This window comes from Amia ocellicauda, chromosome 7, assembly GCF_036373705.1.
Source record: "Amia ocellicauda isolate fAmiCal2 chromosome 7, fAmiCal2.hap1, whole genome shotgun sequence".
NCBI classification, from domain to species: domain Eukaryota; kingdom Metazoa; phylum Chordata; class Actinopteri; order Amiiformes; family Amiidae; genus Amia; species Amia ocellicauda.
This window is the reverse complement of record NC_089856.1, coordinates 48,810,699-48,953,343: the sequence shown is the minus strand read 5'-3', so window position 1 is coordinate 48,953,343 and position 142,645 is coordinate 48,810,699. Positions and strand designations below refer to the sequence as shown.

The window sequence follows — 142,645 nt, the reverse complement described above, 5'->3', positions numbered from 1 at the left end:
GTCTTTCTCATGCGTTACTTCATCTAGTTCCGTTCCTCCCATAGTGTAATTATAGTGGACATTTCTGTTACCTGCATGTAATACCTTGCACATTGAATTTCATTTGCCAGGTGTCGGCCCACAACTGAATATTATCTAAGTCCCTCTGAATAGCCTGTGCTGCCAAGATTGTATCTGCTGAGCCACTGATTTTAGTATCATCTGCAAATTTGACAAGTTTGCTAACTATCCCAGAGTCCAGATCATTAATATAGATTAGAAGAAGCAAAGGCCCTTGTACTGATCCCTGTGGAACTGCACTAACAACCTCACTCCAGTTAGAAGCAACCAGGGGCGTGTTTGTCAATTTTGGGGCCCCAATCAAAGCTCAGTTTAGGGGCCCCTCCACTTCTACCTGTCAATTTTAGAGTCACCACACACACCAGTGTCTGCCACAATCCTGTGTCATTATAAGGGTGGGCCAGAGTCTCATCAGTGACTCGAACTATAAAATAGGAGAGTGAAGAATTTTCTTACCTTGGAAAACGTATTCACTTTGCAGTCTTTCACAGACTGAAGCTGGCAGAGGTACGGTGGGTCAAATGAGTCATGAGGCTGAATGAAATTACTGTTTGTAAATAGATAGACGTGCAGACGGGGTGTGTGGGGCGCTATGAAATCCGGGTTGCGGAGAACAGACAGAATCGCAGATTTCAGGGGCTTTGTTCCGCTTTCTGAAAATGTAGGAGGAGTCTTCAGTTTTATTGTTCAAGCAAACAGTAGAACTAGTTACTACACAAATACAAAATAAAGGTAGTATTAATAAATACACTTCACAAACTGAATAAAATACATATTAAATAGACGGATGTGCAAAATTATATTGCAAATGGTTTCATTGTTATAAAGTTTCCGATTTAAAATTCAGACTTTAAAATTAGCATTTGAAATACACTTTTTAGATTAAAATGTATATTTTAAAGAACTAAATGAATCAATTTCTCTGTTGTTATTGTTGTTTTGAGGTTTTACACGTGTGTGATTTCAGTGATGTTGTGTGTAGAGGTTCTGTGCCACAAATACCGACATGACTGCCTGACTTTAACAATGATCGGAGCTGCAATGTACACTATTCGTTTAAAAAAACACTTCTTAAATGGAGCATAAGGTATCCCGTCAATTTGCCACGCACATTTCATCACAAGCTTTTAATCACAAACAATAAGGTCACTGACGAAAGATTGTCTTTTGGAAATCACTGCTTAAGCTGTGCTAAAAACAAATAGCGCTATAATAAATAATACATAACAGATACAGTACATTTTCAATTCAGTAGCTACATAAATAAAACCTGATCATTTACTGACTCGTTTGATTTAGATTGAATACTTCTTAATGTCCTACACGGTTCCGAAACAGACTTTAATTAAATAATCCAGTTAGCCTCGGCAGTTGTAGTCTTTTCAGCTCTTTAATCTCAGCGCTTTTTATCGATAACTCCGGCTGCATGGTCGTACCTAAGCAGGCTTCCTATAGAAACTGTAGAACTACAGGCATCACTCTGTCGGCTTGTTGACACGGGGTGCGTTCACGTTGTGCAGACTTTAGTCATTCCGTAGGAATCTGACCATTTAGTCTGATTCGTGTGACTTCACAGCTATGAGTACAAACACACATCTTAGCATAACAATACTAAATACTGAAACAAAAATAGCCCACAATGTTAAAAAAAAAAAGAAAAAATGCACAAATGTATTTTCTGGTATAATAGGAAATGATGATTCTAACTTAAAATGAAACTCAAAACCTGCTCAATGAACGGCCACAGTGAGACTCGAGCCCGGGTTTCCTGCGCCACAATGCAGAGGCTTTACGGCAGCACTGAACAGTCAGGCTTCAGAATTCGCTACATTAAAAATAAAAGGCGGTATTTACAATACATTATTTTTCATCTGAGAAAATGAGTAATTTGTTGCAAGCTACAATTCAGCTTGTAATGTAATATGGCTACTAGGCATCAGGGGAACCCCTAGCCCCTTCAGGGCCAAACGCAATTGCGTGGTTTGCGTGTTGGGAAACCACGCCACTGGAAGCAACTTCTCTAATCGATACCCTCTGTTTCCTAGACATCACCCAGTTCATAATCCATCTACTTACATTACCCTGAATGCCTACAGCTTCCAATTTGAGGATCAGTCTTTGGTGTGGAACCTTATCAAAAGCTTTTTGAAAATCTAAGTATATCATATCATATGCTTTCACATGATCTACAGCTGCAGTTGCATGTTCAAAAAATTCTCAGTTGAGATCTGGGGTGTTTGCACGATGCTAATACAGCATGTTTCGAGAAAGCTACTTGTTACTCTTAAACTACGCACAGGCCCCACCGCTTCTGCAGATCGATATCTCTCGGCACATTCAGCTCTGAAGGGGCCCTGGAACATCACCTCAAAATGTAAACAGACTCGTCTAGCCGTGAAACCAGTCAAATTCCACATCAACAAATGCCCTGAAACTCCACCCTCCAATATACTAATTCTGCAGTGACCCAAGGTTACAAAAGGTGTAGACATTGCCCACACCATGCCCCTAGCTCAAAAAGCACCACACCGACATAACCCTTGTCCATTTGAAAGCATTAACCCCATTGGCCATGTTGAAGTGCCTTGCAGCACTCACATAGAGAAAAAGAGCTTAAAGCAGGAGGGCTTAAATAGAGCTCTTTTGGAGAAAGGTGTATGTCTCCAGGACACGCCCCCTACGAAGGGGCCCCAAAGTTCAACTCAAGTTCAAGGTCAAAGGTCAAATCCCCCACAGCCCCCTTCCAAACAAGTGCCCTATATTACTACTGAATTAAGATTGTATTTTTTTAACAGGAAAGAGTTCCAGTATTCCAGCCATATGTAATATCCCACACATTCACGATGGAGAGTTTTAAGATCGGAGTCTCAAACTATAATTGCAAAAATATTAAACCTGATTACTTTTAACTAACACCAGTCAAAAAGAATACAAGTAAAGGACAGTGATTTTTGCAAAATGAAAGTACAGCTGAATGAAGGCGATCTTGAGTCAGGAGTCGCTGTGTTTGCTGCTGCTGAAGGTCACAGGTAAAGCAGCTTCTTGAGAGTTGACTCCATTAACACTGTCACCTTCACTGTGTCGTAGTCTTCATCCCTGTCAGTATGATTATCAACTTCTTTTTTCGACACCCGGAAGTCTTTCTGAACCATCTTCTCGTTCACCTGAGGGAGCAGCCGTGAGAATCAGTTAGCACAGCGGTCCCAGTCCTGACACACACAGGGGCGTGTCTAGGGGGGGAGCCCAGGTGGCCACACACCGCTGAAATGGGTCTGGCCCCCCATAGTCGCCCCCCCTACTAATTACGAATGACAAACAAGGGCACCGTGGTCACACCGTTGATAAAATAAGGTTGGCCGCCCAAAATTGGCTCCGTGCCCCCACTTGGACACCCCGTTGAAAATGTTCTGGAAACACCACTGGACACACGCCAGCTCAGACAGCACATAGACACTCCTGGACTCAACCCACAGCTTAGCGGAGACTCAAACAGCCTGTTAATCCAGGGGCGGACTGACAGAGTGGGTTGGCTTGGCACCAGGAATGGGGTCCTGGAGCCGCTGGGAGGGAGATGTGTGTGTTTTTATTATTGTAAATATGGAATGAGAAAATGATCAGATAAAGGTCTCTTAAATGTTTGTGATTCAGTTTCACAGCCTCCTGATGCTCTGCAGCGCTGTGTCTGACTGCTGTGTTGACTGGTGTGTCTGACTGCTGTGTTGATTGACGCTCCACAGTGCTGTGTGTTTATGATCATTTTGGATAATTTCCTACCTTCACAAACAAGTCGTGCAGGTGACCTCTGGGAGGGTGTTGTAGAAACACTTCTTTCATAAATGTGAAGAGATATGAACCTGCGGTTTTATCCCTTAAGGCAGTGTACCCTGCATCAGATTGAACAGAGAGGCTCAATCAGATTCATAATGAAAAGTAACAGACAAAGAGCGAATCACAGATATTACCACACTATCTAGAACATTTTAATAATTTAAGCTTGCTGTGCAAAAGAGCTGATTTACTGATATTTTTTACTTTAGAAAAGGATGATGAACCGTTCTCTATACCATAACACACGTGGCATTTAGTTGGCTGGTCTTGATGTGATGAAACCACTCAACCCTGGGTGTTGCTCGTGCCGGCCGGCGGTGCTCAGTTACCTGGCTGTGTAGCGTACACTGTGAACATGTCGTTGATGACAGGGGGTCTGAACGCATCATTGCATTTTGGTTTTCGCACACTTGCCTCAGCTGACAGTTTCACTCCCAAATCCCTCAATCCTGTAATAAGTAAATTACATATTGACATGTGTATGTATATAGACAACCTACTGTAGTGGAACACATTTAATAACTATTTGATTTGTTTATATATTTTTGAGAGATCCACAGGAGCCTGCGTTCAGTCTTTATATATTAATGACAAACCCCCAGCAAGATGGCTGGGCAAGGAATTGCATGTAGTGCCAATCCAGAGCCTGCTGCTGTGCCAGGGCTGGCATTTACAGACTGCCCTCATGCTTTGGGAACCCGGTATGAGTCGCCCTTGTGGGTCTTGAGTGTGGGGCTCTGTGGTCCTGCAGGGTTAATGACAGGATGCTGCTGTATCTTACTTATACTGGATATGCATGTGCTTGTATGTGATTTACACAGTTTCATTGCAGTCTTTACCTCCCCTGCAAGCTTGAATGATGAAGACTTTGGGTTTCTTCTGAAGCTGTGGGCACTGGTCGTCCCCGAACGGCTCGATTATATCTTTGAGATCCACGGTCTCCTCGTCGCTGCCCACAATGATGCCAAGCTCCCCGTGGCTCGCCGTGACAACACAGCAGCAACTCACCTCCTCTGGGCAGCTGATAATCCTGGCTCTGAAGGCCTCTACTGCAGCTTTCATTCCCTTCAATACAAACAGAGGGATTCTCTCACCGCTAGACCACACACCCCAGAGCAGCGGCTGAAACCCCCCCTGACTGCACACTGCCGGGGTGGTGAAGCAGCCCTGTCCCACTGAAGAGCGCACTGGCATCCCTTGGGTTCAGCAACGCTAGATAAATGCCAGTTATAAAAATAATTATAATAATAATAATATGGAGTACGACAGCTAACTGTGCATTGAATTTAGAACTGCAAGTTAAAAAATATCCTGTGAAACAGCTTATGAATGTAACATAAATCCTGTAAGTTTACCTGTGCAGATGGGCTGATCTCAATGGTGTAATCAAACTTGTATTGTCGAAACAAGTTCCTCATGATTCGCATGTCCATCGTTGCTCCTAGTCGTTTGTTCGTAACGCACAGCATGAGAGCCAGGCGCCGTCCACGCATGTCGTACCTGTCTGGATCAGCAGGCCCCAGGCGCTGCCAGCACAGAGACATGGCAACATCAGAAGGGGGTTCGGTACCTTTCTCAGGTACCTGCATTAGTGGCAGGAATTTAACAATTTAATGTAAAATAAAGACTTACTTGTCCAGAATTACAAATCGTGTTAAAATCCCACTGGGTTTTTCTTTTTGAAAACTCGTCTCCAATTGCTCGAAGTTCATCACAAAGTTTTTCATCTTCAAACACAACACAGCACAGTTCCAGCAGCCGAGCCCATTGCTTCAGCAGCTCCGCCATCTCTCTCTCCAGCTCCGCCGCCTCTCTGCTCTGCAGCCGGGTGCGCTTCTCAGAGAGCTCCCCGTGTTCCTTCTGCAGCTCCTCGCACTCTGTCAACAATTCCCTGAACTCTTTCAGGTCCCCATCCTCTTTCAGCAGGTTCTCGCACTCTGACCTCTGCTCCTCGTTCTCTTTCAGCAGCTCCTCATACTCTTTCCTCCGCTCCTCGTACTTTGTTCTCATCTTATCACACTCTTTAATCAGTTTTTGGATTAAATTATTCTCACACATTTTGTCACTCATCTTCAATGTGTTTCTTGCTGCTGCCCCTCTTTTATCTTTGGATTTGAAACTACTGAGGTAATTTGGGAAAAAACGAAAAAAAAAAAAATCACTGGTACTGCAGAAAGAAAGACAAAATGTTTTATTTGAATGATTGGGTCCAGGACATAAGGTTAGTGATATTGCATGTTTTGGTAGTGTCTGACTAGCCCTTTTACAGCAGAGTTTTATACTTATAAACATCCAGTTGCATCCAGTTCAAGACTGACTCTTACCTAATGTTGTGGCGACCAGACTGCAGCAGTGTGACGGGGTCGAGCGGGGTCAGGCAGCGGTGAGATCAGAGGGTCTCTCTCTCTTTACTGCACGCAGATGTAAAAAGCAATTCGTTTCCAGCATAGATGTCCTCAACTGCGTATCTGTAGCAAACAGTGTACAAACTTCTGCGATTGTGCATTACAGTAAAAAATACAATGGTACCAAAGCAATTGCAAACAAAATCAAAACAGACCTAATCAATAAACAATATGATCGTATAGTGGATTTTCATTAAAATAACAAAGCTTGTGTGATCTGTGATATTAATTACAGCACAGCGACAGGAGAGGATTTTTTGTTTTTACATACAGCAGGCACCTCCGTAGCATTGCTCTCATAAACAACATACAATTACAACGCACCTGCACACAGACATAACAAGCAATTAGTCTCCAGCATAAATGTCCTCAACTGCGTATCTACACAAAATAAAAGAGCACATACCACCAGTCAATAGCGACTGCTACGACAATATTACATGGCTATTGTTCATGAAATCAGCACCAGAAAGAAACATAGCCAATTAAAAAAAAAAAAAAAAAGTTTAAAATATACATTACAAATCAAGAAACACATATTGGATCAATACTATACATTTTAATAATTATTATACATTGAGTTAAACGTGCAAATAATATAGATTATAAAATGAAATAATGATGCACATCTCGCCAGCAGTAGGCTGCAATCACGAGAACCAGGACAGTGTATTAACAGAAATCAACAATAATGAAAATAACAAAAACATTTAAAAAATAAACAATGGATTATAATTTTGGTGGAATTCATTCTACATTCAATGGGGTCATTTTAACGCTGTTGCAGCAGCTACCGTCACACCCTAATCTCTCCATCACTGCCCGCAGACCGCCGGCCCCGCTTACCTTCTCCGCCGCCCTCCTCCGGAGCTGCTGGTGTGCGCTTCTGCGCCTGCGTGGACATGCGCGGCGTGGTGCGCAGACGGTCACGGCTGTCTGCCAACCTGCACGTAAGAGTGACGCGTCCATAGGAGGCAGTGTCGCATTAACACATGGCCGTCTACAGACACGACACACGATTTCTATGGTGCACCTAGGATTGCATGGATGTAAATTAACACACCCTGTTAAAGACATGTTACAGAAACTACACGCACACACACAAATACAAATCGCATCCTGTATGTGCAGATCTCTATTGTCTTGCTATAGTTGGCCAGAGACTTAACACTAGAACATACAAACACATGTCTCTGCGTATGTGCATTTATCCTGCTTATCCGTTCTTATGTTACTAAATATTTGAATCAAATACATATACGGCGTTTCAGCTGTTGAACTCCTCAAAATTAAAGAGCTATAAATACGGTCTTCTCCAACCGCCAGACCCGCACTTCATGTCATAGGCTTTAGCCCACTGAATAATATAATAAATATAGCCGACGATATGGGCTTTAATCAAATTAGTAATTGTGAAAGATTTATAATCATGTTGATTGGTGAAACGCGATTTTCTACACATCATATATTAATTATTATCATTATTTATTGTATTACATTTGCACCTGATATAGCGCTCGTCTGATTGGCTCAGCGAGTTTCTAACTTTCCTTTGCAGTTCAATCCTGATCTCGTTGTAAACCTGGGTCTCTGGATCGATGCCTTGATCAGTCACTGTTGATCAGGATGCTAATTGTTCATTCCGTCCATGGAAAGCAAAGCAAATTTTACCTTTCGTCCAAAATTGCCAAATACGTGGGCATTTCGTGGGATAAAATGAGAATTATGTTCACGAAATGTGTTCACGAAATGTAAATTATATTAACGAAATGTGCTAAAAATCCCCTAAATCACATATTTTCCAACCAAAATTTGAAATAAAGTGAGGTCCGGGGGAGGGGTGCTGCATGGTAAAGTGTACTCTGGGGGGGTTCTCCTTGGGCACATAAAAATCCCCCAATTTGGCAACAGTGATTAAATACATAGACCAATTTTTGGTTTCCCCCCAGTCTGGCAATCCTGTCGATTGGCCGAGGCACCAGAATGTCCTATTCAACCAATCAGCGCTGGCCTGACGCGCAGGCGCAGAGACGCACTGGAGATTTCGGAGGCGTGCGCGGCGGCTCCTCTACGGCAGTGTTGCCGGGTCCTCTCCTAAATGTCCCGCCAAATTGGTCCTAAAAATCCCCTAAATCATATATTTTTCCCCAAAAATTTGAAATGAAGTGAGGTCCGGGGGAGGTGCTGGTGAAGTGAGGTCCGGGGGGAGGGGGGTGCTCATGAAGTGTGATCAGGGATCCCCCTGGGCACTTAAAAATCCCCCAATCTGGCAACAGTGACTTAACTGCAGAGCCCAATATTATTGGGGGGTGAGTTAGTCCATCTTATTATTTTAGAACCTAATGAGAGCTCTGTGGGACAATTTAAATGAGGAAAAGAACCCCCCGTTTTTACTTTAGCCCCCTGTTTGATATCCTTTTACCCCCACATTTCCCCCCATGCAATATTTCCCTCCATTTCCCCACCCCACCATGGCTTTGGTTTCCCCCCAATCTGGCAACCCTGCTCTGCGGGCTACACATACTCAGAAACCCCTGCTCTATACATCGGCCTTGGTGGTGGGACGACCCTCCCCTTGAGTTCAGGACAGCGCAGGACCTGAGCGCCTCCCAGCGCTGACTGCACACAGCTGCTCAGTATGGAGCATTATAAGGGTCAAAATTAAATCTTACAACTTAATTAATTCATAAATTAATTTGAAATATATATATTTCTTCCTTAAGTTAAATAGAACGAACAATTATAAGGCGATTAATAAGGCTTTTACATAAAAGAGTTCAGCGCTACTGATCATGCGCACCAGTTGTGTGACGTAAGCGCGCTACAGCAGTGCTCATTCGAGAACTGCTGACGTGCGCTCCATGTGACGCAACAAACACTGTGGACTCGTCCGCCTCCACAACAATATGGACCTCAAACTACTGTTGTGGATAAGGGCGTCTGCCAAGAAATAACAATAATAATAATAATAATAATAATAATAATAATAATAATAATAATAATAATAATAATAATAATGTCTGTTGATGTTATTGATGAGTTCGGGCGTCACAACAGGAGACTTGCATTCACTTATGCTGCGTTCCAGACAACACGGAAAGCCGGATTTTCCAGCTTCCTCCCAGGAACAGCAACTGGACGCCACTCGGTGTTGGAGTTGCGACAGTGAACTCGGCCCGAACTCGGACCCAAACAGCCCCGACTGCACCGAGCGGCGGTTGTATGACATCACGCACACATGGCGGCACACATGCTTTCTGTGTGTAAGTGCCAGTAGGGCAGCACAGAGGTTGGTGGAGGATGTAAAAGTGTGTATGCAAGGTGGGTGGGTCAGTTACATCATCCAGACCGAGTATAGACTACTAAATGAGATTAGACGTTTATGCAATATTTTATATACTGTACATAATGTGTGTGTGTATTACAGTCCGTATTCATTGTGTACGTCTGCTAAACAAAACAAAAATATATAATAAATCGCTATGAGGTCTGTTTTTGTAATGTTTTATACACATAAAACATTTTGCACAAATTATTATTAATACTTGCAAGTCATCTTGAAGTAAAATCAACAAAATGAACTATAATAATAATTATTAATATTAATAATAATTGAGATACACCTATGCCTAAGACATTTATGTTACGTTATTATTATTATTATTATTATTATTATTATTAGCAGACGCCCTTGTCCAAACAATATATTAAATTTAATTAGATTGTGTTGGCTAAATAATGTTAATGCTTCAAACTGTTGTTATCTCCAGGATTTTAAATATATATTGGTCACAACTGTATTGAATTGAACCAGTCAAATACAGACTTTTCCTGGCTTTTGTGCTGTGCACTGAACGACTCGTTCTTTCCGGTTCAGTCTATGTAACCCGTCCTGATTGGGGCTGCAGGGGTGCGAGTCACTGACTCAGTGAACGACATGAACGAAACGAATCAAATGCAAAAGACTCGAACTGCCCATCACTAGTGAGTGTGTTACACGGGGGCTGTTGTGTGCGGTTAGGGAGGCGTGTGTGCGTGTTTGTGTCTCCGGGTGGTGCAGCCAGAGAGCGGTGATTGGGCGGGAGGGACCCACCAGACAGGCGGCTATATAAGGGCGTGGTGGCGCGGGAGTGAGTCGAGTTGGAGGGAAGTGGAGACCCGGGTCCGAGCGTCTGATGAGAGGCTGAAGTGGAAGCACCTCTGAGCGAAGATGGATAAACGACAGCTTTGTGTTGGAAAACTCTGCTCCGAGTGTTTTCATTTCTACGGCGACCCGAAGAAGGCAAGGTCGCTACAATATATTTGAGTCAAAATCTGCCTAATTTAATGTATTTCATGGAAATTTTGAGTTACGTTTTTGGACTTCGAAATGACTCCGAATCGCACACGCAGGTCTTTAATTTTCACATGGGGAGACCCCCGCCATGTCCCCCCGCGAATTCCTGCCTGCATTACGTCACCGGTTAGAGTGCATCAAATTAAATGTTAGAAATCAATAACGATACATTATTATCATTAATATTAATACATTATTTCATATGTAGGTATTGCTTTTTTAAAATATTAAAATAATTATATATTTAAAAAAAAAATCAATAAGTAACAATACCTCCACTCCGCCGGCACCCTACTAACGCAGCCCCCTGTCCAAATTATGTGTAGTCTATATGATCATTATTGGAATTCATTTTAAATAAATGTATACATTGAGAAAAAGGGGTATGGGGTTACAGCACTCTATTACATATGCTTTTTGGACATTCATTATACAGCACTTAGGACACTTTTCCGTCCTTATCACGAGTCGAAACGGACTGAAATATTGTCAACACTACTCGTCCATCCCCGCAGCGCCGCCCACAACCACAGCGCCCTGCGTGCGATTGACCAGCATTAAGAAGTTCGTTTGCCAAATTAGATTGAAAGATCAATGCGCAAACAGCGCAATAAATTCATGAATTGATTAATTAATTTACGAATTAATTTACGAATTTACATGTTAATTTATTAATTTACAAATTGACGAATTAATGTATGAATTAAAGATTTAATTTTGACCCTTATAATGCTCCATAGCTCAGACTGGAGCTGTGATACAGCAACCTGGTCCCCTGAACATCAGCACTGCAGTAATGTTGCACTCACTCACTAATGCACTCACTGCTCCTGCTCCTGATCATTGTCAGACATCATTTTTATAATGGAAGTGAAAGCATGGTCCCGTGGGAAAGAGCCGGGAGTGGTCATAAACAGGCTGAAAAATCCCATCTGTATCTTTGAACACATGATGTAGAGGAAGGCTGCTGGAAAATATGTTTTCACTACTGTTATGACTTTAACCCAAAGGGAAAGGGGAACTGAAGTAGTCCTAAAATGATTGGTTTATATTCATTGCGTCAATAGGAGTGTATGATTAACGTATGATTTTTAAGACGTTATTAACATAAGTTTAACAACATTTGAACACGTGTCACCTTCATCACAATCATGTCTCCTGTAAATACCCCAAATGAGAGCTTCTGTGTTTCATGACGTTTCAACAATTCAAAAGAGATACATTTGCGTTTGCGTTTACATTTGATAGATCGCGAAAACATTGTACTGGATTAAAGACCTCAGACCATTTCACGGGATAAAGATGCCCTTGGGTTGCATATTTGTAGGTTGTTGTCTGCCTTAATTGTGATAAAGGCTTCCTTATCTATTTACACTATTAACAAAAGCTGTGTCGTGCAGTCTCCTCCTCCGGTCTATAAATCATGACTTCATCTCAGTCCTCAGAGCGGAGCAGTACGCATCCTCTGCAGATCACTGCATTGCTCATTCTCTGTGTCGCAGTTATTATATTCAATTCATTTTTACAGGTAAGTGCTTATTAAATGCTTTCTGTTTGTATTTGTTCAGTTAATGCACTGCAATAATTCTTCAGCTTCAGTTCAGTGTGGGAGGGAACATTTGTATAAAGAAACAGGACTATTTACATTTGCATTCTTATATAGGCAAGGTACTTCTGTATATGATTTTATTTGATTATTGCACTTTTTATAACCTTGCATGTGGTATTGGAACGAGTACAATCCACAAATGACTGCATTCATAAGTATTACATGCTGTATTCATGCATTTATTTATTTACACACAAAATATCCTCCACAGGAAGACAATGTTTGAAACGCATGTTAAAACCATTGTCTCCTCGTTTAGCGCACACTCTTAAATGATGGCAGAAGACGAAGGAGGTATTACCAGCCAGGTAAACCAGGTGTGTATTGAGGAGGTGACAGACACCTGGGCTTATTCTCTTGTGCCTAAATAAGCAATTTTGAACTCTTTAAACCAGTGCACACACTGACAAAAAAAATCTATTAAAATATTCACATTAACATAATGTATATTAACACTGTGTCATACCTTTGCAATGGCAGCACACACTTTTGACCTCATCTTATCTTCTGTGTGTTTTTACATTTTTCATGTGAGTTGTGAGCTACATTGTTTTCTGACTACAGTAGGCACAACCTTTGTAATCAACCACTTTCCAAGTTTTGTTATTGAATGTGAGCTGGATCCACCACATAAAACAATAACAGAAATAGCAATAATAGCCTAATGATGTCTTGTTTTCTTGTCTGTCTTGCTTCAGGAAACATGCTATGATATGAGCGGCAGGCGAATGGCTCTGGTGCTGTGTATGAAGGAGGGCAGGCCCGGAGCTCACTGCGATCTTACGACACTCCGGAGCCTGTTAACAAACTATAAGTTTGATTTGACAGAAATGATTGACCCCACATCCAAGGTGAGGGTGGTTTCATAGTGTTGAATTTCAAACCCATATAATAAATAAATTGCAATATACACTGAACAAATATATAAATGCAACATGCAAGCATTTCAATTATTTTACAGTTATAGTTTTTGTTTTAGTTATAGTTTATATAATGTAATGAGTCAATTTAATTACATTTATTAAGCCCTAATCTATGAATTTTAAGTCTCAGGTTTTGAGGGAGCTTGTGATTGACTGCTGAATGCAGGAATGTCCAGCAGAGCTGCCGTCAGGTCAAGACCCTGGTGAGGAAGATGAGCCGCAGATTAGTTCCCTGAGACGATTTCTGACATATTGTGCAGAAATTCCACAGTTGTGCAAACCCACAGTGTAATCAGCTGTGGCAGCTCTCAGACGATCCCACAGGTGAAGAAGCCGGAATTTGTGCACACAATCTGAGAGAAATAAGCTTTTTGTGCGAATGGAACATTTCTGTGATCTTTTGTTTCACCTCATGAAACATGGGACCAACACTACATGTTGCGTTAATATTTTTGTTCAGTATAATTTAATATTATTGGTCACCCAATGTGTTTATAAAACACTATATGGAATATATTATGAAACTCTGACATGGTGCTTTATGGTGCTGGTACATACAGGCTCTCGGCATAATACTGCTGGATGTACAGCTGCTGTTTAAGATCTCTGATCCACAACCGCATTCACCCTCTGCAAAGCAAAAGAGCACTGCTCATAAAACCCAGTACCTCTGAGAGCTATTCCTGTGCCATGTGACCTACTGACCAGTATTTAAGACAGAAATATTTGACAAATATCCACTTTTATACCTGCACAGTATTAGAATAACTTTAATACCCGAGTGAAACAAAAAAATAAAAAAAGTAATTTATATATAGTAAGTGTAATGTAAGGTACACTTATAAATTTCAATTAAAGAATTATAGTATCACCTTATCACGAATCCTGGAATCTTGTAGAACTCAATTTCTGTAATAATTGGACGCAGACACCAATTCCAAAGATATAAATTGTCAAATGTATTCAAAAACAAAGACTAAATGTAGCACTACACGAATTATACAAAAGGGAAAAACTAATTAAAATTCAACTCTAAATCAACAAATCAAAGACAAATCACTTCCGTGACCAAATCAAAGACCATGGGATCGCATATGATAACACAAATCGTTAAACAAAAAAGGTTATAAACACATTGACTACAATACCGGTTAGTAAGACGAAGGTGAGTCTCTAATTAGTATTGTTAGTCAGACATTAAATAACTACGCAGGTTAGTATTTATGTCAGGTAACTTCTCGTTATATATACATCAGTCTCATTTACGTTTAGGTGCCGAGAAAGATCCTATCATTACTTGTTACCACAATTTCCCTTAACTGATTATTATTCAATGATTAAGGATAGGCAGGGCCACCAATAATCTAATGTCTATTAACTTGTGTCAATTTCAGACTAAACAGTTAAACAGGAATGAGAAGATATTTCTCGGCGTTGACAGATTTTATTTCTAAAATTATCAACAAAACAGTTTAATGCAACACACATTTATATTTAAGAAAACTAAATGATATTACACATTCTAGAGTTATGAATCACAGATTAACATTTCTAATTGATTTCTCAAATGTCATGAATCACAAAGTCCAAACTGTTAAACTTATCTGAACTTCGTCGCAGAGAGGCCTCTCTGGCTTCGGGCTCAGATAACAGCAAACGGCACGAGGTCCGTGTGGTTTGGAACAAAGGCAGTCCGGTTCGGCTTTGTCCAAGAACTTCCACTCAGTCGATGCACCTGGAAGTTGGGGTTTCGCGAAAGTAGAGTCTTTTCCAAACAGATTTTCCACTGGTTTGGAGGCTCCAAGTTTGTGCACAAAATCTTCTTGGCAAGCAGGGTTTCCACCGTAGTTACTTGAAGACAAAGTCTTTGAGGAAAGCAGGGCCCTGTTCGTTCCAAGGGTCAAGTTTCTTAAGACTCAAATAGCTATTTAAATGACTGAACACTTTCGTATACAGTCGACTTAGTCAATTGTCCAGCTGTAAAACTCCACTGATCAGGTGGGCACAGGCGGGCAGCGCAGTCTGTAAAGTTCTTTATTTAATAAAGTCCTTTAAAAGAATTCTTCGTACGGCTCAACATCCTTCTCCCAGTTTAACTCTTCTGTTGCCGGCAAAGACTTGGTTGGTTTCTGGTTCCGGTTCTGGCAACAGAGCTACAGGTTGAGCTGTGGCAGCGAGTTACTGGTTCAGGTGAGAGAGAGAGAGAGAGACGTGCGCTACCCTTTATACGCCTGTCAGATCAATAGGTGATTGGTTCTTGAGTTGAGATTGGATTTCGGTTTCAGCCCCCAGTGTCCTATTGGAGGGAGGCTTGATTTATGACTGATGTCAATCCATGCCATCTTTTGGAAATGCCGGTTGGCCCGGGTTCGTAGCTCTATGTCGGGATTTCGGCTCTCGTCCACTTCAAAGAGTTTTTATCACCTACAGGCCCCTTTCTCATAGCAGGATTCCAAACTATTTGGCCTATTCACGGTGCCATCCTCCCCAAAACTGTCACTTTGATGTAAACCAGTTCCAAGCTGATGAGTTAAGGAAATCTGATAACTTTGGGGGGGGGGGAGGTCTTCTTTAGATCAGTGCTTCAGCTCAGAGCTAAAATGCTCTTATCAAAATACACCCAACATAACGCTACATAAGGCACAATTACAGAATGATAAAGTAATAAAATACAGAGCTCAATAATATAAAGTATAAAAGGTTACCGAAAATCAAAAGCAAGCAATAATGTAATGCGATGTAATGGGGGCTGTTGCAAGTCTTGCCTTTAAAGTTTATAATACAATTTTAAAATAAACTCCAAAAGCAATTGGAAGCCAGTTCAAAGACATTTCTGAGAGGTATTATAATAAAAATACCTGAAAAAGAAGAATAACTTTCCCCCCATTCATATTCCTTGATTTCAGGATGTGATTCCAAAGATTATGGAGTTCAGAGATGAAATCAATCAGAGAAGATGGGAGGTCAGCTGCTGTATGGTCGTCATCATGGCCCACGGACAGTATGGAAGGATCAAGGCCGCCGATGGGGGGTCGGTGAAGCTGGAGGACATATTTAACGTGTTTGACAACCACCAGTGCCCGGAGCTGCGGCAGAAACCCAGAGCATTCGTAGTGCAGGCCTGTCGTGGAGGTAGGGCCAGACATGGGCTTGAGACATGAACACTGCCAGACAATTACTTTGACCGTCATCTGATCAGTGCCATCACCCTGTGCACACAGGGCTTGATGGTGACTAACCTTTCTTTTATTTCTTAGATGTATTTTCCTTCAATCCTAATGTAACTGATGCAGCAAATATCCAGGATGAGGGACCCCCTACTCTGAAAATACCTTCGTTTTGTGACACTCTCTGTGTGTATGCTACACCCCCAGGTAAGGGGCCATGATTCAGTGTCCAGTGCTTGCATGTGTATGTGTGTGTGTAATTCTCTTGGTTAATGTCCTTTAAACACTGGTGGTTGCAGGACAGGATCACTGTAGGGAAACGGTGAGAGTTGAAGCTCTGCGTTATTTTACCCCACTAAAGCACAGTGTCTCTGGGGCTGTTTTGAACAGGACGGGAAGCCAGGAGGAGCCCTAGTTCTGGATGTCCCGTGATTGAGGAGATGGGCAGGGTCTTCGAGGAGAGCGCTGACAGAGATGACCTGTTCGAGCTGTTCACCAAGGTGAGGCCCCTGCTTCTCTGGCCGCCTCTTTGCAGTGTCTGAAAGTGGAGAGAACCGGGGGTGCTTTCTATACTGTACTGGTAAATGGCTCTGGGATCTTTTGTTTTTTCGGTATGTAGCACCTCCTAGGGGTTGTGCCAAACTACGCCACCCTCTGGTTAATACAGGAAAAGACGCTACCGGGAAATGACAGTCCATTTTAATTACAAGTCCCTTCACGTAAATGAATGCCAGCAAGGTGGTGTGATTGTTTAAACAAGGCTTTTATTGTTGGAAATAGTATAATAGACTTCACAACGAAATCGCCAAGAGATAAAAACCAGAGTCAGTCAGTGCTCTGCAGCCCCCACCTGAAGGCAGTTCAGCAGCCCGAGTGAGCACCTCCACACCACGGGTGGACTGGAGTGCAAAACCAAATAAAACGTGCAGAAAAAGTGAAAACTAAATAAAAGTTGTAATTTAAACAAAAAGAAGATATAGTAATAAACAATGTAATGGAGAAGTGAAGTGAAACTTAAAGAGGTGCATTAAATAAACCTCCTCCTGACTGCAGCTCCCTGCCATTTCTTCATCAGAACGTTGTCTGGTCGAGCGACCCCCCCCAAGAGTAATGGCTATCTTTCTGTTTCAGGGAACCGGGGTTATGATAGGTTATTATCATTCCCTTTCAAATCGAAAGACAGCCATTACCAAATGGGAAGACTGTACCAGAGCTGTCGCAAGTCCAGACACCTGATTTAAGTCCAATCCCATAATGACAAGGATAGCAGAGCCTCACGGCACCTGAGGGCTAGCAGTTTGAAGTACCTGGGAGCCCAAGCTTGGGGCATCCGCCACCCAGTGCGCCAGTCGCTGTTTTGAAACCGCCCTCCCTCCTTTGGTGGAACCATAGCTGACAAACAGCTGGTCAGAATTGCGGCTCTGCGCAGTCCTCCGCATATAGCACCTCAAAGCCTGGACAGGGCAGAGTGTGTGTAGTCTGCGGTCCTCATCCGGTGGATGTGGAAGAGGATGGAAAGACTCCTGGACAATAGCTTGGTTTAAATGTATTGCCGATACGACCTTGGGCAGGAAGGCCAGGTTCGTCCGGAGAGTGACTCTGTCGTTGCTTCCTGAGAAGATCAGACAGGCTTTATCCACAGACATGGCGTGAATTTCACCAATTCTCCTTGCCGACGTTATCGCTACAAGGAAAGCTATGTTGAGTGAGAAGAAGCGGAGCTCCATTGTGGAGATGGGCTCAAAGGGAGCACCGCTCAGTCCTTTCAACACTAATTCGAAGTCCCAGGCTGGAATTGTGTCCTTTATCGGTGGTCTCAATCGTCTCGCACCTTTCAGAAACTGTATCACCAGGAAATGTACTCCTGGGGAGACATTGTCAATCTTATCATGGCATGGTGAGATGGCAGCCAGATAAACTTTCAGCATGGATGCAGATTGCCCATCTTCAAGCAGCTGTTGCAGGAAGCACAGGATTGTCAATATGGGGCACGACACGAGATCCACACGCTTCTCTATATACCAGTTCTGAAAAATTGACCACTTGTAAGTATATTGGGCCCTGGTGGAGGGGGCCCGGGCCGATTGCAGCTTTTCGATGACATTAACAGGCAGCCCTAGAGACGTGAGGTGGTGCCTTTCAGGGGCCAAACCCACAACTGCAGTTGTGCTGGGTTGGGGTGCCACAACAGTCCCCCTGCTTGACTCCGTAAGTTCCGTCAAAGCGGAAGGTGCCATGGGTCCGTGCTGATCATCTGCACCAGCATTGCGGACCACAACTGTCTCGGCCACCGGGGGGTGATCAGGAGAACTCGAGCTCCATCCTGGCGAATCCTCTCCAGTGTCAGTGGAAGAAGTGGCAGTGGGGGGAAGGCATACAGCAGTTCCTATGGCCATGGGTGAGCAAAGGCATCCATGCCCAGTGGGCTGCCTCCTGTCTCCAGGGAGAACCACAGCGGACAATGGGTCGTTGCCTGTGTAGCAAAGAGGTCAACCCAAGCTCGTCCCAGCCTATTCCAGATCTGCTCCACCACCTGAGGATTCAGTCTCCACTCTGAGCTGTCCGGACCTTCCCTGGAGAGAATGTTCGCCGCTGTATTGGACATGCCCAGCAGGTGTATCGCCCATATGGAGCGGAGATTATCTTGCGCCCACAGGAGAAGTCTGCACGCCCCATGATGTAGTCTGGGGGAGCGTAGGCCTCCCGGGTGGTTGATATAAGCCACCACCAACGTGTTGTCCATCCAAACCAGGACGTGTCTGTCTACCAGCACCAGCCGCACTGCTTGCAGTTCCTGTATGTTGATGTGTGCGGCTGACCAGAGGCTGCTCCACTCTCCTTTGACTCCCATCCTATTCCAGACAGCGCCCCAGCCTGTTCCAGAGACGTCTGTGGTGATGACTTCCCGTCTGTGTGGGCATCTGAGGGGGGTGCCAAGGCACAGATTGTTCCGATCTCTCCACCAGGACAGTGCCTGCCAACATGTTGAGGTCACTGTCAGTTTGTGTCTCGCTGGCTGCAGCTTGTGGGCCTTTACCCAGTGTTGTAAAGGGTGTATGTGCATAAGGGCCAGGAGGAGAATATTCGAGGCGGTCGCCATCAGCCCAAACAGTTTTTGGAATTTGGCTAGTTGGAGAATTGATGCCCTTCGGAATGATGCCAGGCATTTCTCCCAACAACTTGATTCTGTCTCTGGACAGGTAGTCTAGCCTCATTCCCAAGAATCCTACCGTCTGTGTGGGTTCGAGGGAGCTTTTCTCTATGTGAACTGCGATATCCAGTGCAGTCACATGACATATGACCTCTGCTGAATGTTCCTGCACCTGAAGCCTGGAGTCTGCACACACCAGCCACTCATCCAGTTAGTTCAGGATCCTTATCCCCTTCATGCTGAATGGGGCCAAGGCTGTGTCCATGCACTTCGAGAATGTGTGGGGAGCCAGTGAAAGGCCGAACGGCAGCACACTGAACACGTACGTCTGGTCCTGGAAGTATTTCCTGTGCTCTGGGAGGATGGGGATGTGGAAGTAGGCATCTCTGAGGTCTATTGATGTTATTATTATTATTTTATTATTTTATTATTATTATTTTGATTTCTTGGCAGATGCCCTTATCCTAGGCGACTTACAACGTAAGTGCAATACAAAGTGCAAGAATACAGTGAAGTACAAGGCATCAAACATTACAAATTCAAATTTACATTAAACAAAGCAATTCAAGATATAATACATTTTACAACTTACTGTACTTAACTGTATACATTGTAAGTGCAGAAATACATCCTGGAAGTGCCGTCCAGATGTAAGGTACAATCAAGGGTTACGGGAAATCGCTCAATAACGTAAGAAGCATGATAAAATGCTATGAAGTGCTATCTAACAGGGATTAAAGTACTAATATTACTAGCACTGTCTGAAAAGATGTGTCTTGGGTAAGCGCCGGAATGAGGTCAAGGACTCTGCTGTTTTGACTTCGGTGGGAAGGTCATTCCACCATTTAGGGGCCAGGGATGAGAAGGAGCAGCTCTGGAGGAAGGAGAGTGGAGAGGAGGCAGAGTTCTGGCACCAGAAGGGTGCAGTGGTCTGGAGGGAGATGTGAACCAGTCGCCCGGCCTGACGGACTGGAGAATACACTGCACCATCAACATGCTGAAGGGTTTTTCTTCAGAAACATGTTGGTCTGTTGGTGGGGTGGGGTTGATGATGGCGGCCGGTGGATGGTGGACGGTCCTGTGGCTTCGCAGGGGGCTGTTGGGCGTCTCCCTTGCCCTTAGGTTTCCAGTCAGAGAGCCTATTCTTTACCCTCGCTAGCGGCTGGCTTCTGTGGTGCTGCTCAGAACAGAGACCAGTTCCATGTCCTCCACACCTGCCATAGACTGGCGCTTCCTCAGGCATTCCGTCAGGTGTCCCATGTACAGTATCAGGTAACAGGTAGCTGGGGGGAAGAGGGAGTCTTCTTCTGGTGGAAGCCGCGCCTACACGTTGCTTATTATCTGCTGCTGAGAGGCCAGTTTAGGCTTAATCTCCCCAAACTCCCAGAGCAGAGTTGCAATACCTTTTGTTTCCCGTCTCCTGCAGAGTGGAGGATGTCTTGTTTATGTTATACCACACAGACGCCATCTTTCGTTCAACCAACTTTATTTAGAAATGTCACCTGACCATAACAACATAATTAACCCTTTATCATGACATCTCCCTTTTCTTTTAATACAAAAAACAAACTTTGCTATTCTTGAGATAAGGCTCAGTTGTTTATTTTTTTTCACATAGCATTTTAATTAAGAACTAGGGAGTTTTCTCTTTAAGTTCAGTTCTCTTTATATTTTTACTCCTCTCTGTATCTTTGTGGTTTCCTCACAACTCGTCCACTGGATGTTCTAAGTGGTGATTTAGGTAACTGTGAAGAACGGGCATTTCATCAGATTTTCTTGAATTTTACTTACTGGTAAAGTCTCAGAAGTTTCATGGATTTCTTCTCCCTCACAGGTTGATCCACTTTCGTGAGGTTCAACTACATTTGTCGAATCAGGACTAGGTGGTGGTTCATTTTGTCTCTGTAGAAACTTTCTGTTCCTCCTGTACTTTTGTCCATCTGGTGTCTGTACTATATAGGACCTTGGTTCCTCAGCTATTTCTGTAACAAGGGCAGGATTCCAGATTCCTTCTTGTTGTATTCTCACATTTTCGCCTACTCTTAGGTTTGGTAAAGATTTTGTTCCTCGATCAAAGTACAGTTTCTGTTTTTGCTGTCTCTGTTTCAGACGTTTCTGTACATCATTAGTCACAATTGTTGGAGTCAGCAGTTGTGGTGCAGTAGGAAGTCTTGTTCTCAGTCTTCTTCCCATCAGTAGCTGAGTCGGGGAGGATCCAATATCATCTAGTGGGGTATTTTGAAGATCAAGCAGGGACAGATAGGGATCTCTTCCGTCTGCCACTGCTTTCTTTAAGCATGTGTGTTATAGTCTTCACACTACGCTCAACCACACCATTCGACTGTGCATAGTAGTATGACAGAACTTCCATTCCTTTGCAAATCCTCTAAACTCAGTACTAGCAAATTGTGGTCCATTATCAGAGATGACGATTTCTGGAACGCCATGACGAGCAAATAGGGATTTTAAATGGTTAATTACTGTCTTGCTCTTTGTATCACTTTTCAATAGTACGACCTCACAAAACTTTGAATACTAATCAACTGCTGTTAGGTACTCACTATTGTTGAATGTGGACAGGTCCATTCCAATCTTCTGCCAGAGCCTCTCTGGAACATTATGTGGTTGCAATGGTTCCTTTTGCTGTGATTTTCTGCACTTATTGCATTTGTTTACCATTTCTGTGATTTGAAATCTTTCCAATCCAAACACAATGGCTAGCATTTCTTTTTCTATCTGTGCATAACACTGTTGTATTTTTGTCATTGCCTTTGATGCATATGCCACTGGTGCTTCATTTTGCAGTAGAACTGCTCCCAGTCCACTTTTTGAAGCATCCACCGATTATCTTCACTGGCTGACTCACATCATAGTACCTTAACAATTGTGCTTGGGTCAGTGTTTCCTTCAATCTGGACAATTCTTCTTGGTGTTTGTGTTCCCAGTGCCATGCGGTTTCATTCTGGAGTAGTTCTCTTAGGGGTGCTGTGTGTTCTGACATCTTTGGTATGAAATTCCCTAAATAGGTTACCATACCTAGGAACCTTTCCATGTCTTTCTTGCATGCAGGTGTTGACATGTTCACAATAGCTTCAATTTTACTCTGGTCTGGTTTCAGTCCCTCACTTGTGAGCACGTGTCCAAGAGATTTGATTTCCCTAAGTCCTATTTTGCATTTTACTTATTTCAGCTTGAGGTTCTTTTCTCTGGCTTTTTCCAGGACTTACTTCAGTTTGAAGTCATGCTGATCTCTGGTAGTTCCCCATACAAGTACATCATCTATGTAGGTTTCCACTCCTTCAATTCCTTCAAAGAGCTGCCTCACCGTTCTATGAAACACTTCTGGTGCTGAATTGATACCAAAGGGCAACCGTAAGAATCTATAGCGTCCATATGGTGTGTTATAGGTGCAGAGATAGGAACTTTCCTCATCCAACTTGAGTTGCCAGAAACCTGAACTTGCATCCAGGACTGAAAAGTATTTGGCTTCTGTCAACTTACAGGGGATCTCTTCAACTGTGGGCAGCTGATAGTGTTCTCTCTGAATAGCTTCATTAAGATCTCTGAGATTGAGGAAAAGTCTCAAACTCCCGTCAGCTTTTTCCACAGTTACTATTGTTGGTTCTTAAATTTTTCTGATGATTTGAAGTTTCTCCATTCTGTCCAACTCTGCCTTCAGTCGGTCTCTCAGCATAACAGGAACTTTTCTGGGTGGATGTATTTTGGGTGTAATGGTTTCATCTACTTTGATTGAATGTTCCCCTTCCAGACAGCCATTGGCGGCGGCAGAGTATTTTTTTTGGCTAAACTACGGTGGGGCTAATCCATACAGTGGTGGGGCTCAAATCAACGTCTGATTTTCAGTGTGAATACACCAACAATGGAATACCACCCTTCCCAGTAGCTAGAAATACCATGCATTAGGCTGCTATGGGTTAGAGCAGGGGTTCACAAACTTTTTGACACCGGGGACCCCCTTGGTGCCTAGATTTTGGCAGGGTATGGGTCGGGGGGGGGATGAGGGTGAAATAGTATGAGAGTGGGGGAGTGGGAGCGGGCTGACGGTGAAAGTATGTTAGAGCGGGCAGGGTGGGGTGGGGTTGACGGTGAAATACGGTGTGATCAGGGGGGGTTCGTCGGAGTACCAGACCGCATTTTTGGATACACGTACCACAGTTTGAAAACCAATGCTGGGTTAGATGATTGCACTGACTCCTTTTTTCACTCGCAAAATTACATTGAGAGCAACAGACGTGGACGGTCACTACTACTGAGTTTAGACAACAGTATTCGTGCTATTTCAACTCGTTCACATTGTCTGGCAAACCTGTCCGCTACAAACCCAACGCATTGCACATCACGTGTCACACTCCTCACACACACACAGAAAGTAAGAGAGAGCGAGAGAGACGGAGAGAGAGAGAGAGAGAGAGAGAGAGAGAGAGAGAGAGAGATAAAGTACTTAACGGAGCACAACAGGTGGCTGCTGAGGCCAAACGAAACACGACAGCACAGTTTCCAAATTGACCCTGTTTTTTAAAGTATATTCAAACTCACCATTTACATTTTTAAAGGAGCACAATCCACCGGTTGTTGTGTTTGGATCGATCCATAATAATGTTAGCAATGTTACAATTTCCAAATTACTTGGCTAACATTAACGAATTTGTCTCAGATCAGTGTAATGTGTTATGCGGTGCATCACTACATTGCATGCTAATGCCCGCCAATTTCACTCAGCAATGACGCAGTGATGCAGATAGAACTGGCTGCGCTGATTCTGCACGGTGATATTCTTGGTTGTTCCATGGTGGGGCTAAGGTGGGGCAACACGATTCTTGGTGGGGTTGTAGCCCAACCAAGCCATACCCTGCCACCGGCCCTGCAGACAGCCAATGCCTTGAAACACATCCTCATACTCTCTCAGTATATCATTGGTGGTGACAGCCATTACTCTCTGAATTAGCTTCAAATTTTCACAAGCTTTTATTCCTAATATGGGTTTTGCATCTAGGAATTGCAGTTTTTGGCACTGATCCTTGTAGTTCACTCTAAGCGTGCACTTGCCTACAACTTTTATTTCTTCCCCTGTATAAGTAGTTTCACTTTTGTTTTCTCCAACTGTTTTTCTCTACTTATTTTGTGTAACAAACCTAGTGGAATCTTACTTGCTTGTGCACCTGTGTTGAGCTTAAAGTTCACTACTGCATCAGAGATTTTTAAATTAACCTTCCATTCGTCTTTAGTATTTGCTGTTACTATTCCAATGAAAAGTTCGGTTTCTGAGCCAGTGTCATCATCTTGATTTACACATCTTAGCAAAGTGATTAATTTTTTTACAGTTTTTCCATTGTTTTCCAAATGCTGGACAATTTCGTGGTAGACATCTGTTGCATTTAAACTTGTGCCCGTCTCCGGTGCTTTTTTCCTTTTCCATTTGATTATATTGCTTTTGTAGTGGTTTCTTTTTAATCGCATCTACTTGCTTGTTTGCGTGTGGTTTTTCATCTTCTGTTATCTGTTTAATTTGACTTATTGTCATCTCGGCGGCTCTGCATATATAGTGAGGGGAAAAAAGTATTTGATCCCCTGCTGATTTTGTACGTTTGCCCACTGACAAAGAAATGATCAGTCTATAATTTTAATGGTAGGTGTATTTTAACAGTGAGAGACAGAATAACAACAAAAAAATCCAGAAAAACGCATTTCAAAAAAGTTATAAATTTATTTACATGTTAATGAGGGAAATAAGTATTTGATCCCCTATCAATCATCAAGATTTCTGGCTCCCAGGTGTCTTTTATACAGGTAACGAGCTGAAATTAGGAGCACTCTCTTAAAGGGAGAGCTCCTAATCTCAGCTCGTTACCTGTATAAAAGACACCTGTCCACAGAAGCAATCAATCAATCAGATTCCAAACTCTCCACCATGGCCAAGACCAAAGAGCTGTCCACGGATGTCAGGGACAAGATTGTAGACCTACACAAGGCTGGAATGGGCTACAAGACCATCGCCAAGCAGCTTGGTGAGAAGGTGACAACAGTTGGTGCGATTATTCGCAAATGGAAGAAACACAAAATAACTGTCAGTCTGCCTCGGTCTGGGGCTCCATGCAAGATCTCACCTCATGATCATGAGAACGGTGAGGAATCAGCCCAGAGCTACACGGGAGGATCTTGTTAATGATCTCAAGGCAGCTGGGACCATAGTCACCAAGAAAACAATTGGTAACACACTACGCCGTGAAGGACTGAAATCCTGCAGCGCCCGCAAGGTCCCCCTGCTCAAGAAAGCACATGTACAGGCCCGTCTGAAGTTTGCCAATGAACATCTGAATGATTCAGAGGAGAACTGGGTGAAAGTGTTGTGGTCAGATGAGACCAAAATCAAGCTTTTTGGCATCAACTCAACTCGCCGTGTTTGGAGGAGGAGGAATGACCCCAAGAACACCATCCCCACCATCAAACATGGAGGTGGAAACATTATGCTTTGGGGGTGTTTTTCTGCTAAGTGGACAGGACAACTGCACTGCATCAAAGGGACGATGGACGGGGCCATGTACCGTCAAATCTTGGGTGAGAACCTCCTTCCCTCAGCCAGGGCATTGACAATGGGTCGTGGATGGGTATTCCAGCATGACAATGACTCAAAACACACAGCCAAGGCTACAAAGGAGTGGCTCAAGAAGAAGCACATTAAGGTCCTGGAGTGGCCTAGCCAGTCTCCAGACCTTAATCCCATAGAAAATCTGTGGAGGGAGCTGAAGGTTCGAGTTGCCAAACGTCAGCCTCGAAACCTTAATGACTTGGAGAGGATCTGCAAAGAGCAGTGGGACAAAATCCCTCCTGAGATGTGTGCAAACCTGGTGGCCAAATACAAGAAACGTCTGACCTCTGTGATTGCCAACAAGGGTTTTGCCACCAAGTACTAAGTCGAAGGGGTCAAATACTTATTTCCCTCATTAACATGCAAATCAATGTATAACCTTTTTGAAATGCGTTTTGTTGTTATTCTGTCTCTCACTGTTAAAATACACCTACCATTAAAATTATAGACTGACCATTTCTTTGTCAGTGGGCAAACATACAAAATCAGCAGGGGATCAAATACTATTTTCCCTCACTGTATGTAATGCCTTCTCAAAAGTCAGATCAGCTTCTCTCAACTGTTCCCTCAGACAATCAACTGCGATCCTGCAAATTATTCTGTCACGTATTAGGGAATCCTCTAGTTCTCCAAATTCACATGACTTTGATAGTTTTCTCAGCCCTGTAACATACTGGTTAATATTATCATTGCCTTGTGTGCTTGTAAAAAACGTGTACCTTTCGTAGGTAATGTTTTTCTTTGGGTTACAGTAGCTTACAAACTCTCGCATGATTGCTTTTAAATCATGTCTTTCTTCATCACTTTCGAACTTAAATGTATTATACACTTCTAGTGCTTCTTCCCCTGCAACATGTAGAAAGATGGAGGACTGTACCTGGGGGTCTTTTTTTATCGCTGCTTGTTGCTGTGAGACACAGTTCGAACCGCTGTTGAATCTTCTCCAATTTTCATCTAAATTACCCTCCAGACTGAGCTCCAATGGTGGTTTCAGAACTTCCATAGTTTTTTTGTTTTGTTTTTGCTGTTATTTTTAGTTGAAACGATTAATTTCTGACATCATGTCTTGTTTGTTATACCACACAGATGCCATCTTTAGTTCAACCAACTTTATTGACAAACGTCACCTGACCATAACAACATAATGAACCCTTTATCATGACAGAGGAGACCGTGGAGTGGAGCGTCTGGACGATCTAGAGCGGGATCGTTTTGCTCTTGGGGACCTCCGTCTAGGAGGAGGCGGAGAGGGGGAGACGGACTGCAGCGTCCTGTCTTTGCAGAGAAGCCCTTGCGGGGAGAGAAGAGCGATGGGTGGAGCTCCACTGTGGCGGCTGGTGGAGGCCATCGATGGCGGGGAGTTCCAGTCCTTCTTACGGCATGTGGCCTCCATAAAGGCTGAGCAGTGCTCACAGCCCCCTTCTCCCGTCAGTGCGTGCTGGGCATGCTCTTCACCCAGGCAGCACACACACTGGTCGTGCCCATCATCCGAGGGCAGCTTGCCCTGGCCAACTACGCCACCTGGTGGTAAAAGAGTAGGGCACCAGGACCCACTAAAACATTTAATTAATTTCCAACTTCTACCCAGGTCCATTATTGTGTGAAAGTGGGGAGTAGCACCAGAGGCCAACATTCAGAGACAAGACAGCATATAAAGGCTTTATTAAAATATTAAATACACATAAAAACACCCACTCAATGGCTAGGGTGCAAAGCAGCAAAAAATACAATAAAAGAATAAACTAGTAAAACCACATCAGCTTGTAGGCCAGCAATATACATCCAGGACCAGAAAGGGGGTCGGGGCGGTGTGCATCAGGGGCGTGCAAACAAGGGTGGTCCTGCGTGGCTTCTCTAGAATAAAATAAAATGCAATTTGGTTTATTGCACTTTACCAAGCAAGTCTCTTTTCCATATAGCAGGTGAAAAGAAAGCTATCAATCTAAAAGTTAAAAACAGGCCCCAATTAAAATATTAAAAGATTAAAACCCTGTGTAAATAAAAATGACTGCTCAGTGCAACTAGAAAAAATAGCACAAGAATAAAACTTTAATCGGGAGATCAAAGTCTCAGAATCAGATTAAATAAGCGTCAGCACTTCTCTATCTCTGTGCGGACTGTAAGGAATGATGCAATTGCTGAAGCTGGGTAAATTCCACCCTGATAATATTCCACAGTTTAAAGTAATCTCCGCAATTGTTCTTGGGTATTGTCCTAATTCACAGGAGGTAAACGCAGATGGCTGAGCAAGGGGGTGTTCCTGGTATCAATAGGAACAAAAGGTTGATGTGGAGACCGTTTGCTTAGCAGTCTTTATCAATAACATATCAAAAGCTATTGATGAAGATGAGTAAAGAGACAGTCTGTCTCTGTTGGGAGGGGTGAGTTAATCACCTCTGAGAGAGGTACAGGTCAGCCGTTACCCTGCAGTGTGGGAGAGCTGGGTGAGGGCTCCATTGTCACTTGCTATGCTAATAGGCAGCTGCCATTGGATACTCTGGTGGGTGAGGTGGTCACTCTGGAAGATGGAGTTGGACAGAGGTTGAGGTTGATTTGGCCATAAAGTCTTTGTATCAGTTTTGCCTTGCTGTACACAGTATACTTGTATACTGTGATCTATATTCTGGACTCTAATAAATCACATTGAACCTGAACTGTCTTAGTTCCAGTCAGTTGTACAGGAGGTTCCATTTTCCTACAGGGCTTTCCCCAGGCTGTCCACTCTAGTGCCGCTGAGTTCAGCCTTGCGTTCGAAATCCCCAAGGCGCTTCTCGTGTGATCCTGTAGTATCTTCCCCCTGTGATTTCTGCCCACCCGTCAGTCGGTATTCCACACTGCTGTCGGTACCAGCACAGTCCTCAGATTTCTCCCTTCTGTTGGGTCCGTCTCATTCTCCACAGTGCTTCCCTGCGCTCACTTTCTCCTGAGCGGTCCGGTTGTTGTGCTCGCTCGCTGTCCGTCTGCAGGTCTTCTCTCCCCTCTCCCGGTCTCCATCCACCCTAAATACAAAGAGCCCCTCCCTTCTGCTTCATCAACATATCAATTAAAGATACCGTTCTTTCCTCTGGCCAGTAACCAAAGAGCTTCAAACCTACATTCTCAGGTCACAACTGAGACTATCCATAAGTCCTGTCTGTGCATGAAAAAAGTGATCAATCAAATGTGACATAATAAGAAGAAGAATGTAATAAAACATAAGTATATAAGTGCTTCAATAACGAAACAAAAAAAAGTAAATACGAACTGTGTTCAAATAACAAAAAAGGTGCTCAGACAGTGGGATACTCCCGTGACATCGTCCAGACCCTCTATGTAGACCAACAGCTCCTGAGGCAGAAGGACTTCACCAAACCCCTCAGCGCAGATACTGTCCCCCTCGATGTTGGCGACGTTGAGGATCGAGAGGTCGACACAAATGTCCGGAGGTCAATTGAAGGTCAACGTGTCGAGGTCGATGGAGTGGAATTGAAGGTCGAGCAGTTGAAGCCTGAGGTCGATATCGACAGTGTGGTCAAGGGATCGACAGGGTTAGTCGAGGTCGACAGAGGTTGTGTCGAGTGGTCGAGAGTTGTCGTCAATATGTCGAGTGGTTTAAAGTCCGCTGACAGAGGTCGAGAGGCTGTTCAGCCGGAGTAGTCTCCTTCCCTTTCGCTTCTTCGTCACTGGAATCTGTAAGAGAAAAATGGATGGTACAGGAAGTAATAATCGTACAGCAGATCTCAGTGGAGGGACGGAGGCCAGCTCCGAGTGAGACTCCCGCTGCACACTTACCTCCAGAGAGAAGCAAAGCTTGTTAAAAGAAAATTCAGTACGACACTCCGAAGAGATTCCCCAAAAAATAAAGCCAAACTCCGAAGAGCAGGTGAGCACACTTCTTAAACTATAATATGTACGCAAGCGAAACGACACTAAAGCACTATCACTAGCAAGGTGAAAGAAGACATGGCAGGGAGCTGCAGTTAGGAGGAGACTTTTCACAGATGCCAGGGGCGGGTCTTCCTCCTGTCAGCAGGGCACCTATTGGGCAGCTTTGGTACATGCTTTCAATGATTGGCAGGTCAGAAGGCCCTTCCCATTAGGTAATGGCTGTCTTTCAATTTGAAAGAGAACCACAGAACACTAAACAGGGGGGCTAACAATACAATTGTTTTATCAGTAAAAAGACACTGTAAAACTATTTAAAAATCCTTTAAGGAAGATCTAGATTTTTTTTTGGGCGACCGAACCTGTAATGCTTCAATAAATAATCTTTAACCTCTATTAATTCTTTAACACCGAAAAGCTGTGAGCTCAGTGCTCTGAGGGTTCAGACAAGGAGACTCTGATAATGTTAATTTGTTTTTTATTGGTCACATTACCAGCATAGTATATCAACAGACCAAACTAATTGGGTGGCTAGCTTTTGACCCCATGTTGGCTCATTCATATTTCATTATGTAAAAAATAAAGCTGTGTGTTTGGGTGCCAGCCCCACCCACAGATACACGGTAGGTTTAAAAGCGACCCAAAATGGCTTAAACTGGTGGGTTTTCGAGTATTAGAGAGAGAGAAAGAGAACAAGCGAAATGGAAGGAGCTAGAAAGAGAATGAGGTCTATTGTATGGGAGCACCTTGAGATTATCCAGTAGAATCTTGAATGCTTGAAATGTCAGCAAAAGAAACTGTCCTTTTGCAACAATACCTCATCAATGCTGAGGCACCTTCGGTCTAAGCACCTGATAGTCAATCTGATATCCCTAACAGGTGAATCTGGAACCTCAGAAGTGTCTAGACAAGGTGTTTTTAGGCTATTTAAGTTTGTTTTTGTGAATTCATATTTGTGTATTTGTCAGCAAAAAGAGAAGTCTCAGTGCCAGTACAGTTAAACATGATTTTCCTTAATAAAAATAGTTAACTCTCCCTGTCCAATGCAACCCCAGTTGCACATGCACTTCCCATCCCTGAATTCCCTATACCATGTAATAAATAATTCATACGTTGTCAGAAATACTTTATTTTACACAACATTGACAATTATGATCGATCAACTTCACATGCAAAATAGCTGGACTGGGTCTGAACAAATACAGTTTATTTAACATATAATGTCATGAAAATATGAACATAAAATTAGTAGGTTTCATTTTAATATACTTTAAAAAAATATATACAAATAAAGGCTACCTAAGTTAGAATCCAAGCAAAGGTTTTGCGGGTTTGTCAGTTGCATTGACTTGCATGTATCCAGCAGATGTCGCTACGGTGCCGCTGTTTTTAGCGTTTCGAAACGGTGAATCTTTTTTCGAAGCAATCGGTTCAATTGTTTTGAAGTTTCATAAAGCTTTGGGTGAGTCATTGTAATCAAAGAAGTGTACCGGTCGATTAAAACCTGCGGTTCACCCATCAACTACAATGAACTAGAACCAAGATGCATTCGTACAACTCTCTTCCGGTCTCTCTTGCAAAGCCATATTGCCGCCCCCTTAAATAGCTCACCATGTAGGCTTTAATATGGTACTCCGGTCTCACCTGTTATAAACCTCAACCTGAAAACTATGTCAGCTAATCCAACTGCTTAACAACTCCACCTTTACCCTAATAACCTCACACCCTAGAGGTTTCTTTGCTGCGCCTATCCTGGAGTGACTAAACCTGTGCATCAATGTTACACCATAAAAAAATCTGTAAAAATGTGTGTAACTGTAAGTGTGGAGCCTTGTGCCTTATTACTCAAGGGGCAACAGGAGCACGAATGTCAGGAACCTGAGATGGTTTATGCCCGGAAGACTCAGACTGTGCAGGTACACAGGAACAGAACAAGAAAAATGGCAAAATTAAACAAAATGAAAATAATAACTTTGTAACCCAGTGCGGGTTATTATTAAACACCTATTTACGTAGTAATGAGGTAGTTATGGGATTTTATGATTCATATAGTATCATAACAGTGTCTGTGTTCTCAGTTGATATACTCGTGTACCGCTCCTTTAAGAGTTACAGTGAAATATAAAGTTTGGTTGTGATGCACTTGCTCAAAACATGTTTTTGCCCAGCATGTTTGATCCTTCATTGGTGATTGGTTAAATTTTTTAAAGGGAGATTCTGATTAGAGAGGGTTGTTTGAGGCGTCTGGGGTTTTTGGTGTTTTAAGCCAAAAAGAGCGTATATAACTGCGGTATAAGTGTGTTACAAATATATTTTTTAGGTTTATTAAGTATGTTGAAGATTTTTGTTTGTTTTGTTTGTATGTTATACTTTGTATAAGAGTTTAACGTGAGATTTATGTCCTTCTGAGCCTGTTTCTAAGCGCAGCACAACGCTTTGCTTAGATTGTTTGTGACTGAGAGTGAGAAAACCAGACGGCTAGCTGGTTTTGACTGCAAATAGTCATCATAGTTTAGATTGAGAACGAGACTGAGTTGAAGCTCTGGACGCGGCGGCACTCTAAATCCTTGCTGTCATCGTGGGAGCTGTAGTCGGGGGAGATACTCGCGTCGCCATTCTGCCGACCGCCAGGGAGACTACGGGACGATCTGCCGCTTCCGAGGAGGAAATCTCGGAGTTCAGCTGCCTTAAAACGGGCGCTTAGGTGAGCTGTTTGATTTTGTTTTGGCTCATTAGAGTGAAGAGGCCATTTTCTGTTTTCAAGGCCTCGACACTCCCCAGCAACGCTACAGGCCTGCAACGGGGTGGGTTGTGTGACTGGTGTGTGTGTGTGTGTGGGCCCACAATTGTCTATTGACTGTTAAACTAAACTTTTACATTCTACTTACATGCAGTAAGTGAAGTTTGGTGTTTTATACTGTGTTGTAGAAACTAACTAAATGTATTATGGGGTTCTGATTTTTCCCACATCTCATTCAAACAGTGTTTGTTGTTTATTTCTTTTAGTAATTGAGGACCATTTAATGTTAATTAATTCGGGTTATATGTACTAAAAGGGTATGTTAATAAGTATTTATCAAAAGTTAAAATACACAACAGACCTTCTGATATTTCATTTCAGCCTTTATTCCAACATTTTATTAATTTATTACATTTCTCCCTTTTGTTCATAAATAAATCTAATTGTTAACTTCTTTAAACTTACCTTTCTGTTGTTTGAGTTTTTTTGTTTTTTTTTTCGGTTGGTTTAATTTCCACTTTGTGATCAAATAGGGTAATAGGAGGCATATTAATATATAGTTGGGAGACACACTGTCATAACCCGGTGCTCCGCCCTATTGAAGGTTAAGGGTTGGGGGCGCTACATAATTTGGGGGCTCGTCCGGGATACCTACTTCCTGTTACCCTGGTGAAGACAAAAGATACAGTGAAAACAAGAACTGAGTTATATTTTAAGCTTAAATAAATTGATAATTATCTGCCTGAAGTTTCATCATGGGCTTTGGAAGTAGCCCTCTTCTGGTCGCTGAACTCTCCAAGTGGCCATATTGTTGATTGGTGTACCTGCAACTACTGAAGTGGCATGTATTGAAGATAATGTTCAGACTGTAAAAGTCTTGGGAAGAGTGCGGGTAGAGACTCGAAATTGGGGCCAAGACCTGGTACCCTTTTGGTGCTATATGTGAGTGTCGGGAGGTCATCAACCCTGCCCGTATTCCAACTGCTGCGGCCTGATGGAGAAGAGTCATGGAAGGTTGTAGTGGCACCTGTTGATGTTTCAGCCTCGGAGTTTTCCAAGAAACTGTCAAAATTCTTATCGGATGAAAGAAAGTCTATGACTGACATACAGGACTTGTTCTCTCCACACCGTTCCACTTCCGCTGAGTCCATTATACGTGCGGTGGGTGAACTTCTGGAGAAGACAACGAAACCATCAGGCGAAACTAATGCTTATCGACGAGTATCTTTTCTGGCACTGTTCCTATACCGACTGTAGAGGAAAGTCTAGAAAACTGTATAGAACACGCCAGATTAATGACTGAGGAATGTGAGTGTTCTGAAAAGGAAAAATGGCGAAGAATAATGGAGAGTGTGAAAGGGCCAGCCCTTGACATTATCACAGCTGTTTGATTTTCAAGTCCTGAGACTAGTGCTTCTCAATACCTCGAAGCATTAGAAAACACATTTGGAACCTCTGAGTCAGGGGAGGATCAATACTTTGCCTTTTGTCTCTTACATCAATTCCCTGGGGAAGCTTTGTCCGACTTTCTGCGTAGGATGGAGAAATCCTTAACTAAAGTGGTGCAAGGAGGAGGATTGAGTCTCCAGATGATGGAGAGATCAAGGGTTGAACAGCTGATTAGAGGTGGAGTCGGATCTAATGCTTTTGAAGTTAAGACTGAGGGAGAGAGGAGAACAGCCACCCACTTTCTTAGCACTGTTAAATGAAATCAGAGAAGCTGAGGAGAACGAAGCCGCTTGCCATAAAATCAGAGCATCCGTGAAGCCCATACAGCAGGAGGCAGGATAATAAACTAGACTCCTAAACTAGACATCAGACAACTCCAAGCAGAAATTCAGGAGCTAAGGTCCAGATTCGGGGAAGATCCAAATACAGTTTCTGTTTCTTCCATGAGGGTTGATCCAAAAGACAAGCATGAGAAGAAAATAACTGACACCCATGGAGAGTCTTTAGTACAAGTGTTAAAGAGGCAAGTTCAACAACTGCAACAACTAGCAGTCATGAGTATTAGTTCCACTACTCAGTCACACCAAGCTTGGTCAAACCCCAGGCCAGTTCCAGTTTCAAATAGAGAAAGGCCAGTTAAGCACAAAGATGATTTCTTCTGTTATTGGTGTGGAGAGGAGGGACACATCGCTACCAATTGTCAGTCACCTGAAAATACCTCCCAAGTAATACAGAAGTTGTTACTTGCTCTCCGAAACGCTAAGACTGAAAGGAACCCTGTGACTGGAAACAGTGCCACTTCTAGCAGTCTAGACTGTTTCTCTAAAAGGAGTCAAACTGAGGTCTGTAGGGTGAGTCACCTTCCCAGAGGGTTATTGGGCCCTGCCTCAACCATTTCCGTGGAGCTGAATGGATGTCCTTGTCAAGCTTTACTGGACTGGGTCCCAGGTCACCATTGTATTTGAACAGTGGTATTCCAAATACTTACTGCAGATACCCATTCATCCGCTCACTGTCCATTTGGGGATTGAGCTCTTCTAGTTATCCATACAAGGGATACATCATAGTGGATGTGTTGCTTCCTGTTTCCCTCGCTGGGGTGAAGAGTCAGTCACCATTCTCGCTTTGGTCTGCCTAGAACCTCAAGGTCCCCAGCAAGTTTCCGTAATAATCGGCACCAACACAAGCTTCTTTCAACGTCTGACCATGTTCAGTCAGGACTCAGTCGTCACTCCTCACACCATGTTTACAGCGAGTCCAGGAAAAAGAGGAAGTCCCCGAGCTAGCGGAGGGACAGGTCAAGTGGAAAGGGCCAGGCTCCCTAACTATCCCTTCAAGAAGTGAAATGTATGCAGTGTATAAAGTGGAGTGTGGGAAGCCACTGAGAAAATACATATTTCTTGTGGAAACACCAACGGATAGTCAACTAACAGCTTGAGTTTTTATCCCTCCAACTGTTCTGTCTTCTTTTGCCATCGATGTGAACAACTTGAGAGTGCTGGTGTGCAATGAGACCTGTAAAGACATAAGTATCCCAACTAACACAGTAATTGCTAAAGTCTTTGCCACTGATACAGTCACAGTTACGCCAGATGCCCCGACTGATCCGAAGAGGATAGATCCCAAAGTGTTCAAGTTTGGCGACTCTCCTATTCCTGCTGATTGGGAAAAAAGGAATAGGGAGAAGTTAGCTGAGCACAGAAATGTGTTTTCCCTTGAGGAGTGGGATGTGGGACGAGTGAAAGGTGTGAAACATAACATCAGACTGAGTGACAGCCGACCATTTAGAGAACGATCCAGACGGGTTGCACCTGCAGACATTGATGAAATGAGGCGGCACCTACAGACCTGCTTGCTGCAGGAATCATAACAGAATCCAGGAATCCTTATGCCTCGCCAATAGTTATTGCTCTGAAGAAAAATTGAACCATCCGTATGTGCATAGACTACCGGACGTTGAATTGTCTGTCTGGAAGTAAATGGTTCTCTGTCTTAGACTTGCATACTGGCTATTACCAGATTGAGATGGCTGACAAGGACAAAGAAAAAAACTGCATTCATCTGTCCTCTGGGTTTTTACCAGTTTGAACGCATGCCACAGGGGATCACAGGGGCCCCAGACACCTTTCAGCGGCTAATGGAGAGAGCTGTTGGGGATATGCATCTTCTCCAGGTCATCGTATATCTGGATGACCTCATTGTCTCTGGGCATACATTAGAAGAGCATGAGGAAAGGTTGCTGAAAGTGTTGGATCGGCTGGAAGAATATGGACTCAAAGTGTCTATAGTCAAGTGCCAGTTTTGTCAGCCACAAGTCAAATATGTGGGACATATTGTATCTGCTGCCGGGATAGCTCCTGATCCTGAGAAGGTAAAGGCTGTTTCTCACTGGAAGATGCCACATGATTTGAAGTCCCTGAGGTCCTTTCTAGGATTTTGTGGGTTCTACCGTCGTTTTATTAAGAACTATTCTGCCATCATGAGACCCCTGACAGACTTGACCAAAGGTTATCCCCCTGTCAAAAGTCAAAATAAAGCTGTTCAGAAAGGCAAGTACTACCGTGAGTCAGAGCCGTTTGGTGAGCGCTGGACCAAAGGTGCACAGAGGCCTTTCATAACATAATTTATTGCCTTACACATGCTCCCGTACTGGCCTATGCAGATCTAGCTAAGCCTTATGTCCTACATGTCGATGCAACCCTGAGTGGATTGGGTGCCGTGTTGAACCAGGAACATCCAGATGGACTGAGACCTGTCGCTTATGCCAGCCGTAAACTGAGTGCTGCTGAACGCCACTACCCCATTCATCAGTTGGAATTCCTGGCTCTCAAGTGGGCAGTTGTGGATAAATTACTTGTACGGCACAAAGTTCACAGTTAGGACGGATGACAACCCCCTCACCTATGTTCTGACAAGCTCCAAGCTTAGTGCTACTGGACATCACTGGTTGGCTGCCTTAGCCACTTATGACTTTAGCCTTCAATACAAGCCAGGGCTTCACAACATCGATGCGGACATACTGTCACGCTATCCGTCATACACTGACCTATCACAAGAATGGGTGGACCTACCAAGATCAGGAGTAAGAGCTATCTGTCAGCTTGCCGATACTCACCACTCCGATGAATCCTGCAGTAGGCTGGTGGATCAGTTGGGTGCTACTCCGGATGTCATTCCCTCTGTGTATGTTTGTCCAGTACAATTGGAATTGGGACACAAAGAGCAGTTGTCCAACTCTGAATTGAAACTAGTCATCAGACAGGGCATATACTTACCACTAAAAAGAGTTCTAACCCCATTGAGACTCTGTTACGGCAGCAGGGTGCAAATCTGAACATTTGCCACAACCTCTTGTACTGAATTACGCAAAGCATCTGCGGGAGAGAGAGACAGCAGCTAGTTTTACCAGAAAAGTACTGGGCCCAGGTGCTACATTCACTTCATGATGAGTCCGGTCACCTTGGAATTGAGAGAACCACAGAACTTTGCAAAGATCGTTTCTACTGGCCACGCATGAACAAAGACGTGGAGCAGTATGTGAAGGAATGTGGACGATGTATTGTTAGGAAGACTCTACCACAAAGATCTGTTTACTTGAATCAAATTACGCGCAGTGGTCCACTTGATCAGGTCTGCATCGATTTCCTGTCTATTGAACCTGATTCGAAGGGAATCTCCAATTTCCTGGTCATCACCGATCATTTCACCTGGTATGCTCAGGCATACCCGGCAAGAGACCAGAAAGCATTAACAGTGGCCAAGATCCTTGTTGAAAAGTTTTTCATACACTATGGTTTGCCTGCACGCATTCACTCTGACCAGGGGCGTGACTTTGAAAGTAGTCTAATCAAAGAACTCCTTGGAATCCTGGCAATTCGCAAGTCCCGAACATCGCCTTAACACCCTCAAGGAGACCCACAGCCGGAGCGTTTCAATCAAACTCTTCTTTCCATGCTGGGTACCCTGGATCCTGCTCAGAAGAACAGGTGGAGCCAAAGCATCAGTCAGTTAGTGCATGCGTACAACTGTACAAAAAATGAAGCAACTGGTTACTCACCTTATTTTCTGTTGTTTAGGAGAGAGGCTCGTCTTCTGGTGGACGTATGCTTTGGGACTTCAGCAGCTGGTGAGAGAGGGATTAAATATCAGCAGTACGTTGAGAGAATGAAAAAAGAGCTGCAGCATGCATACCAGTTAGCCTCTGGGAGTTCTCTGAAGACACAGCAAAGAAACGAGATTGTACGACCGAAAAGTGAAACATCAGGCTTTGGAGAAAGGAGGTCGGGTGCTTATTAAGAACCTGGCCATTACAGGAAAGCATAAGTTACAGGATCGCTGGAACTCCTTACCCTACCTCATCATGGAGAAGCTGCCAAACTTACCTGTATATAGAGTAAAACCAGAGACCGGTATCGGGAGTGTCAGGAAGTTGCATCGAGATAATTTGTTGCCTATTGGAGATAGAGTGAGGATGTACTTACCTGATGAGAGGAAAGATGCCCAGTGTCCAGTGGTAACCAGAACAAGAGTTGTGGAGAGAACACAAAGAGAACAATCAGCACAAGATCGTTGTGATTCAATAGATCGCTCTGATAGTGATGACAGTAGCTTGTGTGATTACTTCCCAGTTCAACAAAAGAGACCATCCAGGCAGATGTTCACCTCCTCAATAAACCCAGAGTTCCTAATCAAATGGAAGTGATTAGAGATGTAACTGAGAGTGAAGCAGAAAGTCTCTCTCTGCCAACTTCTGATCTAATGGAGGATCTAGAATTAGAGGGGGGGAATAGTCAGGTCTTGAATGCCCCAAAAGAAACCGAAAGAGTTAATCTTTGTCCAAAGAGAGAAGTAAGACCAGCGAAAAAACTGAGTTATGATGAACTGGGGCAGTCTACGGACAGACCCGTAACCCTAGTATACAGGGGTATGGTGGTGCAAATTGAAGATTTCCCAAGGAAAAAGAAGGTTTGCAAAACATTGTGGTGCCACCCTATGGCCCAGTGTTCCCAATGTTCTAGTTTGAGTACAAACCAAAACTCTAGAGCAAAAATACTGATGTAGTGGGGTAGTCTCATGGGGACATGAGTCATAAAGAAGGGGGAGAGTGTAACCCAGTGTGGGTTATTATTAAGCACATTAACACCTATTTACGTAGTATATATTCATATAGTATCATAACAGTGTCTGTGTGCTCAGTTGATATACTCGTGTACCGCCCCTTTAAGAGTTACGGTGAAATATAAAGTTTGGTTGTGATGCACTTGCTCAAAACGTGTTTTTGCCCAGCATGTTGGTTCCTTCATTTGTGATTGGTTAACTTTTTACTTATTCCCGCCCCTGTGAGGACAAGGGAGATTCTGATTGGAGAGGGGAGAAGAGGGGTGTTTGACGTATATAACCGTGGTATAAGTGTGTTAGAGATCTTTTTTAGGTTTATTAAGTGTGTTGAAGACTTTCGTTCATTTTGTTTGTATGTTATACTCTGTATAAGAGTTTAACGTGAGATTTATGTCCTTCTGAGCCTGTTTCTAAGCGCAGCACAACGCTTTGCTTAGATTGATTGTGACTGAGAGTGAGAAAACCAGACGGCTAGCTGGTTTTGACTGCAAAATAGTCATCATAGTTTAGATTGAGAACGAGACTGAGTTGAAGCTCTGGACGAGGCGGCACTCTAAATCCTCGCTGTCATCGTGGGAGCTGTAGTCAGGGGAGATACTCGCGTCGCCATTCTGCCGACCGCCAGGGAGACTACGGGACGATCTGCCGCTTCCGAGGAGGAAATCTCGGAGTTCAGCTGCCTTAAAACGGGCGCTTAGGTGAGCTGTTTGATTTTGTTTTGGCTCATTAGAGTGAAGAGGCCATTTTCTGTTTTCAAGGCCTCGACACTCCCCAGCAACGCTACAGGCCTGCAACGGGGTGGGTTGTGTGACTGGTGTGTGTGTGTGTGTGGGCCCACAATTGTCTATTGACTGTTAAACTAAACTTTTACATTCTACTTACATGCAGTAAGTGAAGTTTGGTGTTTTATACTGTGTTATTGAAACAAACTAAGTGTATTATGGGGTTCTGATTTTTCCCACATCTCATTCAAACAGTGTTTGTTGTTTATTTCTTTTAGTAATTGAGGACCATTTAATGTTAATTAATTCGGGTTATATGTACTAAAAGGGTATGTTAATAAGTATTTATCAAAAGTTAAAATACACAACAGACCTTCTGATATTTCATTTCAGCCTTTATTCCAACATTTTATTAATTTATTACATTTCTCCCTTTTGTTCATAAATAAATCTAATTGTTAACTTCTTTTAAACTTACCTTTCTGTTGTTTGAGTTTTTTTTTTTTTTTTTTCGGTTGGTTTAATTTCCACTTTGTGATCAAATAGGGTAATAGGAGGCATATTAATATATAGTTGGGAGACACACTGTCATAACCCGGTGCTCCGCCCTATTGAAGGTTAAGGGTAGGGGGCGCTACACTTGAATAACAAAACAAAATGCACACTCAATATACACTCACCTAAAGGATTATTAGGAACACCATACTAATACTGTGTTTGACCCCCTTTCGCCTTCAGAACTGCCTTAATTCTACGTGGCATTGATTCAACAAGGTGCTGAAAGCATTCTTTAGAAATGTTGGCCCATATTGATAGGATAGCATCTTGCAGTTGATGGAGATTTGTGGGATGCACATCCAGGGCACGAAGCTCCCGTTCCACCACATCCCAAAGATGCTCTATTGGGTTGAGATCTGGTGACTGTGGGGGCCAGTTTAGTACAGTGAACTCATTGTCATGTTCAAGAAACCAATTTGAAATGATTCCACCTTTGTGACATGGTGCATTATCCTGCTGGAAGTAGCCATCAGAGGATGGGTACATGGTGGTCATAAAGGGATGGACATGGTCAGAAACAATGCTCAGGTAGGCCGTGGCATTTAAACGATGCCCAATTGGCACTAAGGGGCCTAAAGTGTGCCAAGAAAACATCCCCCACACCATTACACCACCACCACCAGCCTGCACAGTGGTAACAAGGCATGATGGATCCATGTTCTCATTCTGTTTACGCCAAATTCTGACTCTACCATCTGAATGTCTCAACAGAAATAGAGACTCATCAGACCAGGCAACATTTTTCCAGTCTTCAACTGTCCAATTTTGGTGAGCTTGTGCAAATTGTAGCCTCTTTTTCCTATTTGTAGTGGAGATGAGTGGTACCCGGTGGGGTCTTCTGCTGTTGTAGCCCATCCACCTCAAGGTTGTACGTGTTGTGGCTTCACAAATGCTTTGCTGCATACCTCGGTTGTAACGAGTGCTTATTTCAGTCAAAGTTGCTCTTCTATCAGCTTGAATCAGTCGGCCCATTCTCCTCTGACCTCTAGCATCAACAAGGCATTTTCGCCCACAGGACTGCCGCATACTGGATGTTTTTCCCTTTTCACACCATTCTTTGTAAACCCTAGAAATGGTTGTGCGTGAAAATCCCAGTAACTGAGCAGATTGTGAAATACTCAGACCGGCCCGTCTGGCACCAACAACCATGCCACGCTCAAAATTGCTTAAATCACCTTTCTTTCCCATTCAGACATTCAGTTTGGAGTTCAGGAGATTGTCTTGACCAGGACCACACCCCTAAATGCATTGAAGCAACTGCCATGTGATTGGTTGGTTAGATAATTGCATTAATGAGAAATTGAACAGGTGTTCCTAATAATCCTTTAGGTGAGTGTATAGAGAGTTGAAACACAAACTGAACTAGATTGAGATTTAGGGTTTTAAACAGACACACCCAGAGCTCATCCATTTGCTCTGACTAGTAACACTCCTCTCTGCCCATGACTAACAGAGCACTTTATATAATGGGGACACCCTCTAGATCATACCATTATCTACCAGGGATACAATATGTTCTTCACAGTGAAAACCCTCCTAAACACTATTACAGATAACTGGAGCTTGTACAGGTACCTGTCAGTCAATTCCAAATTAAGTAATGGCAAGGAGTAAAAGGGCATATACAGCTCTGGAAAAAATTGAGACCACTTCAAGTTCAGAAGTCAATGTTAAGTGGTCTAAATTTTTTCCAGAGTTGTATATATTTCATGTTTACATTTTACGTTTAACTTATTACCGACTGCCCCTTTCAATACACATTGCTTACCTTTCCAAGCCTCTGATGTAAATTACCATACTGTGCGCGAAGGCGCTGCTTTAAACATGACCTTTTACTGCGGGAGTCCGCCAGCAGTAACAGGATCGACACCGTGAGAGAGGAGTATACGATCACGCAAGCTGCTGTCATTTCACAAGATTAAAATATGCCCACCTCACGGCTAGAGCAGGACGAGCAGGACGAGCATGGACACCTGCACAGGAAGTTGGCTGGGCCATGTGCCCCCTGCCTGCCACTTCCTGTGTAGACTGTGTTCCCCCTTAAAGAGACAACATCCCTTTAGTGCTGCAATGGAAAGTTTGTGTCAAAGGGCAGGAAAGATAAAACAATTATAGTTGACTGAAAGAATGAATGCCTGGCCAGGCTACTGCAGCTTATTAAGTCTGCAGATGGGGAATTTAAGTCCCCACTTTATGTGGTTTAGTCACAAGGTACTGCACCTAATTTTATGGTGAAATGCCTGGCAGCTCAGCTGCCGGTCTATTAACCTTAAATTAACAGTGATTTTTTTAACAGTGGAAGATCAAATCCTGCCCTTCCTTCACGAACTGGAACTCCTTCAAAATAATAGAATGGCTAATGAGAGGATTGAGGTGGGTGACTGTGGTGGTGTTGTGCAAAAAGAAAAAGATAGTTGTCTTGACTATGAGAAAGTTGTTGAACTAGAGTTCACACCCATTCTACAGCCCTTCTGTGTCAGCCTGGAGCTGGGGCGGGAGCTGGGGATGGGAGGGAGCTGGGGCTGGCAGGGAGAGCAGTTTGAATCAGTCTGCTGCTGATGCGTTTCATTCACACTTTGCATGTCTGCAGGTCAACAGGAGGCTGGATGATGTGGACTTGAATGAAGCGGTCCAGAAAGACCGGGATCCCATGGCAATGTTAAATGCCCCCCCATCCAGAAGCTGGCCTTCGAAGGTGAATGAGTCTGTGAAGGACCTTATGGTCAAGCCTGGGGTTTCCCCTATGGCTAAGCATCTTCCAGTGCCTGAGGACAAACTTGTGAGTGTGTCTGTATCTGGTCCTGTGAAGGAGACTCATCCTCTACAGGCTTGCAGGGTTGTGGACCGGGCTGATGGGAGACTCACTCTGCACATCCAGTCCACCCTGACAAAGAAATGGTATCTGTAAGCCCACCTGTTAACTGTCCTGGGGTAGATGTGTGAAGAAAACGAACTGTGTGTAGCTATATCATAGATCATCAATACCTGCTTGATTTATTTAAATTTTATTAATTGGTTTTATTGTTCTTAGGTTAATTTAGTTAAAGGTAGGGTATGCAATCTTTTCCAGAAACATTTTTTGTTATACTGGTTGAAAGTCTCTTCACATCCTGATAACAATCAATAATTTAAATGGTCTAAATGTAAAAAATATATATATATATATATATATATATATAATCTTCTGTGGAAGGGACAGGACTGAAAAATGATCGACCAATCATTGCATTCGGTCCGAATGTAATGATATGATGTCCTTCCTGTCTGTCAATCTATATTTGCATACCGCCGCGCAACTTGTTCGCGCAGACAATCACACGTCATCAGCGCGGGAACCTTGACGCTGTGCAGAGCGAGCGCGAGAATGGAAGGCGAGCCGCAGCTACTAATTTTAAAAACATAATAACCGTAAATAAGATGTTGACGTTCGTTATTATTGTAATGTCTAACCTGTGAATGAGACGTGCGCTGATCTGAAAGCGTTGCGATCGATCCACCCGCACGTCTCTCCTGGCGCCGAGACTCTGTGCGTGTGCGCATGTGTGATAGAGGGGCGTGGCTTTGGAGACACTCTGAAGCGAGGGCGGCTCTATGCTTTGAAAACAAGCTGCTGACTGCTGGCCTCTCAGGATTGCACACCCTAGCTTTAATAGTAGAAGTAAGGGATTTGGATTGGGTGCATTTCTGGGAAGGAAGTAAATTTACTTTAAGTGAATTTCAGTTTTCTCTTTTACATACATAGTTTCCAAATCTGACATCACAGAGGGCTTCACACATTGTATGTTTCTTGAGTGTGTAGCCCGTGTACCCTGTGTGCTTACAGGTGTCTGTGTTGACTGTGTCTTTGTTCTCACTGAAGTATGTTTTCTCCTCTTGTGGAGATATTTTTAATTGTGCTTATTTGTGCTTTAATGTTACTGTGACTGTTCTTAAACATTGCAATTTAAGATCGTATGCAGAGTCTCTTAAAAAAAACTAATTCGTAATAAAGAAGCAATTTTTGAACTTTACAGAGACATAATTGATCACATCAGGGTCTGTTCTGTTGCTTTTGAACATGGTCTAAGGCAGGGGTAGTCAATTATTGTTTTTCAGGGTCCAGATTTCTTGGTCAAGGTCCAGACTCCAGAGGGGGAAAAAATAACACCTCCAAATGCCCCTTTCCAACACACACACAATTCTGTGAATTAGTAATATACCCCATTGCTTATATTTAGTACATTCATTTGACAAAGTACAACAATAAAATGTTTAAATAAATGTAAATATAAGTATTAAAGAACTTTCAGACCACTTTTAATTGTTTGAATTTGTTAAACATTATTGTAGTCATATAGATCAACATAATAGAAACTTTGAAGCATTTCATGTCTTATTATATTTGATAGTGAACTTCCCTTTTATCACTGTTCACTGTTCAAAATTAATGATGCACAGTGAGGGGAAAAAAGGTTGAGGATTTCTGGGCAGGGGGTCTGTGGGTCCTCCCCCAGAAGATTTTGAAAATTGAAGACCTGAGATGAGTCGAACAACTTAGCTCAAAATCTCCATGAAATCCATGAAATCAGGCAGATTTGGACTCAAACATATTTTTGCTTCACAACCACACATCACCAAGTGAAATATGTCCACACGTCAAATTATTCGCAGTTCAGCTGTTTATTTATAGAAATCAAGAAAACAAACCGAATACCTGTGCTTTGACGAGTACGACGAGTAACAATTGTAAGTCACCCTGGATAAGTGTGTCTGCTAAGAAATCGAGTAATAATAATAACTAATTTCAATGTAAAGACTAAGATTATTTGTATTGTTTGTGTGTATTCATAAGAAGAAGAACATAATAAAGTGTCCAGTCGCGAGGAGGCCATTCGCCCCATCATGCTTGTTTGGTGTCCATTAATAACTCAGTGATCAAGGATCCTATCCAGTCTGTTTTTGAATGATCCCAAATTGTCTCTTCAGCCACATCGCTGGGGAGTTTGTTCAGATTGTGACGCCTCTCTGTGTGAAGAAGTGTCTCCTGTTTTCTGTCTTGAATGCCTTGAAGCCCAATTTCCATTTGTGTCCCCGGGTGCGTGTGTCCCTGCTGATCTGGAAAAGCTCCTCTGGTTTGATGTGGTCGATGCCTTTCATGATTTTGAAGACTTGGATCAAGTCCCCACGTAGTCTCCTCTGTTCCAGGGTGAGAAGGTTCAGGTCCTCAGTCTCTCAGTAGGACATTCGCTTCAGACCTGGAATAAGTCTGGTTGCTCTCCTCTGAACTGCCTCTAGAGCAGCAATATCTTTCTTGAAGTGTGGTGCCCAGAACTGTCCACAGTATCCAGATGAGCTCTAACTAGTGCATTGTACAGTCTGAACATCACTGCCCTTGTTCTCAATTCTACACTTTTGACAATATACCCCAACACTCTGTTTGCCTTTTTTATTGCTTCCCCACATTGTTTGGATGGAGAAAGTGAGGAGTCCACGTAGACTCCTAGGTCTTTCTCATGCGTTACTTCATCTAGTTCTGTTCCTCCCATAGTGTAATTATAGTGGACATTATTGTTACCTGCATGTAATACCTTGCACTTGTCCACATTGAATTTCATTTGCCAGGTGTCGGCCCACAACTGAATATTATCCAAGTCCCTCTGAATAGCCTGTGCTGCCGAGATTGTATCTGCTGAGCCACCTATTTTAGTATCATCTGCAAATTGGACAAGTTTGCTAACTATCCCAGAGTCCAGATCATTGATATAGATTAGAAAAAGCAAAGGCCCTAGTACTGATCCCTGTGGATCTCCACTGACAACCTCACTCCAGTTAGAAGCGACTCCTCTAATCGACACCTTCTGTTTCCTCTACATCAACCAGTTCATAATCCATCTACTTACATTACCCTGAATGCCTACAGCTTCCAGTTTGAGGATCAGTCTTTGGTGTGGAACCTTATCAAAAGCTTTCTGAAAATCTAAGTATATCATATCATATGCTTTCACATGATCTACAGCTGCAGTTGCATGTTCAAAAAACTCAAATAAATCAGTAAGACATGATCTGCCTCGTCTAAACCCATGTTGACTATCTCCAAGAATATGGTTTTCATTAAGATGCTCCTGTTTTTTCTGTCTAATAATTTTTTCCAACATTTTACAGGTGATGCAGGTGAGACTGATTGGTCTGTAATTTCCTGGCTCAGTTTTGTTCCCTTTCTTGTGGATTGGTATGACATTTGCTGTCTTCCAGTCAGTTGGCTCATCCCCTGTTCTAAGTGTCATTTGGAATATTTGAGTTAGCAGCCTATAAATAATTTCCCTCATTTCTTTAAGTACTGTTGGAAATATCCCATCTGGCCCAGGTGATCTGATTGTTTTTAATTCTGCTAGTCCCTTTAGTACCTCCTCCTCATTTATCCTGATCTCTCTTAGGGTTTGACTGGACTGATTGTTAACCTGTGGCATGTTATCTGTCTTTTCTTTTGTAAAACCTCTGTGAAAAACTCATTTAGAACATTTGCCACATCTTGTTCGTTTTCCAAGATACCTCCATTTTTGCCCTTTATCTGTTTCACTTCCTCCATTATTGACCGCTTGCTGTTGTAATATTGAAAAAAGCTCTTTGCATTAGTTTTAGCTCCAAGAGCTGTTTCTTTCTATTTCCATCTTTGCTTTCCTGATCCCTTTCTTAAGATCTCTTTGCAGCTCAACATATTCTATGTATTTTGTTTAGTCTCCATCCCTTTTGTATGCGCTATACAACATTTTCTTTCTCTTGATATTCAAACAGGAAAGGAGCACAAATAAAGTTTCCACATGACTCAATATATTTCAGTTATCATTATGTAAGCAAACACACAGTAAATTATATTTTACATATGCAAAGGAAGAGAAATAGGCCTACATTGTGCATGGCAGTGAAGGAGCCCCTTGTGGCTCATAGCTGTGCAAATAGTGACATTTCCTCTGCACTGGCCAGGTAGCTCAATGATGGTGCATTGACCATTGATGTTCCTTCCTCTCCTACTCCTCCTCCTCTACCTCTACATCTCTCTGCCAAGTTTGCTTCCATTGTTCTCCAAACACCTTTTCATCCATCTCATTGCAGAGTGAACTCTTACGCAGTTAGTGTCACACGTGTGCAGAGTGAATGTGATCAATGGGTAATTGAGCTTTTTGAACAGTGTTGCTTTTCATTTGCACACAATAGATTTTAGTTGTGAAGGTTGTGCCAAATGTAGAGAATTGTGTGTTGTTCTGCCAAACGTGAGTTGATAATTGCAATCTAAGAGGAAAGCAGAAAATGTGAAATTAGTATTGCAGATTTGGTGTGGGGTTCTGATAAATGAGCTACAGGTTTTGGTCATTGTGCCTAAAGTTCCACTTTTAGTAGGAACAATTGTAATAATACATTACATTTAATTTTAAAATCATTAATTTTAATTAAGTTTAGTTTTGAATTTTAAAGCAAATTGTTAAACGAAATGGTTTAATAATTCTCATAAAAATGTAAAGCCTTTTATCGCCTTCTTTCATTTTTTTTGTGGAGTAACGCTGTTCAACTCCCCTCTGCTGGACAAATCTCGCTATTACAACCTCGCACTAAATCGCTGCGCCTTTTATTATTATTATTATTATTTTTATTATTATTATTATTATTTCTTGGCAGACGCCCTTATCCAGGGCGACTTACAACATAGTGCATAGTGCCTTGTTGAAAGAGGCGTTGGGTTATGGCGGTGTGTGAAGTACAAAGCCAGGAGCAATGCGCCTGTAATACGAATGAATCTCTCTGGGATTCACACTACTGTCCTCACTGTTTACCTACATGTGTACATTTGTGTGAATAAAAATAATATTCTAGGCTGCTCTGTAATGGCGAGGTCTGTCCAGCAGAGGGATATTTAGGATTGAGCAGAAGCGGCACTGCTGATTGGAAATGGAGGATAAGTGTCTAACAGCATCAGTAAAGATAAGGAAAAACAGTAGGCCTACTTTATTATTCAACTCATTATACTTTATACTTTCAACTCAATTTCATTTCCATTTATACACATTTTTAAACATTCCTTTCCTTGTTTATCAGTGATATTAAAACTAAAACATAAAAACTATATTCACTCATTCAGAAAGCTAATTAAACTGAATTATTGCTTATTCTTTAATATATTTTTTAAGATCCCCCGGTCTCTTTATTGTTTTGTGATGTGAAATGTATATATATACCTTATTATATAACCCTTGTACTGTATAACTTGTGTATTTGTTGTTTTTGTAATAATAATAATAATAATAAAGTCTCACAGCAGAAGGGTGCTGTGGTCAGGGCAGTGGTCAGGGGTGTAGTCAGGGCTCTGGTCAGTGGTGTGGTCAGTGCTCTGGTTGTTGCTGTGGTCAGTGGTTTGGTCAGGCTGTGGTCAGGGCAGTGGTCAGGGCTCTGGTCAGTGGTGTGGTCAGTGCTCTGGTTGTTGCTGTGGTCAGTGGTGTGGTCAGGCTGTGGTCAGGGCTCTGGCCAGTGCTGTGGTCCAGGCTGTGGTCAGGGCAGTGGTCAGGGCTGTGGTCAGCAGTGTGGTCAGGGCTGTGGTCAGCAGTGTGGTCAGGGCAATGGTCAGGGCTGTGGTCAGGGCAGTGGTCAGGGCTCTGGTCAGAGCTCTGGTCAGTGCTGTGGTCCGGGCTGTGGTGAGGGCAGTGGTCAGGGCTCTGGTCAGTGGTGTGGTCAGTGCTCTGGTCATTGCTGTGGTCAGTGGTGTGGTCCGGGCTGTGGTCAGGGCAGTGGTCAGGGCTTCATGGCTCCTCCTGGGACTGGGGTTCCCATCACACTGCCTGCACTCCTATTACTCAGTGATGAGTTAAGAGCTATTTTATATGTATATATTTATCTGATTAAAGTGAACAAATATACAACTACATAAATAAAGGAGTGTAATAATGCTGCTGCTAATTATTGTTATTAATATGACACTGTTCTGTAAATGTTGATACTGCTGTCTGCTCTGGGAGAGCGTTCTTGCACTGATAGGCTGGTTTTCATGGCAGCACTTCCCCACAGGATGGTGCCACTGCACAGGGAGCGTCTTTCATTCCTCACTGGAGTCAGAAACCAGCAGCGGGACTGAGACACAGCAGGGCGAGAGACGCGACAGGGAGGGTTAGACACCCGGAGACATGCAATAAACACGGAGACATTCAATAAACTGACTGGAAGACAGCAAATGTCATACCAATCCACAAGAAAGGGGACAAAACTGAGCCAGGAAATTACAGACCAATCAGTCTCACCTGCATCACCTGTAAAATGTTGGAAAAAATGATCAGACAGAAAATAGAGGAGCATCTTAATGAAAACCATAATCTTGGAGATAGTCAACATGGGTTTAGACGAGGCAGATCATGTCTTACTAATTTATTGGAGTTTTTTTAACATGCAACTGCAGCTGTAGATCATGTGAAAGCATATGATATGATATACTTAGATTTTCAAAAATATTTTGATAAGGTTCCACACGAAAGACTGATCCTCAAATTGGAAGCTGTAGGCCAGGGGTGGGGAACGTCCAGCCTCTGGGCCATATACAGCCCCCGAGGCTGTTTGCTCCGGCCCTAGAGTGCATTTGAAAAATATAATTTCTGTGACATACACTTAACACTAGAAGCGCCAAGCTTATTTAATAAACATCTCTACTGCGTTTTAACTACATAAACACGAAAATAACTAAGTTATAAACACATTTACCTAGAATAGCCAAAATCGGGTTATTTTGACAGGTCATTAAAATACATAATGAATCAAATATAACCCATAATCCTGCCTGCCCTTTACAATAGAGTCAGTCTGGTGCTCCAGCGGCGATCTCTACCTGTCTACAGTCTTTCATGTGCTTGAAAAACACACGCATTGTACAGCATTACAGGTGTTTTCTTACAACTGATTGAGTGGATACAGTGATTACCTGCAAATAAACATGGATTGGAAATGGAGATTGAAGAGAGCTCATTTTGGAAATGCCGTGTATATGAACATGACTGATTCAGGGGATCAGTGATACGGGCAATGACAGATCATTTGTGGTTTGGTTCCAGTGCTGTGAAAACACTGCGAGTGAAACGCCAGGTCCAAATGGCACCGAGTGCTTTTACTCCACTGATCAATACGCGATGCTACTGCAGTACAGAGAGCAATAGCGCAGCACATCCACCAAAATAATGATTCACCGACATTATCAGTGGAGGAACATTTATTGCGATGCTATATATTCGTGGAGTAAAAGTGTTACCTGGAGAGGCTGTCAAAATGCAGTGTGAGGGATGAGCTCCTGCAGGGAAAGTGCAGAAACGTGTCCTGTGTGACTGTATCAGCTGTCAGGTATGCAGACTAAATATATAGTAAATCGTTTATTGAAATACACTGATTTTATTCACTGTAGCTTTTAGTGTACAGTTATGTTTTGATAAATGCAATATAACTATAAAATATTGCCTTTGAGCATTATTCCAATATTTACGTTTACACTTGTTTCATTCTCTTATTGTATGACGTTTTTGAGCGTTTTGCTTATTGTAGGCTATATAGTTATTTGTTTTGACTGCAGTGTGCGCGTTTAGAAAAAAGTGATTTTTGTTCTTGTATTAGAATGTAAGTTTAATCTGTATTAATGTTTTGATGTAGGTGTATTAATTAAGGTTGCGGCCTGTGAATACATTTGTGAACACTCGAATGGCTCTTGATAGGAAAAAGGTTCCCCAGCCCTGCTGTAGGCATTCAGGGTAATGTAAGTAGATGGATTATGAACTGGTTGATGTCTAGGAAACAGAGGGTGTCGATTAGAGGAGTCGCTTCTAACTGGAGTGAGGTTGTTAGTGGAGTTCCACAGGGATCAGTACTAGGGCCTGTGCTTTTTCTAATCTATATTAATGATCTGGACTCTGGGATAGTTAGCAAACTTGTCCAATTTGCAGATGATACTAAAATAGGTGGCTCAGCAGATACAATCTCGGCAGCACAGGCTATTCAAAGGGACTTGGATAATATTCAGTTGTGGGCCGACACCTGGCAAATGAAATTCAATGTGGAAAAGTGCAAGGTAATACATGCAGGTAACAAAAATGTCCACTATAATGACACTATGGGAGGAATAGAACTAGATGACGTAACGCATGAGAAAGACCTAGGAGTCTACGTGGACTCCTCACTTTCTCCATCCAAACAATGTGGGGAAGCAATAAAAAAGGCAAACACAATGCTAGGGTATATTGTCAAAAGTGTAGAATTGAGAACAAGGGCAGTGATGTTCAGACTGTACAATGCACTAGTTAGAGCTCATCTGGATACTGTGGACAGTTCTGGGCTCCACACTTCAAGAAAGATATCGCTGCTCTAGAGGCAGTTCAGAGGAGAGCAACCAGACTTATTCCAGGTCTGAAGGGAATGTCCTACTGAGAGACTGAGGACCTGAACCTTTTCACCCTGGAACAGAGGAGACTACGTGGGGACTTGATCCAAGTCTTCAAAATCATGAAGGGCATCGACCACATCAAACCAGAGGAGCTTTTCCAGATCAGCAGGGACACACGCACCCGGGACACAAATGGAAATTGGGCTTCAAGGCATTCAAGACAGAAAACAGGAGACGCTTCTTCACACAGAGAGGCGTCACAATCTGAACAAATTCCCCAGCGATGTGGCTGAAGAGACAATTTGGGAACATTCAAAAACAGACAGGATAGGATCCTTGATCACTGAGTTATTAATGGACACCAAACGAGCACGATGGGGCGAATGGGCTCCTCTCGACTGGACAGTTTCTTATGTTCTTATTTTCATAACACCAAGACATAAACACGGAATTGTCCAAAGTAACCTATTTGTGTCTGGGCGTTAGTACAATGAATGTGCTATGTACAAAGAATAAAGTGGCTATAGAGTCTCCTAATGGCACGAAACTGCGCGATTCTCACACACAGCGGCGCCATTGCACAGGGAATGATTATACTGTTTCATTGGTGGCCAAACTATATGGCCTATATATGCACCAACTATGTGAGGAAGGGACACACATTTGATGCCAGTGCACGGTCGCTGCTGTGTGGTTTTGCTGTATTATGAGTTATATATATATAATAGTAATAATAATAATAATAATAAAAATAAGAGGCGACATCGTGCCCAGTTGGTGCAGTGTGCAGAACGCGCATGCGCAGTGGAGTCCCTGTTTCAGCAATGCAGCCAACTCCTCACCTATAACTTTAGATCAATTACTTTTATTTAGCTTCCTGTATTATGCGTATATATTATTAATATTATAGGGCGACTTACAAATATAGATATGTATATATGAGTTCATACTTCTGTGTACACAGTTAGACTGAAGAGTAACTGTAGGTTATTGATGTTGAGCTGGACTCACTCTGATGCTCAGAGCTGACAATGATGGACAGACAATTTTTAACAGACAATGACAAATAAAGTAAGAACAACAACATTGTGTAATGTCTTTCAATAATGACAAACAGAAGCAGGTAATGTATAGTCGGCATGACTGTGAAGATCCAGTGAGAGAGGAGGGAGTTGAGAGAGAGACAGAGGCGCAGTGTCTTCTGACCTGTGGACAGTATTCCCAAACAAGACTCAGTTCTATCATTCCATCACACCATGAAAAACTGGAGAGGGACACAGCGGCTGTCCAGCCTGAGGGACAGTGTGGACATTGGACACCAAGCCTGCTGGAGAGAGGGTCCTCTTCTGTTCATGTGTGTGTGTGTGTGTGTGAGGTATATATATACACCGATCAGCCATAACATTATGACCACCTGCCTAATATTGTGTAGGTCCCCCTTTTGCTGCCAAAACAACCCTGACCCGTTGATTGGATTGAGATCTGGGGAATTTGGAGGCCAAGTCAACACCTTGAACTCGTGATTCATCAGACCAGGCCACCTTCTTCCATTGCTCCGTGGTCCAGTTCTGATGCTCACGTGCCCATTGTAGGCGCTTTCGGCAGTGGACAGGGGTCAGCATGGGCACCCTGACTGGTCTGCGGCTACGCAGCCACATACGCAACAAACTGCGATGCACTGTGTGTTCTGACACCTTTCTATCAGAACCAGCATTAACTTTTTCAGCAATTTGAGCTACAGTAGCTCGTCTGTTGGATCGGACCACACGGGCCAGCCTTCGCTCCCCACGTGCATCAATGAGCCTTGGCCGCCCATGACCCTGTCGCCGGTTCACCGCTTTTCCTTCCTTGGACACTTTTGATAGGTACTGACCACTGCAGACCGGGAACACCCCACAAGAGCTGCAGTTCTGGAGATGCTCTGACCCAGTCGTCTAGCATCACAATTTGGTCCTTGTCAAAGTCGCTCAGATCCTTACGCTGCCCATTTTTCCTGCTTCTAACACATCAGCTTTGAGGACAAAATGTTCACTTGCTGCCTAATATATCCCACCCACTGACAGGTGCCATGATAACGAGATTATCAGTGTCATTCACTTCACCTGTCAGGTCATAATGTTATGGCTGATCGGTGTATATGTGTGTGTGTTCAGTTTCCCCGGCGCACTGTTGTCATGTCATTAAAGCACATTGAACTGAATGGTTGAGTTGGAAGGGGGCGGGGCGTGACGTGACGTGCGCGCCCCCGTCCGCAATCACGACGTCTCCTAGCAGCAGCAGGGCGGGCGCGCGCTTGGCTCCTGTGCACGCGCAGAGAGAGACGGGCTCGAGGCGCCGCTCGCGTCGGCGCGGATACACAGAAATACACAAAAATACACACAAATACACACAAATACACACAAATATACACAAATATACACACATCAGTACCGATACCAGTCCATATTGCATCAGCACACACAGCAGTGCGGAAACGCCGGGCTCGGGGATGTAGCGGCGGGGGATGCGGCTGCGGGACGGACGGACGCCGGAGCCGGGCTGGCATTGACACCGACCCGCTCTCTGAGGATCAGCCCCGCAGGGGACAGCGATGGCCCGCCGGGGCGCACGGTGGAGCTGGGGGGCGCCCAGGAAGTAAACACACCGACGGACGGCGGCATGCGGCTCCCAGGTACCGGGGCGAAGGGGCTCAGACCCGGTGTGAGAGTGGGAGAGCGGCCGGGCTGCGTGTGCGCATTGAGCACATTTTACACCGTGTCATACGTGTGCGTGGAGACATGTATGAGCTGTGTGTGCGTGTGTACAGATACATACATCCCTGCGTGCGACGGCGGCCGGGCGGGCATCGTGACGTGTCTCATGCATGTCCTGTGTGCGCAGCGGGGCTGGTGTGTGTAGTGTGTGTGGGGTGTGTGTGGGGGTGTTAACATTATCATTCAAACACAATCAGACCGATAATAAAGCATATGAATCCCTCTGGCAGTTGCATCTGTGTACATCGGCGGGCTTTGTCCGTTGCATAGCCAGTGTGTTAGTAAATGGGTCGGAAATGAGCACTGCGGTGGTGTTAGTATATTATTATTATTATTATCATCATCATCATCATCATCATCATTACACATGTGTGTCGTGGGGGGCCGGCGCAGCACAGGACCGCCGGCCCCCGAGCAGACAGAGCTGCGGCGCGGCTGAGGGCAGCTGGGAGACGGGCAGAGACTGCGCAGCGCCGAGCTGTATTGTTCTCGCTGTCCAAATAGTTTCAGCGCTTGCGTGATTAGAGATTTATCTCCACAAATATGACAGATTACTGTGAATCATACAAGTGTGTGTGCACTGTTAGTGTGTGAGAGTGTTCGTACTGCATGTGTGTACCGTGTGCACTGTTAGTATGTGTATACTGTATGTATGTACTATTAGTATGAGTGTGTGTGTGCACTGTTAATGTTTGAGTGCATGTGTGTACTGTGTGTGTACTACTGTTAGAGTGTGAATGTGTGTGTATACTGTGAGTGTGTAGTTTCAGTCCCTACATGTGGGATGAATCTGCTGTATGTATATATGTGTCGTATGAGTGTTTGCCCTTAATTAATCAGTAGCAAGACTGATTACATATGGAATTAGAATTCAACAGATTTTCTGGATCTAAATTGCTGGGGGAAAGAGGCAGGGCGAGCCTTTTGTATCATGTGTTTGTACCAAAGAGACAGACAGACAGGTTGCTTAACCAAACATGTTTTTTTAAAGGTGAATTCAGTTGTTTCACCTGGAAGTACTCCACACTGTTTTTTGTTGTAATCGGGTATCTATATCATTGGCAGTTTGACAGATCCACCTTGTTTTGTAGATGGCATTTTTTAAACAGTAAATAGTCTCCGGTTAATCTCTGTCTAGCCTCTCTCGCTACCTGCCCATTCTCCCTGTGTGGATATCTGTATGTGCTTGTGGTTAGAGAAATGTATTCGTTTATATATATATATATAAATATGTGTATTATTTGGCATATGTCCAAGCCCCAGTCATATGACACTAGGCACGGCATACTTTAAAGCCTTTGTAAAGCCACATAACTCAACATGTTACACAATATTAATGTTTAGTGATAAGAGGCCTTCTTGGTGAAATGTCACAGCAGTATTTAACATTTATGCAACTGATTACAGGCACGGTGTGTACTGGCACTGTGGTGCTGAGAACTGGACAGATAAAAGTAATTGATGGAAAGTATTACTCATTTTGATTCTTCTACATTTCATGTAAAGCAGTAGTGTCTGTCTTGGCAGAGGTACGGGGGACAGTGTGTCTGTATTGTGTGTGTTAGAGCTCACAGGCTGAAAGTGCAGGGATATTGCATGTCTATGTCTCTGGATTCTAGATCTTGTGCGTTAGTGGCATAGTTGCTTTTGAAAATGACGTGATAATCCATGTGCTCTGTTTGTGCGGATTGTTTACAATGCCGTGTTACTGAACGGGTCAGATCCAGATTCTCAAATACCCGTGAGCTGTGCACGGCGGGTCTGTGTTGGCTGCTGCCTGCCTCTCAACGGGCCTGCAAACACACCTCGACACACACACACACACACATATATACACACACACACACACACACACCCCTAAACACTCGCATACACATACACATACACACATGATATCGAGGCCCCCAAGATCGTTCTTACAAAGCAACGTCAAATTTACAAAGCTTTATTCGTAGGTGATGTATATAAAAGTAAAAATAAATAAGTATTCCAACCCAAGTGCATTGCTGCAGACCTCTGACTGGCCAGCGCACCAGCCGATGTGGGCTGCTCTGATTACTCATCCATTCAATTTTTCAGCTGTGGAAACCCAGTGAAATATTGAGGGGTTCGGTGTCCCTGTGCCAAGCGGGGTCTCCTCACACAGGCAACATGCCTCCACAGTGAGGTGTGCTTGTGCAATGAACCCAGGCTAGTGCGGCGTTACCGAGTGTGCATTCAACACCTGTCCAGTCTCTGACAACGGGCCCCCACAGCGCAGTGCGCCTCCTTATGCCGCACAGGGCTCCTGCTGTAAAGGCATATTGATGGAGATTCATTTCAGGGGCTGTATTTCTACCACACAAGCTTGGAGGACACATGATGCGCACGTATTCTTCTGCACAACTGAAAAAAGCTAAACTTTAAACTGCATTCATTGTTAAAAAAAAGTCTTGCAGGAGAACTAAGAGCTCTTTCAACACAATCTACAGTCCAGTCCAGTCTGTGACTCTGCAGCAGTCCATTCCAGTCGTAGAGTCTGTAGTTAACCCCGTAATCACTGAAATGCTCTGTTTAGTTACTGCTGAGTGATTTGGTAGTATTCGTCTGTCTCTAAATAGAGGCCCAGGCTCTGTAACGTGTGCTGTCCTCTCCTCCTCCTCTCCTGGCCCGGCGGACCCGCGCAGAGATTCACCCACAGGGGCTGGGCGAGACGCAGCCTCCTCCTCCTCTCCTCCTCTTCTTCTGCAGCTTGTGCCCAATATGTCATTTTTTGGGAGTGTGGAGAATAATTTCAACATGGAGCCTGAGTTTCATACTGATCCCCTCTGCGTGACTCTGTACCACACAGTGAAAATTCAGGGGAGTGGGGATAGGATTGTGTGTGTGTACAGAGGCCCACTGTAGAGCTTGGAGAACAACACTTTCTTCAAACTAGGTCAAGCATGCCAAGAGTACAGTGTCTGGAAACAAGAATCTGAGACGAGACAGTCAGGGGAGAGCTGGAGGACACGGGCTGCGCTCAGCTCAGCCTCCTAAACACACACTTACCCTCACTCACCATACAGCTAACCAACAACACAGACACAATGCAATTTAATGTAATAAAATCTAACACTCGAACCCCAACCTGGTCTGATCTGACGCGCTGCTGTGACTACTCACTTTCATTTTAATGCAGAATCTATAGAAGTAAACACAAGAAAGTGAAAACCACCTGAATGCGACCTCAAGATCAAGCCTGCCTTCACCTGCACCCCTCACTTAACCTTCCCTCATATGGGATTGAAAACAAAGACAGGGCAGGCAGGCAGGCAAGGCCCAAGCCCTAGACTGATGCAATGCCAACCCCTCCTGACCTGGCTGCTCCAGTTTATTGACACGTTTGGCATTTGACAGCTGTCTCCACATCAGTGCGTCTTAAAGTGGCTTCAGTACTGTCAATGCTGTCATCCGATATCCCAGGCACAGTCACAGTGCAAAGACATCATTCAGAAGAGCAAAAACCGATAGAAACACAATACAGAACATTACTGTACAATACAGTACTATATAATACATGACAGTAAAATGCAATACAATACAAGATAATACAGTACAATAAAATACAATACAGTACAATGCAATAGGATACAATACATAGATCACAACACCACAACATATAACTGGTGCAGCAAACCAGACACACTTATCACCTAGAGAGAGGAGAGGAGAACAGGGGCAGGGGTGGAGGAGAGGAGAGAGGAACTCTTTCTCAGGTCCTCGGGTGTTAGTTACTGGTGCTTGAGCCTGTGTCTACCTGATGTGAAGCATATATTTCTCACTTGAGTGCCTCATAATCAGAATAACCTGGCACTGGATACATGCACGCGGCCTCTCTGCCCAGCCGCCGCCGTCCCTCCGAGTCTCAGGCCTGGAACTAGCAGCTCCAGGGGAAGGTCCCAGTGGAGTTGGAGGTTGAGTAGCGTCTTGCGGAGGTGCCGGGTCGATCGCCCTGCTGTGTCTCGCATGCTGCGGCTGCGCTTCTGTCCGTCCAGGCTTAAACCGGGGGAAATACAGGCCCTCGTCCTCTCGCATCTGCATTGCCTGGCAGAAGCCACTCTCTGCTGCTGATCGATATCACTAAAACTGACAGGGTTCCCGTGTGTCAAAACTGTGATAGGGTTCATGTGTGTTGCAGCAGGGCACAGTTAAGGTCTGGTCTAGGCCCTAGTCTCGCTGTGGCTCCTGTCTGTCTGACTGGGTCTCTCACCTGTCGCACCCCTTGACTGGAGGCCTCTCCCTATTGCGCTCTGTAGAGTCTTGTCTTGGATTGTTTGTCTGTTTCAGAATTTTGCCTTAAAAATAAATGTCCCTTTTTATTATGTTTTTTTAATGTAAAGTGGATTTGTTTTCCCTTTTTTGTGTGTGACCCTTTTTTCAACTCTTCTCCGCCTTGCCTCTCGGCAGGTGCTGGTGTGTTGTGTGTGTGTGTGTGTGTTACTGGCGTGAGGCCCTGTGTACGGACGAAGCTGTCCCCAAGTGTCTGCATTTATTGATGAGGAGGTCCAGGTGGATTGAAAAGCAGAAGTGCCCCCCCCCTGGCCCAGCAGGAACAGGTGTGAGGAGCTGTGTGGTGTCTCCGGTGTCTCGTTTCACTGCGGCTCTGACACAAAGACGACAAACTCGCACAGTATGAACGAACACGACAGCAGGGCAGTGAGAGCCAGAGCGTCAGGGAGGGTGTTTGCACAGCACTTGTATGGCTGTTTGTCTGTGCTCCCTTGTCTGCTTGTGTGTGTGCATCAGTGCCTGTATGTGTGCATGTCTGTGTCTGTCTGTGGGTGTGTGCAGGTGTGCCTCTGTAGGTATGTGTGCATGTCTGTGTCTGTCAGTGGGTGTGCGCAGGTGTCTCTGTGTTCGTGTGTGTCTGTGGATGTGGATGTAGATATTTTTCTCTGTTTTTTGGCCTGCTGTTTCCTGCTTCTCTCCCCTCTATGGAGTCTTTGTCCTATTCCCGACCCGAAGCCCTCAGTCTGAAGACGTTCTCTCCTCTCCTCTCTGCTCCGCTCAGGGTTTTTTAAATTGGTGTCGGTTGAATCTAGTCCAGTGGCGCCCCTCCCAACCCAACCCCCCCTCCACTTTCTGACACAAAGACTCGTTTGCAGCAGCGACAGCGGCTCCAGCTATGGCAGTGGCAAACAGCGGCTCCTGCATTGTTCTCACAGACTTTCTGATGGCCAAGCCCCCCCAGCACACCACTGAACGCATTCGCCAGGACCCCATTATTCCCAGCTAAGCGGGCATGCACTGATTAATCCCCTGCGCTAACACAGGTTCTATAGAGGCCGCAGAGACAGACAATGGGGCTGGCCGGGGGGCAGCGAAGAGCAGTCTGCGCTGGGGGAGTGTGGGGAGTAGGCCTCGCTGGAATTAATTGGGTGGCTGTGTCTGAATTCCTGCCTCCAAACTCGACATGGTGCTGGGCTGGTGCTAGGCTGGGCTGGGCTGGGCTTGTTTTGGGTTGTGGATGAAGGATGAAACGCACACAGCACAGTGGTTCCATCTTCAGGGATGAGCTGTAAGGAAGTGGTGACCCTGTACGGGGGCACTTCTTCATGTTTAATTCAGACCACAGAGCTTGGAGGAGATCCATTAAGTGAACCTGCATTCTCTGCGTCTCCTTATAAAGAAGACACAAAGTGCTGATGACCCTTTGTAATGTGAAACCTCAAGACTGTACTGCTCTGCGCTGTACTAAACTACTGTACACTACTTTACAGTAACAGTTTTCACATATACGCATGGTGTCCCTTCTGCCTGTCTGTCTGTCTGTATGGCTGCTCCTCCATTAGTCCAGGCTATATTTAAACTGCTGCTGCACGGGGCCTGCAAGCTCCTCTGAGTTTTCCAGTGCATTAACCTGGCTGCGTCTGGGCTCTGGGCTTTCACAACTGTTTACAAACACATCACGAGGTGGCTGTTCCCAGTTCCTCTCACTCTCCTCCTCTCTCTCTTTATCTGCTTCTCGTTCTTCTTCTTACCCTATAAGACCATGTTTAGCTTCTCTCTCTCTGTCTCTCTCTCTGTCTTCGATCGCTGTTTCTGGTCCTCCAAGTCTCAGCAGTTACTGGATATAACTGAACAGGAGAAGGAAATGGCAATGTAGGGAAAACCCTAAACCATGCCAACATCAAATCACACAAACTCCACACAGCACCAACACCAAAGCACAGCACATAGCACAGGACCACAGCCATGAACTCAGCACAGAGCATAGGGCCACAGCCTTGAACACAGCAATCTGAGAGGCAGCATGTCCTGTTTATTAGGCTAACTGTTAACACAAAGTCCAGTAATTCTTGTATATGTATGTATTGTTGGATTGCTAGCAGTTTCCGGTGTCCGCTCAGTCTGGGGATGTAGTGGATTGTCTCTGTGTGGATGCTTAGCTGTAGGGTTTTCTGAGCCTGTGATGTCTGGTGCCGGGGCTTGTGGTGTTGTCGGGGGTGGCCTGAGTGCTGATGAGACAGGTGCTTCTGGTGAGTTGTGCTCACAGTACGGGACTCGGGTGCGAGTGTCTGCGAGTGAAAGGCAATGTGAGGGATTGTTTTCGATTGACCTGGATAAAGGAGGGTGTAGGTCAATTCCACTGCTGCTGCTGCTGCTGTGGGACTCCTCTGGAAGAAACATCTGTTAGAATAAATCTGCTCGGCTGTTCGCCCTCTTTAGCAGTTTGGCTCTGTAGCACTCCCTCTCTCTCTCTCTCTCTTTCTCTGTGATGTGCCAGCTGCATAGTTTTGTCCTTATCAGTTTGTTGAGATTCTTCAGCTTCCTGTTACTGGTTGACCTTTTTGTTGTTTGGTCCCCGTGGTGTTTCTGATCGTTCCTTTAAAGGCATGTTTTTGTTGTTTTGTTTAGTTTAGCTTTGTTCTTTAAACTTGTTGAGCACGGTTTTTGTATTTGCTGTGTAGGATAGGTAGGTGGCTATATAGGCCGGTAGGTAGCTAGATTGAGGTTTTAAAATAATCTTTATCGATCAATTTATCATGGATATCTAATATCAACAGCACAGTAAATACAGCACCAGAGATCAAACATCGCCCACAATAAACAGTACAGACAGACAGACAGGAGCAGCCAGGCATATAGTTTCCTCTGTGCCACGTGTCTAAGAGGAGTGTGTGTCCCTGTGCTGAGACCAGGCAAGGGGTACCTCTTCAAGGAATGTAAGCAAACTTGAATGTCAAGATCTGTCTGCTTTCTCTCTGTCTTTCTCTCTGTCTTCTCTGTCACTTTCTTTGTCTGTGTCTTTCTCTCTAGCCCCTCTGACACTTGCTTACCCAGACTCTCTCCCAAGCCTCTTTCTCTCACCCCCCCTCTATCTACACTCTCTCGCTCACTTCCTGTTGTTCAGGTTTGAACCGTCAGGTCTCAGAGCTGTGGTGCAGGCTGGGTGACACTCACAGCAGCACACACTGGTGATCAGGGGTGGCCTGCACAGCTCTAAGCCTGGCACCTGATCACTGGGGCCCGTACTGACCACAGCCTGGCCAACCCACACTGTCTCTCAGTGACAAAGTGCTGATCCGAGTAAAGTGAAATGCATAATGTTTTGCTTTCATTTTGACTGAGAGTTAAAAGGTACTGTACTGTATACAAGTGCTTATTTTTATTATTATGAGGTGTTGTGTGTTTGTGTTTTTACACTGTGTGGTAAGCCTGGGCCCTCAGTGTTGAGTGGGAGAACCCCTTTAGCCATGAATAATAAAGGTGTCCCCACTGTGTTTTACACTGCTGCTCCCTGAGCCCCCAGTGAGGGAACTCACCCAACTGTGTTTTACACTGCTGGTCGCTACAGTGGCATCGGTAACAGAGGCCTTTTTTTTAAATAACAATAGTAATAATAATAATGATAGGCCTACCACGGCAGCTATTTGAAGTCTTACTGCTCTTTGGGTAAATTTGCATCTTCAGCAATCGAAACAGTCCGAAGGCTGTTCCTCTGCTGTGCTCATATTTGCATCCCTGCTCTGGTGCTTTCTGCCCTCGATACCAATGGCCTATTGATCAGAATCCCCCAGAGCAGATGAGCATGGAAGACATCCTGATTGTCTAGTTCAGTCCTCCACAGCCTCAATACCTGATTATAACTGTCAGAGTGAACTATGGCTGGATTGGACTGCCCCCAAGGACTTTCTCACTGATATCAATGACTACTCAGACATGTCCTTAGTTCTCCTCTTTATTATTAAAAGCTGACACAGATCCCAGGTATGTCAGTGGGCTGCTGCCCTGTCAGAGCCTCGGCACTGTGCATACCTGTGGGGCAGCTGGCGAGAGACAAAGGTAGCAATGTGGAGTAGTGGTGTAGTTGTAGCATCTGTGTGTGTGTATTCTGTTGACCTTTGTCTTTTTTTACTTTCTGTTTATCATAACATTTTTCTCTCTTCTTTGCTGTGCCTGCATCTGCTGCAGAGACACCTGTGTACCTGGAATTAGAATGAGGGAGGGAGGGAGTTGTCAGTCCACATGCCGAGTCAATAACCTGTGGGGAATGCTGCCTGCTTCCCACCCTGCTGGCAGAGAGGAAACCATTCAGCTTTAAAGCTTTATATCAGTACAAAATACATACAACACAAACATCAATGAAACTGTGCTGGTGTGACAGAGTGATTTTCCTCTCTCTCTCTCTCTCTCTCTCTCCCTTTCACACTCAGAACAGGTCCAACAGGCCTGCAGCTCGGTCTAAAGTGAGCTTCTGAGATACGGGAGCAGGTTTTCCCCTAGCAACAGGAAGTGACCCAAAAGTCAGCCTGGCGTAATATACTAATATATTTATATGTTGTGTGTGTGTGTGTGTGTGTATATATGTATGTATGTATGTATGTATGTATATATATATATATATGTATGTATGTATGTATGTATATATATATATATATATATATATATATATATATATATATATATATATATATATATATATATATATATATACATACATATAGTACTGTGCAAAAGTTTTAGGCAGGTGTGAAAAAATGTGGTAAAGTAAGAATGCTTTCAAAAATAGACATGTTAATAGATTATATTTATAAATTAAATGCAAATTGAGTGAACAGAAGAAAAATCTACATCAAATCAATATTTGGTGTGACCACCCTTTGCCTTCAAAACAGCATCAATTTTTCTAGGTAAACTTGAACACAGTTTGTGAAGGAACTCGGCAGGTAGGTTGGCCCAAACATCTTGGAGTACTAACCACAGTTCTTCTGTTGATTTAGGCAGCCTCAGTAGCTTCTCTCTCCATGTAATCCCAGACAGACTTGATGTTGAGATCAGGGCTCTATAGAGGCCATACCATCACTTCCAGGTCTCCTTGTTCTCCTTTACACTGAAGATAGTTCTTAATGACTGTCGCTGTATGTTTGGGGTCGTTGTCATGCTGCAGAATAAATTTGGGACCAATCAGATGCCTCCCTGATGGTATTGCATGATGGATAATTATCTGCCTGTAGCATTGAGGAGACCATTCATTCTGAACAAATCCCCAACTCCATTTGCAGCCCCAAACGTGCAAGGAACCTCCACCATGCTTCACTGTTGCCTGCAGACACTAAAACTCACAGTTTTCTGCCAATTCTGAGCTGATGGCACTGGGCTGATGGCTGGACATATTCAGATTGCGAAGGGAAGTAAGCATGATGTGTCTTTCATCTGCTGCAGTAAGTTTCCTTGGCCGACCACTGCATCTACGGTCCTCAACGTTGCCTGTTTCTTTGTGCTTCTTCAAAAGAGCTTGGACAGCACATCTGGAAACCCCTGTCTGCCTTGAAATGACTGCCTGGGAGAGACATTGCTAATGCAGTAGAACTACCTTGTGTTTTGTTGCTGTGCTCAGTCTTGCCATGGTGTATGACTTTTGACGGTAAACTGTCTGCAGCAGCCTCACCTTGTTAGCTGAGTTTGGCTGTTCCTCACCCAGTTTTATTCCTCCTACACAGCTGTTTCTGTTTCAGTTAATGATTGTGTTTCAACCTACATATTGAATTGATGATCATTAGCACCTGTTTGGTATAATTGTTTAGTCATACACCTGACTATATGCCTTCAAAATCTCTGACTTTGTGTAAGTGTACCTAGAAGAATTGATCCTGTTTTGAAGGCAAAGAGTGGTCACCACAAATATTGATTTAATGTAGATTTTCTTCTGTTCACTCACTTTGCATTTTGTTAATCGATAAATATAATCTATTAACGTCTATTTTTGAAAGCATTCTTACTTTACAGCATTTTTTAACACCTGCCTAAAACTTTTGCACAGTACTAATATATATATATATATATATATATATATATATATATATATATATATATATATATATATATATAATAGTACTGTGCAAAATATATATATATTTAGTCATTTTATTCTATTCCCATGTGGAGAGTGGAGACGGGACTCGGGAGGGGCGTTGGGTGCTCAAACAGGGCTGGGTGCCTGGAGGTGCAAGGTGTTTAGCTTCTGCTTCCATGGAGAGCAGGAATTCCTCATGGCCTACCGAGAGAAGAGTCACAGATAATTAGCGTCTAATTACTCCTTAATAGCATCGCATTGTACAGTAACATACAGCAATGCCATGTGGGGAACTGCACTGCTGCTGCAGAGTCACGGACTGGACTGGACTGCTGCAGAGTCATGGACTGTGGTGTAACTGATCTAATACATTTCCTCTTGTCTCTTCTTCTCATTGCAGGATTTACTTGAAGGACATTTCTCCTGAGGGGAAGAACAGCACTAACTGAGCCCCGCCTGCCCCTTCCCCATGTGTACATATACATGTATATAGTGTACTGATTATTCCCCTTATATCCCCTCGGTCACACCCCTCTGCCCCACCCGCCCTCTGCTCAGTACACTGTCCTTCCCTGGGGGTGTCCGAGAGAGAGGGAAGGAAGGAAGGAGGAGAGACGTGTCTTCTCTTCTATTTTCGCACCTGTCTGGGGGGTCAGAGGGAGGCAGGACGGAGAGAGAGACGGCGAGAGGAACGGAGGAGGAGGAGGAGGGGGAAGAGGTGGGACGGAGCTGACGCGGGGCGTCGTCCATATCCATGGCGACAGACCCTGGCGAGTCCACAGGAACAGAGGAGGCCTCAGAGAAGACTGATGGAGTGAGTGGGGCCGAGAGAGGAGGGAGGGTGGCGGAGAGAGAGAGGGAGAGAGAGACCAGCAGTGCTTCAGGCCTTCCCGGCACCACCTCGGACAAGCAAGGAATGGAGAGTGGAGGGGTGAGGAAGGCAGCCTCCTCCTCCTCCTCCTCCTCCTCCCCCCGCCCCACCTCCGCCAGCACCCCGCTCTGCCCCCCCGTCACCCCCAGCGCCGGCGGAGGAGGAGGCAGGCGGGAGAACAAGCGGTTCATCCGGAAGAGCGTGGAGATCTGCGAAGAGGACGAGGATGGGGAGCTGGTGGGGCGAGACGGGGGGAGTGGAAGCGAAGGGGCGAACGGCGATGCAGCACACAGCCCTGCCTCGGACAGTGTCTTCTCAATGTCCCCGCCCCGCCCAGACACCCACCTGCCCCCCAGCGGCAGTGCCTCCCCCCCGCCCTCCACTGCCGCCCCCGTCCCTACCTCTGCCACCGCCAGCCCAGCCCCCGCCTCCCTGAGCTCCAGCACGGCCAAGGAGGCTCTGCCGGCCCCCACCTCCACGCCCCCGCCCGCTCGGGGCCGCTCGGAGAGGGAGCAGGAGGAGGAGGCAGAGATGAAAGCCGTGGCCAGGTCCCCCGGGGACCGCTTCCTGAAGTTTGACATCGAGCTGGGCCGGGGCGCCTTCAAGACCGTCTACAAGGGCCTAGACACGGTGACCCTGGTGGAGGTGGCCTGGTGTGAGCTGCAGGTGAGGGCCGGGGCCTGGGGGGAAGGGAAGGGGGTTGATTGCTCTCTCAGTGTACCAAAACGTAGCAAATTGAGGACCAAAAAACATTGGCCAAAATGGTTTAATAGAAGTATGCAAAAAGATATCAAGAAAATGTTGTTTTGCGCATGGAATGGAGTTGAAACTAAATATAAAGAATATGTTGAGCTGCAAAGAGACTTTAAGAAACAGATTAGTAAAGCAAAAAGGGAAATAGAAAGAAACAGCTCTTGGAGCTAAAACTAATGCAAAGAGCTTTTTTCAATACTACAACAGCAAGAGGTCAATAAAGGAGGAAGTGAAACAGATAAAGGGCAAAAATGGAAGTATCTTGGAAAATGAAGATGTGGCAAATGTTCTAAATGAGTATTTATTTTTGACAAAAGAAAAGACAGCTAACATTCCACAGGTTAACAATCAGTCCAGTCAAACCCTAAGAGAGATCAGGATAAATGAGGAGGAGGTACTAAAGGGACTAGCAGAATTAAAAACAATCAGATCACCTGGGCTAGATGGGATATTTCCAACAGTACTTAAAGAAATGAGGGAAATTATTTATAGGCCACTAACTCAAATATTCCAAATGACACTTAGAACAGGGGATGAGCCAACTGACTGGAAGACAGCAAATGTCATACCAATCCACAAGAAAGAGGACAAAACTGAGCCAGGAAATTACAGACCAATCAGTCTCACCTGCATCACCTGTAAAATGTTGGAAAAAATGATTAGACAGAAAATAGAGGAGCATCTTAATGAAAACCATATTCTTGGAGATAGTCAACATGGGTTTAGACGAGGCAGATCATGTCTTACTAATTTATTTGAGTTTTTTGAACATGCAACTGCAGCTGTAGATCAGGTGAAAGCATATGATATGATATACTTACATTTTCAATATGCTTTTGATAAGGTTCCACACCAAAGACTGATCCTCAAACTGGAAGCTGTAGGCATTCAGGGTAATGTAAGTAGATGGATTATGAACTGGGTGATGTAGAGGAAACAGAGGGAGTCGATTAGAGGAGTCACTTCTAACTGGAGTGAGGTTGTTAGTGGAGTTCCACAGGGATCAGTACTAGGGCCTGTGCTTTTTCTTATCTATATTAATGATCTGGACTCTGGGATAGTTAGCAAACTTGTCAAATTTGCAGATGATACTAAAATAGGTGGCTCAGCAGATACAATCTCGGCAGCACAGGCTATTCAAAGGGACTTAGATAATATTTAGTTGAGGGCTGACACCTGGCAGATGAAATTCAATGTGGATGAGTGCAAGGTAATACATGCAGGTAACAAAAATGTCCACTATAATTACACTATGGGAGGAATAGTAACGCATGAGAGACCTACAGTGAGGGGAAAAAAGTATTTGATCCCCTGCTGATTTTGTATGTTTGCCCACTGTCAAAGAAATGATCAGTCTATAATTTTAATGGTAGGTGTGTTTTAACAGTGAGAGACAGAATAACAACAAAAAAATCCAGAAAAACGCATTTCAAAAAAGTTATACATTGATTTGCATGTTAATGAGGGAAATAAGTTTTTGATCCCCTATCAATCAGCAAGATTTCTGGCTCCCAGGTGTCTTTTATACAGGTAACGAGCTGAGATTAGGCGCACTCTCTTAAAGGGACTGCTCCTAATCTCAGCTCGTTACCTGTATAAAAGACACCTGTCCACAGAAGCAATCAATCAATCAGATTCCAAACTCTCCACCATGGCCAAGACCAAAGAGCTGTCCAAGGATGTCAGGGACAAGATTGTAGACCTACACAAGGCTGGAATGGGCTACAAGACCATCGCCAAGCAGCTTGGTGAGAAGGTGAGAAGGTGACAACAGTTGGTGCGATTATTTGCAAATGGAAGAAACACAAAATAACTGTCAGTCTCCCTCGGTCAGGGGCTCCATGCAAGATCTCACCTCGTGGAGTTTCAATGATCATGAGAATGGTGAGGAATCCGCCCAGAACTACACGGGAGGATCTTGTTAATGATCTCAAGACAACTGGGACCATAGTCACCAAGAAAACAATTGGTAACACACTACGCCGTGAAGGACTGAAATCCTGCAGCGCCCGCAAGGTCCCCCTGCTCAAGAAAGCACATATACAGGCCCGTCTGAAGTTTGCCAATGAACATCTGAATGATTCAGAGGAGAACTGGGTGAAAGTGTTGTGGTCAGATGAGACCAAAATTGAGCTCTTTGGCATCAACTCAACTCGCCGTGTTTGGAGGAGGAGGAATGACCCCAAGAACACCATCCCCACCATCAAACATGGAGGTGGAAACATTATGCTTTGTGGGTGTTTTTCTGCTAAGTGGACAGGACAACTGCACCGCATCAAAGGGACGATGGACGGGGCCATTAACCGTCAAATCTTGGGTGAGAACTTCCTTCCCTCAGCCAGGGCATTGAAAATGGGTCGTGGATGGGTATTCCAGCATGACAATGACCCAAAACACACAGCCAAGGCAACAAAGGAGTGGCTCAAGAAGAAGCACATTAAGGTCCTGGAGTGGCCTAGCCAGTCTCCAGACCTTAATCCCATAGAAAATCTGTGGAGGGAGCTGAAGGTTCGAGTTGCCAAACGTCAGCCTCGAAACCTTAATGACTTGGAGAGGATCTGCAAAGAGGAGTGGGACAAAATCCCTCCTGAGATGTGTGCAAACCTGGTGGCCAACTACAAGAAACGTCTTGCCAACAAGGGTTTTGCCACCAAGTACTAAATCGAAGGGGTCAAATACTTATTTCCCTCATTAACATGCAAATCAATTTATAACTTTTTTGAAATGCGTTTTTCTGGATTTTTTTGTTGTTATTCTGTCTCTCACTGTTAAAATACACCTACCATTAAAGTTATAGACTGACCATTTCTTTGTCAGTGGGCAAACGTACAAAATCAGCAGGGGATCAAATACTTTTTTCCCTCACTGTAGGAGTCTACATGGACTCCTCACTTTCTCCATCCAAACAATGTGGGAAGCAATAAAAAAGGCAAACAGGATGCTAGGGTTTATTGTCAAATGTGTAGAATTTAAAACATAGGCAGTAATGTCGGACACAGAGCAGTGCTGGACACAGAGCAGTGTGATGTTGCAGCACAGATTGGACGACTTGTGGGGGAGTCGTGGGGTCTGTTGTGAAAAACTTTGAAGCGCTGTGATAAAATGACAGTTATATAACTACATTCCACAGGAAGAATAAATAAATGACAAGCTACAATGCAGAGAGTGAGAAGAGTATTTAGGTTCAAGGAAAGAAGCTTTTAACAAAACATACTGTCTGCATGCAGGCAATATAACTGAACATTGGTGCACGAGTATTGCAGTGCCTGTGAGAAGGTGCCAACAGTGTTGCTGTGCAACAGTCACAGAGCACCGGAGACCAGAATAATACATTCCCACAACATTTCTATGACATCATATTTTGTGCCCAGGCCCAAAATACAACCAAAGCACAACCTTGCACAGCACCCGCCAGCTGGGATCCTTGAGTTAACTGCCCAACTGGATGTTCACAGACAAGCAGACAAGCAAGCATGCCATGAGCGAGGACACAGGGCAGACATGAGACAGAGCACAGTGTTAGACAAACAAAGTATTTAGCAGGATACTAAAGTAGAATGTGGAGAAGAGACCTCAGGGAGCTCAGAGTCTGGCATACAAACAAACAAACAAACAAACAAACCAACCATACGAGCAGCCTGGAGTGCAGGCGCGGGCTGGGGCGCCGCGGCCTCAGAGCTGAGCTTCCTGCCCCCTCGGACTCATTGGTATTCAAAGCGCACTCACAGCCACTGAGCGGGAGAGACGCACGGTGGGGGGTGGGAGTTAGAAAGCACCACCAAATAGAGAAAAAAAAAAAAAAAGCCTCGTCATCCTGGGAGAGCTTCTGCTTATTATGTTCATCTCGCTGGCTGCTGCAGCTCCAGTTATTCTTATTGTTGTTATTCTGTATTCATTTGTCTGAAACCTTGGTTCAAGGTGACTTAAGGGCCTTCATAAGAATCAAAACTTAACACTCAACACACAACACACACGATACAGACTGCGATGTGACTGATTTCCCCAATGGTGCCACCTGTGATTTCGGAGGCTGGCTATGAAAGCACTGGGCTCTGCACGGGACCTCCCGGCCTCTGAGCATTTCAGCTGCTTCTGAAGTGTTGTGACCAGTAAATCCCACTGCACTGTACTGCACCTTCAGGGTCCATCCTCCTGTAGATTACTACACCCTGTGGTAAATTGCACTGCCTTTTTGCCTTTGTATTCAAATAATCCAGCTTTGTAAATTTTGTCAGTGTGGATTTGTTTCTAGTTCATTTTGAGTGTTAATTACTGTTGTTTTTAGATTGTTTTATCTGGATCATATCCACACACACACACACACACACACACACGCCTACAGTCCCATACAAGAGCTCATTTGCAGTAAGTGGATCATTGTGGCTGAATGTTTTTTTATTTTGTCGTCAGTTTAATTAATCAGCCTATTTAGTTGAACAAAAAATAAATGTGGGAGGGAGGGAGAGAGAAAACAAACCATGCTCTCAGCAGATTTAAACAACCACTCAGCTGGGATAGTGCCTGTGTGTGTGTGTGTGTGTGTGTGTGTGTCTCTTTATTTGTGTGTGTATCTGTACCTCTCTCTTTCTCTTTCTGTGTATCGGTCTCTGTCTCTCTTTCTCTGTAATTGTGTGCGTCTGTATCTGGCTGTGTCTCTCTGCATCAGTGTCTCTGTATCTGTCTCTCTGTAGCTTTGTCTCTGTGTGTCTCTCTCTCTATCAGTATCTCTGTCTGTGTCTCTCTGTAAGTGTCTGTGTCTGTATCTCTCTCTCTCTCTCTCTCTCTCTCTCTCTCTCTCTGTATCTGTGACTCTCTGTGTGTGTCCCCCAACAATAAAACCAAAATAAACAAGCTGTGCTACTGTCAATGGGGAGTGTGAGTGGAGGGGTGAGCACAGGCTCTGCGGGGAAGTGTCCAGGAGGGGCACAGTAGCCGACGCCTCTGCCACGTTGCAGACTGGAGCAGGCCTGCCTGAGGGTAGAGAGCAGACTGTGGAAGACAATATCTGGCTGTGAGATGCCTTGGGGCACTGGACAGTGGGTATCTGCAGTATGAACGGGCCGACCGCTGTGACAGTGGGTCTGCTGTGGTATAATGAACAGGGCCTGAGACCCCAGTCTGCTGTGGTATAATAAACGGGGCCCATTGCTCTAGTGTGGTAAAGCACTGCGAAGGCATGTGACGGAAAATCTTTCAGCAGACTGCATCAACACAGCATGGGTGACAAGAAAGCCTACACGGTAGCTGCATGCACATAGTGCAGTGAGGGACTGTGAGCTGGAACGGCATGGTTTGGCGCCCCCTGTGGAGATGATTTGACACTGCCTTTCACACACAGCCCTAACAATAGTCATGGTAATATTGGGAGTTAAAGGGAGCCCTGGAGCAGGAGACTTTATGAAGACCCTGCCGGTTTGGCTAGTCTTTGTAATAGGGGCGTTTCTGTGCCAGTTGGCAGGCTGACAGTGACACAGATGGACAGAGAGACAGACGGGGAGACAGGGGGACAATAGTGGAAGATTAATGTTATTAGTGAAGCCTGGCTGAGTGGGAAAGAGCAGTGGGCCAGTCTGCTTAGTCAGTCTGTACGATGTGTGAGAGTGTGTGTGTGTTTCTCTCTCTGTGATCACAGAGACTGCATAAACACACACACACACACACACACACACACACACACACACACACACACACACACATACTGTTCAGGTTCACAGCACTGCAGGACTGTCTCTGTATCAGTTGATGTGTTTCTCCTTCTTCAAGTCCAGTTTACATGGGGGGACCTGGGATTAGTAACAGTATAGTAAAATAGTGTTTTTACAATAGGGGGCTGTAGTAACAGTGCAGTAGAGCAGTGCTGGTACAGTAGGGGGCTGTAGTAACAGTGCAGTAGAATAGTGCTGTTACAATAGGGGGCTGTAGTAACAGTGCAGTAGAATAGTGCTGTTACAATAGGGGGCTGTAGTAACAGTGCAGTAGAATATAGTTATAGTTATTGTTATAGTTTTTTACAGTGCCTTTGAAGCTTTGAGCCTGGACTAGTGATTATCTCTCTCTCCCTGTCTCTGTTTATAGAGTGTCACTGTGTGTGTGTGTGAGAGTGTTTCAGTATGAGAATATGTGTGTGAGTGTGTCAGTGTGTGCGCATGTGTGTGTAGCTGTGTTGGTTTGTGGCTGTGTCAGTGTCCTTCTCTCTCTTTGGGGGCTTTTAGAAAACACTGAATAGTTTGCAAGTGTTCCTCCTCTTTTATTTTCTATTCTCTTTCTTTTTCTCTTTTCCTCCATCAGTCCCTGCCTCTGTTTTGTTCCCTCTCAGTGGTGTGTGTGTGTGGAAAGTTGGCGCAGTGAGTGGCTGTCAGCTGTGTTTATGGAGAGAGAGCTCCAGTGCCTCTGATCCGCAACAGCACTAGAGACAGAAAGAGAATCAGAGGGGAGAGGGAAGATGGAGGGCCTTATAGACATTCCCAAAACACACGCACTGCACATACACAACACACGCACTGCACACACAACACACTAGGGTCTGTTCTGTATAGCGTTTATTCTCTCTGGGGTTTAGGGGCCAAATGCGGCCCTCGAGGATGTTTAGTGCGCCCCCCCAAAGACAACCATCAACCACTGCTTTTCTGAACCTTTACTATATTTTGACACTTTCTGAACACTTTCAATTACAAATTGCACATGTCATTTGTTGGAAAATAATAAAACAACAATTAAAGTTATATAAATTAAATATATAAGAAAAAGGTATTAATTCTGACATATTTAGTTTCATCGGTAGTTCATTTTCTACTGCAGCCCCCCCCCATCCCATGCAACCTCCGGAAATTGGCTCTCCATCACCAGACATTGGGAACACCTGCTCTATAGGGTCTTTTCTGTATAATATTATTATTAATAATAATAATAATATTTGTATTTCTTGGCAGACGCCCTTATCCAGGGCGACTTACAACATAAGTGCAATACAAAGTGCAAGAATACAGTAAAGTACAAGGCATCAAACATTACAAATTAAAATTTACAATAAACAAAGCAATTCAAGATATAATACGTTTACAACTTCCAATGTATACAGTTAAGTACAGTAAGTTCAGACATACATCCTGGAAAGTAAAGCTAAGTGCCGTCCAGATGTAAGGTACAGTCAAGGGTTATGGGAAAGGGAGCAAGGAGGAAAATCAATCAATAATGCAAGAAGCATGATAAAATGCTATGAAGTGCTATCTAACAGGGATTAAAAGGAATACTATTACAAGTACTGTGTGAAAAGATGTCTTGAGTAAGCACCGGAAGGAGGTCAAGGACTCTGCTGTTTTGACTTCGGTGGGAAGGTCGTTCCACCATTTAGGGACCAGGACCTCTGGAGGAAGGAGAGTGGAGAGGAGGCAGAGTTAGTCTTCTGGCACTTGAGGAGAGCAGTGGTCTGGAGGGGATGTATGGAGAGACGAGTGACTGAAGGTATCTTGGTGCAGTGTGGTCGAGACAGCGGTAGGTGAGGGTCAATATCTTGAACTGAATGTGTGCCGGTTTCGGGAGCCAGTGGAGGGAGCGGAGCAGTGGAGTAGCGTGTGCGAATCAGGGCAGAGAGAATATCAGACGAGCCGCAGAGTTCTGGATGAGCTGGAGTGGCGGGTAGTAGTTGCAGGCAGGCCGGCCAGGAGGGAGTTGCAGGAGTCCATGCGGGAGAGGACCAGTGACTGGACGAGCAGCTGAGTCGAGTAGTTGGTGAGGGAGGGACGGATTCGGCGTATGTTGCTCAGGAAGAATCTACAGGTGCGTGTCAGCATGGTGATGTGCTGGGTGTAGGAAAGCGCAGGATCGAGGGCGACTCCTGGATTTTTAGCGGAAGAAGATGGAGAGAGTGTGGTGGATTCCAAGGGGATTGAGATGGAGAGATCAGCAGAAGGTGAGGAAGAGTGGGGGTGGAAACAGGAGATCAGATTTGGAGAGGTTGAGCTTGAGGTGGTGCAAGAGCATCCAGGCAGAGATAGCAGACAAGCAGGAAGAGATGCGAGAGGGGGTGAAATGGTCAGAAGAGGGAAAAGACAGGAAGATCTGGGCATCATCAGCATAGAAGTGGTAGGAGAAACCATGGGATGCGATGAGGGGGCCCAGGGTGCGAGTTTAGAGAGAGAACAGGAGGGGGCCCAGGACGGAGCCTTGGGGTACGCCTGTGAGGCGAGGTTGGGGGGTGGATGAGGAACCTTGCCATGTCACTGAGGTAGGAGGAGAACCAGGTGAGAGCAGTCCCAGAGATTCCAAGGTCAGTGAGGCAGGAGAGGAGGATGGAGTGATCGACGATGTCAAATGCTGCAGAGAGATCAAGGAGGATGAGGACTGAGGAGAGGGAGGCCGCCCGAGCACAGCTGGGGGAGTCAGTGACAGCCAGGAGAGCCGTCTCAGTGGAGTGAGCTGTGCGGAAGCTGGATTGCAGAGGATCCAGGAGTGAGTGTTGGCACAGAAAGTCAGAGAGCTGACGGTGGACCGCCCACTCGAGAGTCTCTGAGAGGAAGGGGAGTCAAGGGTTGGTTTCTTGAGGAGTGGGATGACAGCAGCTTGCTTAAATGCAGAGGGGAAACAGCCAGAGAGGAGTGAGGATAGTGTACACTGTATAGTGTTTATTCTCTCTATAGGGTCTGTTCTGTATAGTGTTTCTACTCTATAGGGTCTGTTCTGTATAGTGTTTATAGTCTTCACCATTCCCCTTTGCCCCACTGTCCATTGCACAAAATGAGTGTTGAAAAATTAGGGCAAGGAGGATTGAGTAATTCAGGGCTGGGGGTGTGGGGGTCCTCCCCCAGAACATTTCGACAATTGCAGACCTGAAATGCGCGATTCTGAGCCGAAAAACATATCTCAAAATCGACATTGTGCAGCAAACTAGACACGGTTTCTGGTGCTTGTCAATCACAGATCTGTTTCGGTGGGTCTCTGTAATTGACACTGGTGAGGATGCACAACTCTCGGTTTGTGCGCCTGCTAGAAATATGCGTCTTCATTGGAAATCAGCTGTTTCCGCCGCTGATGTAAGAGTTTCTAGGAGAATACAAGCTGTGGCACTGTGAGCCCCCCGGTTGTGTGGATGCACTTTTATATTTTGGAGGCGAGGTTGAAATATGTCCACACGACAAACGATCCACAGTTTAGCTGTTTATTTATAGAAATCAGGAAAACAATAACTGTGCTTTGACGAGTACAAAGTGACGCTCTTGCCCTAGTCCAGACCGTGTACAGAGACGCCCGAACCGGGAATCTACGAGCAGTCAACTCACTCACTAACTGGATCACGGGCTCTATATAGGACATCCCATATTAATACGTCATACCCTATCGGCTAATAACCAGGAAGGAATGCTACTAGGTTCCACACAATAACAAGCACTGAGTGCAACACACCTCCATAACAATACACACATAAATAAAATCATGATAATCCAGTCATAAGTGTCTGGCGGTCCGGATTTGGCCTGTGTATACTCTATACTATAGGGTCTGTTCTGTATAGTGTTTATACTCTCTATAGGGTCTGTTCTGTATAGTGTTTATACTCTTTATAGGGTCTGTTCTGTATAGTGTTTCTACTCTATAGGGTCTGTTCTGTATAGTGTTTATACTCTTTATAGGGTCTGTTCTGTATAGTGTTTCTACTCTATAGGGTCTGTTCTGTATAGTGTGTATACTCTTTATAGGGTCTGTTCTGTATAGCATTTCTACTCTCTATAGGGTCTGTTCTGTATAGTGTTTATACTCTATAGGGTCTGCTGCCTCTCTTGGCCCTGTATCTGATGCTGTTGAATTTGCTTACCTGATGGCCTCAGAGAGCCGTTGACTAAGAGCCCTACTTAGTGTGTGTGTGTTCCGGAGTCGGGGGGTGCTTGGGGGGCCTGGGACGCCCTCTCTCAGCGCCTCCTTCATCTCGTTAGTGTGAGCTCATTACATTAACACAAAGCTCCTCAGGCAGGCGGGCGGCTGGTGGGGGAGACTCACAGTGACGCTGACGGGGCTGACCCTGCACTTCACTGCACCACTCTCAGCCCCACTCCCCACTCACTGTAAACAACACACACAGGAGAGAGAGAGAGAGAGAGAGAGAGAGAGAGAGAGAGCAGGCGGGTGAGAGAGAGTTCAGGGCAATACAAGCCTCATGTTTCCAGTTCAAAGGAGAAGACGCCTCCCTTTCCCTATGACTATCCCTATGTGCTGTAGGTTAACCCTGGTGAAGTGCAGCCCAGTGGCATCCTGGAGACAGGTGAGCATGGAGACGCAGCACCCTGCACTGCACAGGCATGCTGCTGTACAACCAGGGAGGGGAGAAACTGCCACAGTGCTGTGCAGACTCCTAGGGGCTCACTGCCATCACGACAGTGTACTGGTATTGCCAGAGCTTTACCCAAATGGTACAAGAAACAATATTTCAGAAAATAAACTCTCTCTTTGTGAGAATGTTTCCCTCTCTCATTCTGTGTGAGTATCTTTCTCTGTCTCTCTCTCTGTGAGTATGTTTCCCATTCTCTGTCTCTCTCTGTCTGTGTGTGGTTGATGGTGGTGTATTATTAGGTGAGGGGAGGCAGTGAGAGCTGTGAAGGGCTGTGAAGTGCTGCCGGCTGGCTGTGTCAGTGAGGGGGAGGGCGCAGGCTGCCCCCTGCGGGTGACTCTGGGGAGGCAGCAGTGAGTGAACAACACAGCAAAATCTCATTGAACAAAATCTAATTGAGCGCCATCAGGGACCGAGCATTACAGCTCCTCCACAGGCTAGGGTTTCACATCATTAATTCACAGCAGCACTGAGCTTTCAGTACACACACACAGGCACACACACACACACATACACACAGACACAGGCACGCAACGCACGCACACATTCACTTACCGGGAACCCTACACACAGTGAATGATAACACATACAAACACAGTGACTGAACACACACACACATTCACACACACCCTGACTGATACTGAACACACTGATCAGGACATGGTATTTATTCGGGAGGAAGGACACTGATCTCTGTTGCCATGGCTGTGCTGACAGAGCTGCACTGCACACAGGACTGGGTGTCTGAGTTGGAGGACGGGGTGGTGGTGTTTTCCTGTGTAAATATTTTGTGTTACACTCATTTGACTGGGGTAATATTCGGGGGTTATTTTCCTAGCAGGCCATGTACACTAGACAGGAATTTGTTCTGTTTTGTTGTTTTGGTCTGAGCTTGGGAAACGGGCTGCATTAATCCAGCTCTCGTGTGCAGTGCTGGAGGAGCACTGTGGGGGCACTGGGTATCTCTGTGTCTGCAGTACAAAGACAAAAACAAAACACACCACAGTACCAGGAGAGTGACCTTGAAAATGATACACACAGACACACACACACACACACACACACACACACAGACACACTCTCTCTCTCTCACACACACACACACACACACACACACACACACATATACATACTCAAGCATCTCCTCTTGGCTTGTGTCCAGTTCTCTGTCTGCAGAAGTTGGTTAAAAACTGTTTTATTACCAAAAAAAAACAGAACAGAAGGGTCTTTCATCAGTGACTAATACTGTATTGCTTTAATCACAATATTATTGAGGAATTTGTAGCTGGATCTTGAACATTGCACCCCCCCCCCAAGCCCCCGGACACACAAAGGAGCTCATTCTTGGAGACCCGCAGCTTGGGGCCCTGCTGTCACAGAGCTGTAGGGCCAGTCCCTAGCTCAGTCCCCCAGACTCACTGTGTGCCCCTGTGATGTTCCTGAAACTGGACTACACTGCACAGCACTGGACTGGACTAGATGAGACAAATGAACAGTGTGTGGCTGTGACTCTGTTACGTGTGGTGTTGTGACAGTGCCTCTGTGCAGTATGTGGCTGTGACTCTGTGCTGTGTGTAGCTGTGACTATGTTAAGTGTGTGACCGTGACTCTGTGCGGTGTGTAGCTGTGACTCTGTGCAGTATTTTGCTGTGACTCTGCAGTGTGTGGCTGTGACTCTGTGCAGTGTATTGCTGTGGGAGCTGAGCAGGCAGTGAAGTGTAGATTTTAATCATGGTTAATAAGGAGGCTAACGAAGGATTGCACAATGGCAGGAACAGATGTGCCAGACAGATGTGCCAGGCTCTGGCCTGTCTGACCTCCCCCCACCATGCGACTGCACTGTAGAACTGAGCTGTGCTGTATCGTACTGTCACTGTACTGTAGTGTAGACCCTGTACTGCACGATACTGTACTGTAGTCAATGTACCACAATACTGCACTGTACTACACTTTACTACACTGCACTGTAGTTTGGTGTCAGTCAGTCAGCTTTATACCCCCATGAGCTCAGCTCTGGTGTAAAGGTGCCCGACGCACCTGTTAACTGCAGCAGCAGCAGCTTCACTTCACTGGCAGAACTCTTCCCTCCCCCCCCTCGTCTCACCAGGTGAATTAGTCGTTCTTTCCCTGCTGCTCAGTAATTACTGCAGGGCTCAGCTGCTCTGTACACTAGCACACAGAAGCAGCCAGCTGAGTAATACAGTAAGCCCCTCTGTAGTATTATTATCATCATTATTATTATTATCAGTATTATTATTATTCAGAAGAATTGAACATCTGTGAGTGGGGGGGTTAATTACACAGGCAACTGAGAAACGATTGAATTAAAAGGCATTTTTGCAGCCTGGTGTAAATTGCTGGTTTGCTGCCTCCCCCCCTCATCCTCTCTCCCACTCCCACAGCAACACTCTGTCTCTCAGGCCCACACACAGTCCCACACTGGGACGGGCACAAGAACTCAAACCACACGACTCTGATGCAGCTTCGTTTCCTGTCTCTGAGCTCCTTTCAAACTGCCTTTTTGTGGTGTCTTCTTTCGTCTTTATCTTCTTTCTCAGACCGAAAGGGCTTCCCCTGCTCTCGTCAGCTTGTGTGTGTCTCATGTTTTGGGTTTCAGGTTTCATGCCTCGGTCGGGAAGTGACAGTGTAGGTTGTGTGTCTCAGTGTGTTGCAGGCAGACTTGGCCTGCAACTGCAGCTCAGCACTGCCCCTCTCTGGACCCTTAATGAGACTCGTAGGAACCTCACCCCCACACCCGCACAACCTCTAGTGTAGTGTAGTGTAGTATAGTACAGTATAGGCCCAGACTGGAGCAGTGCTGTGTGGATTACAGGACCAGAGCAAAAGGGAACAATTGATACAGTAACTATAATGTAAAGATTGCAGGATGTGTGACCCGTGTACTGAGGTGACACTGAGCTGTCCTCTGTCTCTCAGGACCGGAAGCTGACGCGGGCGGAGCAGCAGCGCTTCAAGGAGGAGGCGGAGATGCTGAAGGGGCTGCAGCACCCCAACATCGTGCGCTTCTATGACTCCTGGGAGTCGGTGCTGCGTGGCAAGAAGTGCATCGTGCTGGTGACTGAGCTCATGACCTCGGGCACGCTCAAAACGTCAGTGTCCTGCCGCCCGCTGCCTCACTGATGCCTCACTGTTACTAAGATTATATGATTATTATTTTGGTTTGAGATTTTTACTGTTGTCCTCTCCTCTCTCTGTGCTTTTGTGTTTGTGTGTGTTTGTGTGTGTGGCCGTCTCTCTTCCAGGTACCTGAAGCGCTTCAAGGTGATGAAGCCCAAGGTGCTGCGCAGCTGGTGCCGGCAGATCCTGAAGGGGCTGCACTTCCTGCACACGCGCACCCCCCCCATCATCCACCGCGACCTCAAGTGCGACAACATCTTCATCACCGGCCCCACCGGCTCCGTGAAGATCGGCGACCTGGGCTTGGCCACGCTCATGCGCACCTCCTTCGCCAAGAGTGTCATTGGTATGCCAGTCTGTCCGGCTGCCGGGTTCGCCGTGTCTTCTGCTCGTGTTGCTTTGTGTTGCTGACGGCTTTGTCATCTCTTTACCTGTGTTGTGTTTTGTTGTTCTGTTTTTTCTAGTAGTTGTCAACCACTCTTACATTTGCCCTTCCCTTCCCCTCTCCTCCTCTCTCCTCTCCCTCTCCTCTCTCCTCCAGGGACCCCTGAGTTCATGGCTCCAGAGATGTACGATGAGCGCTATGACGAGTCGGTGGACGTGTATGCCTTTGGGATGTGCATGCTGGAGATGGCCACCTCCGAGTACCCATACTCAGAGTGCCAAAATGCCGCGCAGATCTACCGCAAAGTCACCAGCGTGGGTCACTGTGTCTGTGTGTGTCTGTGTCTCTCTGTGTGTCTGCCTGTTTCACCTCTCCCAGTCTCTGTCTTGCTATCTCTTTCTCAATTCAATTCCATTCCATGCACTTCCGTTCTGTTCTGTTCAGTTCAAAGGTGTCTGTTTCAGGAGCTGTGTTGGCAGAGCAGTTTTACACTGAGCACACAATCAAACTGAATAACAAATAAATCAATCATACATTTCAGTGACTAATAATGACAGCAGGGAGAACAGAACCACAGTGACCAGCTGAGGGTCCAGGGGCCCCACAGGCTTGGCCTGCACAGCACTGTGCCTAGCTCACTGTGGCCCCTCAGGTTGGGACGGGCCGCTACATATCGTGCCAGTAGTGGGGCTGTGTGTCCTTCTCTAGGACAGTGTTTAATTCCTCAGGTCAGTTGTGGTAACGGGGGAGAGAATGGGTGAGTCTGCGTGTAAATCTCTCCCTTATTGGGGTGTATTTACTGCAGTGCGTCTCTGTCCAGCTTTACTGTCTCACAGTGACCACACTGTCCTCTCTGGGCAGCCCGCTCTGCCTGTGTCGACCCTTCTCCATGGCCAGACTGTGGTCACTGAGCCGGTACTGGGTCAGGATCTGCCTCTGCTTCGTATCTCTGACAGCATCTCTTCATCTCTCTCTTCTTTCTTGTCTCTCCTCCTTTGGTGTTCCAAAATAGCAGTATCTCAATATCTCAATATGTATTCACTAATATATCTGTGCCACCTGTAGGCAATGTTTGCTGTTATCAGATTAGACTCTAGTTCACAAAAAATAACTTGAATTTAGAGGTTTTTTTTCTCTCTCTCTCTCTCTGTCTGCAGGGTATCAAGCCGGCCAGTTTTGACAAGGTGAGCGACCCTGAGATAAAGGAGATCATCGAGGGCTGCATCCGGCAGAACAAGAGCCAGAGGTGAGGCCTCTCCCCAATTTCCCCTCTGTCCCTATCCCCCTCTCCCTCCATCCCCCCATCCGCCTCTCCCCCATTCCCCTCTCCCTCCATCCCCAAACTCCCCTCTCCCACATCCTTCTCTCCTGTCCATCCCTCTCCCCTCCACTCTGCCTCCTCTCCCGTTCTGTGTTAATCCCTGTGTTCTCACGTCTCTCTCTCCTGCTGTCAGCGCTCTCCCTGTATTATCAATATTGTTATCATTATGAAGAATGTGTATGAGAATATAGTGAGGTCAGCGCTCACAGCAGTGTATTCACACTCATATTTCACTGATACATTTATCTCTTCTCTCTCCTCTCCTCCACCCCCTCTTTCTATCCCTCTGCCCCTCTCCCTCCTTCCCTCGCCCTCTCTACAGGCTGTCCATTAAGGACCTGCTGGCCCACGCGTTCTTCGGGGAGGACACGGGCGTGCGGGTGGAGCTGGCGGAGGAGGACGATGGGCTGAAGGAGTCACTGGCCCTGCGCATCTGGGTGGAAGACCCCAAGCGGCTGAAGGGCAAGCACAAGGACAACGAGGCCATCGAGTTCAGCTACGACCTGGACAACGACCTCGCCGAGGAGGTGGCCATGGAGATGGTGAGGGAGAGAGGGAGGGTGCGAGACCAGCTGTACACCAAACTTGGCAGTGGCAGAGAGAAAGGGTAAAAGAGAGAGAGGAATAGAGAAAGAGAGGCGAGGGGGCAGAGGGAGCGGAGTCACCACACACACACTGGATGGAGGAATGAGACGAGATTCAAAGAGGAAGAGGGAGGGAGGGAGGAAGGAAATGGGATAGGAAGGTGACGGGTGATAGAGAAGAGAGGTCGAGGGAGAGGAGGAGAGAGCAAGAAAGCAGAAAGTGGTTCAAAGAGAGGACATGGAGAGAGAGTGATAGAGGAGAAAAAAAGAGGGGGAATAGAGAAGTAGTAGAGTAATGGTGTCTCCTACCCTGACCGCTGGCTCTCCCCTCCCGCCTTGTCTTCCCCTCACTCCCCTCCTCATTCTCTCCCTCTTTCTGCCCCTCTCTCGCTCCCTCCCTCTCTCCCTCTGTCCTTCTGCCCCTCCATCTCTCCCTCCCTCCCAGGTGAAGTCGGGTTTCTTCCACGAGAGCGACGCCAAGGTGGTGGGCAAGTCCATCCGCGACCGCGTCACCCTCATCAAGAAGTCCCGCGAGCGCCGCCAGCTGCTCCCACGCATGCTCGACGAGCGGCGCGACTCCCAGCCCCTGCCCCCAGTGGCCCCTGCCACCGCCTCCTCCGCGCAGTGCCAGCTCAGTGGCCTGCCCGCGGAGGAGCTGCCAGAGGTGGACCAGCATGCCAGGCAGCAGCATGTACAGGCCCCGCCCCCTGCCGTGCCCTACATGGGTAAGCCCCGCCCCCTATGGGGTCATGACCTCCTGTGTGGGGCCCTAGACAGTGAATTCAGGGTGGTTTTTGTTTCCTGTGTTCAGTTGCTATTGTTGTGGTTAGCCTGTCGCTCGGCAATGTGTGGCAGCTCCTCTCCTGCAGTAAAGTGAGCAGTGATGTCATCCTCGTCCGCCTAATGGCTCTAATTGCCCCACTGCCCTGCTATAAACCTGCATCAGCTGTTCCAGTGCCAGGGTAATGCAAGGCAAAGCGTTGCAAAGTCCAGTGAGGGGCTGTTGTCTTGTTTTTATTGTCATCTTGTGCTGTCCTTGTTTGGTTGCTTTTTTATTTTGCTTTGTAATGCGTTGGTCGCCCTAAAACGCACAACACTAAGTGATTAGATACATGTACATGATAATAATAATGACAAAAATAATGATGATGGTTAGTGCAGAAGTGCAGCAGACCAGGGATAAATGGAGGGTTTGTTTATGCATTTCGTGAATTTAAACACCAGTACATATTTTAATAAGAACTAATCATCTGTGACAACAGTCAGGGGCTTTCTTTCACAGATGAAACATGATTAGGAAATATGACTCCACATTGTGTTTCATGTTTTTCATGTAAAGACAGTCGGTGCCCTTCCGATACCTGTCCCAGAATTTAAACTGCTTTCCAGCACGCGGCAAAAGCCCTGCAGCACGGCCCGACCACTCACTGTGCTGCGTCTTGTCGTCCCTCTCCAGGGGAGGCGGAGCTGGGGGAGAGTTGTGGGGGTCTGGGGGTGCTGACTGCTGACCTGCAGACCACAGGCTACTCCATGGGCTCTGAGCAGCTGGCCAGCGGGACACACGCAGGGGCCCTGGGGCAAGAGGAGCCTGGACTGCACCAACCCCACCTGCAGCAGAACCAGCCTGGGCCCTACCACCCCTCCGCCTCAGTGAGTCAGTGTGCCGGGGAGGGAGTCTCGGCTCCCGGCCTGCAACAGAGTATAGTGTAGTATAATATAGCACAGTGTAGTGTAGTGTAGTATAATATAGCACAGTATAGTATATAATAGCGCTCAGACTGCAGCAGCGGTGTGATCGAACACATTTGCAACTGGAAGCCGTTTCCAAGAGACAATGGGGCTTTGAGGACACTGGAGGGCCGAAGCCATTGTGACAAGTGCATTAACAGTAAATGAACGGCAGACAGAAGCGGGGGGAGCTGTGGGAGGGCCTGTGTAGGAGGAGAACAAGAATGGCATTGAGCGCCGGGGCCAGGCTACGCCACGCGGTCACACCGACTGCTCTACCGAGGGCCGCAGGCCGGCGCACTGCGGTGACCTCCGCCTCGAAGGGCTGCAATCACTCCCCTGTCCCAGGCCTTCATCTGCAATTAATACTACAATTACTACAATTAATACTGAAGTTCACTTTACTTAAAGATAAAGATTAGTTTAGTTTACATTAGATTAGTTTAAACTAGATTAGTTAACATTAGATTAGTTTACATTAGTTTACATTAGATACATTTAGATTTGTTTAGTTTACATTAGATTGGAATGCATTAGATTAGTTTAGTTTACATTAGATTTGTTTAGATTAGATTGGATTAAGTTTGGTTTAGATTAGATTAGTTTACATTTAGATTTGTTTAGCTCGGATTAGTTTAGTTTACATTAGATTAGGTTGGAATTAGATTAGTTAACATTAGATTTGTTTACATTAGTTTATATTAGATTAGTTTACATTAGATTAAATTAGTTTAGATTTGTTTAGTTTAGTTTACATTAGATTTGTTTTGTTTGGATTAAGTTTGGTTTATATTAGATTAGTTTACATTAGATTTGTTTAGCTAAGATTAGATTAGTTTACATTAGATTTGTTTACATTAGTTTATATTAGATTTGTTTATAATATATTAGTTTAATTTACATTATATTAGTGTAGTTTAGATTAGTACATGTATATAATAAAAATAGATAGACTAACAAGTGTTGCAAAATTAATTCCCCCAGTCATTCGCTCATTCATTCCCCAATCATTCACTTATTCATTCCCCCAGTCATTCCCCCAGTCATTCGCTCATTCATTCCCCAATCATTCACTTATTCATTCCCAACAGTCATTCGCTCATTCATTCCCAACAGTCATTCGCTCATTCATTCCCAACAGTCATTCGCTCATTCATTCCCAACAGTCATTCGCTCATTCATTCCCCCAGTCATGCGCTCATTAATTCGCTCAGCTGTCCAGAGGACCTGAGCCTGGTATTGCAGTATATAATAACCAAAACCAGATCAATCAACGGTACTGGTGAGTGGTACATGATGAGGGCCCGTCCGTCCCTCTCTTCCCTTTGTGAGGAAGTAGGATACGGCTCTGGGGATGCCAGGACTGTCAGGACACTGTCCGAGAGGGGGGGGGGAAGGGTGGATGGAGGAAGGGACAGGGAGAGGAGATGGGACAGAGGAAAGAGAGCGTGGGAAAGGGAGGGGGTCACTACATACACACTGGAAGGAAAAATGTGACGAGATTCAAAGAGAGAGAGACCGAGAGAGACGCAGACAGAGGCAGTGATATTTATACAGAAGGGTGACCAATTAAAGGAAAATCCTGAATAAATGAGTGGAGGAACATAACGAATGCAGATGCCTCCAAACAGGTGTACAGCATGATACAATTAAGCAATTAACATCCTATCTTGCTCTGTGGCATGTATGCTGAGCAGGCCCAGTTGACCTCCATTTTGGATCCAGATGGCAAGAGGAAAGGATCACTGCAAATCATGACAGGGTTATTCTGAGTGATCACCTTTATCCTGTGGTGAAACGCTTCTATCCTGATGGGAGTGTCTCTTCCAGGATGACAATGCCCCATCCACACGAGGGGGCACGAGGGGACACTGAATGGTGTGATGAGGATGACAATGATGTGACTCATATGCTATGGCCTTCGCAGTCACCAGATCTCAACCCAGTTGAACACCTATGGGAGATTCAGACGTGTTAGACAGCGCTCTTCACCACCATCATCAAAACCCCAAATGGGGGAATATCTTTTGGAAGAATGGTGTTCATCCCTCCAGTAGAGTCCAGAGACTCTAGAATCTGTGCCAAGAGCATTGAAGCTGTTCGGGAGCTCGTGGTGCCCAACTGAGACACTTTGTGTTGGTTTTTCCTTTCATTTGTCACTTGTCTGTATATAATCATTAATGTGACAGTTGGCTCTGAGTGTGTGTTCCTGTGACCCTGTGTAATGGTATTGCGTCTCTCTATCCCCACAGATGTCTGGAGTGGGGTGCCCTCAGCAGCCCTCCCTCCAGCAGCAGCACCAGGCCCTTCCCCCTGTCAGCCAGCCTCCCCCCCAGCCCTACCAGCCCATACAGACTGCCCCACAGACACAGGTAAAAGGGCATATACATATATACAGTATATGTGTGTGTGTGTGTGTGTGTGTGTGTGTAACATTTATTTATGTATGGAAGATGTATAAACATCAGTCATTTTAGAGAGAGAGACAACACACTCTCACAGCAGATGCAATTACTGAGTCTGAGGGCAGAGTAGGCCGCGAGAGAGAGACACACTGGCTCAGGTCTTGTCCTCTCACCTGTGACCCCTCTGACCTCCTGCTCCCTGTGTCTGCAGAGTGCTGGGACTGTTCCACTCCCTCAGATGCTGCCCATTGGCCAGAGTGCAGCGCCCCTTGCTGTCCCCCTGCAGAGCCTGTCTCAGACAGCAGCCTTGCGCCCCCAGCTGTCATCTGGAGCCACACAGCTCTACACACAGGTACACTGCACACTATGCCTCTGTCTCTCTGTCTCTCTGTGTCTCTGTGTTTCTGGTGTCCTGTGTATCTCTGTGTCCCTCTGTGTTTCTGGTGTCCTCTGTGCCTCTTTGTGTCTCTCTGTGTCTCTGTTCCTGTGTAAAACTCCAGGTTCCGTGACAGCTGCATGAGTAGAGCAGCAGTAGTGATGTGGTGGGGTAAGGCTCCCTCTGCTGGTGAGGGGTTGCACTACTGGAGTGCAGGCCTGCAGAAGGAACAGTGACCACCAGTGTCAGGACCAGGGCGAGTGTATGTAAGAACATAAGAAAGTTTACAAACGAGAGGAGGCCATTCGACCCATCGTGCTCGTTTGGTGTCCATTAATATCTAAGTGATCCAAGGATCTTATCCAGTCTATTTTTAAATGTTCCCAAACTTTCAGCTTCTACCACATCGCTGGGTAGTTTATTCCAGATTGTGACTACTCTCTGTGTGAAGAAGTGTCTCCTGTTTTCTGTCTTGAATGCCTTGAAGCCCAATTTCCATTTGTGTCCCGGGTGCGTGTGTCCCTGCTGATCTGGAAAGCTCCTCTGGTTTGATGTGGTCGATGCCTTTCATGATTTTGAAGACTTGGATCAAGTCCCCACGTAGTCTCCTCTGTTCCAGGGTGAAAAGGTTCAGTTCCTCAGTCTCTCAGTAGGACATTCCCTTCAGACCTGGAATAAGTCTGGTTGCTCTCCTCTGAACTGCCTCTAGAGCAGCGATATTTTTCTTGAAGTGTGGAGCCCAGAACTGTCCACAGTATCCAGATGAGCTCTAACTAGTGCATTGTACAGTCTGAACATCACTGCCCTTGTTCTCAATTCTACACTTTTGACAATATACCCTAGCATTGTGTTTGCCTTTTTTATTGCTTCCCCACATTGTTTGGATGGAGAAAGTGAGGAGTCCACGTAGACTCCTAGGTCTTTCTCATGCGTTACTTCATCTAGATCTGTTCCTCCCATAGTGTAATTATAGTGGACATTTTTGTTACCTGCATGTAATACCTTGCACTTGTCCACATTGAATTTCATTTGCCAGGTGTCGGCCCACAACTGAATATTATCTAAGTCCCTTTGAATAGCCTGTGCTGCCGAGATTGTATCTGCTGAGCCACCTATTTTAGTATCATCTGCAAATTTGACAAGTTTTCTAACTATCCCAGAGTCCAGATCATTAATATAGATTAGAAACAGCACAGGCCCTAGTACTGATCCCTGTGGAACTCCACTGACAACCTCGCTCCAGTTAGAAGTGACTCCTCTAATCAACACCCTCTGTTTCCTAGACATCAACCAGTTCATAATCCATCTACTTACATTACCCTGAATGCCTACAGCTTCCAATTTGAGGATCAGTCTTTGGTGTGGAACTTTATCAAAAGCTTTTTGGAAATCTAAGTATATCATATCATATGTTTTCATGTGATCTACAGCTGCAGTTGCATGTTCAAAAAAATCAAATAAATTAGTAAGACATGATCTGCCTCGTCTAAACCCATGTTGACTATCTCCAAGAATATGGTTTTCTTTAAGATGCTCCTCTATTTTCTGTCTAATAATTTTTTTCAACATTTTACAAGTAGTATGTAGTGTAGTGCAGTGTATTATAGTCATGTATAGGGCAGTATAGAGCAGTGCAGTCTTTGGGCTCACTGTCTATTAAAGTGCATGTCTCCCTGAAATCAAATTCATGGGGGCCACTGCGGCTCCCTGCCACCCGTGTGGTGCGTCTCTGCTGCTGTAATTTCTGTTTGTGTTGTTGGAAGTGGTGGTGTTTGTGGTGTTTCTGTTGTTGTTGGTGGTGGGTTTGATGTTGTTGTCGGTGGCGTTTGTGTTGTCGGTGGTGATGTTGGTTTTTCTCCGGTATTTTCTGAGTTGTGTGAGTAACTCCTGCATCCTTGGTGCTTTGAACAGACTCTTGCTGCTGCTCTTCCTCCTCCTCCTCTTCCTCTTCCACTAATACTACTCTCTGTCTTCCCATCCCTCTCTCTGTTGCTCTCTCTCGCTCCCTCCCTCCAGCAGCTAGACTCCTCTCTGCAGCCTTACAGCTCCGAGGGACAGCTCCCGACTCAGCTGACCACCGGGGGTGGCTCTGGCCTGCAGGACACCTCTGCCGCCCCCTCTCTCCCGCCTTCTTCCTCCTCCTCCTCTTCCTCCACCTGTACCGCTCTCTCGGCGCCCCCGCCCTTCCAGCCCACCGTGACCCCCCACGCTCCTGCCCCGCTTGCTCCCTCTCTGGGGGAGCCCTGGGATGCCCGCCCCTACCTGCCCCAGGAAGGTGGGCCCGCCCCCCTGCCGGCGCCACAGACCCAGCCGCAGCCCAGCATTGCCCCCTCACTCCCACACCCCATCCCACATGCCCACCTCCCTCCTCACGCCGTGCTGGCCCACACACAGGCCTGCCCCCCCGCACTGCCAGACACACAGCCACCGCACGCCCTGATCCTTCAGCACCCGGCTGCCCTCCCCCTGCAGGCCCAGCAGACACAGCTCCCTCTGCAGGTCGGGGGAGTGGCTGCAGCGGCGGCTACTGAGGCTCTGGCCACCCTGTCGGACCCATTGCACCTGCAGCAGCAACAGCAGTATCTGAGACAGGAGCTTGAGCAACAACAACAACACTATCTGAGACAGCAGCAACAGGAGCTTGAGCAACAACAACAGCAACAGCATCAACAGCAGCAGGCATTTCTTGTTCAACAACAACAGCTGTCCACTCCTGCCCCAGGCCCTGCCCCTGCCCCTGGCCCACCGTCTGAGCCCCACCCCACAGGGTTGGACCAGCACAGGGGCTCCCTCCCGGTTGCTAGTCTGAGTGACTCCCAGGGCCTTCTGCTGCAGCGGCGGCCGTTTCTGTCGCAGGGCCCCGGCCTGGTCCCCACTGCCCTGGAACCTCAGCTGCCACAGCCCCTGGTCCAGGCCCAGCCCCAGCCCCAACTCCAGTTCCTCAATCAGCAGCCTGGCTTTCCCCACCTGCCAGCACAACCGCCTGACATGCCAGCCCTGGCAGCAGCGCCCCTGGCCCAGATCAGCCAGCAGGCTACACCTGTACCTGTACCTGTCCCTGCCCCTGTACCTGCACCACAGCATGTGTGCATGCTTCCTCCTCCCCAGAGCTCCAGCCTCCCTCCCCAGGCTCAGTCACTACAGGCGCAGTACGCACAGGCACACACACACACGCAGGTCCCCCCGCAGCAGCGGGCAATACAACCACACCCATCACAGCAGCAGCAGCTGCAGCCCCAGCCCCCCCACCAGTGCACGTCTCCGCTGCTCCCGCCGGCTCGGCCAACGACGGTGACTCAGTCCGTGCAGCCGCAGCAGGCACCAATGCAGCTGCAAGCAATGGCGACTGCCTCTCAGCCTGCTCCCCCCCAGCACCAGTGGGTGCCAACACAGGCAGGGGCACCGCCGGGCACACAGGCCCTGCCCCCTGCACAGCTGCCCCCTGCGCAGCCAGCAGACACTCAGCAGCAGTCTGGCATCACCCAGCCAGAGCCTGCGCAGACCCAGGCCTCACTGCCCACAGCCCGGCCACCGCTAGCCCAGCAACAGCACCCGCTCGCCCAGCAGCCGACGGCAGTCCCCCAGCAACTGCCTGCAGGCAGCCTGCCACAACCTCAGATACCTCCGCAGCTCGCTCACATGCCCCCCCAGAAGCCGGCCCAGCCCCTGTACAGTCAGGTGGTGGCAGCTCCCCCTCCCTCCCCTCTGCATCACCAGCACAGCTTCCCTGAACTGCATCCCCAGCGTCCCCAGCAGGCTGCACTCCCGGCTACAGCACAGACACAAGCACAGACGCACACTCCTACACACCCACTGACACACCCACACCCACAGACACCGACACACACACAGGCACAGACACAGACACAGACACACACGCAGACACACGCACAGACGCACACTCAAACACATACTCAGACTCAGACACACCCACACGCGCACACACAGACACAGACGCACCCACAGGCACACACACACTCACAGACTCACACGCTGACACACTCCCAGTCCCAGTCAGATTCCCGGTCGTCTGGAGAGATTGCAGCATCGCAATCTCCCCCTCAGCTGCCCTCCAGCCCCTCGCACTCCTACCCTCCCCCATCTTCTTCTTCTGGGCCCCTCCACCTCTCGCTGGCGCCTGGGCAGACCCCGGGCCCCACCTCTTATGCTGCGACGGTTACAGAGCAGCCCCCCGCGGACCCCGAGGCCCAGCGGTTGCCACCCCCGCCTATCAGCGCTCCCGCTTCCAGCTCTAACAGCCAACTGCTGCCCCCCCCATCTCTGACAGCCACTGACGCGCAGAGCCCTGCACAGGTATCCACACTGAACGCAATGCCAACTCAATTCGGAGTGCGTTACGGCACGAATCACATGGTGCACAGAGACGCACGGCACAGGTGGTACAATACACCGTACATATCACAGCCGTATCCACACTACACTGTACAGTACAGTGCAGTACAGTACTGTAAACACAGTCACTCGCTGTACACTGTAGACACACTCAATGTACACTGTAAACACTGTCACTGTGCACTGTAAACACTGTAGATACACTCACTGTACACTATAAACACACTGTCACTCACTGTACACTGTAAACACTGTCACTCGCTGTACACTGTAAACACACTGTCACACGCTGTACACTGTAAACACACTGTCACTCACTGTACACTATAAACACACTGTCACTCACTGTACACTATAAACACACTGTCACTCACTGTACACTGTAAACACTGTCACTCGCTGTACACTGTAAACACTCACACGCTGTACACTGTAAACACATTGTCACACGCTGTACACTGTAAACACAATGTCACTCACGGTACACTGTAAACACTGTCACTCGCTGTACACTGTAGACATGCACTCACTGTACACTAAACACTCACTCACTGTACACTGTAAACACTCTCACACACTGTACACTGTAAACACTGTCGCTCACTGTGCACTGTAGCAACACTCTCACGCTGTACACTGTAAACAGTCGCTCACTGTGCACTGTAAACAGTCACTGTATACTGTAGCCACACACTCACTCACTGTACACTGTAAACACACTGTCACTCACTGTGCACTGTAAACAGTGACTGTACACTGTAGCCACACTCTCACACACTGTACACTGTAAACAGTCACTCACTGTATACTGTAAATACACTCACATGCTGTACACTGTAGACACACAATCACTGTGCACTGTAAACACACTGCTACTCGCTGTACACTGTAGATAGTCATTGTACACTAAACACACTGTCACTCACTGTACACTGTAGACACACTGTACACTGTAAATACTATCACTCACTGTACACTAGACACTCACTGTACACTGTAAACACACTCACTCACTGTACACTGTAAACAGTGTCACTCACTGTGCACTGTAGCCACACTCACACTGTACACTGTAAGCTGTTACTGTACACTGTAGCCACACACACACTGTACACTGTAAACAGTCACTCGCTGTACACTGTAGCAACACTCTTACGCTGTACACTATAGCAACACTCACACTGTACACCGTAAACACAGTCACTCACAGTGCACTGTAAACAGTCACTCACTGTACACTGTAGCCGCACTCTCACTCACTGTACACTGTAAACAGTCACTCACTGTACACTGTAAACAGTCACATGCTGTACACTGTAAACAGTCACACGCTGTACACTGTAAACACACTGTCACTCACTGTGCACTGTAGACACTCATACGCTGTACACTGTAGCCACGCTGTACACTGTAAACTGTAGACACACTGTCACTCACTGTACACTGTAGCCACACTCTCATGCTGTACACTGTAGCAACACTCTCACGCTGTTCACTGTAAACACTGTCACTCGCTGTACACTGTAAACACACTGTCACACGCTGTACACTGTAAACACAATGTCACTCACTGTACACTATAAACACACTGTCACTCACTGTACACTGTAAACACTGTCACTCGCTGTACACTGTAAACACTCACACGCTGTACACTGTAAACACACTGTCACACGCTGTACACTGTAAACACAATGTCACTCACGGTACACTGTAAACACTGTCACTCGCTGTACACTGTAGACATGCACTCACTGTACACTGTAAACACTCACACGCTGTACACTGTAAACACTCACACGCTGTACACTGTAAACACTCACTCACTGTACACTGTAAACACTCACACGCTGTACACTGTAAACACTCACACGCTGTACACTGTAAACACTGTCGCTCACTGTGCACTGTAGCAACACTCACACGCTGTACACTGTAAACAGTCGCTCACTGTGCACTGTAAACAGTCACTGTATACTGTAGCCACACACTGTCACTCACTGTACACTGTAAACACACTGTCACTCACTGTGCACTGTAAACAGTGACTGTACACTGTAGCCACACTCTCACACACTGTACACTGTAAACAGTCACTCACTGTATACTGTAAATACACTCACATGCTGTACACTGTAGACACAATCACTGTGCACTGTAAACACACTGCTACTCGCTGTACACTGTAGATAGTCATTGTACACTATAAACACACTGTCACTCACTGTACACTGTAGACACACTGTACACTGTAAATACTATCACTCACTGTACACTAGACACTCACTGTACACTGTAAACACAGTCACTCACTGTACACTGTAGCCACGCACTCACTGTACACTGTAAACAAACTCGCTGTACACTGTAGCCACACTCTCACACGCTGTACACTAAACACAGTCACTCACTGTACACTGTAAACACACTGTCACTCACTGTGCACTGTAGACACTCATACGCTGCACACTGTAGAGACGCATGCTGTACACTGTAGCCACGCACTCACTGTAAACTGTAGACACACACTTACTCACTGTACACTGTAAACACACACTGCACTGTAAACACAGTCACTCACTGTACACTGTAGCCACACTCACACGCTGTACACTGTAAACACAGTCGCTCACTGTACACTGTAGACATACTCTCACTCACTGTACACTGTAGATACACAAACTGAACAGTATAGGCACACACATACATACACACTTTCATGCACACAAACACACAGGCCCAGTCCAGAGCTCACCCCTGTCTGTCTGTCTGTCTGTCTGTCTGTCTCTAGAGCCTTCAGGACACAGCTGAACATCCTCTGACTCAGAAGACTGATGCAGCTGCCAGGTAACAAACTGCCCTGTCTGTCACCAGGCAGCAATGCATGGCTAGAGTTGCATGTTCTTGCAGTCTGAACAACGCAGAGACATAGCAGCTCTGTGTGCCACCGACAGTGAACACAAGACCATCTCTCCCCTTCTCCCTTCTCCCCTCTCCTCTACCTTCTCACTGTCTCTCTTGCCCTCTCCTCTCTTCCCTCTCTCTCTCTCTCTCTCTCTCTCTCTCTGTCTCTCTCAGTGGGGAGGAGGCTGCCCTTGCTGCCAATGGGAAGCTGGAGAAGTTGAAATCTCAGAGGCGCTCATCCTGCCAGAGAGCCGACAAGAGCACACGCTTCCAGCTGTCCATGCTGCAGGTCAGACTTGCACTCGCACAGCCCTGTCCCTGGCTCCAGACCCTGTACTATACTATACTAAACTGTACTACACTACACTACACTACACTGCTCTATACTATACTATACAGCGCTGCTCCAGTCTGGGCCCTGCTTTTGAATGTTGAAATGCGTTCTCTTTCTCCCACTCCCTCTGAAACCCCCCCCCCCCCTCGACTTCCTCCTTAAACTCTCTCTCTGCCCTCCAGGTCCCCAGTGGTGACAACATGGTTGAGTGTCAGCTGGAGACCCATAACAATAAGATGGTCACTTTTAAGTTCGACACAGAGGGCGACGCCCCCGAGGACATCGCCCAGTACATGGTAGGGGGGGGTCTGTGTGTTACTGACAGTGTGAGTGATATTGACAGTGTGTGTGTTATTGACACTGGTGTTATTGATAGTGTGTGTGTTACTGACTGTGTGTGTAGTACTAACAGTGTGAATGTGCGTGTGTGTTACTGACAGTGTGAGTGTGTGTGTTATTTCTCCAGGTGGAAGAGGACTTTGTGCTGGACCTGGAGAAGGACAAGTTTGTGGAGGAGCTCAGGGCTATCGTTGGCAGAGCATCAGAGATTCTGCGCACACGCTGCCCCCTGCTGGGAGAGGGGGAGAGGGGCAGCAATCAGGTCAGGTTACTGAGAGGGAGGGAGGGATAGAGGGATAGAGTGAGAAGGCACAGTGCAGCCCAGGCCCCTGGGGCCACCCTCACCCCACCTGTACTAGCACAGTGCTGCTGACTTCCTGCTCTGCTGGGCGCTGGTGCTCTGAGTGTCTAAGTTGTCACCTGACACTGGTTCTGTTGTGTTTCTGATTGTCAGAGTGGATCTACGGAGCAGCTGCATGTGAACCCACCTCCCCCTCCCAACAGTGAGTAAACCCCTCTACTATACCATCTGTTATAATTATGTATAGCCATCTACATACAGAAATTTGGCAGTTCTGTACCGTGGTATTACCCTGCTTGTATCATTGCCATTTGCTGTGCTGCGTGTGCTGTGCTGTACCATACCAGGGATACTGTGCTCATTGTGTTGTATGTGTATTATTTTACCACCTCAAGCCAATTCAATTATCTCTCTCCCTCCCTCCTTCTCTTCTCTTTCTCTCCCTCTCTCCTCCCTATCTCCCAGTGGACGCAGCCCCTCAGTCCTCCCCAGTGGGTCGCTGGCGTTTCTTCATCAATCAGACCATCAAGCACAGAGACTCGCAGTCCAGCCAGGGAGCCGCCACCCCCCCTGCAGGCTCCCCTGCGCCCCGGCAGCCCGAGGACAGTGCCCCCGCCGCTGGGTCTCCCACCACTGACCGAGGTGAGCGGCTCCTGACCCCAGCCTTTACACAACTACTACTACTACTGCTCATAAAAATGATTATAAACTACTGAGACTTACAACTGTTATTATCCTCCTGCTTATAAACATAGTTATAAACTACTGAGACTTTTAATTGTTATTGTACTGCTTATAAGCATAGTTATAAACTACTACTGATACTAATAAGAACACTGCTGGTAATACTAATTACTACAAATAAATATAATGATAATAGTACTGCTAAATATTATTATGAAAGACTATGAATACTTATAATACTTGTAATAATAGTAATGTTAAATAGAATGCTCAAGATCCTGGATAAACTGTCTGCATGTGTACATATAGTACTGTAGTAAGTACAAGATACTACAGTATACCACAGTGTACTATAGTATATCACACGGTACTACAGTATACTATAGTATAAAAGTGTAATGTGATAGTGTATATAAGTGTATTATAGTATTTGTTGTACTGTAGTAATAACTATAATACATCACAAGGTAATACAGTATACTATAGTATACAACACTGTACCATAGTATTTGTTGTAGAACTGTAGTACTATAGTATATTACAAGGTACTACAGTATTCAGTAGTGTCTTATAGTATGTCATATATTACTACATTATACTATAGTATAAAAGTATACTATAGTATATCACAAGCTACTACAGTATACTGTAGTATAATAGTATATTGTGCTATAATAGTGCAGTACAGTATTTGTTCTACACCTGTAGTGGAACTGTAGTATAGCACAATGGTCTACAGCAGGGGTCCCCAACATGTTGCTTGTGGTACCTCTCTGAGGGGCTCACCAAACTACACAAATGCAAAATAGTGGCAGCCTGCCCACCCCACGAACCTGGGGACAAAATACTGTCAGCACTCAACCCCTCCCCAACCTGCGAAGACCCCTAGTCTGCAGTATACTATAGGACACGTTATAGGGAATGAATTAAGGTATGTAGGTTGTAGTAGTGAATCATATGGAATAATAATATCAATCAGTACTAAAGCTCTGTATATGTGAATTTAATGTAGTGTAACTATTACTAGTAGATGTGGAATACGTATTGGTATATAACTGTATTAAATTAATGTAGTGTAGATTATTAGTAGTAGAAGTGGAATAAGTATGTGTATATAATAAAGTATTAAACACATTTATTGTAGTGTAATTTTAAGTAGTAGATGTGGAATACATATTGGTATATAAAACAGTATTAAACTAATGTAATGTAGTATATTAGTACTAGTAGAAGTGCAATAAGTATTAGTATATAATACAGTTTTAAAAGGGGAAACCATATGATTAAAAACTTAAAAGCAAGATAAAATCATAGAAAATATGCTATATTATAGGGAATGAACTGAGGTATGTAGGGTATTGTTTTGACCAAGTTTTGTGGCACAAAGTTGTGACGAGACTGAATATGGAATAATAACAATACAAATAGTCTGTATTAAAGCCCCATATTCACGTATTTAATGTGGTGTAATTATTATTAGTACTAGAAGTGATATAGGTATTAGTATAATACAGTATTCTATTGTATGGGAATCCCAGAACAACCCGGACACGTGGAGAGAGCAGCAGAGACAGGGAGGTGGAGTCTGACCACCGATTGGGCTGTAATAACCAGTGCTGATTGGCTGCTGACCTTCAGCTTGGACCGTGCGCACGAGAATCCGTTCCACCATTGAAGTCGGAGCAATTTTGGGGTTTCAATCGATCGTAACTCAATAACTATCGATCCCAGCCGTGCAAAAAGCACAAGCAGCCTGAAGGGTATCAGGACGAATGAGTGTGTGAAGCCTAGTTTGTGTGGGGTGAGAACTGACTAGTCTAATGATAGTGGCTACAGGTCCCTGACTAGGTGTTTGTGATTTGCTCCCCAGATGAACAGCCTGCCTCCTCCTCCTCGGCCACGCCCTGCCTGCCTGCCCACGCCTCCCTGCCCAGCCTGGGCCCTGGGGTGAGGGGCCCCATGAGCGAGAGGGCCCACTGCAGCCTGGACCTGCAGCAGCCTCTAGAACAGCAACTTTATCAGCAACAACTTCCAAAGCAACCTCCTCTAGAACAGCAACTTTATCAGCAACAATATCCACAGCAACCACAGCAACCACCTCTAGAACAGCAACATTATCAGCAACAACAACCACAGCCACCACAGCAACCATCTCTAGAACAGCAACATTATCAGCAACAGCAGCAACAGCCACCACAGCAACCATCTCTAGAACAGCAACATTATCACCAACAACAGCAACAGCCACCACAGCAACCATCTCTAGAACAGCAACATTATCAGCAACAGCAACTGGCACAGCCACCCCAGCAACCATCTCTAGAACAGCAACATTATCAGCAACAACAGCAACAGCCACCGCAGCAACCATCTCTAGAACAGCAACATTATCAGCAACAGCAGCAACTGGCACAGCCACCCCAGCAACCGCCTCTAGAACAGCAACATTATCAGCAACAACAGCAACAGCCACCACAGCAACCATCTCTAGAACAGCAACATTATCAGCAACAACAGCAACTGGCACAGCCACCTCAGCAACCATCTCTAGAACAGCAACATTATCAGCAACAGCAGCAACTGGCACAGCCACCCCAGCAACCGCCTCTAGAACAGCAACATTATCAGCAACAACAGCAACAGCCACCACAGCAACCATCTCTAGAACAGCAACATTATCAGCAACAACAGCAACTGGCACAGCCACCTCAGCAACCATCTCTAGAACAGCAACATTATCAGCAACAGCCACCCCAGCAACCATCTCTAGAACAGCAACATTATCAGCAACAGCAGCAACTGGCACAGCCACCCCAGCAACTGCCTCTAGAACAGCAACATTATCAGCAACAACAGCAACAGCCACCACAGCAACCATCTCTAGAACAGCAACATTATCAGCAACAACAGCAACTGACACAGCCACCTCAGCAACCATCTCTAGAACAGCAACTTTATCAGCAACAACAACCACAGCCACCACAGCAACCATCTCTAGAAAAGCAACTTTATCAGCAACAACAACCACAGCAGCTGGCACAGCAACCATCTCTAGAACAGCAACATTATCAGCAACAGCAGCAACTGGCACAGCCACCCCAGCAACCATCTCTAGAACAGCAACTTTATCAGCAACAACAACCACAGCAGCTGGCACAGCAACCATCTCTAGAACAGCAACATTATCAGCAACAGCAGCAACTGGCACAGCCACCCCAGCAACCATTTCTAGAAAAGCAATTTTATCAGCAACAACAACCACAGCAGCTGGCACAGCAACCATCTCTAGAACAGCAACATTATCAGCAACAGCAGCAACTGGCACAGCCACCCCAGCAACCATCTCTAGAACAGCAACATTATCAGCAACAGCAGCAACTGGCACAGCCACCCCAGCAACCATCTCTAGAAAAGCAACTTTATCAGCAACAACAACCACAGCAGCTGGCACAGCAACCATCTCTAGAACAGCAACATTATCAGCAACAGCAGCAACTGGCACAGCCACCCCAGCAACCATCTCTAGAACAGCAACATTATCAGCAACAGCAGCAACTGGCACAGCCACCCCAGCAACCACCTCTAGAACAGCAACATTATCAGCAACAGCAGCAACTGGCACAGCCACCCCAGCAACCATCTCTAGAACAGCAACTTTATCAGCAACAGCAGCTGCAACAACCACAACAAACAACTCTAGAACAGCAACTTTATCAGCAACAGCAGCTGCAACAACCACAGCCACCATCTCTAGAACAGCAACTTTATCAGCAACAACAGCTGCAACAGCAACAGCAACTGGCACAGCCACCCCAGCAACTGGCACAGCCACCCCAGCAACTACCACTTGAACAGCAACTTTATCAGCAACAACAGCTGCAACAGCAACTGACACACCCACCCCAGCAGCAACTGTATCAGCAACAACAGCTGCAACAGCAACAGCTACTGGCACAGCCACTCCAGCAACTTTATCAGCACACACAGCAACATCCACCACAGCAACCCCAGCCATTTCCACCAGAACAGCAACTGCAACACATAGACCTGCAGCAGCATCACGTGGAGCAACAGCTACAGCAACAAATGCAACAGCAGCATCTACTACAGCAACAGCAAATAGTGCGTCAGCAGCAACAACTAGACCAGCTGCAACAGCAACAACCGCAACAAGAACAGCACCAAGGACAACTGCAGCAAAAGCAAGCAGAGCTGCAACAGCAACTACTGCTGCAGCAGCAACAACAGCAACGGCAACAACAACAGCAACACGTACATCAGCAGCAACTAGTGGAGCAGCTGCAACAGCAACAGCAACAACCCCAGCAACCACAACAAGAACAGCACCAAGGACAACTGCAGCAACAGCAAACAGAGCTGCAAAAGCAACTACTGCTGCAGCAGCAACAGCAGCTACAGCAACATTTACAGCAACTAGAAAAGCAACAACACCAAACAGAGTTGCAGCAGCAGGCCCCGGCACTGCAACTGGAACAGCAACAAGTGGAGCTGCAGCAGCAACTGATACTGCAGCAGCAAAAACCACAACAGCACCTGGAGCAGCTTCTGCAGCTTCAACTTTATACAGAACAGCCGCAGCAGCAGCAACAGTTACAGCTGGAACAGCAACGCATCCAGCAGCAGACACAACAGCCAAGGGAGGCTCCACGGCAACAAGAGCCGTCTCTGCAACAGCAACTGCAACAGCAACAGCAACAGCTACAGCTGCAACAGCTACAGCTGGAACAGCAACAGCTACAGCTGGAACAGCAACATTTACAGCTGGAACAGCAACGTATCCAGCAGCAGACCCAGCAGCCAAGGGAGGCACCACGGCAAGTGCAACAGCCACACCTGCAACAGCAACAGCAGGAGCTACAGACAGATCACCTGCAGCTCTCAGTGCAGCAGCAGCAGGATTCACAACAACTGCAACAGCAGCTGCACACGGAGCAACAGCAAGCACAGCAACAGCAGCTGCAGAGGCCGGAGCAGCTCCCTCTGACACCGCAGCAGCATCAAGAGCTCCACCTGCATCAGCAGCTGCAGAAGCCAGAGCAGCGCCCTCTGCAACCGCAAGACTTACAGTTGCAGCTCCAGGCTCAGCAGGCCCAGCAGGCCCCAGAGGCAGCATGCAGGGCGGGGCACGAGGACTGGGCGATCCGGGCAGGCGACACAGGGGACGTGGAGGACAGACAGCCCGGCCTGCCCGCAGCCCTCCCTGACCTGTCTCCGCTGGAACCGTCTCTCGGGGTCGCCGTGGCCCCGATCCCCGCCGGCCTCACCCCGGCCTCCATCCCCAGCCCTGCCCAGCCCTCCTCGGTGGCGGAGTCCGACAGCGAGGGCCCCCCCAAGATCGAGTTTGTGGACAACAGGATCAAGACTCTGGATGAGAAGCTGCGGACGCTGCTGTACCAGGAGAGCACCGCCACCGCCCCCCCGCCCTCCTCCTCCTCCTCCTCCCCCCCGCTCTCGCTCGCCACAGTGGCTGCCCAGCCGGAGGAGCCCATTCCCCCGGCCCAGGTCCAGACCACCACCGCGGGCCCCCTACCTCTCCCTGCTGCCTCCTCTTCCTCGGACACTTCCCCTCACTCCTCCTCTTCCTCCTCCTCCTCCTCCACCTCCACCTGCTCTCGCTCCTCCTCCTGCCCAGACCTCGCTGGGGTCGCGCAGGGGTCAGAGGGCAAAGGAGCCGCAGAGGTCACAACCTCCCAGGTGCCTGCTCGCGTCTCTTCTCCGCCCACCTCCTCCTCTGCCATCTTCTCTGCAGAGACTGGGGCCGAGCGGCCGCCCTCCACCTCCTCCTCTCCCTCTCCCTCCTCCTCCCCCTCCCCCAGCCCCCCCCCGCCCGCCAGCGCGCACAGAGGCAGCGGAGCCCTGCCCATTGAGCCGGCCGTGTTTGTAAGTGTTCTGGGGGTGTGTGTGTGTGTGTGTGTGTGTGTGTGTGTGTGTGTGTGTGTGTGTCTCAGTGTCACTGTGAGTGTCAGTCTGTCTGTGTGCCTGTCAATGTCGGGGCCAGTGTCTCTGTATGTGTGTGTGTACAGTGCCCTGAATATCTGTGTGTCGGTGTGTGTGTGTATGACAGCCTTTCCCCGTCACACTGTGTGCAGTGAGTGTGTAGCTCTGTGTGTCTGACAGAGTCTGTTTCGGTGACTAGTGCGTCTCGGGGGGGTGTCACAGTGTATTCAGAGTGTTCAGTTTGTTTAGCTAAGTGTGTCTACAGGGGGGCGTTAGTGTGTGTACATTGTGTGTACAAGGTGGTGTAATAACTGTTTACTATAAGTACAGTGTCTGTACAGGGGTGTGTGACTGTTTTTACAGTGTAAGTACAGTGAGTGTATATTAGGTACAGGATGTGAGTACAGTGTACAGTATGCCAGTACAGTGTGTAGAGTGTAAGTAGTGAGTATATTATGTACAGTATGTGAGTATAGTGTGTACAGTGTGAGTATGAGTACAGGATGAGTACAGTGTATGTACAGTGTGTTCAATATGTGAGCAGTGCATGTCCAGCATGTGTCCGGTGTGCATGTACAGTGTGAGTACAGTGTGTGTTCAATGCGTGTGCAGTGCGTGTGTCTGGTGTGCGTGTCAGGTATGTGTCCAGTGTGCGTGTACAGTGTGAGTATAGTATGTGTGTACAGTGTGTATAGTGTGTGTGTACAATGTGTGTTCAATGCGTGTGCAGTGTGTGTGTGTGTTGTGTGTGTGCAGCATGCTTGTCCAGGGGCTGTAACGGTGTGGTTCCTCTCCCAGGCGCCCCCCCCACGCTCCGAGGCCTCATCCCCGGGAGACAGCGCCCCCCCCGCCCTGAGAGCCGGAGCACAGAGGCTGCAGGCAGGAGGTGGATATTTTGGCCTAACCTTTACTTGTCCTAGTCTCAAAAACCCTGTTAGCAAGAAATCCTGGACTCGCAAATTGAAAAGCTGGGCATGCAAGCTCCGCCACTCCTCCAGCTTATTCAAGAGGTCCAGAGTCCAGCAAGGTAGCGTCCATCACTGTGCCAGGCCCCGCCCCCCACCACCCCACTGCCCCACCCCACCACGTACAGCTTTCATTTCGTATTTATTATTGTATACATTTTTGGTTTTGTGTATTTTTACGATGACTCATTTTTGCTCTTTGTTTTCTGCATGCACGCCCAGCCTTCGCCCCCTCTGTTCCTCTCACAGCATCAGTTTTCTTTTGCTTTTCACATCTGTCTGCCAACTCAACAAGCAAGGCACCATGTCTCCTCATATGCAGTGTGCACTTATATAAATGCAGTAGATGTTATATTGTTTTGCTTCAGTGTTATAAACACTGAGAGACACAGTCCAGTTCAGCAGGGACTCAGCCCTGGTCCTGCAGAGACACAGTCCAATCCAGTCCAGTACAGAAATAGTGGATTTGAGCAGAGCTCTGTCATTATCAGTCTCACGTTGAGGACAATAAAGGGGGAGATATTCTGAGATTCTAAATTGAGTGGGTTTTTAAAGTCCCACTGTGTGTCTGCGGCCCACCTGACAGCAGGGTGTGCGAATGCGTTCAGAGACCCTCGGGGGGCAGCTCGGTCTCGTGTGAGAGTTAAGGGCGGGGACATGGCCGCAGGGTCACTGGAGACTGGGGCAGATCGCACAGGGGCAGTTACAACTCAGAGCTGACACAACGCCAAATCTGTCCCTTTTCAGTAAAAAAAACCTGATACATAATAGAGATTCCCATGGGCTCTGTCCTAATATGTTCCAAATGCACGGCCAAGATCTCTCTCCAGCACAGATCGGCAACATTCGTACATGAACACATGGACACAGCGTCTTAAATATGAGATCCCAGCTCTGATACACACACACAGTGGTGGCCGGTGGAAAACTAAAGGATCACAGACGTCTTCCGACATGTTAGTCACGCATGTGCCTTTCGTCCGGTTTGGGGGGGGGGGCTGGGCTGGGCTGGGCTGTCGGTATTGACCTCATAGGAGCCCGGCCGACAGACTGCAGTTCATCACACGGTGCCTGGAGCCGGCTGTGTGGAGGCGCCACCGCCCCTCACGCCCACTGTCAGCACTTTGAGTCATTTTAATTATTTTACTCGTTAACCCTTAGCTGTGTGCACCCCCCCACACCCTGTTCCCTGTGATGTATTTATTACAGTGCAATATTATTATTGTTATGATAACTGCTGCTGTTGTTGTAATGATGCTGATGTGGCTGATAGTACGTCTATAGAGATTATACACTGAGTTATGATTGTGTTTTCACAAATAATAACTATTATTATTATTATTATTAATTATATTATCATGGTTGCAGGTTAAATGATTGCCACTGTTCATTCCTCATCTGAATTCATCATGTTATTTGGCTCCAATTCTCTCAGTACTGTCTGTTAACAGTTATTTATCACAGTTTCTCCTCAAAGTGTACCGCCCCCCCTGTCCCCTCTGGACAGTCTCAGACAGTGTGGGTGACACTGAGCCCCAGAGCCCAGCAGCTCCCAGTACAGCTCGCAGTGGGAGGGCTGGTCTGTACAGACTGTGCTGCAGTGTGCTGGGAGGGCTGTTTTTACAGACTCTGTGCTGCTGTGTGCTGTGAGGAGAGACACTGCCCAAGCCTGTGTTAATGCCTCTCTCTCTTTCTCTCTCCCTTTTTGTCTGTGTGTGTGTGTCTCTGTATCCGTATGTGTCTATGTATCTCTGTGTGCGTCTGTGTCTGCGTGTTTGTGTGTGTGTGTCTGTGTGTCAGAGAGCTCAGGGCTGCAGGGCCACACAGGCCCGATTCAGGGGGAGGTGAGGATGCGCTCGCAGTCTCTGACCACCGGGAGATTCCAGGTACAGAGAGAGAGAGAGAGAGACAGTTGATGGATGGATGGATGATATAAGCAAGTAAAGCATGTATTGCCTGATGTGTATTTGGACAGATATATAGATGATATTGTTGTTATTATTTGTTTATTGGCAGACACCCTCATCCAGTTGTGCAGCAACACACTGCGATACAATATTCAATTGAAGCATTTAAGCAGAAGTACAGTTTAGATCACATGCAAAGCACACATCCTAATTCACAGAGTGTGGATATAATACAGGGACCTGCTGGGTCTGAGGGAAGGGGGCAGAGGAGCGATCACAGTGACAACAGGAGGTCTGACAGTGACAGTGAGCAGGAGCACAAGGAACAGAGTTATACCCCGTTTCCACTGGCCATGTTCAGGTGCCCCACCGTGTGGCCGGCTGTAACCATGCACTAAACTCTGCTGCCTGTGTTTCCTCTCACTGTCGTGAGGTCCAGCTGCCCATGGATGTGACTGAGGGACTCCAAAGGTCAAAACGCATCTGGGACCCTCGGTATTCTGGGATTTAGTGTTTGAAACTGGAGGCTGAAATACCTTAAACATTGAAGTGCAATAAACTTTGGACTGAAACATTTGTACGAGTCTAACAGATAGTCTTATAGGGTGACCAGATATTCAAAAGAAGAAACCAGGACACATTGGAAAAATATGTATTAAACTATTACATCACTTAAAAACATAATAGTGTTAGAAACATAAGTGTCAATGTCGACATATCTGCTCCCGTTTCATCAAGTTTAATTTGTTGAGCACTGCATTAAAAAATAAATAAATGTGTATTCTATTGCTTCTCCCTGTATATTGATCCGATTGACATTGACAATATAACTTAAATAAACTTAAAGATTCTACCGCATCGAGAGCGGCCACTATTACTGCAGTTACAATGTCAGAGCGCTGCGTCCGGCTGCATAAGGGCCGTGACACAACGTGCCCTAGAGCAGTGTGGGGCTCAGCCGGAACGATGTACAAAACAGTGCCTCCTGAAACCAGTTCGGGCACAGGTGCAGCTGGGCCACAGTGGAAACACCTGGACTGGATCGGACACGCGGAGGTGCAGCTGAGCCTGGCCCGTGGAAACATCAGATACAGTGCAACATGATTGGAGTGCTGAGCAGCTCAGGGGACCAGGCTGATGCATGTCCAGTCTGAGCTCCTGTGTCTGCAGTCAGCGCTGGGAGGAGCTGTGGGACTCTTAGCTAGAAAGTACACAGAGCACAGCACACAACACACACAGCACTACAGCACAGGACCCTGCCACTGACCCTGACTGCCTGTGTCCCGCAGGTCACCAAGGTGCCCCAGCCGTCCCCACGAGACACAGACAGAGCGACGGAGGGGGACGCCAGAGATGGGCGTGGAGATGGAGAGTGGCCGAGAGAGAGGCAGTTGGAGAGGGAGAGGGAGGGCAATGGAGAGCGAGGAAGGGGGGTGGGGACCGGCTGCCCAGAAACCCCTCAGCCCACCGCAGAAACAGGGCCCCCCCTGCTGCACCAAACAGTGGGCCGATTCTCTGTGACGCGGGCACCCAGCCAGGACCCCGCAGGCCCCACGCCCCCCAGCCCGGGCCAAAAGGAAGGGGGCAGCAGCAGCAGCAGCAGCAGCGGGGGTGGGGTGGGGGGCTGGCCGGGCCCTGCTGCCGCTCCCACACAGAGGAGAGAGAGGGAGGAGGTGGCAGGAGAGGGGGATGAGGAGGACGAGGAGGAGGAGGAAGAGGAGGACAAGAGGACCGCCCCTCCCCGCCCCCCCTGGGGGTACTCCCCCTCCCCCCCCATGAGCAGCGACGAGGAGGAGTCGGAGCTGGAGGACGAGGACCTGAGGAAGGAGCTGCACCGGCTGAGAGAGAAGTGAGAGGGCAGGAGAGGGCAGGGCAGGGGAGGGAAGGGGAGGGGAGAGGAGAGGAGAGGAGAGGAGAGGAGAGGAGAGGAGACTGCTCTCATGACCGTGTGACCTGTGACCCGTGACTCTCTCTCTCTCAGGCACATCCAGGAGGTGGTGTGTCTGCAGGCGCAGCAGAGCCGGGAGCTGCAGGAGCTCTACTGCCAGCTGCGTCTGCTGAAGGAACGCCGCGCCCCCCCCGCCACCCCCACACCCCCGCACTGCCTGTCTCCGCGGCGACCGCGCGCAGCCAAGGCCAAGATGCGCAGCCGCCCGCAGTCCTGCTCGCAGACCGACAACGGGCTGGCCAACGCAGGTACGAGAGCGAGACATGCAATCAAACACACTCTCTGACACAGACACGCACTGACACTCACACACTGACACAGACAAGCACTGATACACATACACTGACTCATGATTCTATGATTCATCAGCAGTAATAGGGTATGAATTGTGTCTTTCTCTTTGTGTAGGTGTCCAGCAGTCCTGCAGTGTATCAGCCCCCACACACCCCGGAAAAGAGGAGTCTCTGGGATCTCTTGGGGGCCCCCACAGCCACAGCTGCCCCCAGGGTGAGACTCACACACAAACACACACTCAAATTAACAGACACATACTCATATTAACACACTTACTCAAACAAATACACACAGCAGTGACAGGCGGGTCCAGCGCTCAGGAACAGGGCCACGGGAACAACAGGCACAGGCATGACACATCTGTCTGTCTCTCTGTGCAGGACTCACAGCACAATGCTCCCCCAGCCACGCCCCTGCCTCCGGCTCGGCCAATAAGAAGGGCATGTTCACGGACGAGCTGCACAAGCTGGTTGATGATTGGACGAAGGAGACTGTGGGCAACGCCCTTGCCAAGCCCAGCCTCAACCAGATCAAGCAGATCCAGCAGAAGCAGGAGATTGGTGTCTGGAACCAGCCAACCGAGGTACCACACTGAGACAGAGAGCAGAGAGGAGAGGCCGGGCGTCAGTGATGTGCTCTCTTCTCTCTTTTACTTCATTAGTGACATTTATTGTAAACTTTTTATATTTCTTATGTGTACTTTTGTATTTATAATGCACAATAGGTGTGTGAACAAGTTTGGCTTCATTAAACATCAAACTTCTCTCTCTCTCTCTCTCTCTCTCTATCTCTGTCCCTGTCCCCCTCTTCTCCTCCTCTCTCTCCCTCTCCCTCTCTCTCTGTGTGTCTCCCTCTCAGGGCGGTGCGTCTACCTGGTTCTCCCCTCTCCCTGCGGTCCAGCCCTGTGCAGTCGGCGGTCTCCCAGCTGCACCGGCTCCCTGCACCGTCTCCCCAGCGCCCCCCACAGCAGCCCCTGGGGTCGGGGGGGTCGTCCCGGGGATAGGGTATGCGCTGCAGTGGTCTGCGCTGCTGACAACCACACAGCAGCAGCAGCAGCCCAGTCACATCCAGCCACCCCTGGCCACCTCCCCTCCTCAGCCAGCCATGGGGACGCCCCCCTCGAACCTGGCTGCACCCCCTCCTAGATCTTGCTCTCCCTCTTCTTCCTCCTCCTCCTCCTCCTCCTCCAGCTCCTCTTCCTCCTCCGGATCCTCCTCTCTGGCTGCGGTTCCCCCAGCCACCACCAGCACAGCTGGGCTGGGAAAGCAGGCCGCACCCCCCCTTCCTCTGGGGCCACAGTAGAGCTGAAGAGAGAGATAGAGAGAGAGAGACTGAGTGTGTGTCTGTGTGAGTGTAATTCTGCTCTATACCAGTCCAAGATATAGACACACACACAAAGACACACACGCACACACAGACCGACAGACACACACAAGAGGCAGGCAGTGACAAAGTGTCAGAGGGGCACAGACACAGATAGTCAGTGTGTGAGAGTGTCCGTGTGTGTGTGTTTATCTGCTGTGTGGGTGTGTGAGTGTCGGTACCAGTATATCAGAGTGTCAGTGTGTCGGACTGTGTCAGTTTGACGGTGAGTATGTGTGTGAGACTGGTAGTTATGCCGTGTGAGAGTGTTTCAGTGTGCCAGTGTGTCAATGCATGTGAGTGTTAGTGCATTAGTGTGTGGGAATGTCAGTATGTCCAAGTGTGGGAGTGTCAGTGTGCGGGAGAGCAAGTCTGTCGATGTGTACAAAGCCACTTCAGTGTTCCAGACAGTTTAAAGTCTCGGCCTGATCTCTTACATAGAGGTATGAAGGAGAAGAGAGAGAGTTTGATTTCAGTTTATTATTATTATGATTATTATTATTATTATTGTTGTGATGGTGGTGGTGATGCTGGTCTGTTATAAAGCCATGAACACACAGCGTTGAGCCAATCAGCGCTGGCTCTCGTGCCGCTGTGTGCGCAGTCCCCTCAGACGCTGGCGGCCAGGGAGCTGGATCAGACTGGATCAATCAGTCTATCGCCTTGAGTTCTGCTGGCGACCCTTAATCCTGATGCGCACAGTCCACATCGACTGTGCAGCAGCAGCACTCACAGTAATAATAATGATATCGCTGGTGCCGTGGCCTTCGTGATGATGTTCGCTTTGCTCTTGAAGCCCCAAACATTCCATTATAGGGATTCACAACAAACTCCAGACAGACAGGCAGGTGGACAGACGGGCAGACGGACAGGGTCTTGCTGTGCAGCAGCCCTGTCTCTCGCCCAGCACAGTGACTCGCGTGGGGAGAGAGAGGGGTAAACGCACTACACTGCTGAGCAGAGGCAGCCCACGCCACTCAGACCGGCTCACCCAGGGCTTCGCTAACAGCCCCAGCTCTGCCCCCCCAGCAGTCCAGTCCAGTCAGTGACTCTATAGCAGTGCAGTAGTGCAGTGAAGTCCAGTTCAGTCAGCGACTCTGCAGCAGTTCAGTGAGTGACTATATAGCAGTGCAGTCCAGTCTGTGACTGCAGCTGTACGGTTCAGTCAGTGACTCTATAGCATTCCAGTGAAGTCCAGTTCAGTCAGTGACTCTGCATCAGACCAGTTCAGTCAGTGACCGCAGCTGTACGGTTCAGTCTGTGACTCTATAGCAGTTCAGGTCAGTCAGTTACTTTGCAGCAGTTCAGTCAGTGACTCTATAGCAGTTCAGTGAAGTCCAGTTCAGTCAGTGACTCTATAGCAGTGCAGTCCAGTCCCCTAGTCTCTGTGCTGTGAGTCACTGGGGCTGCAGGCTGTAGCCAAACAACATGGTCTTGTTGCGGTTAGCTGCCTTCCATCCAGAGATGTCATTCTCCTTCCTTTCCTCGCAGGCCAGTCCCACTGCTGTGCCACGGCTGTCATGGAGATGCATGGGTTAATGTTTTTAATAACAAATAACAATCTTAACCATTTTAATGTAAAAGAAAAGAAAGTGTATTTTTCAATTTAACGTTTTTAAGAAGAGGAGGAGAAAAGTTAAATAAAAAGTAATGGGAGCGTTTTATTTCTACGCACTCCAGAGTGCAGGGATGCAGGACTGAAGAGCGTGAAGGAGGGAGGGAGGGAGAGAGAGGGCAGGATAGGAAGCAGGGTGTGTGTGACGATTTCCTTATTAGTCTTTAAAAAATTAAAGGGGTCCGGGAGCAGCTCCCTCCCTGTAGGGGGCGCTGTGTGCCCCAGCACGGTGCTGCGGCGTGGTTGGTTCACTTGTTTTTTGTATAACCACTGACTGTAATATCATTTGTCTTATTTGTGTTTAATTTTTTGTAACAAGCTTAAAAAAAAAAAAAAGTGTAACACCGGAAGGAAGATAAACAAACGGACGAAAATGTGAATTTCATAAAATGTTTTTGTTTTTTATTATTAACTGTTATTGTTATAATTAATTATCATTTTAAATGGCGTGTTGGCTTCTTGCTGGCTTCTCAACAGGAGCCGGTGGTGTTATTGTGTTGTGTTCCACTGTGTCCTGGTTCATTGGGGGCAGATGTTAAATTGCAGCCATGGTTGACTGCACTTCAAAATGGCCGACCCTCTTGGACATGTGACCTGCTGTTCTTTGCTACTGAAGGACAGTTCTGACCTCCTAGTGATGCCTTCCTGGACACGCCTCCCAAGAGGGGACAAGAAGGAACATTTAACCTTTTCAGAAGGGCCACTTCATACCTGAGAGCTGCTGCTCACAACACCGCCCTTCTCAAGATGGCTGTTCTGAATGGACACTTTTTCTATATGTGTGCGCACTGGGACAAGGTTGTGGGAGAGCACTGAAAGAATCTGGATGTCTTTTGGGTGTTAAAAAATATATATAAAAAGTGCCAATATAACATTATAGTATTTGGAAATTATAATTTATTTAAAAGACTCCAATTGCAGACCTCTTTTCTTGAATTAAACCAGCTGACCAGAACGGATGAGTGAAACATGACTGTCTGCGTGTCTGTCTTTCCGTCAGTCTCCACTGCACGCTTTCCTGTGGGTGTTACTGTATGTGTGTTGTATCTGATTCTTACTAACATGGTGTTGTGTGTAGCTCTGCAGGGCCAGGGCCGAGACCCTGCTGGACAGGACTGGACTGGTCTGTGCTGTTGGACATTAGCGCTACTGTGTCTTTAAGCAGAGTCTCTGCAGACGTGTCCGCCACAGTCTGAGAGCGCGTCGCGTCACGTAAGAGCACGCCTGACCCCTGACCTCTAGATGTACCAACTCCGCCGCACGGGGGAAACGCGTGTCATCGCAGCAGGCCTTAATTCAGCCACTACATCCACATCCCGCCAGCGTGTGTAGACCCAGAACCCAGTCTGACCGGATCCTGAGTGTGTGTGTGTGAGTGACTGGGTTTTGTTTGCGCTGTGGCTGAGTGACGCAAGGAGTCCTGGGGCTTCTGGGAAATGTAGTCCGCCAAGTGTAAAACTTCAGGGCAGAAGCGAATGGACAGTCTGGAGCGAGAGCGCGGCTCCGATAACCACCGCGAACCAGCGCCCATTCTGGACGAGCACTGTCTGCGCTGCGAGGGAGACTTAGACATCATTCAATAATGTACATATATATAATACAATATTTTTAAAAGTGGGGGGTTCTTTTTGGATTTAAGCGCCGATCTTCGCAGGGCGCCTCTGGGTGGTGTAGTCTTTCTGCATCCGCCGCTCGTCCGCAGTGCAGGGCAGGGCTTGGGGTGGAGAACTCTATCTCCCGGCATGCCCCGGGCCCCGTTTGGCACCCCCGTTGCGCTCGGCACAGCACAACATGGCGGACGTTGCGAGCAGTATATTATAACAACATGAAGCTGTGAAAAGAGGCAGACGGCGAGGGAGACGCACGCACGCAGCTTTTTATTTTAATTTCTTTATTTTAGTTTTTATTTTTTCTTTCGTGGGGAGCGGGGCGACCATTCATTCCGGATTGCCTGTCTGTCCGTCCGTCCGGGGCCGTCTTGTCTCCACGTCTATCACCCCAGTACTATTCCCAGCCCTGGGCAGCGCCGGACTGGACGGCACCGAGCAGCAGCGGGGAGAGAGAGAGGAAGGCCCGGCGGGATCAGCCCGGACTGCTGCGGGGTTTGCAGGGCCTCGGATCCCGCTCTCGGGAGGCAGGGACCTGTTTGATTCGGACCGGACCAGTGCCGCGCAGATGGGTTTAACTCAGCGGCAGGAAAACCACCACACTTACTTTCCATTTTGATAGATTTCTTATTTTACGGATTATTGTCGTCATTATTTTTTATTTTATCTGTGTGTCTTATTTTCCGTTTTGGAATAAATCACTGTACCTGCTAGTACTAATCTACTACAGTACTACTACTTCGCTACTACCACCACACCGCAGCCACTACTGCTGCTACAAGTACAGTATCCAAATTTGCCAGCACAGAGTCCGCACTGTCCAATACTGTACCCGGAGAGGCGCAGAGGGGGATACTGCTCTCAAAATACTCTCCGTTACTGCACCACATCCTGCTATACTGTAGTAAACTATACTGTACTGTAGTAAACTAAGATTCGCTCTCCCGGACCTTGCTTCACTACACAACTGTCCTGCTCTGCGCTGCCTGAATTGCTCCGTGTCCTGCCCTCCTCTCTCGGCGCCTGTCCCCCGCCCTGCTCGCTCGTCTCCCCGCTGCTGAGCTCTCGGAATGGGGGTCCAGGGTTTCCAGGACTACCTTGAGAAGCGGTGCCCCGGAGCGGCCGTGCCGGTGGACCTGCTGAAGCTCGCCCGCACCGTGGCTCGCCAGCAGCCGCTGCACCACCCGCACCCGCATCACCACCACCACCCGCACCACCACCACCCGCACCCGCCGCCGCCTCCTCCGCCGCCGCCCCCGCCGGCCCGGCTGCTCATCGACGCCGACTCCGGCCTGCAGCGGCTGTATGGGGGCTACCAGACGGACTGGGTGTGCGGCGGCCAGTGGAACGCCATGCTGGGGTACCTGGCGGCCCTGTCGCAGGCCTGTCTGTACCAGGGCGGCCTGGAGCTGGTGGTCGTGTTCAACGGCACGCTGGGCAAGGAGCGCTGGCCCGAGTGGGCGAGGCGGGCGCAGGGCCAGAGACAGACCGCCCAGCTCATCGTCAACCACCTGGCCGCTAAGGGCACGCCGCCGCCCCGGGCCTGGTTCCTGCCGCCGGCCTGCCTCAACCACTGCGTGCGCCTGGCCATGCTGCGCTTCCGAGTGCGGGTGAGCCGAGCCGAGCCGAGCCGAGCCGAGCCGGTTTATACAGCCCTGTGGCACAACTGGAGCCGACGCTGCTGCTACTGTTATCGTGGTGTTGCTGCTGTGGTGTTGCAGCAGCGTTGATAGTGTTGTGTAGCTGCTACTGTAGTTGTGTTGTTGCTGTAGTGGTACTGTAATGTGGCTGGTGCTGCAGCGTTGTTGTGTAGTGTTACAGTTGTAGTCGCTAGCGTGACTCCAGTGTTATTAACAGTGTTCCTAATAGTTAGTGCTGCTGTTATAGTCGGGTTGTGTGTAGTGTTGGTGTGTTACAGTTGTAGTCGCTAGCGTGACTCCAGTGTTAGTGCTGTTGATTTTGATGTTACAGCGTCATCAGATCATCACACTGATCCATCTAACGGTTGGTGTATTCATTCCAGCGGTATTGCAGCGTACTGCAGTTGTTGTTGTTGTGTTGTCAGAGTGGCTGCGTCTCACCGTGTCCCTCTGTGTCCCCGTGTCCCCAGGTGGTGCAGACGCTGGAAGACCACCACCAGGAGGTGATCGGCGTGTATCGGGACTGCGGCTCCCAGGGCCTGATCGCCCACGACCCTGAGTACGCGCTGTGCAACCTGCCGGCCTACTACAGCGCCCATGCCCTCAAGCTCAGCTGGAATGGCAAGAACCTCACCACCAGCCAGTACCTGCTGCCCGAGGCGGCGCGCCAGCTGGGCCTGCGCCCTGCACACCTGCCCGTGTTCGCTGCCCTACTGGGTGAGGGAGGAGGTGCTAGGACGGTTTGCAGGAGGAGGGAGAGTGAATGTGTCAGTAGTAACGTTTCTCTCCCTCCCTCTCTCAGGGAACCATATCCTGCCTGATGAGGACCTGGCTGCTTTTCACTGGAGTCTGCTGGGCCCTGAGCATCCCCTGGCCTCCCTCAAGGTACTGGACTGTGTGTCTCTGTCTCTGGGTGTGTGTGTGTCCCTGTCCCTGTGTACAGTGTGTATTAACCCCTGACCCCTGTCTCAGGTGCGCGCTCACCAGCTGGTCCTGCCCCCCTGTGAGGTGGTGATCAAGGCCGTGTCTGAGTACGTCTCCGCCATCACAGACCTGAGTGACCTGGACTCTGTGGCAAGAGACGTCTTCAAGCAGTCGCAGGTACTGCAGGGAGTGCAGTGTGCATGTGCGTGTGCGTCTGTCTTGGTATGTCTGTCTCTCACACTCTTTCTCTCTCTCTCTCTCTCTCTCAGTCGCGCATGGAGGATAAGGTGGAGAGGTTTAAGAAAGCAGTGGAGTATTTCTCTGCTGCCAGTAAACCCAGACCCCTGCCTCTGGGACCCTCGGCCTACTACTGTGAGTACACTGCCCCCCAGCTGCAGTGCTATTGTGTGTGTGTGTAACATCCCTCTCTTCCCCTGTTTTTCCATTTTCAATTTAAGGTGGTTTATTGGCACGACTAAGCTCTCTCTCTCTCTGTCTCAGTCGCAGGGTTTGGGCCGGCACAGTATGGAGGTCCTCCAGGGCCGCACAGCCACATGGGGGCACTGCAGCCCAGCAAACCACTGGTGAGTGTGCAGATGCACAAAGCCATAAATACTCCCATTCACGCTCGCTCTCACACTCTGCCTGTGACAGTGCTCCTGTAATGGCGGCTGTGCTGCGCTAATGCAGTAACCTCCCCTCTCTCTCCCAGTTTCCCCCCCCGCAGGCCGCAGGGAAGCCACCCTATCATGGCGGCTCGTTCCCGGCAGGCCCTGCCCTGTTGTTCCAGGCCACGCCCCCAATGCCAGAGTGCAACGACACGCTAGCCAAGACGGCCTTCTCCGAGTGGTCGGCTCCCTACGACAACTCTGGCAGCGCCACCCAGGGGCCCAAATACCCCAACCACAACGCAGCAGTGGCCCCCGGCCCCGCCTCCTCCTCCTCCTCCGACGGGGAGGAGCACAATGAAGCCAGCGCCAAGTAAGGGACTGTACACACTAGGATGAACATTTCATATCACGATTATAGTGACCAAAATTATCACGGTTATCAGTATTATCGCAGTATTGTTAAAATGTGCTGGAAATGTTAAAAAAGTACTGATACACACACTGAAATCATTTCACCAAGTTGTATATTAAAAACCAACAAACAACAAATAAAATTAGCAGCATTATGTACTTTTTGTGCATAAAAATTAAAATAATAGCATTAACATTAAAGATGGCACCATGTGGCCATGAGAGGTAAAAGCTTCCCTAGTGCAGGTTTTAATTAACACAACCTTAAGTAAGCAAATCAAATGTGCATATAAAAGCAGCACAAGGAGAGCAATGTGCATGAACCAGTTCAACAACTGCCAGATTTGAAATGAACAAAATATGTTGGTTGGGTGAATAAACCACATAACGTGTTATCGCCCTGTTTCTGCTGGGGGCAGGTTCTAGCCTAATATATCCGCGTCATTGGTCAACAGCCTGAGAGCGCTGATTGGACAGACTTGGAGTACAGTAGTGATGGGCTTTTTAATTACTTGATTAATTTGATTCAGTTCAGTTTGCAATAAGTTCATTCCATGTACTGATTCAGTGACATGAAAACAACCAATGCAGACCGAAACAGGATTGTTAGATAGATTTAGAGCTAAAACACAATACCTGCGTTTTAACTCGGAGCACTAGGCCCATAGGAGGTGCTCTACGCTTCAGGCCTAGAGCGCTCTCAAAACAATCACAGCGCTTAACATAGTGCAGCAAATTACTTAATTTTACATAAATACATACAAGCATCATATGAAACCTATATATCACAAGAAACGCACTGACGTTTTTTATTCTGCTATAATTCGTTTATTTTTTGAATGAATACAGAAATGTGCATTGGCAAAGAAATGAAACGTATACAGACGCCATTTTTATTTTCAAAACAACCCAGTTTTCAGAAATAACCTGGATTATAAACACTTAGAAAATCATATTCATATGAATCGCCAGAATGCTCTCTTTCCTGTCTAGGATCATAATTACACCGCAAAACAAAATGTGCATATTATTGTTGTTGTTGTCTTTATTACTACCAGTAATATTTAATAATAACAATATTACTAGTAATAATAATAATAATACATGTACATCGCTTACTTTGCAGTGATTGTAAACGCGTGTGTTTGGCTCGGGGCAGATGTGATCTTTCTCCTTTGCAAAGAAATCGGCCGGTCGGGTTGCTGTGTGAAAATACATATTACTACAGTGTATTTATTAATCTTACTAGCTTTCTTTTGTGTCAGTTTATCCGTTATCTGTGATTTATGTTGAGGCTATTTTAAGGCTAAAAAGGGGGTGGAATTTTGGTCCAAAAATCTGCCCCCTAGTCCTCCAGCCACACCCATGGGTGGGCCGATTTTCGGCCCACTAGTCCTCTGAGGGTCAGACAATGTCTAACGTTTACATATTTCTGTGTCTGGAGCTTGTAAGGACAGGAAAGGTTATATGATGTTCAAACACTGAAGATCCATCAGCAATAAGTGTAGGAGATGTAAGATTGATAAAGTGCACTAACTGTGTATATGAAGGACCCCGAAACACACATACTAACAGCGTTTTTAAACAAAGGATGGTGGCTGAAGTCCGTTCATCACATCTGACAAGCACAGAGCACAGTAATAGAGAGAACCTGCAACACTAAGATATTGCACTCGTATAAAACACCAGAACCAGTGACTGTACTGAGTCTCTCCGAGTCTGTCCAATCAGCGCTCTCAGGCTGTTGACCAATGACGCGGACCTATAAGGCTAGGGGCGTATCCTAACATAAATGGGGCGTGGTTTTGGCATAACTGCGTTAGAAACGCAAATGACGCTCCGCCTTCTACCATGTTTTCACACAAAACAAAACCCACGGTGCGTGCGGTGCCTGCGTCAGACTGCTGCTAACTTTGCTTGATGCTGGACAGTATTTACCGTGTGTTTTTCAAACCGCGGTAATCAAACACGGTTTTAATGATAATTAAAATATGAAAAGGTAATACTAACCGTCGGGAATTTCACTGTGGTTTATCGTGAAACCGGTAACAGTTTCATCCCTAGTGTACACTATCGTGTGTGTGTGTACACTGTCTTTGTGTGTACTTATGATCTCTCCCTGCTCTCCGATTAACCTCTCCATCTCTCTCCACTCTCCCCGTCAGTCATGTCCCAGACAAGTCCCACCCCAAGGGAGGCTGGGAGGAGGCAGCCGGGAAAGGGGGTGGGGCCAAACCCGGGCCTGGGGACGGTCTCCAGGGCAACGGGGGCTCTCAGATCCCCTCGCTGCTCTCCATGGCGACCCGCAGTCACATGGACATCACCACCCCCCCGCTGCCGCAGGTCGTCGCCGAGGTGCTGAGGGTGGCTGAGCATCGCCACCGCCGGGGGCTCATGTACCCCTACATCTACCACATCCTCACCAAGGTACCGCGCCAAAGTGTCCGCTGCTCTGCTCCATGCTGGACCCGGTGCCGTATTAACGCTGTCTCGTGCTGCCCCTCCCTCAGGGTGAGATCAAGATCCCGGTGTGCGTGGAGGACGAGGGCAGCCCCGACCTGCCGCCCGCCGCCCTGCTGTTCCGCTCGGCCCGGCAGTACGCCTACGGGGTTCTGTTCAGCCTGGCGGAGACGCAGCGCCGCCTGGAGAGACTGGCCCTGCGCAAGAGGATTCCCCTGGAGGGTACGGAGCGAGGGCAGGGGAGGGCATGGGGCAGGAGGGGCAGATGGAGAGAGGGAGGGATGAAGGAAGGAGAGGGATGAAGCCGCAGTGTAATGTTCTCACTACCGTCCCTGCCCCCCCGCACCGCAGTGCCCCCGGTCATCGTGAAGGAGTGGTCGGCCTCCAAGGTGAAGTCGGCCCTGACCCCTGAGCTGGTGCCAGCGCTGGCCTTCCGGGAGTGGACCTGCCCCAACCTGCGGCGCCTGTGGCTGGGCCGGGCCGTGGAGGACAAGAACCGGCGCGTGCGGGCCTTCCTGGCCTGCCTGCGCTCCGACACCCCCGCCATGCTGAACCCCGGCCTCGTCCCCTCACACCTGCTGCTCATGTGCTGCGTGCTCAGGTACATGATGGGGGTGGGGTCAAAGTGAGTGCGTGCGTGTGTGTGTGCAGGTATATGATGCTGTGTGTGTGTGTGTACAGGTATATGATGCAGTGGCCGGGGGGGCGGGTGCTGCAGCGCCATGAGCTCGATGCCTTCCTGGCCCAGGCCGTGTCCAGCCAGCTGTACGAGCCAGACCAGCTACAGGAACTCAAGGTCAGAGTGGACGCCCCGTCCGACCGACCGACGCCCCGTCCGACCGACCGATGCCCCGTCCGACCGACCGACCGACGCCCCGTCCGACCGACCGACCGACGCCCCGTCCGACCGACCGACGCCCCGTCCGACCGACCGACGCCCCGTCCGACCGACTGACGCCCCGAACGACCGACGCCCCGACCAAATTCCAGAAGTTATGCAGGTGGAGAACCGAAATACAGAAAGTGAAAATAAGACGATTGTCCCTCCCGCTCCTCTGCCCCCAGGTGGATAAGGTGGACTCGCGGGGCGTCCAGCTGGCGGCGCTGTTCATGTGCGGCGTGGACACGGCACTGCTGGTGAATGACGCCTGTGGGCAGCCCGTGCCCTGGGACCACTGCTGCCCCTGGGGCTACTTCGACGGCAAGCTGTTCCAGAGCAAGCTGGCCCGGGGCGGCCGAGAGCGGGACAGAGCCACGCTGCTGGACATGTGCGAGGGCCAGGTGCGAGGGGGAGGAGAGGGGCAGGGAGAGTGCAGCGCTGCACGTATCCGCAGTGGTGTCAGTGTGTAACGCTGTGTTTTTGACTCCCTCTCCCCCAGGAGGAGCAGATGTCTCGCGTGGAGAAGATGAGGCAGGCGATACTGGAGGGCATCAGTCTGAGCCGCCAGCCTCCTCCCCCTCCTCCACTGCCCCCCCCTCCCTTCATGTCCCCCATGGTGCCACCCTTCTACCCCGTGCCCCTGTACCCCCGGCCACTGGGTACCCTGCCCCACCACAGCCAGCACCGCACGCGTGCCTTCCCAGGTCAGTGCCAGCATGGGGCCAACCGTGGCACCCTGGAGCCGCTCGCTATTCCTGGAGAGAGAGAGAGAGAGAGAGAGAGTGTGTATATTAATTGTCCCTCCCTCTCCCTCAGGAATCCAGGCCATCCCCCCCCAGGGAGGGAAGCTGGAGATCGCTGGCATGGTGGTGGGCCAGTGGGCCGGGAGCAAACCACTCCGCGGCCGGGGGGGGTTTAACATGCAGGTGGTGTCGGTGGGCGGCGGCCGAGGGTAAGGAGACGCCCCCTCACACCGAGCGGTGCGCACACTGTGTGCGTCGACTGAGGCCAGTGCTGATACATGGCTGGCCATGCCCCCTCGTGACATCACACAGGAAGTGGCCTCAGCAGGGCCGGTCTAAGGGGTGAAGGTCTTCCTCCCATTCAAATTCAATTGAGGGAAGCTTTATTGGCGGGACTGAGTTAGTGGCCACAGCAGTGACAGGATAGGGCCACAGGAACAACATACACAGGAGACGCACTTCAACACTCACAGACCCTGTACATGGGGGTGTCGTGCACAGTACACACAGCACCACCTGTCCACCAGTGGGGATGCCAGGACTGTTTGGCAGTGACAGCTGGGTGACGATCTCTCTCTCTCTCTCTCTCTCTCTCTCTCTCTCCATCTCTGCGTGAGAAGAAGAGGGAAGGAATTGTCTATGAAGGGAAGGGGAGGGAAGAAACCAACAACACAAAGAACACAGGTACGGTGATGGCAGTACTAGGGTGTAGTGGGCTGGTTGGGAGTGGGTTATACTGGAATGGACTGCACTGTGTGGGGGTGCTGAATTTTACTATAGAATATGGTTTTGTGTAGTGAACGTGTCTCTCTCTCTCTCCCATGTCAGGTGGGCTCCACAAGCCCCTCCTCCAACGGAACCCCCAAGCAGCCTGAAGATTCCAAGGAGCCGGGGGTGGGGGTTGGGGTGGGGGCCCCGGAGCAGCAGCTCAATGGCAGCTCTCCGGCCCCCTCTATTGACCAGCCCCCGGAACAACAACAACAGCAGCCTCCGCCGCCACTGCCCCCCGCTGAACCAATCCAATGTGCCTTACCCAGCAGAGACAGCCAATCAGGGGCCACAGAGGCCGACGCCCCCAGTTGCCGTGACGACTGCCAGGACGAAGCCTCCGCCGCGCTGCAGAAAGAGGAGTGAAGACGGAGGGGAGGGTGTCAGACCGAGACGAGGGGGCGGGGAGATGGGTGTGGTATTGAGGGGGAGGAGACTGTTAGTCTCTCCCTTTACCCCTCCTTTTTTCTCCTTCTCTTTCAATTCAATTGAAAAAAGCTTTATTGGCATCTCTAATTGACACCAGTGTTGCCACAGCGGACACTCTCTGTTTTACTCTCCTCCCCCCACCTTGCGCTGAAGTGAGCAGACCGAATCTCCATAGGGACACGCAGACAGACCCCCCCCCACACACACACACACACACACACACACACTCACTCCCTCTCTCTCACGCCTACAGATTCCTCTCTGGGATGGGGTACGAGGGGGAGAGAGAGATAGAGAGAGAGTGTTCCTGGTGGTGGTGGGGGGCGGGGGGGGGAGAGGCAGCTGTTCCTGTGCTTCGGGGTGAAGTGGTGAGAGGAGCAGCCTGGGGACAGAGACGGCACTTGAGTGTCTGAAACTGAGAGAGCGCGAGCGCCTCTGCTTGCTAGGACACCCTCGTTGTGCTGTCAGCTGCTAGGCTCACAACCTCATGGGAAATGTAGTCCCCCGTCCCCTCTTTTCTCCACTATACATGCACACAGGCTCCAGGCCCCAGGCGGTGCTGTAGGGGGCTCAGAAGTGTTCTGGCTGGAGCCCAACGTGGCTCGGTTAGCTGCAGTTACTGCTCAGTTGATTTTTCTTTTCTTGTAGCCTTAATTTAAATTTTAATTGGCTTGACGAGGATGTTTTAATTGAATTGATTCTTCTCATTCTTAAATGGAAAAGAAATCTAACCAATGATGTTTTTACAGATTGAAACCCACTTTATAAGAACTGGGGGGGAACAAAAAAGTACTTGCAAATTGACAAACCTGAAATTCAATTAAGCAATCCGTTTCAATTAAGGCTGCGGTTCGGCCAGGCCAGGGTGGCTCTCTGCACAGGGCCGGAGCTCCAGCCCGCCCCCGCGCCCCGCTGGCCTGTCTGTCCGGCGATAATGATGTCCATCTTGAGTTCATTTTGACAATCACAGGAGTCTGCCCCTCCCCTCCACAATTCCAATGTTAATTGGACCCAATTAAAGTTTGCCTGATTTTAGACATTTTGAATTTTAATGCGGTTTCATTTTTAATGTTTTTCAGGGTCTTCGCCACCTTCTGAGTCTCGGTGGGTTTCAGGTTCTGAGAGCAGTTTAGGTCTAATTAAGTCCAATTAAATGCTCAATCAAGCGAGTGCACGCCAGGAGAGCGTTGGCCCCTGGGGGCAGGGTGGAGAACCCCCGCCTGCTGTAGCCAAGCGGCCTCCGACACCGACTGCAGCCGCGCGTCGCAAAATCCACTTCTAACTCGATCAAATATCTTTCTTTTTTAAATCACTTTAACTGTAAATATAAATTTACAAATTGTCACTTTTAACAATCCCCAACTCCCCTCGAAGGAGAGAATATTTAAAATCTTGTTTCGCACCAAAAAATAAATGTATATGTTTAAATGTCTCTGAGCACTTGCACAGCGGAGCAGGAGGGCAGCTCAGCGGGGCAGGTGCGGACAGCAGCTGGATTAACCCTCCCATGCCAGGCTAAAAAATTAGGGACTAAAATACGAGGATTTCACTCCCTGGATCCTCCCTGCCTCCCCCGTGTCCAATCTCCCTGCACTGAGTGGCCCTGCTCCCCTCCCCCCCCAGACATTTAAAAACCCAGCTGTAACAGCAAACCGCACGGTTCGGCTCGTCCTGCAGAGCACCTTATTCGTTCAGCCTGAGATGTGACCTAAATATGATCATTTAAAAAAGATAAAAGATGATATGAATTATAATTGCTCATGCCACAGATCTTATCTATCTATCTATATATATATATATATATATATATATATATATATATATATATATATATATATATATAACAAATTAAATATTAATAATAATCATTTTAAAATCCTGTTTCTATTTCTTGCCATCTGTATTGCTGTCTGCCCACATTTGTACTGTATTATCATTTTGGATTATTAGATTATTCCTTTGTTTTTTTTCTTTAACCCACTAAAATATCGGTCTGTTTCTCTACGTTTATATTTTTGATGTGATTGACTGCTCACCCCCGGCAGGCTGTGCTCCGAGCTGTGGAGCTGCGGGGGTGACCTGTCTCCACCTGTGACGTCACAGACACGGTGACAGCACCGCACGTTGACACACGGTACTACAGTCGGACTGACGTGCTCACACAGACACCAGGACGGCTACAGTAGCACAGACGGACACCGTGACACTGACCAACACACGTACCGACAGGCGGATGGACACCCACGCACAACACACACACACACTCTGACACACAGACAGGCACCTCTTGGTGGTGTTGAGAGAATGCTGTCGTGTCTTTTTGTTTAGTTTATAGATCTTGTCTGGGTTGACAGACAGATGTTCCTATTTTTTCTTTGTAGTTTTCAGAGACTCTGCTTCCGAGTCCTGGACCCATACCCCCCCGCTCTCCTCATTGTATTTTTTTTTTGTTTATAACTCTTCTAGATAATAAAGCTGATTTATATAACACAACTTAAAAATAAATTAAAGTAATACTTAGACCCTAACTGACATTCTTACTATTGTTCCCGTTGTCCTAGTTGTTCAGACCCCCCTCCTCTCGGTCGTGATGATTCTTGTACTTGTAGGAGAAGAAACCATAAAGTAAACAAAAAAAAATACAAAACACAACAAAAAAATTAACGTTTTTTAAAATCTATATATTAGTAATAATTCAGAATGCTTTTGTACTGACTCCCTGCCTGCCTACCTACCTGTCTGTCCCTCCCATTTCCTCTCCTCTCCCCTCCATCCTGCCATCTCTCCATCCCTCTCTTCTCCTTCCCGTGCCCCCGTCCACTCCCACTGACTGACCGATCGATAGTAGGCCATATTATTATTGGTATTAACTCAGTATAACGTTGTGTAGTTGTGAGTATAGGACAGAGCTTCTTAGTGAGATAACGAGACCTGAACGCAAGAAATACACAAGAAACCGACAATACTGAAAATAAATTACGAAAAGTCAACCTTTAGTTTCATAAGATCACAATCTGAAAACGCGTCGCGTTCTTATTTAGTTTGGCATCCGCTACACTGACCTGGTTTGAGAAAAGGATCTGTTTTTGGGGTTTTAATTTTTGAATTGTAGTTTTAGCACCGCTCCCTGCTTGTAATCTACACAGTATATATGAAGACACATATAGTGAAATTAATAAAAGTAAATCTGTACTCTTTGCCGTTTTTTGGTCCTGTCATTCTGGTCGCCCTCGTTTTAATGCTGTTAGTAACTCCCCCTCGACATCTAGTGGTATAAAGACGGTATTACAAGCTCGTTTTCCCTGCAAAAATCACATCCAATCGCATAACAGACAGACCCCTCCGTCAGCCGAGACACCTTCAACAATCGGTGTTAGAATTGGAAAGATTTGGGATTGTATTTTGTTTTGCGTTTTTTTTTTTTTGCGTTTTTTTTTTTTCTTTTCTTTTTAGTTTTGGAAAATGAAACCAGTCATTTTGTTGGAGTCTTGTGAAAAGAGACGTGATTATTGATTGTATCTTTTGGATTTTTTTGTTTTATTTCATTTTTATTTTGTATTTGTTTTAAGCGAGAAGGAGCTGCTTGTTTGGGAGGAAGGGGTTTCTATTGGTCTGTATTAGTGGAACACAAACGATTGATTGAACAAGTGAGCAGAAGATTTCAGGTGAAAAGAGGATGTTGGCTGTTTTGCTTCTACTGTTGGAAGGAAACTTACAGTGCTGAAATAAAATCTATTCTTTTAGTAAAGATAGGTTGTTTCTCTTGTCTGTCTCTGCCCGTATACCTACCTGTCTGTCTCTGTCTCTGCCCATCTACCTAGCAGGAGTGGTTCTGAAAGCATGGCCCTCCTATATGACCCCCCTAACTAGCACTGCAGACAAACCAATGACAGCACCCACCCCCCCCCCCCCCCCCTACTACAGCACCGTGGAGAAATTGATGGCCCCCCTAATATTACAACTGGCCCCAGCCAGGCCCCCCCAGCTGAAATGGTCTATAACTGCCACTGATACCTAGCCACCCATCATTGTACACACTGCAGGCTCCACAGCCCACCTGGGAGGTTCAGAGGCCATTGGAGGAGAGGCGTCCAGGCAGGCCAGGGGCCGCGCGTTAGTGATGGGCCTCCCTGACCCGAGCCAAGCGTGCGCTGCCACTGCGCACTCCCAGTCACGATCGTGACATGAGCTGGGATCGAGCCAGTGGCCCACGGCTCATAGGTCTGTCTGCTTTTTCCAACTGAGAAGCTTGGTTAACCGTGTCACAGACAATGGCATGTCATAGGGTACAGGGCCGTGTCCTGGGCCTGTCATAGGGGCCAAGTGATGTGGTCTTCTCTTCGGCTCCTACAGTAGATCTGCTGTTGCCACCTCAGCTCTGTGGGAGGGTATTGATCTGTGAACACAACTGTGATGACTTCAGCCTACACACTGCTATTACAAGACAGGGCAGGTCTGTGGAAACGGCAACACCGGCCGGGCAGTATGGGGCAGAAAGTGCAGGGGTGTTTTACGTGTCCTTAAAAGACAACGCCAACACGAACACCTACATGCTTAAAGACGAACACTGAGCATCCAGTCCACATCCATCATCCAGGGCATGTCCCATCGCCCAGCATTCATGACCAGCTCTTGTTCTGTAGCTGTCTTAGCACTCTCTCTCTCTCTCTCTCTCTGCTCTAAAGTCTGCTCCTATATGGTCACATGTGATAGTTCGCTCCCATAGGACCTTCTTTTGCTCCTTTTCCACTGTGTCCATTTAAATTCCCTTTTCAAACCCAATCCAGACTCCAGTTCCAGGTCTGTGTGCCACTGACATCATGGGCTCTTCTGGGACTGGAGCTGGACTGGACAAAAACACTGGAACCAACTCAGTATTAAAAACAGGTGAAAACAGCTTAATAACTCTTTGTGGTATTTCCTCTATATGATCAGTTATAGCATATTTGTATTATTAATAATACTTTAATGTATTTATACTAACTTGCATACTCTCATGAACGAACCTCTTATTACACTAAGCTAACCTGCTTCCACTGACATGCATTACTGATGCGCACGACTGCTACAGTCCAGCTGCGTTACAAACATCCCTGAACCGCACACTAATACAACTCAGCCGGTATATCAGCACCGTCACCGGCAGAGCCAGCCAGGGCTGCTGATCATCAGTACAGACTTCACTACAATCATGACAACAGAGCCGCTGCCCGGGCCGGACAGTGTGGGTCAGCCCTGTCCGGCAGCACCGGCCGGGTCCAGTAGGCCCGAATGGCAAAGCACGCGTTTGCACACGGAGGGAGCGGGTCTGCTGTGCGGATGAACACACGCGTCGTGCTGGGCGAGAAACACCAATTGAATTTATTAATCTGAGGTTATTTATCATATGAACAGACAACGGGGCCAGCTGTCTTCATAACAACCACAACAACACAGGCCTAGATTTCGCTCAAACTTTATTGTTCGCCCCCAGCGGGCAGACAGAGAGACAGTCGGCGCTGGTCGGCGGAGTAATGGCGTCGGTTTAGCGCGGTTCTCACTCTTGTTCAAAATTGTTCCGCTTCTACGTGCGGACTAAGCGGGCATTTCGACCCTCGGAGCCCGGGACCCGCCGACTCGGGAGCCCCTCGACCCCGTCGAACCACATCTGTGATCGAAAGCTCCGTCCTCGGCTCGGTTTTGGAGAAATTCGCCATTCCCAGCCTGGGCCGTGTCGAATCCCCGTCCCCGAGTTAAGGGACAAGCCGATTCCGAGTGCTGGGCGCCCCGCAGCAGCGGAGAACTTGGAGCCGGTAGGTTGTTTTGTGTTCCTGGACGAGCGCGGGTTGTTTTTGGCCCACTCGGGTAGCAACGTCTAGATACTGAGGGAAAAAAAGACACAAACAGCAACTTCGTACTGTTTTCACACGAACACTGAACTGTGTTGTTAAAGCACAGGATACAGCCCCGGTAGTGTTGACAACGGGGCTCCAGAGCGCCGCGCCTCGGTGTGCTCCGGATCCGGCTTTGACACCCCTTTAAAGTGTAAACACACGCTTTGATCCGCACAGCAAACACTAACGCACCGCATCCACCCCTGTCTGATCACATCTCCGGCTCAGAGCTCCCCATTAACCGCTTCCACACGGACCGCCAGTCAGCGCGACCCCGTCCTCTCGCAGCGGCGGGGCTCAGCAGCGGGGCTCCCACACATCGCTCGGCAGCAGCTGGCACTGAATGCCCGTGTGGCAGCGCGCAGGGTAGTCTCCGTGACCACAGTAGACGCTGGCAGCGGCAGCAGTGCGCTCCGCAGTCGGGAGTGTGCAGTGATCTGATGTGACAGTGAGCAGGTTAGTATTGTCCGGATAAAAGCAGGTGTGCATTATAGTCCCGCTGCAGCCGAACTGACCAGACAGGGTGAGCCGCCCCGCGGAATAATTCAGCTGATTTTAAATCGCAACCTCTTTAACATGCAAATACAAGCCCAAGAAGGAAAAGAAAGATGTTGCACCCGACAGTTCAAAAGTGTCCTACAGGACTGTAATCGTGTGGTGGGGGACAGCCATTCATCCATATGGCTGCAGTTGGTTGTTGCCGGGTTGTGGGGGCTCGTTGTACAGCGTTATCTCTCTGTCTGGGCCCGGTTCACAGCCCTGGGTCAGCACCAGGACTTCTCTACACGAACACTGCGCAGCCGTGACTGATGTGGGTCAGAGAGCCCCGCTGTCACACACTGTAATAATCCTGCTGAGAACATGTTTCATTTGATCCTTGTTGACTAATTTTAGCAACATACCTTAATTATTTGTTAAACATGTTTATTAAAGGCCTGTTGTCTCTGAAGGTACTTTTCTAACTCTCTCTCCCTCCCTCTCTCTTTCTGTGCAGGTGGCCAATCATGGTGTGATCAGTGTGGTTGTGACTGCTGCACTCTTTCTGCAGACCAGCTAGCACAGTGCTCCCAGCTCACTGCCCTCCCTCCCTCCCTCCTTCCCTGCCTCCCTCCCTCTCTTCCTCCCCCATCTCCCTCTTTCCTTTCCTCCCAGCCCAGTCCAGTCCAGCCCGGTCCAGTGAGGCCCGCCTCAGCTCAGCCCAGCGCCATGGCGTCAGTGCCGGTGTATTGTCTGTGCCGGCTGCCCTATGACGTCACGCGCTTCATGATCGAGTGTGACGTCTGTCAGGACTGGTTCCATGGCAGGTAGGGCCCCCCCTCTCCACGCCTGCCCCCGCGGTGCTGAGTCTGTGTGTGCGCCGTGACACTGAGTCCCAGCAGAACACAGGGGCACTCCCTGTGCCTCGACACTGTGCCTAACTGTTGTGTGTTGTGTGCAGCTGCGTCGGAGTGGAGGAGGAGAAGGCCACAGAGATTGACCTGTATCACTGTCCCAACTGCCAGGTCTCGCATGGCCCCTCTGTCAGTAAGTATAATGACACTGACACAGTGACTGACACTCTGTCTGACTGACACTCTGGCACACTGACTGACTGACACACTCTCTGACTGTGCCTGTCTGTCCCCCTATGTCAGTGCGCAGGCGGAGGGGCTCTCACAAGCAGGAGGCTCACAGCGGGGCGGCGCGGGAGGCGGGACGTCCTGTGAAGACCGGCAGCCCCCAGTTTATCAGGGAGCTACGGGGACGCACCTTCCCCAGGTCTGTCACCCCTGAGCAGCTGGTTCTTTGTCTGTCTCTCTCTCTGTCTCTTTCTGTGTGGGTGTGTAATTAACTCTCTCTCTCAGTGCGGACGAGGTACTCCTGCGCCCGTCGGGGGCCCAGCTGACAGTGGAGTTTCTGGAGGAGCGCTCATTCAGTGTGCCGGTGCTGGTGCTGCGGCGCGACGGCCTGGGCATGAGCCTGCCCCCCCCCAGCTTCTCCGTCAGCGACGTGCAGCACTACATCGGTGAGGGCGGGGGGACCCTGTGGGGCCGGGCGTGGGGATCATGGTGGACAGTGTCACCCTGTGTGTGAGAGAGGGTGTTACTGGCCGTGTATCACAACCGTAACTGACACTACAGTACAGCAGTCCCTGTGTAGCCGTGTGTTTCAGCTGTCTTAAATAATACCTGGTGCTGTGCCCCCCCAGGAGAGGACAAGGAGATCGACGTGATCGATGTGGTGAGGCAGGCGGACCTCAAGATGCCCCTGGGGGAGTTTGTGCAGTACTACAACAGCCCCAACCGCCAGCGAGTCCTCAACGTAATCAGCCTGGAGTTCTCAGAGACGCGGTATGGGCCGGGCCGGGCCGGGGCGGGGCTGTCTCTGCATGTGTGTCTCTCTCTCTCTGTCTGTCACCCTGCCGTGCCTGTATTCACTCTCCCCCCCCCCCCCCCCCGCCCCAGGCTGTCCAACCTGGTGGAGACGCCGCGCATCGTGCGGAAGCTATCCTGGGTAGAGAACCTGTGGCCCGAGGAGTCGGCGTTCGAGCGGCCCAACGTGCAGAAGTACTGCCTGATGGGCGTGAAGGACAGCTACACCGACTTCCACATCGACTTCGGCGGCACCTCCGTGTGGTACCACGTGCTGCGGGTAAGAGGGGCGCAGAGGGGCAGGTTGTTGTGTGATGTGTTGTTGTACAACCCCTTGCCGGCCCTGGCGGTGTACTGCGGTTGTCCGTTGTGGTTGTCGTGCGATCGCGTCTCTGCTGCCTATGGTTTGCACGAGTGCGTTGCTGCGGGGGTGTGATTGTTGTCTGCGCTGCACTTGTCTCTGGGGCTGCAGGGGGAGAAGATCTTCTACCTGATCCGGCCCACTCCCGCCAACCTGGCCCTGTTTGAGCGCTGGAGCTCCTCATCCAATCAGAATGAGCTGTTCTTCGGTGACCAGGTGGACCACTGCTACAAGTGCGCCGTGAAGCAGGGCAACACGCTGTTCATCCCCACGGGTGAGTGTGCGTGGGTGTGAGTATGGAGTGAGTACAGTGTGCAGAGTGTGAGTAGTGTGTGTATTGGTATAGTGTGTGTAATATGTGAGTACAGTGTGTGAAACTTGTGGATCTTTATAGCCCAAGTAAGTACCGTTTCTTTCTCAGGGTGGATCCATGCTGTTCTGACCCCAGTCGACTGTCTGGCATTTGGAGGGAACTTCCTGCACAGCCTGAACATCGACATGCAGCTGAGGTACCACTCACTACTCACTCACTACGTATACACACAATCATCAGAAACACTGCACAATACACTGCTAATTACGCACAGAAGCTATACATACACACATGTAGCACATTGCACACTACACCCATACTAGAGTTGCTTAAATTCCTTATTCTTATTCCTGAATCAACGTTTCCTCTCCACCCCCCCCCCCGTCTCCCAGGGCGTATGAGATAGAGAAGAGGCTCAGCACAGCAGACCTGTTCAAGTTCCCGAACTTCGAGACGGTTTGCTGGTACGTGGGCAAGCACCTGCTGGACACCTTCAGAGGTGAGAGGTCAGGAGGACCAGTGCTGGACCAACATTGTGACATCAGCATTGTATACAACAATGTGACATCAGCACTGCGCACTACACTGTGACATCAGCATTGTATACAACATTGTGACATCAGCACTGTATACAGCACTGTGCACTACACAGTGACATCAGCATTGTATACAGCACTGTGCACTACACTGTGACATCAGCATTGTATACAACATTGTGACATCAGCACTGTATACAGCACTGTGCACTACACTGTGACATCAGCATTGTATACAACATTGTGACATCAGCACTGTATACAGCACTGTGCACTACACTGACATCTGCATTGTATACAACATTGTGACATCAACACTGTATACAGCACTGTGCACTACGCTGTGAAATCAGCGCTGTGAACAACACTGACAACAGTGACATCAGCAGTGTAACACCCACTGCAATAAACTGCGGACACACTAACAGACTATAACTTTCTCTCTCGCCCCCTGCAGGTCTGAGAGAGAACCGGCGCCACCCGGCTGCGTATCTGGTGCATGGAGCCAAGGCCCTGAACAACGCCTTCCGCACCTGGACACGCAAGGAGGTCTCAGTGTGCCACAACACTATGCTACATGCCACGACGCACTACCACGTGCCACAACACTCAACTGCAATAAACATACTACAGGCTCAACATGCTGTAATGCACCACACTCACTGTACTAACTCTGCACACTACAAACAGTTGCACTGACACTGCACTGACCGTAAACACGCACTGCGCACACTCGCACTCGCTCACACACTGTCCCCTTGCGTTCCCCCAGTGTGTTCTGTCACTGCTCTGTTTTGACTCCCTGTCCTGTGATTTGACCCCAGGCCCTGCCGGAGCACGAGGAGGAGATCCCAGAGACCATCAAGACACAGCAGCTGGTCAAGGAGCTGGCCAAGGAGATACGACTGGTGGAGGTGAGCCCTGACGCACTGACAGACGCTCACTCACTGAATGACACGCTGCCTGACTCTCTAAAACACTGATTCTCTCTCTCTCTCTCTCTCTTTCTGTGTCTGCAGGACATCTTCCAGCAGAACCTGGGGAAGACGGGGGGTCCGTTTGGGGGTCCGCGGGGGGTCCCCTCCCCTCACCACACCCCCCCCCCACCGCCTGGCCGACCCCCTGGGAGGAAGAGGGGCCCCAAGCCAAAGGAGGGGGCGGCAGCGGTGGCGGGAGGCAAGAAGAGGGGCCGCAAGAGCAAGGAGACGCTGGGGGCAGCAGGGGGCGCCGGAGAGCTGGACCTGCTGGAGATCCACACCAAACACACCCTGAAGAAGGGCAAGGGCAAGGTACACACACACAAACACACACTGACACACTGACCCACAGACACACACACACACTGATACACTGCCCTACACATACGCTGACGCACACACGAACACAAGACAACGCAACATACATAACATTAAACGAACTACACTGATCGCTCATTACAATCAAAGTACTTAGTCGCACTACTGTGTATACTTACAGAATCTCCCTCCCTCTCCCTCACTCCTTCAGCTGGAGCTGCCTGCCTCCTGTCTGGACGACCTGGAGGGCAAACTGAACAAGAGCAAACTACGCCTCGTTCTGACCAACGGCAAGATCCTGGGGTGAGGGGGAGGGGGAGGATGCAGGGAGAGATGCACTGTAGCACATAGACACTGTATTACCGGCCCCTGTTCTCTGAGATTGATGGAATTCTCCTCTCTCTCTCTCTCTCTCTCTCTCTCTCTCTCTCTCCCTCTCTCTCTGTTTTTTGTCTCTCAGTAAAAAGGGGTCACGGTCAGGAGGTGCCACAGCCAGGTTCCAGCCCCTGACTGGTCAGCTGGAGGGCGCGGTGGGTGGGGGCAGTGACACTGAGGATGAGCTGCAGATAGACGAGACTCCCCCCCGACGGCACCGAGCGACGCCCCCCAGCAAGAAGAGGCTGGCTGGTGAGCTGTCAGTGTGTCAGTCAGAGGGAAATGTGTAGGAGAATCTGATTCTCTGATATCCTGTCTAACACTGTGCGTCTCTCTCTCTGTGTCACTGTGTGTGTCTGTTGCCCCCTGCAGGTCTGCCCAGGAAGCTGCCGCGCGCCAAGCCCTGCTCTGACCCCCACAGAGTGAGAGAGCCTGGGGAGGTGGACTTCGACATTGAGGTCAGACACCAGACAGCCCTCCTTCTCTCCCTTTCTCTCTGTTCCATTTTCTCTTTCTCAGCATCATTTTGCATGGATAGTAGTCGGTAGTTCACAATGTGTGTCGGTCAGTCCATCAGTGTGTCTGTCGGTCAGCGTGTCAGTCAGTCAGTGTGACGTGTGCGTGTTTCAGGAGGACTACACGACAGACGAGGAGGCGCTGACGCTGGCGGAGGTGAAGGCGGGGGGGCCTGGGGGGGCAGGCGGCATCCTGGATCTGCTGAAGGCCAGCAAACAGGTGGCCGGCCTGGACTGCGCAGCACTCAGGTACCGCACCGGAGGGAGCTGACTGTGTGTGTCTGTGTGTTTTCAGTGTTATTTTTCCGCAGTGCACTGTGTCTAGTTCTCTCTCAGTGCTAGTATTTATTATCAGTGCTGCAGTGAGGCGTGTCTGTGAGCTATTTTAATTAAAATTAAAATTAAAATGAGCTTTATTGGCACGACTGGAGAGCTCTGGTGTTGCCAAAGCTTTCAACAAAAAAAACTTTGCATTATGTGGACAATACAACACAGAGTAATACACTACAATCATAATATAAACAGGGATGTGAAAATACAAACACGGAATTAAACAATTAAACATCGACTCCTTTAAGTCTCTCTCAATTCGGTTCAATTAAAAAATAACATTATTGGCACAACCAAAGCTTTGACAGAGCGGTCCAGTGAGGAAGCCTCTCCCTCTCTTCCTCCCCCCTCAGTGAGGACGCTCCGGCCTCCCCCAGCACCCGTGATGCCATACAGGGCATGCTCTCCATGGCCAACCCACCTTCCTCCTCCTCCTCTACCTCATCGGGGGGTGGGGCCTCCTGGTGGGCAGGCGGGGCTGAGAAGAGCGGGGGTGGGGCGGCTGGCTCCTCCCAGTCAAAGGCGGGGCTCATCCAGAGGCCCGGCAAGCGTCCAATCAAACGGCCAGCCCGACACCACAGTGATGCAGAGGAGAGTCTGGACGAGCAGGAGACCCTGGGGACGTGCTTCAAGGACTCAGAGTTCAGTGAGTCACGCTACACACACACGCACTGCACACAATATGCACACGTACTACCCAATTAACGCACACTGTGTCTGTGCCCCAGTCTACCCCTCCCTGGAGTCTGATGAGGAAGACCATGCCCTCAAATCAAAGGCAAAGAGAAAGAAGAACTCTGATGACACACCCTGGAACCCCAAAGGTAGCGACTGACTGATGCACTAAATGACTGACTGACACGCTGACTGATGCATTGAGACACTGACTGACTGACGCACTGAATGACGCTCTGAGTTGACCCCTCTCTCCCCCCCCAGCGCGAGTGACCCCCACGTTACCGCGGCAGGAGCGGCCGGTGAGAGAGGGGGTGCGCGTGGCCTCTGTGGAGACCGGACTGGCTGCCGCCGCCGCCAAACTCACCCAGCAGGTAGAGTTGGGGGGAAACAGTGCTGTCACTGAATCATGCCGAGGAAGCTTTACTGAACAACAGGAAGGGGGAGGGAGAGTTATTTAGTCAAGTACTTTTCCTGTGTGTGTGTTTCCTGATATCAGAGGAATGATATCGGAGACGTGTGTCAGAGAGACGGGAAGGACAGAGCGTGTGCTGTGGACAGAGCTCACTGCCCCCCCGTGTGTCCCTCGCCCAGCAGCACGGCTGGTCATTTGTGTGATCTCTCTCTCTCTCTCTCTCACAGGAGCAGCAGAAATCTACCAAGAGGAAGTATGTGAAGAAGCGCGCCGCCCCCGCCCCCCCGCCGCCGGAGCCTGCCCCTACGCCCCTGCCCCCACCCGCCTCCCCCCCACCCACCGCCCCCAGCTCGCCCCCCCTGGTTGACGCGGTGGAGTGTGGGGGGGACGCGGGGGAGGAGCGCCGGCTGGACCTGTACCCCGCCAGCCTGCTGGACCACGAGTACACGGCTGGGCCGGGACCCTTCAGCCCGGGGGGGGCGCGGGGTGCGGCTGCCATGGCCCCCGGTGTCTTCCTTACCCCCCGCCGGCCCTCGCTGTCCCCCCAGAGCAGCAGCGCCCCCCCTGCCACCCCCCCGGGCAGCAGCACACAAGGTACCTGCTCCCGAACACTGACACACCTACACACTGAGACACTGACATTCTCACATACTGAGACACTGACACACTGATTGACTGACATTGCCTGACACACTCCTCTTTTCTCCCTCTTTCCCTCCCCCTCTCTCTCTCTCTCTCCAGCAGGGAAACGCCCTAAAAAAGGTCTGGCGACGGCCAAACAGAGACTCGGCAAAATCCTGAAGATCCATCGGAATGGAAAACTGCTCCTGTGAGAGAGAGCGAGAGGGAGAGAGAGAGAGAAAGTGATGAAAAGATTGAGAGGAAAGGAGATGTGGGGTGAGGGAGAGAGAGAGGGATAGAAAGATAGAGGGAGGGTGATGTGGGGTAAGAGAGAGAGCAAGAGACGGGAGTGCACTGTGTTGTCCTACACACCTACAGCCTCCAGTTACGATCCACAGAATTGTTCTGTGGGCACTAACACACACACACACACTTTTTCTCTCCCCCCCCTTCTCTCTCTCTCTGTGGGACCCTCGTGAATCAATGGATGTTTTTTTATTTTATTTTTCTTTCGATACCTTGTACACTGTCTCTGCAATCAGTGTTCTGTTTTGTGTCTTTTAATTAAAAATATAGTTTTAGATGATTGTGTACATGCAGTCAGTCCGTACGGCAACATACAGATGCGCGAGTCTCCATGCTCGGTGTGCTGGACTGGACTGTACCGTCAGTCTCTCGTTAGCCTGTTCTATATCTGTTGTATCTGTATTTTATGTTTGATCTTTTTTTGTTGTTTGTTTGATTGTTGTAGTTTTTTTTTTTTTTTTTTGTTTGAAGGTTTTTATTGTCATGTAAGTTTTAATAGCTACCACACACTCTCTCTGAGTCGGTGGAGCGACACACATACCGACTCGCACGAACTTTACTGTCTGACAATGGAGAGCGAGAGAGAGAGAATTGCTGTGAGTCAGAGAAAGAAGGAGAGAGTGAGAGAATGTGAGTGTGTGTGTGAGAGAGAAATCTTAAATCCAAGTTATGAAGAACGGTCAGTTTTGTGGGAGAGAGGGAGCAGTCAGGACACAACGAGACGTAGAGAAGGATTATGTAACCACAAAACTCAGGCTCAAAGAGAGAGGGATACCGGTGTATAGAGTAAGGGAGAGGTTGGGGGGTGGGGGGGCAGCGCAATTGTACAGTTGTGATAATGTACAGCACTTGTGTCTCGAGGCCGGGGGGACGCGTCCACAGACCGGGCAGAAGGGACTGTGAGGTTTTTAGTACTAAACTAGGCTCGGGGAGTGGGGGTGCCGCAGTGGGCGGGGCTTGTACATAGTTGTGTGTTTTTTTGTGATAGTTTTCATCACGAGGGGAGGGGCCGTGGGGGGGTTGTTTCATTTCTTGTTTTAAGTGGTTTTGTTTAGTTTTTAGTTTTTTTAAGAAGGACAACAATTAACTATTTTTTACAGATTTAATAAAAAAAAATAAAAAAAACAATGAGTCGTCCCGTCCCGTCCCCCCAAAAAAGTATATCAATGCATTTATATAAAATTCTAAATTTAGGGAAAGTGAACTAGGAACGGTCAGGCAGTGAACTAGGAATGCTCAGGCAGACTGTAGCTTTAAATGTGTTTTTGTGTGTTTGTTACTGTTGAGGAATTTATGACTTTTATATGATTATAATTATTTTATTATTGTGGTCGTTTTAATTAATATTATGAATATAATTAGGCTTGGTAATTTTCAGCACCTGTTCCTCCTGCCCCGCCTGCCTGGCTGTAGAGCTGTAATTAGTGTTGTTAATGTTAACAATTAACCTTTGTGTCTTTTTTTTTTTTTTTTTTTTCTTCAATTAAATCCCAGAGTTCTGATGACCAATCATGTGTTTATCAATAATTATTTCTTCTCCACTCAGAGGAAGGGGGTGTGCTGGGTGTGTCAGTCAGTCAGTGTGTCAGTATGACAGATTACTGACTGATTGACACACTGACACACCCCCTCTCTCTGTGTCTATAGATCCAGTCCATTCTTAACCTCACTTTATTATCCATGACTTTTATGTGTTATTATACTCGTTGTTGATGTGTCTCCGGCTCCGTTCTGTTCCCTTATTTTCTACAAAAATAAAAAATATTTTCACTCACTTCAGAGAACCATGATTAATAAAAATGGGAAAGATTTAGAAAACATAATCAAATTGAAAGAGGAGTGTTATGACCTGTGTACTGACCACAGTCATGTGACTGCTGGGTTTAATGAGACCAGAATGGACTCAGCCATTAAACTTTCTTTTATAAACAAGAGGGTTGAGTGTCTGTGTGTGAGAGGGGATGAGGGGGCAGCAGTATTGGTGTGAGTGGTACACTGACACCCCTATCGTCTGACTCACTGGATGATGCACTGACTGACTAGATGTTCAGAATAGCAGCTGGCACGGAAGAGAACCACAACAACACAACCACCTGCTATAAGAATATACAACAACACAGACACCCGCTATAAGAATACACAACACCAGTCACACTTGTTCAGTGTTGAAGGTAAAAGTCATGTTTTCAGTGATTCTGGAGCAGTCCAGTCCAGTCCAGTCCAGTCCAGTCAGTGACTGCAGCAGTCCAGTCCAGCCCAGTCCAGTCAGTAACTCTGCAGCAGTCCAGTCAAGTCCAGTCCAGTCAGTGACTCTGCAGCAGTCCAGTCCAGCCCAGTCCAGTCAGTAACTCTGCAGCAGTCCAGTCCAGTCAGTGACTCTGCAGCAGTCCAGTCCAGTCCAGTTCAGTCAGTGACTCTGCAGCAGTCCAGTCCAGTCCAGTCCAGTCAGTGACTCTGCAGCAGTCCAGTCCAGCCCAGTCCAGTCAGTAACTCTGCAGCAGTCGAGTCCAGTCAGTGACTCTGCAGCAGTCCAGTCCAGTCCAGTTCAGTCAGTGACTCTGCAGCAGTCCAGTCCAGTCCAGTTCAGTCAGTGACTCTGCAGCAGTCCAGTCCATCCCAGTCCAGTCAGTGACTCTGCAGCAGTCCAGCCCAGCCCAGTCAGTGACTCTGCAGCAGTCCAGTCCAGTCCAGTCCAGTCCAGTCCAGTCAGTGACTCTGCAGCAGTCCAGTCCAGCCCAGTCCAGTCAGTAACTCTGCAGCAGTCCAGTCCAGTCAGTGACTCTGCAGCAGTCCAGTCCAGTCCAGTTCAGTCAGTGACTCTGCAGCAGTCCAGTCCAGTCCAGTCCAGTCAGTGACTCTGCAGCAGTCCAGTCCATCCCAGTCCAGTCCAGTACATTCAGTGACTGCAGGCACAGTTATTATTATTATTAAATGTTATTGAATGATGAATACATAGCTATATACAGTCATAGGTGTAGGATTAGGGGGCGACGCGTCTCCTCCAATGTTGAGAGAACTTTAAATTGCTCTTATATTTTGTAAGTCTGCTAATAAAAAATAAAAAAATAAAAATAAATTAAAAATAATAATAATAATAATAATAATAATAATAATAATAATAATGAATTATCCCCCTAGAATTGTACATAGGTGTAGGGGATGATCCTCCCCCCAACCCCCAACCCCCAACCCCCACCCCCAAATCCGGAGACCCACGCCCCTGTACACAGTGCAGCAGAGGAACTACTCGGCGCCTCAACGGTGTCTGCAGCGATATTTCAGCGTCTCCATGGCCGCTGCTGTCTGTCTGCATCCGGGCCCAGCCTCGCTCTGAGTTAAAGATGGCGGCGGCCGTGGAAGCGCTCTATCGGCAGATTAGGAAGCCCCGCGCGCTCTCGCGAGCTCTGAGTCTCTCCTGCTCGCTGGTGTAAGATGGCGGAGGCGAAGTAAGCCGCAGCCCCAGGTAAGCGACTAGATTTGCTCTTGTGCCGGCGGGCGAGTGGCTAGAAGCCGGCGGAGAGGGGGATCGGGGGCCCGGGGGGCTCGGGAACGCAGGGTGAGGTGCTCCGGGGGGGCACGGCGGGGCGCTGGCCGGGAAAAAGAGACGTTTGAACCGCGGCTGGTTCGGGCGGACTGCTGTGTGAACCGCCATTTTTAATTTGCAATCTTTGACTGAAAACTAGTTTAGGATTGAGGGGGGTGGCTCTTGCGGCGGCGGCGGCGGCGGCGGGGGGGGGCAGAGAGAGGGAGAGCGGCGTGGGGGGGTTGGGGTAAAGCAGGGTTACAGGGATAGCACTTGTGGGGAGTGACGGAGAGATTGCAGATGGACAGATAGAGGGATGGAGGAGGCAGGGATGGAGGGCTGAAGTGACATGTCTGTCGCCCGGCCGAGGCGCCGCGGTGGTCTGTGTCCGGGGGGGAGGCAGCCCCGCACAGCCCCGCACAGCCCCTCGCGCTCTCCAACAAAACAAACCGACACCGGCGCGAGGAGGCTGGGGCCGCACGGGCCACACCGCACCGCCCCGCACAGCAGCGCAGCGTGCGGGGGTCACTGTGCTGTCATTGTGCGGGCGTGCGTGTGTCTGTCCGGTCCGGCCTGCCCGGTCCTGTCCCGGTGCGCGGAGTGACTCGGACACAACCCGGGTGCTGTCAGTCAGGGTGCAGGCGGAGACAGAGCAGGGGTGAGGAAGAGGACGAGCAGAGGCTGTCCCGGCAGTGTGCGGTTCCTGAGGAAGAGGCTCAGTGCGGTGGCTCCGGTGCGGGCTGGTGGCGCTGCGAGACGGGGGCCGGCGTGCAGGAGGGTTGGCGCAGTGTGGTAAAAGCCCGGACTACAACTGTGTACATAGGGATAATACTCGCACTGTCTCTGGGTTAATAATGGTCGTCTTTAGCACTGCCCGCCTGTCTGTCTGTCTTGGGGTGCTGCAGTACGCTTCTTTGATTTGTAGAGACGCAGTGTTTCATAGTTATTGGTGTGTTAGTTTGCTGTTTTCACTTGTATGCTTGAATGTCGAGAATAGCTGATGGGGCCGACCGTTAAACGACGCTCATCGGACTGCTTTCCTGTCTCACTCTTACAAAGCTGTGCTCCGGAGTTGTGTGCTGTCCATATGATCCAGCACTGCCCTGTGCACAGAACCGTGTGGGTCTCTGATTGAAAGGCTACAGTGGGCAGCTCAGTTACTGTACAGCACGGTGATCCTGTCAGTTCGGTTTCTGTCTGTGGGTCTATCTGTCTGACTCTGTTCTGCCTCTGTCTGACCCCCCTCCGTCAGCGTATGTGTGTGGTCCTCTCTGTGCTGTCTGACAATCTCTTCCCCACTAACACTGACTGGCGTTTCTAACTGGGGAGCCATGCTGCTACACCAACACACAATTCACATGCTCTCGCACACACTATCACCCACTCTCATACTCTCGTATGCTTTACTGACCGTCTGATTAAGGTCTGGACACTTCCCTGTCCATCTCAGTCAGTCAGGGTGTCAGTGTGTCGGTCTGCAGGCAGGGAGTGTGGCTGGTGTTCAGTCCTGTGCAGACTGTCCCCTGTGTCTGTCTGCCATGTCTGGGCTGCCCTGGAGAGCCAGGCCCAGAGGAGGCCCGTGGACAGTCAGACACGCTGTGAATTGTGTGCAGAAAACGAAGCAGCCCGTTGCTGTGTCATAGGCTTGCTGGTTACAGACAAACCTAGGCATCTTCATCAGCATTGCTGTGTCATTGTACGCCTTCACACACTAACCCAAGAGGACTGACTGCAGTCTGGTTAGCATGACAGAAGTAAGCCTGATCAGCACAGTGATGGGTGACACTGTCACTCTGATGTAGTGCTGTGAAATAGCAGTGATGACCCCGTAACGGTACAACGCTGAGGCCTGGCCCCCGTCTTCAGGGCTTGAGCCATGGAACGTGCTGGACCCCCTCCATTACAGCAGCACTTCCCAGCCCTGCTCCTGGGCCCTGGGTCCTGGGTCCTGCTGGGCCTTTTGTTCCCCCGGGATCTCCATTCTATTATTACTTTGTCTTGGCAGATGCCCTTATCTAGGGCGGCTTACAGGTCACACTGCAGCCCAATCGGAACCGATTCCTCATTTCCAAACCATTGGAGACATCCTGTTAAATAAAGTATAACGGGCACCCACATTCTTCACCTTTTTCTAAGTTTGAAACAAAGTCAATTGAAGCCAATTGAGTTAATTGGTGAAGGTGTTGGTTAATTAATTGAGAGGTGCAGCTGGATCACAGAGCAGCAGGACAGTGGGGCCCCTGGAGCAAGGCTGCGGACCACAACATTACACCCAGTGGTGACGACGATGGTGGTGCGGATAGGAGGAAGAGTGTTTGTGTGTGCGCCTGGTGAGAGTGTGTTACTGTATCCACAGTGGTGTCAGACAGACTATCAGAAACCACACTGCCATTGTTAGACAGACGCACACAACACTCACCTGTTCCCTTGACAGAGATGGGTGCTAATAAATGATGATGATGAAGAACAGATTGTGCTCGTCAGCAGCTGCGAGAGAGAGAACAAACTGGAGGGGTCGGGGGAGAGCAAGGGTGAAGGTGTGTAAGCGCCTCGTACTTGGACCAGCACTTCTCGGTACTGTACAGAGCAGTCAGCAGAGCACCGTGACGCAGTGACAGCAGACCGGCCAGGAGGCTGGGGCAGGGAGCAGGAAGTGCAGAGCCGGGTAAACAGCCGTGTTGTGATGTGTGCTGCTGGCATGGGATCCCCTGCAGGGTGCTGGGTTTGGCTGATAACAGCCTGTGGAAGATTTGCAAAGCTGATAGAGTGCAGTTATAATAATAGGAGGAAGAAGAGCAGTAATGAGAAGGCAGGCTTGTGTTGGTCTTTGTGGTGTTGTTTAATACCCTAGTGCATTATTGCAGTGTGCGTGTCTGCTGTACAGTACAGTACAGTACCAGACCCTGCGTAGACCACCATACTGAAGTACAGGAGACTTATTGGGAGGGGGGGGCTCTCTCTCTCTCTCTCTCTCTCTCTCTCTCTCTCTCTCTGTGGGACCTCAAGTTGACTGTATTGCCTCCCCCCTCCTTACTCCATTGCCTCCACTGAAACTCCACACAGAGAGACAGATGCAGGACCACAGGGGCACTCCACGTGTCTGGTTTTGTTATTATTGATCAATCTCGTTATTTCTCAATGTAGCTGTAAAGACTGTTTCACAAAGCACACGGCGACAGCTTTTGTGTTTTCACCAAACTTCCTTAAAGCCAAGGTATTGTATTTCCGTAGTTGTGTATCTATTCGTGTATGTAGTTGTGTGTGTGTGTGTATAGGTATATATATTTGTTTTGGTTATTATTTTGTCATTTGCCTATAGTTTACATAAGACATACTCAATCACAGACCCAAGGACTCGCACACACACCCACAACCGCGCTAGGCCCATGTACGCAATGATTCAGCGCTATGGCCACGGTACCGCACACCCGGCGCCCGGTACGATCCCCGCGGGCCTCCGTACCTCTCAATCCGGTCTGCGCCGGGGAGAAATGCCGCAGTGTCTGTGTACGTTGTGTGTGTTTCTGTTGGCGGAGGTGCGTTAGGAAAGTGGACGGCTATAGAACCAGCGGGTAGGCCTCAGGACAAGCCGGGCGCTCGATTAGTGTGCGGATGCCGGGCAGAGGAGAGAGGGCGCGATTGGATTACACGGGGTCCGAGGGGCTGCTTCCTCTGCGTTGCTCGTCGCTCAGTAAACACGTACGGAGAAAAGCTGCGACACATTTCCGCCCTCTCCTCGTCCCTGGGCCGTGTTTTTATCCGAGTCTCCGAAACGCTTCCGATGGCGACATGGCTTGTGCATGTATGTGGACATGCAAATACTAATTGCTATAGTAGCAACGATACTTTATGTAAAAGCAACACTATAACTATATATACTAGTGTTTTTACAGGCCATTATGATGTATTGTTTTTCCAGTTGACTACGGGTTACTTTTTTTTTTTTAAACTCCACCGTATTATAAACCGCAGTTCCTATTTGTACAGCGGCTGTACAGGTTTATTGTTAATAGTAATGTGCTGGGCTGCATCCCCATGTGCTCTGCCCTTCATATGAGGCGCTGAGCCCAGTCCTCCTGTCCAGTGCTGGCAGCTCCGCTTCTCTCTGGGGCTTTGTGTGTCTGGAGTTGTACAGCTGGACTGGACTGTGTCCCTGCAGGACCAGGGCTGAGACCCTGCTGGACTGGACTGTAATGTCTCTCTCCAGGCCCAGGCAAAGCCTTTTTGCTTGATCTATTTATTTATTTTTCCTTCTTGGCTGCTGAGGTTGACAGTAAAAATTGATCGAGTACCACTAATTGATTAAACTCTCCCTGCGATCGATGGTGTGAATTCGTCCTCGTAAACTGGGTCTGAATCAATGGACTGACTGAGCGAGCAAACGTCTGTGTGTTGTTGTCTCAGCAGTGTTCAGTCAGTACAGTGTTTGTGTGTGTGGCACAATCTCAGCAGTGTTCATTGTGGGGGTATGTTTTCTGGGCAGTGTGCAGTGTGCATGCATGGTGCTGTCTTGGCAGTGTTCGTGTGGTTCCAGGTCAGACAGGTTTTTTCGGTCCAGGCTGAAGCTGCTATTTCCTGGGATCCAGAGTGTACTCAGGCCAGTCTGACATGGCTGAACACCCCAATACCACGACACTGTGTGCGATACAATGTTTGTTACCTTGCTGTGTGTTGGGGGGAGTGTGATTCGTGGGGCCGTGTGCTGTGCAGAGTGTGTTGCCTGGCTGTGTGTGTGTGGGGCATTGTGCTGTGCTGAGTGTGGGTTCTAAACTGTGACCAATACACTTGGGTTTGTGATCCTTTCACTGGGTAGTGCTACACCTGTTTTTTTTTTTATTGCTAGCAAGGGTGTTACTGA

At 47.7% G+C, this 142,645-nt stretch overlaps 6 protein-coding genes across 16 annotated transcripts in view; 5 read left to right on the top strand and 1 right to left on the bottom strand.

The window, feature by feature from the left end:
* The window catches only part of LOC136753779 (caspase-14-like), a 7,681-nt gene extending 570 nt beyond the window's left edge, over positions 1-7,111 (bottom strand). The window contains exons 1-7 of the mRNA XM_066710155.1: positions 6,213-7,111; positions 5,521-6,010; positions 5,244-5,414; positions 4,728-4,953; positions 4,218-4,337; positions 3,835-3,944; positions 1-3,224 (exon numbers count right to left, since the gene is read on the bottom strand). The exon at positions 1-3,224 is cut by the window's left edge and continues 570 nt beyond it. Coding sequence (XP_066566252.1) covers positions 3,084-3,224; positions 3,835-3,944; positions 4,218-4,337; positions 4,728-4,953; positions 5,244-5,414; positions 5,521-5,958 — 1,206 coding nt within the window. The 5' untranslated portion in view covers positions 5,959-6,010; positions 6,213-7,111 and the 3' untranslated portion in view covers positions 1-3,083. The remainder of the gene's footprint in view (positions 3,225-3,834; positions 3,945-4,217; positions 4,338-4,727; positions 4,954-5,243; positions 5,415-5,520; positions 6,011-6,212) is intronic.
* A 4,965-nt stretch (positions 7,112-12,076) lies between these two features.
* On the top strand, positions 12,077-45,402 carry LOC136753777 (caspase-14-like). Of its 2 annotated transcripts, none has more exons than XM_066710153.1 (7): positions 12,077-12,157; positions 12,498-12,555; positions 12,937-13,089; positions 16,068-16,293; positions 16,419-16,535; positions 16,719-16,828; positions 43,128-45,402. In XM_066710153.1, the coding sequence occupies exons 2-7, from the start codon at positions 12,511-12,513 to the stop codon at positions 43,443-43,445; spliced, it is 969 nt and encodes a 322-aa protein (XP_066566250.1). In that variant the 5' UTR covers positions 12,077-12,157; positions 12,498-12,510; the 3' UTR covers positions 43,446-45,402. The 2 variants fall into 2 exon arrangements, with proteins under 2 accessions (XP_066566250.1, XP_066566251.1); XM_066710154.1 differs by lacking the exon at positions 43,128-45,402 and adding an exon at positions 27,252-33,732.
* Positions 45,403-54,214: 8,812 nt separating this feature from the next.
* On the top strand, positions 54,215-110,735 carry wnk3 (WNK lysine deficient protein kinase 3). Of its 5 annotated transcripts, XM_066710128.1 has the most exons (27): positions 54,215-54,582; positions 63,343-63,432; positions 65,383-66,519; positions 79,862-80,034; positions 80,188-80,408; positions 80,604-80,761; positions 81,605-81,693; positions 82,091-82,310; positions 82,798-83,077; positions 83,809-84,002; positions 86,333-86,452; positions 86,697-86,837; positions 88,878-91,175; positions 94,006-94,061; positions 94,293-94,407; positions 94,635-94,748; positions 94,919-95,053; positions 95,246-95,294; positions 95,558-95,734; positions 97,647-101,677; positions 102,533-102,761; positions 104,500-104,585; positions 105,896-106,455; positions 106,588-106,802; positions 106,963-107,061; positions 107,229-107,431; positions 107,707-110,735. In XM_066710128.1, the coding sequence occupies exons 3-27, from the start codon at positions 65,737-65,739 to the stop codon at positions 108,148-108,150; spliced, it is 11,190 nt and encodes a 3,729-aa protein (XP_066566225.1). In that variant the 5' UTR covers positions 54,215-54,582; positions 63,343-63,432; positions 65,383-65,736; the 3' UTR covers positions 108,151-110,735. The 5 variants fall into 5 exon arrangements, with proteins under 5 accessions (XP_066566225.1, XP_066566226.1, XP_066566227.1 ...); XM_066710129.1 differs by lacking the exon at positions 63,343-63,432 and having other exon boundaries at positions 88,881-91,175; XM_066710130.1 differs by lacking the exon at positions 63,343-63,432 and having other exon boundaries at positions 102,533-102,620.
* A 698-nt stretch (positions 110,736-111,433) lies between these two features.
* On the top strand, positions 111,434-124,046 carry fam120c (family with sequence similarity 120 member C). Its single transcript, XM_066710138.1, has 16 exons — positions 111,434-113,042; positions 113,543-113,789; positions 113,875-113,957; positions 114,045-114,173; positions 114,266-114,368; positions 114,498-114,580; positions 114,709-114,977; positions 117,184-117,445; positions 117,529-117,700; positions 117,830-118,079; positions 118,160-118,274; positions 118,544-118,759; positions 118,858-119,062; positions 119,175-119,310; positions 119,722-119,785; positions 119,930-124,046. The coding sequence occupies exons 1-16, from the start codon at positions 112,503-112,505 to the stop codon at positions 120,233-120,235; spliced, it is 3,180 nt and encodes a 1,059-aa protein (XP_066566235.1). The 5' UTR covers positions 111,434-112,502; the 3' UTR covers positions 120,236-124,046.
* A 1,435-nt stretch (positions 124,047-125,481) lies between these two features.
* phf8 (PHD finger protein 8) lies at positions 125,482-136,038 on the top strand. Of its 3 annotated transcripts, none has more exons than XM_066710141.1 (22): positions 125,482-126,090; positions 127,166-127,475; positions 127,610-127,695; positions 127,806-127,929; positions 128,016-128,176; positions 128,360-128,501; positions 128,616-128,802; positions 128,995-129,157; positions 129,305-129,392; positions 129,589-129,695; positions 130,190-130,281; positions 130,557-130,646; positions 130,752-131,021; positions 131,239-131,330; positions 131,488-131,654; positions 131,775-131,860; positions 132,033-132,166; positions 132,601-132,893; positions 132,976-133,071; positions 133,187-133,296; positions 133,565-133,931; positions 134,082-136,038. In XM_066710141.1, exons 2-22 carry the CDS (start codon positions 127,378-127,380, stop codon positions 134,168-134,170), a joined length of 3,042 nt encoding a protein of 1,013 aa, XP_066566238.1. In that variant the 5' UTR covers positions 125,482-126,090; positions 127,166-127,377; the 3' UTR covers positions 134,171-136,038. The 3 variants fall into 3 exon arrangements, with proteins under 3 accessions (XP_066566238.1, XP_066566236.1, XP_066566237.1); XM_066710139.1 differs by having other exon boundaries at positions 125,483-126,090; positions 134,079-136,038; XM_066710140.1 differs by lacking the exon at positions 125,482-126,090 and adding an exon at positions 126,113-126,627 and having other exon boundaries at positions 134,079-136,038.
* Positions 136,039-137,623: 1,585 nt separating this feature from the next.
* Positions 137,624-142,645, top strand: part of huwe1 (HECT, UBA and WWE domain containing E3 ubiquitin protein ligase 1) — a 40,972-nt gene continuing 35,950 nt past the window's right edge. For all 4 annotated transcript variants that reach the window (XM_066710126.1, XM_066710125.1, XM_066710123.1 and 1 more), the window contains exon 1: positions 137,624-137,727. The gene's annotated coding sequence lies outside the window, so the exon portion shown is untranslated. The remainder of the gene's footprint in view (positions 137,728-142,645) is intronic.

Coding starts and splice junctions, on each gene's coding strand:
- LOC136753777 (XM_066710153.1), top strand. CDS start 12,511: ATGATGGCAGAAGACGAAGGAGGTATTACCAGCCAGGTAAACCAG. Junction 12,556..12,936: donor TTACCAGCCAGGTAAACCAG/GTGTGTATTGAG, acceptor GTCTTGCTTCAG/GAAACATGCTATGATATGAG. Junction 16,294..16,418: donor AGTGCAGGCCTGTCGTGGAG/GTAGGGCCAGAC, acceptor TTTATTTCTTAG/ATGTATTTTCCTTCAATCCT.
- wnk3 (XM_066710127.1), top strand. CDS start 65,737: ATGGCGACAGACCCTGGCGAGTCCACAGGAACAGAGGAGGCCTCAGAG. Junction 83,078..83,808: donor CCCTGCCGTGCCCTACATGG/GTAAGCCCCGCC, acceptor GTCCCTCTCCAG/GGGAGGCGGAGCTGGGGGAG. Junction 84,003..86,332: donor CCTACCACCCCTCCGCCTCA/GTGAGTCAGTGT, acceptor CTATCCCCACAG/ATGTCTGGAGTGGGGTGCCC.
- fam120c (XM_066710138.1), top strand. CDS start 112,503: ATGGGGGTCCAGGGTTTCCAGGACTACCTTGAGAAGCGGTGCCCCGGA. Junction 117,446..117,528: donor TCTACCACATCCTCACCAAG/GTACCGCGCCAA, acceptor CCCCTCCCTCAG/GGTGAGATCAAGATCCCGGT. Junction 118,275..118,543: donor ACCAGCTACAGGAACTCAAG/GTCAGAGTGGAC, acceptor CTCTGCCCCCAG/GTGGATAAGGTGGACTCGCG.
- phf8 (XM_066710139.1), top strand. CDS start 127,378: ATGGCGTCAGTGCCGGTGTATTGTCTGTGCCGGCTGCCCTATGACGTC. Junction 129,696..130,189: donor CCTGCTGGACACCTTCAGAG/GTGAGAGGTCAG, acceptor CGCCCCCTGCAG/GTCTGAGAGAGAACCGGCGC. Junction 131,331..131,487: donor ACCAACGGCAAGATCCTGGG/GTGAGGGGGAGG, acceptor TTTGTCTCTCAG/TAAAAAGGGGTCACGGTCAG.